This window comes from Pelophylax lessonae, assembly GCF_965119305.1.
Source record: "Pelophylax lessonae genome assembly, chromosome: 4".
NCBI lineage: Eukaryota > Metazoa > Chordata > Amphibia > Anura > Ranidae > Pelophylax > Pelophylax lessonae.
Genome location: NC_138771.1, coordinates 25,090,992 through 25,235,170, shown reverse-complemented (window position 1 = coordinate 25,235,170; position 144,179 = coordinate 25,090,992). Strand labels below are relative to the sequence as shown.

General features: G+C 44.9%; 1 protein-coding gene across 1 annotated transcript; it reads right to left on the bottom strand.

The window, feature by feature from the left end:
- Positions 1-25,698: 25,698 nt before the first annotated feature.
- Positions 25,699-113,742, bottom strand: CHSY1 (chondroitin sulfate synthase 1). Its single transcript, XM_082255962.1, has 3 exons — positions 113,231-113,742; positions 99,635-100,130; positions 25,699-27,362 (listed from the first exon to the last, which is right to left on the bottom strand). Exons 1-3 carry the CDS (start codon positions 113,572-113,574, stop codon positions 25,770-25,772), a joined length of 2,433 nt encoding a protein of 810 aa, XP_082112088.1. The 5' UTR covers positions 113,575-113,742; the 3' UTR covers positions 25,699-25,769.
- Positions 113,743-144,179: the final 30,437 nt, after the last annotated feature.

The window sequence follows — 144,179 nt, the reverse complement described above, 5'->3', positions numbered from 1 at the left end:
ATTCAGAGCGTATATCCAGTAAGTTTCCCTACTGCACAGACGCCTGAACCTCTCGGCCTCAGAGGTGCCTTTTGGAATTGCCTCAATTACCCAGACATATAATCCTTCAGTGGATTTATTATGGTGTTGAAGGAAGTGCCTGGGGACGCTATGGTGGTCTTTACCCTCCTGAATATAGCGTCGGTGCTGGCCAAACCGTGCTCTGAGAGTCCGTATGGTCCTGCCAACATAGTGCAGGCCACACGGACATACCAGGCAATATACCACGAATTCAGACGAACAGGTGTGGAATTCATTAATTCCATACCTGTTGCCTCCAATCACAAAGTCCTTTTGTCCATGCTTAACATATTTGCATGTTAAGCATTGTATTTTACGACACTGGTACATACCAGTGACGTTAAAAAAGGTCAGGGACGGAGAAGCATATTTTTTAGATTTGAGTTTACTAGGTGCGATTTTTGTTTTTATGTTGGGGGCCTTTCTGTATGAGAAACGGGGTTTGTCCGGAAGTACTGCTTTTAGATGAGGATCTTGGAGCAAGAGTGGCCAGTGTTTCTTTACCACTCGCTCCATTTGTCGGTGGTGATTATGGAATTGAATCACCACCGACAAATGGAGCGAGTGGTAAAGAAACACTGGCCACTCTTGCTCCAAGATCCTCATCTAAAAGCAGTACTTCCGGACAAACCCCGTTTCTCATACAGAAAGGCCCCCAACATAAAAACAAAAATCGCACCTAGTAAACTCAAATCTAAAAAATATGCTTCTCCGTCCCTGACCTTTTTTAACGTCACTGGTATGTACCAGTGTCGTAAAATACAATGCTTAACATGCAAATATGTTAAGCATGGACAAAAGGACTTTGTGATTGGAGGCAACAGGTATGGAATTAATGAATTCCACACCTGTTCGTCTGAATTCGTGGTATATTGCCTGGTATGTCCGTGTGGCCTGCACTATGTTGGCAGGACCATACGGACTCTCAGAGCACGGTTTGGCCAGCACCGACGCTATATTCAGGAGGGTAAAGACCACCATAGCGTCCCCAGGCACTTCCTTCAACACCATAATAAATCCACTGAAGGATTATATGTCTGGGTAATTGAGGCAATTCCAAAAGGCACCTCTGAGGCCGAGAGGTTCAGGCGTCTGTGCAGTAGGGAAACTTACTGGATATACGCTCTGAATGTTCTAGCTCCCGGGGGACTGAACGAGGAGCTGGATATTAATACTATTTTGTGAGTCAGTGCATTGTTATTACTCTAATTTTTCCTTTTTCCTCCATCTCCCCCCCTCCTTTCCCCTTTTTTCTTTTTCTTTCCCTCCCCCCCCCCCTTCCCTTTACTCTCCTTCCCTCCCTTCTTCTTTTTCCCCTTTTTTTCCCCCCCTCCCCTTTCTTCCCTTCCCTCCCTTCTCATTCCTTATCACCTTTTCCCTTCCTAGTCATTCCCTTTTGTAGGTACCATATGGGTACATACATGTATATATGTGTGCGTGTGTACACACATGCATACATGTGTGCATGTATTTTAAAGTATTTTTATAGTAATTTTATAGTTCTTAGAACTTTGTCTTTTGTCTTTTAGCTATCCGGCACATTTAGGTGCTTATATATTTTTATAATGTATTATGGATCATGGAAAATGAATTCCTTTTGGGAGTACATGATCCTCGGAGCCTACGGTTTTCCTTATTATAAGGTAAGCCGTTTTTCCTCTGTACCTGGGTACAGAGAGATATATGTGTATATATTATTATTTTATTTTCTCTCCTAGTTTTGTGGCATGTAAGTCATGTTTCAATATATCTATCGTTGAGGACTTTTCAATAGTTTTAATATTTTTAGTGTATATTGTTTGTCTAAAGCTGTTGTACATGAATAAGCCCCAGTACGAAATCCATTGTATTATTCATAAAGTATTGTGCGTACTCTCCAGAAGTGCTGGCGGTGTAGCTGGTCCTGCAGAGTATTGCGCCGCCCCTTGTATTGATTTCCATGTTAATTGATTGTAGACTGCTGTATTTAAACCTGGCACCAGGTGGCAGTCACTTACGCTTGAGGAAGGAGCCGAGTGCGCATGCTCCGAAACGCGTTGCGTCATTTCCGGGAGCCTGCGTTCCACTTGCGGCTTCCGGTGTAACCAAGTTCTTTGACCAGCTTCCTGTGACGTCACCTCCGGGCCGGTGGACGGCCGGATCGTGCGCTGGAGACGCTGCCATACGGACTGGAGCTTACCTATGTGTAAGTTATTATGTATATTGTGCAATAAACCTTTCTGGCTAACTACATTGGCGCCTGTCCTTTTTCTTCACTTCTGCCAGCGGATTCTTCGGAGTTTTCCTGTCAGTGCTGCCTTGTATCCAGCCATTTGGGACAGTCCCGAAATAAGAATCTGGAGCATCCCCCGCGCCCCTCCTACAGTGGTGGACTCCTTTCTTTCTTGCCTGGTAAGAAGCGCCCAAAAAACTTTTTTTCTGAACATGGTCTTATCTCTGGAAAACATCCCTTTCTTTATGCATGCTAATATTCTGCTAGCCTTGGTAGCCGCCGCTTGACATTGCAAGCTGCTGCCTAGTCTATCATCAACCAAGACTCCCAGATCCTTCTCCATTTTTGATTCTGGGTTGGAGGAACAAAGTTGGGGCAGGAAATTGTCCAAAATGTCTTGGTATGCCGACGCCTTAAGAGTACCCTTTACTGGATTGGATCTCAACCCGATAGAACACCTCTGGGATGAATTTGAGTGGAGACTGCGAGCAAGGCCTTCTCAGCCAACGTCCGTGCCTGACCTCACAAATGTGCTTCCGGAAGAATGCTAAAACATTCCCATAGACACTCCTAAACCTTGCGAACAGCCTTCCAAGAAGAAATGAAGCTGCTATAGCTGCAAAGGGTGGGCCACCTCATTATTGAACCTATGGACTAGGATGCCATTAAAGTTCATGTGCGTGTAAAGGCAAGTGTCCCAATACCTTTGACAATATAGCATAAAAATAGAGTGATATATATATTGCTCCATTTTTATGCTATATTGTCAAAGGTATTGGGACACTTTCCTTTACACGCACATGAACTTTGTTCATGGATCAGGATGTTAGTGGAAATTTCCTAAAATATGGAAAAACTTACCCCTCCTTTGGGCTCATTCACACTAGTGGTTGAGGGGCAGTAAAACCCCATAACTGAGCTGAGTTTTATTTATTTTTTTTAGAGGCTGGGGGTGTAAACATTTCTTGGCTGTGATGCTTTGCTTCACAGCAGGAATTAAATCACATCACGTTTGAAGTGAAATCAGGTCGCTCTGCAAGTGCCCCACAATTACACGTATACTTACCATAAAATCTATTTCTCTGAGTTAAATCGATGGACACAGCCCTCCATAAATCATAACTAGTGGGGTTATATTGCCGCCTTCAGGAGTAGGCAGAATAAAAAACACCCATGGGCCGTCTTCAGCTGGTAAATAATCCCCCTCTCTGCTTTAGGTAATCAGATTAGTAGCAAGCAGTATTAGAAGTATCAGAACTCCATAGAGGGGTGGGTGCTGTGTCCATTGAAGTCAGAGAAATAGATTTTACGGTAAGTAAAAAAATATCATTTTCTCTTTTGTTCAACAGACAGCGCTCCATAAGTCATAACTAGTGGGACGTTCAAAAGCCGTGCCAAAAAAGGAAAATGAGGGGTGGGGAAAATAGCCCAAGGCTAAACAGAAGGGCCCTTAAAACAGGACACAGGAGCCCCGTTTAAAATAAAGGTTTAAAGAAGCATCCACAGATGCCAAAGTATCTAGCTTATAGAATTTTGTAAAGGTGTGCACAGATGACCAAGTGGTCGCCTTGCAAACGTACGATATCGATGCCTGATGACGTAAGGCCCAAGAAGCACTCAGCGCCCGAGTAGAATGCACCGTGTCAGGGAAAGGTGGAACCTGACCTTTAAATGGAAAAGGCCCAAGTCACCATCTGTCTGATACATCTGGATATGGTAACCGAAGAAGCGACCAGCCCTTTTCTTGGTCGGTCCATAACCACAAAAAGCGAGTCGGACTTCTGAAAAGACTCAGTAGCTGCCAGATACACCCTAATCACATGTACCACATCCAAGGTATGCAAATTCCTTGGGATGAGTCGGGTTGGGACTCAAGGAAGGCAACACAATGTCCTCATTCAAATGGAAGACAACTTTTGGCAGGAATGATGGACAGGGACATAGAACCACTTTATCCCTATGGACCACTAAATAGGGACTGCGACAGGATAATGCTGCCAATTCCAATACCCTGCAGGCTGAGGAAATAGCCCCCAAGAATGTCACCTTCTGGGATAACGTAGGCAAGGGAATCTCCTTAATACTCAAATGGGAGGTTTCCAGAGAACTAAAAGTACTACATTTAAATTCCGTGGCAGCAAGAGACCGTGCAGGTGGAGCCACATGTTAAACCCCCTGAATGAAGGTACAAACTAAAGAGTGCGTGGCTAGGAGTCACTGAAAGAAGACTGCCAGGGCAGACACCTGGCCCTTGATACAACTTCTGATCGCCATGTTAAATAAGGGTTAAGATCCAAGCCACAGAAAAGGATTAAGGATGAGCGCCAATGGACTCACACCAAGAAATGTACGCTTTCCACGTAAGATGGTATATCTTGCTGAAGACTACTTCCTAACCGTCACCATATTTGGGTGCACTGATCCAGACAGACCTCTATACCTCAGTACCTGGCTTTCAATAGCTAAGCCATTAAATCCAGTGACTAAAGTAGGAATGATTTATCAGCCCTTGGGACAACCGGTCTTCTCTGAGAGGAAGCCCCCAAGGGCGGTTTACAGCCACCAGGATGATTAGAAGATCCTCGCTCTTGATTCCTCGCAGTAACTGCGGAAGAAGCCTTAGCCAAGGAGAAGACTGGCCTTACCATGGCCCTTGAACTCCTGCGGCGTCTATCAGAGGACCCAGTGACCTCGTCACAAACTTCGGTATCCTTCTGTGGACCCAAACCTGCTAAAGGAGCTGCATGTACTGCACAAAAAGAACTGTTTTGAAGGTGGATAACACTAGACTCAGAACCTGTGAGTGAGAGAACTCTGTGATAGCAGCCCGTGCATCACGGCCTGTGGTCCGTGAAGTTTGTGCAGAGTAAGGACAACTCTGGTCAGAAATAGAATCAGACCTAAGTAAATCAATTTCCTGGACAGGGATAGGGGGGACCTTAAGTAGTTCAGATATCACCTGTACCTTTGCACAAATTAAATCCACACAAGGAGACTCGAGGCCTAAAAATAAATTCTGAAAAAGGACAAGCTTTATTCCCCTGAGTACCCCAAAAGAAACAATTTGCGGACCTCCTGGACGCTCACCAAAGAAGTCCACGTGGCTGGAAACCAGCAAAGATGTTACTCCCACCCCAATAATAGTCCAGGAAAGCTAGCTTAAGGCTTACAAGACCAAGGTTGCTTGGAACCTCCCAGGGAAGATTTAAAAGATCTATTTCCCTTATTCTCCATCCCAGAAGCACAACATATTCTATGGGCTGAGGAGGGCCCCTGTCTGTGGCAAGGCTCGTTCCCTTTCGTTGACTGTGGCAGGAAGGTACTCATCCCGCCCGTGATACAGTTGATGTCATCCAGAGTAGCCCCAAACAAGCAATTGCCTTGAAAGGGCAGATCAATGAGAGCCTTCTTAGAGGCTTGGTCTGCGGACCGATTCCTAAGCCATAGCAAGCACCTAATTACCTCCGCTGAAATAATGTTGGAAAGCACAGGGGCTGTATCCAAAGCTGCATCACAAAAACTGCAGCCCATGGACCAACTGGTCCGCTAAATCAACATAAGCAACAGGGACCTGCTCACCCCCCAGGCCCTGGCTCAAAAGCCTGGCCCATTCAGTTAGGGTCTGAGACACGAGGGCTGATGCAGACTGGCCGCAATGCCGAACCAGCCATAGTAAACATGCTACGTGCCACAGTCACTGCTTTTTCAACCAGTCCTTAAAGGACAGGGATTCCTCTACTGGGATCATGGTTGCTTTATTCAACCTGGAAACAGGAGGGTCGACCATTGTTGGACTAGCAAAATTTATTTATTTTTTTTTTTAAAAAGGGACTCCTCAAGAGTAGCATACAGCAAAACATTTGGGGACAAAAGGGTCATTTTGGGTGTTCCCATTCCTTACAGGAAAACCTGTCAAAATAAGGCACATTAGAAAACCCCTTCGGAGTACGATGCGACTTGTGCATACCAAACGACACAGCAACGTCCGTGGCTGCATCCTTCATTTTTAAAGTCTCACGCACTGTGGTGATAAGTGCATCTACCAGTGCTTTTTTATTCGCTGCTGCGACCATGCAGGAATCATGTTCGCTAGCGGATGGATCAGGAGGTGAAATATCAAGTCCCCCTGGACGGGCCGCGTCCACAGCGGCATCTGGCTCAGAATCAGATGACAGATTGAGCAGGGAAAGGCTGGGGATGCTTCCTCATTGGCCTTTGCCCACACGCCACTTCCACCTGGGACACTAAGGGCTGCAGGACCGCCATCAGTGCAACCATGGGAAGCTGGGGTTCCGAGGGACCTGCCACCTCCATGAGGGGGGTCAGTGGGGGAGATGTGACCCTGGGGCTCCATAAGAAAAGGAAGACCTTGCAAAAAACAAAAAAAAAAAAAAACAATCTTTTGGCACCACTAAAGGATCCCCTCGAGGCTCAGGGTATCTATCAGCGGAGAGATAACCGGGACCCCCAGACTCACCCTACCAACTGGAGGAGCACCGAGAATTCAAACCCAATATCATTATGGACGCTATCTCTGTTTATATGTCCAGGGCACAGTAAGAGAAAACTGAGGAGGAGCTTCGGCATCCCCATGAGGTTTTAGTTTCCAGCATCTCCCAGACTAAGGAAAAATGGTCCCCCCATGACATTCAGCTACACAAACATGGCCGCCAACCAGAGACCAGCCAGACTAAGGGAAAATGGCCATCATCAGCTACAAACACTGAAGCATGCTGCCAAGATCTTTCCTGCACCCTCTGCAATGCTGCACCCTGTGTAAGGGGACCCCCTCTGAAGGTAGGACACATTTTAGGGGAGACTCTGCACTACACCCACACTGCAAACAGCAGGGCATGCACCTAGGAGGTCTCCTACACTGGGACCCCTCCAGACTACCAGGGCAGGACACACTATCCAAGGACCCTTACAGAGTGGGGATAGCAGGGGAGACCCCAGGGGTCTCAGCTGCATTCTCTGCCCTTGGACTCCCGCCAGACTAGCCCAGCTCAATGAGGGATTTGGGGATGGTAGGAGGGAACCTTCAGGCAGGTCTGACCATCCCTGGAGGTTACCCGTGTCCACCCCAAAGAAAGCCACCAAAAAGGGGGAGAGGGGGGACTGTACTTACCCTTCCATGGTGCAGGTAACGCTCCAGACAGAACTCCGCCACCGAAGGGAGCCGTCGGCCATGGGACCGCTGCGACTCATACCCAAGCCCGGCCGTATGCGACCCTGCGAGACGTTTAACTCGTGGGCCATTCTGTCCGTGAGGCTATGTCGCGGCCGACCTACCGCATAGCTGCGATCTGCAAGCGCTTACTGGCTGGGCTGGGGGGGGACCACTGGATCTAGATTATCTAGCCCGTCACCCAACCTGGCAGTTAATTGTAGGGCTGAGAGAAAACAAAAAAAAAATGTAAGGAAGGAAAAAAAATTGCTAGGACCAGGAGATCCCAGCCGGGAGCCTAGGTCCTGACAAAACTGATTACCCAGAGCGGGGGGGGGGGGGGGGGTTATATACCAGCTTAGGACGGCCCAGGAGCAAATCCGTGTGTTTTTTGTTCTGCCTAGTCCTACTCATGGAGGCGGCAAAATAACCCACTAGTATGCGTTGTGTCCGTTTAAGAAATGGGATTTTTGACTTACCGTAAAATCATTCTCTGATGTTCATTGACGGACACAGCTCCTGATTCTTCTTAACCATTAGATTATACTGCCCCCCTACAGGAGTAGGACACCAGGAAGGAAAAAGCTTGAACTACACCGATGGGCAGCCCCAGGGGGTATACACCCACACTCCGCTATAGGCACTCCACAAAGGGGTAGGTGCTGTGTTAGTCAATGAACATGAGAGAAAAATGGATTTTTGTAAAATCTTACCGTAAAATCCTTTTCTCTTAGCTCATTGACAGACGTAGTCCTCGGTGATACACCACCTTCGGGTTATGTTGCCTCCACAGGAGCAGGACTAGACAGGGAATTAAAAAGCTCTGGCCACACCCTAGGGGCAGTCCCAGAGGGTATATCCTCTCTCTCTCTCTCTGCCTCAGCAAATCAGTTATGTGAAAAAGCCTTTAGAGATTTTAACCCAACTCAAAAAACAGAGGGGCGGGGACTACGTCTGTCAATGAGCTAAGAGAAAAGGATTTTACGGTAAGATTTTACAAAAATCCATTTTTCTCTAGCGCTCATTGACAGACGTAGTCCTCGGTGATACACCACCTTCGGGACGTCCCAGAGCAGTATCACAACTGAGGGGTGGGAAAATGGAAATCAAATCCCAATCTAGAAGGCCCAACCGGTGCCAACTAGAAGTTTACAATGCTCATCCTTAATGATGAGACTCAACAAAAAAAGAGAAAATTTTTTTTTTTTTTTTTCAAACAGAAAAAAACCCTCGAGGTAGACCACCGGTCTCCTCAAATTGCGGCCTGCAAAACCTTGCGGCCAAATGAGGCATCCGCCGATGCCGTCACATCAATTTTATAGAACTTTGTAAAGGTATGTACCGACGACCAGGTGGCCGCCTTACATACCTGGACCACTGACGCCTGATGGCGAAAGGCCCAAGAAGTACTGAGCGCTCGAGTGGAGTGCGCCCTAACAAGGAACGGAGGACTCTGACCCTTAATAGAATAAGCCTGTACCACCGTTTGTCTAATCCATTTGGCAATGGTCGCGGCAGATGCAGGCAAACCCTTTCTGGGGCCATCCGTGATCACAAAAAGTGAATCCGTCTTACGGAAAGATTCCGTAGCTTTCAGGTATACCCTGATTGCCCGAACCACATCTAAGGAATGCAACGCATGTTCCCGATGATGCTTGGGCTGAGGACACAAGGAAGGTAGTACAATATCTTCATTCAGATGAAAATCTGAAAGCACCTTAGGAAGAAAAGATGGCTTAGGATGAAGTACTACCTTATCCCTATGAATCACTAGGTATGGGGACTGGCATGATAATGCAGCCAGTTCTGACACCCTGCGAGCAGAAGTAATAGCCACCAAGAAGGCCACCTTCTGGGATAAAGTAAGCAAGGGAATCTCCCTGATGTTTTCAAAGGGAGGTTTCTGTAGAACCGACAAAACCAAATTAAGATCCCAGGGCGGTAAGGGCGCGCGGACTGGAGGAGCCAGGTGCCGCACCCCCTGGATGAAATTCCGCACCAAGGATTTGGTAGCTAAAGGTTTCTGAAAGAAGATTGCTAATGCTGAAACTTGACCCTTGATGGTGCTCAAGGCTAGCTTCTACTCAACCCCTTGTTGCAAAAAGGCCAATATTCGAGTCACCGAATAGGTACGTGGAGGAAATCCTAAAGATTCGCACCACGCAATATAAGTCTTCCATGTGTGATAATAGACTTTGCTGGAAGTCGCTTTCCTTGCTTTAATAAGGGTAGGAATGACTGAAGTAGACAAACCTCTGTCCTTCAGTACTTGGGTCTCAATGGCCAGGCCATTAAACCCAGTGACTGTAAAGCATGATGGTAAATTGGTCCTTGAGACCACAGACACTCCCTGAGACGAAGTTCCCACGGAACGTCTACGACTAACATGTCCAAGTCGGCCAGGCCGGCTTGAGGAGGCCAGCCTAGAATTTCTAGGACCACTGGCGCTGATAGAATCTGAACCAGGCGTCCCTAGAGGTGTCTGGCCCCGACCATCCGAGAAAGTCTGGTCGTTTTCTGTTCCCACACATTTATCAGATACCTGATAGTTATCAGGAAAGGTGATCTTTTCTGGTTGAACCTCAGGGACCGAAGTCACCCGACTAGAGGCTACTTGGCCTATCTGGTCAACCAGATCCGATTCCTGTGAGGTATCGGGACTAATCTTAGGAAAAGGTAAAGGAAAAGATCTATTCAGGGAACGGTAACTACCGCTTCCTGTAGTACTTAAATGTTGGAAGGGAAGAATCGCACCGGTAGTAGTGGTTGATGCTCGATCTAATGTCCTGAATACCGGTGAAAACGTCCCCCCACCCTGAAACCGGGTGGGGGCGCACCTTCAGGCTGTGTACTCCTTTGCTTCGGGTTTGGCTGGGTTGGTCCTTTGCTTGTCCGACCAGCCCTTCTTGAACCCTCCTGGAGGAGTCTTGCCTTTCCCGCTAGTACCAGCCGGGCGCCCTTAGCTTTAGCAGCCTGTGGCAAAAAAGTGCTCTTGCCCCCAGTGGCATCCTTAATGATTTCATCTAGGTTGGCCCCAAATAGACGATTCCCCTGAAAAGGGAGATTAGTCAAGGTCTTTTTGGAACCTAGGTCAGCTGACCAGCATTTTAACCACAGCACACGTCTGAGGATCACCGCTGACTTAGATGCATGCCCTAATAAGGGAGTAGTGTCCAAGGCTGCGTCACAGATAAACTGTAGCCCTTGTATAATCTGTTCCATCAAATCAGATGTCTCCTGGGGAATATCTTTTCCCCTAAGATCTTGGCGTACCATTTTTGCCCATTCCGTAAGTGTCTGGGAAACTAGACCAACAACAATTACTGGTCTAAATGCTGACCCTATCAGAGAGAAGATGGTGCGGGACTCTGCTTCCATCTTTCGATCCACCGGATCCTTAAAGGACGAAGTGTCCTCCACTGGAATAACCGTGGCTTTATTCAGCCTCAAACGGATAGCGTCTAGCAATACGCTTGGAAATAGTAAAGGTACGTTTAGAATGCTCCCATTCTCCTTTAATCTGATTACCGAAACATTTAGGTACAGGAAAAACCTTCACCGTTTTGATGGGCTTATTAGTACTAAAGGGAATCTGTTTCAGTTGCCTCTGCCGGTAAAGCCTCAAGTTTTAAGGTTTCCTGCACTGCCACAACTAGTGCGTCCACCAATGCTTCTTCCTGAATTATAGCAGGAGAAGAAGCGTCCTCCTCACTGTCTGAGGGGGCTTTACCTGGGATAACAGCCCTTGAAGAGGAACCTGCAACTGCAGTGACCATCTCTGAATCAGAGTCAGAGGTGTCAGATAGTATAGGGGTAGGCGGGGGTCGCTTCCTTGACCCCCGTCCCTGACAGGCCGCCTCCACCCGAGCCACCATAGACTCCAAAATTGCTGTAAATGACTCTATACTCTGTGCACCGGCGGGTCCCGTGGCCCCCTCGAGGGAAACAGGTGGGGGAATATGTGTGGCAGGGTCCATGATAATTCCAGTCACTTCCTGGATAATATAATTCAAAAATAAAAAACTTTTTTTTTTTTTTTTTTCAGACCCCCAGCGCCACAAAAGCCCCTTAGTGTTACCTGCTAGGGATCCCTATCGATCGAGAGAGAGAGAGAGAGAGAGAGAGAGATAGACCCCCAGGCTCACCACTTGATGCTCAGAGTCTAACTGCAACAGGTTACAGCGCTGTCTTGACAAACAGGAAGTCTTTTGGCTGGCTGCCCAGGAAGAAAGGAGGCGGCTCCGCCCCTCTGCACGCCTTCCGGCGCCTCCCCCAAGCTCCACGAGGTGTTTGGATCACCTCAAACATGGCCGCCCCCATGCTGGAGACACGAGGCTACGCCAAAATGGCGGCTCGTGCGATCCAGCAAAAAACATGGCGGCGGCCTGTACTGAATAGCGGTGTGCTGCAGGGCACACAACACTCTCTCTGCATGGGGATATGGCGTGGTTGGCGGTACCGGCCCTGGCGGACCGCATGGCCATTCGGGAGGCCTGCTAATAGCTGGAGATCTGATTAGGAAGGCAGTCTACATGTCCGTGGCTTCTGACTGGTAGGTAGCTTATTCTTAATACCGTAAGATTCCCAGAATGCCACAGATTACATCTTTTTAACATGTATACAATTAGATTGTTAGCTCCCAAACCAAGCCTCCTGGCTTTTTGCACATAAATCACACTCAAAGTAGGAGGATCTGTGTCATGTTATAGGATAGAGAGGGACTCTATCTTACCATACAGAGAGGGGCCCGCGTTCACCACAAGACCCGTCAGGGGAAAAAGGGGGAACATACTACTCACCATACCGGAACCAGGCGGGCACCAACTCCTGACAGTACCCCTCTCCACCGGGGCGGGAGGGCTGTCGACCGATACGGACGCCGTGACTCATGGTCTTTGGCGTTTCAGCGAGACGTTTAACTCGCGTGGACAGTCCTTTAATGGGACTTTGTCGCGGCCGACCCAGCGCGGAGCTATGGCCTGCACGCGCTCGTAGGCTGAACTGGGGTGACCACCGGATCTCAACATCCAGCCCGTCGCCCAGTTCAGCTTTCTTGCTTGAAGATCTCACAGGAACACTGGAGAAAAAAAGCTGTCTAAAAAATCCTTTAAGAAAAAATTCTTGCCAGGACCTAAGATCCCAGCAAGGTATCTAGGTCCTTACTCCTAACTAGACAGAAAATAACTGATTTGCTGAGGCAGAGAGAGAGAGGATATACCCTCTGGGACTGCCCCTAGGGTGTGGCCAGAGCTTTTTAATTTCCTGTCTAGTCCTGCTCCTGTGGAGGCAACATAACCCGAAGGCGGTGTATCACCGAGGACTACGTCTGTCAATGAGCGCTAGAGAAATGGATTTTACGGTAAGGCAAAAATCCCATTTTCTTTCGTTCATTGACAGACACAGCTCCTTCATTATTGGGACGTCCAAAAGCAGTGTCAAACATGAGGGGTGGGAAACAGCTAACCATAGCCAATGAGTTAACATGGAGCTCAACCATAACTGAAGCTCACCTTAAAAAAAATAGACCCCCAAAGAGGACCGGTATTCTAAACAGCACCCTGCAAAACCTTGCAGCCAAAAACAGCATCTGGAGAGGACAACACATCCACTTTATAAACTTTGTAAAAGTGTGCAGACACAACCAGATGACCACTTAGCAAACCTGCATCGCTAATACCCGATAACAGAAGGCCCAGGAGGCACTAAGCGCCCTAGTAGAGTGTGCCTTGACAGAGAAAGGAAGAACCTGACCCCTATTGAATAGGCCTGAATCACTGTCTGATACATTTCGGAAAAGGTAGCAGCAGAAGCAGCCAACCCTTTGAGTTACAACCTTGAGTACAAAATGAGTCTGACTTCTTAAAAACACTCCATAGCTGCCAAGTACACCCTGATTGCCCGAACCACATCCAGGGAAAGCAGAGAAGTTTCCTTAGGATGTTTAGGCCTGGGATATAGGGAAGGCAACATAATGTCTTCATTCAAATAGAAATCAGAGAAGACCTTTGGAAGGAACGACGGACAGGAACGAAGAACCACCTTAGTGCTGTAAACCAACAGGTAAGGTGAACGAAAAAGACGCTGCCAGCTTCATCACCCTCCACGCAAAAGTAATAGCCACCAAAAAGGCCACCTTCTGGGACAACGTAAGCAGGGAAACCCCCTGATATTTTCGAAGGGAGATTCCTGGATAACTGACATCAATTTGAGGACCCAAGGCAGAAATGGAGACCACACTGGAGGAACCAGTGTCAAGCTACCTGGAAAAAGGTATGCACCATGAAATGTGTGGCCAATGGACGTTGAACAAACACAGCCAAGGCCGAAACCTGACTTTTGATGATACTCAAGGCCAGGCGCTGCTTAACCCCCCGCTGGGGGAAAGCAAAGATCCGAGCCACTGAAAAAGGAGGGAGGGAGAACCCCAAAAAAGACACACCACGTACGTACATCTTCCAAGTACAATAGTAGATCTTCCTAGAGGTAGATTAACCTTTGAATCGGTGATTCCTACGCTGTTAGACAAACCTCTATCCTCCAGCACCTAGCTTTCAACAAACAAGCCGTTAAAACCAGCAACTAAAGCAGAATGGAAGATTGGCCCTTGGGACAGCAGATCTAACCTGAGAGGGTCTCCAAGAAGCATCAGCGGTCAGCCCTACCAGTTTGGCGTACAAAGACCAGCGAGGCCAGTCCGGAGCCACTAGAAAGACCGGATTTTCTTGCTGACTTGATCCTGCACAGGAGCCTTTGCAGAAGTTTGCGAGGGGTGGAAGTCATAAATCAGAGGATACTGACACCAAGGAGCCACTAATGCATCTGCGGCGTCAGCCAGAGGATTCCGAGACCATACCATAAACCTCTGCACCTGCAAATGGAATGTGTACAGCAGAGAGGGCTGAAACAAATTCTGCCCACCTTAGAAGATGATCATCCAGGTACCCCAGTAGCGTGATCCCCCGCTGACACAATGCTAGTACCGGGCCAACACTTGTGAAGGAGCGGAGGAGAAACCAAAAAGGTAAACGCCACATATTGATAATGCTCCTTGCCCATGGCAAAGCAGAGGAAGCGTTGGTGATGGGCACATACTAGAATATGAAGGTAGGCGTCCTTGATGTCGCTAGAAGCAAGAAAATTCCCCAGATGTAGGGACACTACTACCGTGCAAATTCCGCGTGGATTCCATTCTGAACTTCTGTACCCCTACAAAACAGTTTAGTGCCTTGAGGTCCAGAATTGGACGTACCTTGCCTTCCCTTCCAGGAAACCAAGCAGGTTTGAGTAAAACCCCTCAAAACATCCCAAAGCCGGAACAATCACCCCATGAACTAACAAGTCCTGCACTGCCCCAAAGTGACCCCGTAAGCGGTCTGGGGGGGACAAGTGCAGGTTAGAAGGGAAGAATCTTTCTGGAGGAAAAGACCGAAACTCGATCTTGTAGCCGGAACAAATGACTTCATGGACCCACTTGACCTGTACCAGAGAGGTCCACAGATCCGGGAAGCAGCGACGTCGTCCTCCCACCCCAGATATGGGTGAGGGCGCTCCTTCATGCAGAGGAAGCCTTGTTCGCAGGTCTGGAAGAGCCCCTCGTGGCTTGCCAGACCAGGTCCTCGTGGAACCTCTGGGGAAGGCACCGAAGGACTTTTATCCCTTGGAGAACGAAAAAGGTCTCTGAGCCAAGAATGGCCAACGTCTACAATGGGGCTCCTTGCCCTCGGTAGCCTGCGGAAGAGTGTGGGGATCGCCTGTTTGGAGCTTCCTTGGATGACATTAAAGGTCTCACCGGCGAGAAGAGCAAAGAGGAGATCAGATAAGGCCTTCTTAAAAGTCTGGTCTGCAGACCAGCATTGTCAGCCAGACAGCCTAAAATCAAAGAAGCCGCATCCAAAGAGGGATCACAGATAAACTGTAGCTCCTGGATCAACTGATCCGCCAGCTCAGCAAAGGCAGGGGGAAGCAATTTCCCAGTGTAAAAGTGTAGCCCACTCGTCAGTTTGCAACACCAGGGCAATAGCCAATACCAGACTAAGCCAAACCAGGCATAGTGAAACATGGCGGGCCAGAGCCTCCACTTTCCTATCAACCAGATCTTTAAAGGCCAAGGACACCTCAACCAGAATTAAGGTAGCTTTATTTACCCTGGAAAATGGTGACTCCACTACAGATGGGACCTTCCACTTTTTAAGCAGGGAATCCTTATAAGGAAAACACTTAGGGACCACAAGAGTGCGTTTTGGACAACCCCACTGTTATGTGACAATGTTGTCAAAGTAAGCAGGAAAGGGAAGACCCCCGCCACAGTGGAGGACCTGAGGTACCAAAAGGGATTGGCGCCTCTGGCGCAGCATCGCCGTCATGTTTAAAATGTCACGCTCTGACAATTAGTGCATCCACCAGAGCCTTTTCACGCACAGCTAGAGGAACAGAGGAAAAATGCTAACTCTGAGCACTCCGGGTGCGTGGACGCAGACCCAGTAGGGTGACTCGCGTCTGCTGAAACAGATTCAGGATAAGAGGAGGGCAGTGGATGCTATATATGAAGGTCCCCCAGAAAAATCAATCGGGGAGGGGGGCTCGATCCCCCAGTTGTGCACCAGGAAAAAAATCAGTCAACAGCAACTCCAACAAGCCCCCCCCCCCCCCAAAGATCATGTGGCAAAAGCCAGCTCCTAACCTCACCCAGGTGGGGGCGCCTGAAGACCCACAGTGACTAATTTAGAGAGGGCTGGGGGGGGGGGGGGCACGTCTACTCCAAAACCCTCCAGGGGTAGAGGGCGGCCAGCTATTTACCATACCCGGAACAGGTTGGGCACTGCTCCTGACAGACCATCGGGATGTGGGTGGCTGTTGGCAAAGAGGAACGCTGCAACTCAGGCTGAAGACTGGTCGTATGTGACCTAGGGCGCAGCGGCGGACCAGAGCCCAGCAAGGAACTAGGTCCTTACTCCTGACTAGGCAGAAAAAAAAAACAGTGCCTAGAGCCGAGTGGGTGTATACCTCCTGAGACTGCCCCTAGGCGTAGTCAAGCTTTTTCCTGTCTATTGTCCTATTTCTGTAGAGGGAATGGTTAAGAATCAGGAGCTGTGTCCGTCAATGAATAGAGAAATGGGATTTTTGGCTTACCAAAAAATCAATTTCTCTGATGTTCATTTTTGGACACAGCTCCCCATCCTGTTAACCATTGGGTTATACTGCCCCCTACAGGAGTAGGACAGTAGGCAGGAAAAAAAAAAGTCTGGCTACACCAATGGGCAGTCCTAGGGGGTATACTCCCTCTCTCTGCTATAGGTACTCAGTTTTGTTACAAGCAGTGTAAGAAAAATTACAACTCCACAGAGGGGTGGGTTTTGTGTCCGTCAATGATCAGAGAAACAGATTTTATGGTAATTTAAAAATCCAGTTCGCTTTCGTTCATTGAGGGACACTGCTTCTGAACATCTTAACCATTGGAACAGTAACGAAAACCCAACCACACAATCCTATACACAGGTGATCCAGAGGAAGGAGAAAAACCCCAGCAAAGCATGATCCAATTTGCTACAGCAGAGGAAAATTCCTTCCTAATCCCCCGAGAGGCAATTAGATATTCCCTGGATCAACTTTACCTACAAATATATTAGTAGCCATTTAGATTATGTACACCTAGGAAAGAATCCAGGCCTTTTTTAAAGCAATCTAGTGAGCAGGCCAGAACTACCTCTGGAGGGAGTCTATTCCACATTTTCACAGCTCTTCCAGTGAAGAAACCTTTCCGTATTTGGAGACAAAATTAGTTTTCCTCTAGACGTAAAGAGTGCCCCCTTGTCCTCGGTGTTGACCTTAAAGTGAATAGCTCAAAACAAAGTTCACTATATGGACCCCTTATGTATTCATACATGTTGATCATATCCCCCCCCCCCCCAATCTCCTCTTCTCAAGAGAATAAATTCAGTTCCTCTAATCTCTTCTCATAGCTGAGCTCCTCCATGCCTCTCATCAGTTTGGTTGTCCTTCTCTGCACTCCAGTTTCCAGATATCCTTTAGGAACTGCATATTCCAGATGAGGTTTTACTAATAAATTTGTACAGGGGCAAAATGATATCACTCTCTGGAGTAACACAAGAAAGGACTTTGCTTTGGAAACCGCAGCTTGGCATTGCATGTTATTAAGCTTATGATCTTCCAGAAAACCCTGATCCTTCTTCGCTTGATGTCAATGGAGGCAAGAAAATCTCCCTGATGCAGGAAGCCACCACCATGCGAATGGACTCCATTTTGAACTTCTGCACCTGCACAAAGCAGTTCAGCGCCTTGAGGTCCAGAACTGGACACACCTTGCCTTCATTCCTGAGGACTAAACCAGTTTGAGTAAAAACCCCTGAAAGGGTTCCGAAGTTGGAATCAGGACAATCTCCCTTTGTAGTAGAAGGTATTGCACCGCTCCAAAAAGCCTGTAAGCGGACAGGAAGGAAGAACGGAACAATCTTTTAGCCGGACCGTATGACCTCGTGGAACTACTTGTCTTGTACCAGAGAAACACAGGTCCGGGAACCAGCGAAGGCTTCCCCCCACCCTATATATGGGTGAAGGGGCACCTTCCTGCTGAAGGGGCCTTCTCCACAGGCCTGGAGAAGCCTGCTCTTGACTTGCCAGACCAAGCACGGAAGGGCTTTGATCCCTTGTCAGTCAACCCTGAGGGACCAAAAAAAAAAAAAAAAAAAAAAACACAACACCTGAGCCGAGGAGGGCCCACGTCTACGAGGGTCCTTGGCCTTAGTGGCCTACGGAAGAAAGGTGCTGACCCACCCCCGTGAGACCTTAAATGTCATCCAGTGTAGCGCCAAACAGGCGATCTCCTTCAAAGGGAAGATCAGTCAGGCCTTTTTAGGAATCTGGTCCGCAGACCAGCATTTGAGCCAAGAGACACGCTGAAGGACCACTGCCGAAAACAGAGCCAAGCCACTAGGGGCGCTGCATCCAAAGAGGCACCACATATAAACTGCAGCCCTGGACCAGCTAGTCTGCCAGCTCAGCAAAGGTAGGGGATAGCTACTCCCCCTTCAGGTCACAGCGCAAAAGCTTAGCCCATTCGGTCACTCTGCGACACCAGGGCAATGGTAAATATCAGCCTCATTGCCAAACCAGCCACAGTGTACATATTGCAGACCACAGCCTCCGTCTTCCCGTCAGCCGGGTCCTTAAAGACCGGACTCATGATTGCTTTGTTTAATCTGGAAGCCAGAGGGTCCACCACCAGTGGAACAGTCCACTTCGTAAGAAGGGACTCCTCATAGGGGGGTATCATGTTGCAACTTGCTTAGGGACCCCAAGGGAATGCTTTGGTCATCCCCATGCTTTAGTGACAATTCTGTCAAACTAGGAGGAGGGGAAAGGGAACACCTTGCCATTCTGGATGGCTTGTGAGTGCCAAAGGGAACCTGCGCTTCCGTCGCAGCTGCATCCCCCAACTTTAAGTGTCAAGCACAGATACAATCAGTGAGTCCACCAGCCCCTTTTCATGCGTGGTTGTGGAAGGAGGAATCCTTACTATCTGAGGATTCAGGGCACGTGGTCGCAGACCCTGACTAGGCAGGAAAAAAAAAAAAAAAAAAACAGTACCTATAGCAGAGTGAGTATACCCCCTGGGCCTGCCCATAGGCATAGCCAGACACTTCTGCCTAGTGTCCTAATCCGGTAGGGGGGGCAGTATAACCCAATGGTTAAGATCAGGAGCAGTGTCCATCCCTGAACGAAAGAAAATGTAGATATTTTTACTTTTTTTTTTTTAAGTGAAAATTAAGTTAAAAGCCAACTATATCACTTCGAGATACCAAGGGAGTTGAATGGTTAACATCCAGAGGGCCAGCTTGTGGAACATGGAGGAGCGCCAAAAGCCACGTTGGAAAATATGGTAACCTGGTCTAAGGGTGGGGATCTGATGGCCGGAATCAGTTCTCCTGGGTCTTCAGCTAGCTACAAATCTCCCAACCTACTACAAAACCTTCCAAAACCTCAGTGCCCACCAACCTCCCCAGAGCCCTCAGCCTCCAGTGTCCTCTTAACCTCCCAGAGTGCCACCCAGACTGCTGCAGAGCCTTCAGACCTCATTAGTGCTTCCAACCTCCAACAGTGTCCCACAGATGCTCAGTTTCAGCAAAGTGAATCCTGAATTTTCGGTTTTGGCACCAGAATTTCTCATTTCGGTGCACCAATAATAGTAAAGGGCTTGGTAAACTGCTGGCAATATATAAATACCCATAATAAAAAAACTTTGAAATTACAAACAGGTTGTATGGAATGTCACATGACCTGTAGTTCTGGATTACAAAATTCAGAAGCTGTGGAGATGGGACATGACTTCTGGAGAAAGACAGTCAGATAAAGAGATGACATCAGGAAATCATTTTGCCTTATCAATGTGCAACGCCTAAAACATCCTGCAGAAAAAATCCTCAAAATAGCCACAGAAGATGGTTTCTATTGTTGGCGACAGTCCCTAGCAGAGAGTATACCCCCAGGGACTGCCCATAGGCGTAATCAGACTTTTTGCCTACTCCTGTAAGAGGCAGTATAACCCAATGGTTAAGAAGATCAGGAGCTGTGTCTGTAAATGAACGAAATACATTTTGTATTTCCCAGTACATTTTTAGTGACAATGATCATCAGTACAATTAAAAGAGGTGAATATAACCAACCGGGAAACGCACAGCAATAAAAATCTGACAGATTGTCCAACTCTTCTTCACTCTAAAACCTTAAAAGATTTTTCTTAGCAATACAGAGTATATCCTCATAAAATGGGGAAATAGCTTACAGAATATCTTACACTAAGCTACAGAAGTCTTTGTAGGTCAGCGACTGTTAGATTATGCAACCTACTTTCTCCATGCTGATAAGGCAGTCTTCGTAGGTCAGTGCCCAATAGATCATGTGACCCCCTTTCTCCATGCTAAGGCAGAGTGTCTTTGTAGGTCAGTGCTGGCTACATTATGCGACCCGATTTCTCCATGCAGATAAGGCAGAGTCTTCATAGGTCAGTGCCAATTTTAAGTTATCTGCCTGCATCTGGGAAATCAGACCAAATCCCATCAATAGGACAATGGCTTAAAGTGCTAGATAGATACTAGTAGCATGGAAGACCTCTCAATGTTCTTGCTCCACTAAGAGCAATTGAAAGGCTTGGTTCTTCTGGACTCCATTTGGATACTCTGCAGCATACCAGGACCTTGGGCCTGGTAGATTTTATCCACACAAAATATATTCTTTCATTTTCACGCAATAGTGTCAGGCTGTTGTAAGACAATCTTTACTTTATATCCCATTTGTAAGTCATTACTTCTTGGCCACCTATATATATTTTTCACACTTGACTTACACATGCTTTTGGTTTCTTATTGGCATACTTCTTCTCCCCCATCTTTTCTTCCTCCCATTTATACCTAAACACAGATGTTACACATTGCATCACTGGCTCTGCGTCCCCCATTATCCCTTCGCCTGTTGGTCCCCCCACAGCTCCCAGGTCAGACTTCCCAGCCGATGGCACTTTCCGGTTTCTGTCCTGAGCAGACTGATCCAGTGAGTATCTGATCGTTCATTGTCCAATGTTTGATTACATACCCATGATATTGATACAGTCTAGATACTTATAATACAAAATGATGTATATATATATATATATATATATATATATATATATAATACTCATACTACTGTTTTACTTTTTAGACGCATGACATGCATCCACTCCTATAGAAGCAAATCATATTTTGTGAAACGCGTAGAGAGTACTAAGATGCAGGGTTTTAGGATTTTCATGTGTATGCCTATATTGGTATTTATCTCTGCTTTATTTGGATCAGTCTAACATGTCTGTGTCTATATCAAAAATTCAGTTTTTGCTATTTGTGCAATAAAATTATTTAACATTTACAACATGTAATTTCATTTTGTCTTTACAAACATAAGTGTGGTGCCTCATATAAAGTCCCCCCAAGCAATTCCGGCCACTCCGGTGGCTGCCTCTTTTTTGTTGGGCCACTGCCACAACCCAGGAGGTAGAATTTGGGGGGGGGGGGGGGGGGGGCGCGGACAAACTCTACCATGCTTGTATTCTGGATACAACCGCCCTGTATTTGTGCGGATCATCTTTCTATGTAGGCACTCAGTGAAATGGCTGTGGATCTGGCAACTGGGAGCGCTTTCATCGGTGAGTTGTATGGGTAGTAGGCACTGTTTGCTTTGTATATCTTTGCATTTACAATTTCAAGGCTTCTTGAGACCATGCACATTGTAATGGTGACAGTGACAAAAGGTTTGTATGTTACACACCAAACAAAAAAAACACCCCCCCCCCCCCCCATTATATCTGCCTTTGACATGAACAAATTTGAAGAAAAATGCTCTCAAATACAGTAGGAGTGACAAATGTGTGTAACAATTCAATAAGAAACCAATAAGTTGGGGAATCAAACTACTTTTTTTCATTGAACATTTTATTTAACATTTTGCATAATCAAAAAAACAAAAAACCGTGACATGGGAAAGGGACTGAACGATAAAATAAAAACAGAATTTAAAACATTGTTCATTGAGCACTACTGTGCCACCAGAAAGAGGAAAAGCAGACAGTACAGGAGAGGGTTGAGACCTGAAGACCCCGAGCTTGTAGGATGTATTTGGTACAGACTTCAGTGCCTAGTATCCACTGAACTGTCCCCCTGCTGCAGGGAGATGGGAACGTTTAAGGCACTGAAAAATCTAAAAAGGAAAAAACAAAAACCTAAAAAGAAATAACACTTTGATGAAGTTTCACAGGATACATTCCCGTGTTGGTAACCGATACCTTACCAATTGTTCATTAGAGGAAGGAATAGGACAGCAAAGAAATAGGAAGAGAGGGAGACGTGGAGTGCATCTATATAAAAAGAGGTAAGGCACATTGTAAAAATGATTTTTTAAAACACAAAAAGATAAAAATCCACTGGGAATGTGCAAGTATTTGGTCATTAAAAAAAAAAAAAAAAATGTACAGGTCAAAAAGCTGCTGTAGTGGCAGGATTCCAGTATAAACAATAAGGACACATTATGGGGTGTAATGGCAAAAGGATTCTGCACAGACTGTGTGAGTCGGTGAACATTCAGATCCTGCAGTGTACCAAGGCCATCCTAGGAAGTGGCATTAACACCGGCACACTGATATAAGTCAAGTGTTATTTCAATCATTAGACTCTGTGCGTGTAACACAATGGACTTCAACACAAAGCAGAATGCAGTGTGTAGTAACCTCGGGCAACCATCACATCTCATTTGTTTTGCTACATTAAACAGATAAAGCCAATCGGAATCCTAGTCTCTAGTTACTGCACAGCAAAGCTCTTCCATCTGTTATTAAAGTGGTTGTAAACTTCGGAGATAAAAAAATACAAACCATATCCTTTTATAGTATGTACTTGCCTTAGGTCTGCGTCATGACTGCTCAACCTGTGGCCCTCCAGCTGTTGTGGAACTTCAAGTCCCATGAGGCATTGCAAGCTACTGACAGTTTCAAGCATGACTCCTAAAGGCTGAAGCATGATAGGACTTGCAGTTCCGTAACAGCTGGATGGCCACAGGTTGAGCACCCATGGTCTATGCCAGGGGTCTTCAAACTATGGCTCTCCAGTCAGGGGAGGACTGGCAAGGGGGGCAGGGTGGCAATTGCCCCCCGGGCCACTCTGAAAAGTGGTAGAAACTGGTAAAAAGGCCACTCCGGGCTGGATTAATGTAGGGGTCAGACACTGTATACAGCTGCAAGCCCAAAACAAGGTGGGCATGGATGGTAAGCTGATTCGATGGTTCAATGGGCCACTTGACTGGACTTGCCCCCCAGACCTAAGGCTGCCAGCCCTCCCCTGCCTCCAGTTCAGGAACTACAATTCCCATCATGCCTAGTCATGTCTGAATGTCAGAGTTTTACAATGCCTCATGGGATGTGTAGTTCTGCAACAGCTGGAGGGGGCCGTAGATTGAGGATCCCTGGTCTATGCCATCCATTCTGAACCGTTTTGCTAGGGATGCACGGATATCGGTGCCGAGTATTTTCACGACTACTTGTGAAAATACTCCGACACCCAAAACCAATATGATGCAATGCAATTTGCACCCATATAAAATGAATGGGCTCATATCACACTGTAAAGAATTGAATGCAGTTTGAACAGGAATGAAGTGCTCATGTGTGAATGAAGACTGAAATAACTTTAACAAGCCTGGGTTCACACAAGAGCGGTGGGGGGGGGGGGGGGGGGGGGGGTTCTTTCGAGTCGGAAAGGAATTGCATGCCATTCTTTCCAGTGCGATATGCGCCCATTCATTTTGTATGGACGCAAATGGCACAGCAAAGCATCAGTACTCGGTTATAAGTTGGTACTTGACCAAAAACATCCGTACTAACCAAAATAAATCCAGTATCTGCATTCCTACTTTTTACCCCAAAGAAACACTTCTATATTTAGAACTCAGGGAACCCCTGCTAAGAGTAGTTCATTGGTGGTGGTCAGTGGGAAGAATGTCTCCTACATTGGTGATCATAATTCCACCCTTCTAGTCAAGGGTCTGCCTCACATGGGAGGTTAGCCACAGCCCAAGGAATTAATAAAATGTGAAGCATTCAGTCCTAATTATTAATTTCTGCTGGTAATATAGCAATAGTGTATTATTGTGTTCACACTATTGGCCCATTTCAATGTTATTTTTCATGATATCTACTTTAATCACATCGCAGCCCCTGCTTTATATGTATTTGTGTTTTTAGTGTTTTTCACCTAAAGGGGCAGCAGTTAAGGGAACTCACTATATGGATGAAGTGTCCTTCACGGATTATTTCACAGCTCAAGGAATCCCTAGCCAGTTCTGAAGGAACCCAAAAGGTTCCACAGAACCCTGGTTGAGAATGACTGGTCTATGCGGACACTAGAAAATCCTGGGAGATGGCCCCGCCTCCCCCCAGCAGGTAACTGACAGCCCCAGCTGTGCATGCTTCCCTATGAGACTTTTAGAGAGGGGTGTGTCAATGCTCTCCACTCAAGTCTCAGATTACACACAGTTCCCTGCTCTATGTTGTGCACTGTGATCCCCCCCCCCCCCGCTTTCTGGAGCTAAAAAAATAGCCTTTGATCTGTGAACTTTAGAAGGCTGGAGGAGAAAAAGGCTGTAAAAACGGCTTCAGCTCTGTCTCACCAGAGAATAGTCTCTTCAGTGAGTACAGTAAACCCCCGCTCCATCGCGGTTCAGTTTTTGCGGTCCCGGTATATTTTTTGTAATGTTATTTTACTATATAAATTAAAAATGAAATATTTTTGTGTTTTCCATAGCTGTTGCTATGTCTCTCAGTATCTTTTATGTGTTTAAATGAGTTTCTATTGTTTTAAAAGTGTGTTTAAAGACCTTAAAATGCTTTTACACGTACAGTGACATTAAAAAAAAAAAACCATGCCTACAATGCATTTTAATAGGGTTTTTCTATTTCGCGGATTTTCACTTTTCGCGGCTGGGTCCGGAAACGTAACCCCCGCAATGGAGGGGGGTTTACTGTATATGTAAGGGTTTACAACCACTTTAAAGCCTTATGACTTTTGAATACTAAAAAAGGAGCAGCAAATTGGTAGACAGATTTACAAAAAAAATTGTACATTCAAAAGACCCTTAGAGAGGCATATTGAAGACAACCTGGGGGGGGGGGGCGCTAATATTTTACATACATCTTTACATTTATGCAAAAGGAAAACCTTACTGGTAAAAGCATTGAGACAAAGAGGGGCCAAGGTTCGTACCATGATGTCAATAACACAATACATCCTCAAATGCTGGCTTTAAAACCAGAAATTTCAAATATCAAGGCTCTTTGTTGTAATTTTTAATGCCTGTAACAAACGGTGGTTTAGGAAAAAAAAAAAACCAAAAACGATGGATTGATATTGGGGGCGAACAAACCGGAGATACCCCAGGTACAGTGCAGGGTCTACTGGCCATACTCACTATGTTGCAGAAGGGGGACTAGGGAAGGACAGAAAAAGGACATCATGGAATGTGACAAACAGGGATCTGTACATAAAAAGCTTCAAGTTGTTGTATTGCAATGTTTGAAAGGCAAATACTGATCACATTTGTTTTTGTCCAAAAAGTTCATTAGGGAGCAGAGCGCCTCAAAAAAAAAAAAAAAAAAAAAAAATAATAATAAAATAAAAACTATTGTTTCCTTAGCTACTTAAAAAAAAAGGATTTTTGGAAAAAACAAATAAAACAAACCAAAAATAAATTAGATGGCTATGAAAAAGTTCATTGTGGGCCAGCTATGCTGGCTTATCAGGCTGTCCTCACAGAATCATTTTTGTGAGTGGTTTTGCCAAAGGCTGGGTCATTTTTTTCAAGCCATAGTTCTGCCAGTCTCTGGGTAGAACCGTACGTTGATGCTTTGGACCCCAAACACATTTTGTATTGCTTAGGATCGAGATTTGGGTCGCAAAACACCGGATGGTGTACGTGAACCACACCAGCCTCCTGGCTTCTAAAAGTCTTCAAACCTGCTTGTACTACTTTATTAAAAAGGTCCACGTCCTCCAGTCCCCATCCCTGTATAGAAACGTCAAATCCTCCAGCATGAAGGAGGTCTCCCTTATGAACACAAGTAATACCAAAGCCATAGTTCCTCCAAAATCCAGTTTTTTGCGTAAATGCATAATGATTGTCGCTCGGAACCTTCCCAGCATAAACAATCTTGGGATCATATTGGCTGAAGATAATTGGAAAATATATTTGTTGTCCTAAGATAGTGTTGGCTCTACAACGCTGAAGAAACTCCGTGGTGAACACCAAATCCACATCGCAAAAGAAGAGCAAAGAATCGTTGCTAAACTGAGAAGATCCAACTTCCAAGGCCAATGCTCTAGAAAACTCCCCAGTCACCGGCAATATTTGCATGTCTGCCTTTGGATATTTAACCCGATAATCTCTCATGAGGTCGACTTGTTTCTCCTTGTCGGGATTGGAGTTCGAATTGAACAGCAAAACAACGAGCTTCACATTTTGGTTGGTAAGGAGGCAAGTCTTTTCAAAATTGGCCATGAACCTACTGAACATTTCAAAGCGCCCGGATAATGGAACCAGAATGTTCACCTTCTTTTCCTTGGGCTCCTTGTGTTCAGTCTTTGAAGAAGTGAGCTGGAATGAAACAAACATCTTCAGAGAATTGGAAAGGAAAGACAAGGAGCCGGAATCTTGGTTTATTCTATTCGCCAGCTCTTTAGCATCAATCTCTTCATGCTCCTTGAACTGAATCTTACTGAAGGTTTGTTGGAGGTAGGCATGTCTCCTCACAGGTACAGTCATTTTCTTGCCCTTGTGCTTTTTGTAGAGCAGGAGCAGGTCTAAAACATATTCCGCACCATAAAGAGGGTTCAGCCTACGGTAACCATACTGGATCTCCTTAAAGTCAATAATACGGCCTCTAGTCTTGGCATTCGCATTTATCATCTCCATGACCTGCATTACAATATCATCTAGCGCTTCTTTTTGCGAAGCATCCATTCCGCGCCTTGGGGGCTGCCCATCAGCTGCTGAATACAAATACTTGCCGGTGAGAAACTCCCATTCCAAAATCTCCTCCCGCTGGCGTGGCTGGTACCTCATGAATGACGGAGCTATACCAAGCTGAAAATCGTCTTTGTGGACCTCAGTGTTGCTGTATTTGCTCATCAACACGATTTCCCGGTGAAGCTGGATTGTGCGGTAGCGTAGATCTGCTATTTTGCGGCTCAGCATGTAGCTGTGAAGTCGATACTGGTATGCTGGATTCTTATTAGGATGTAGAGTGATGGCTCTGTGGATCTTGCTGTTATGCACGTCCTGAATATACCCCTTCTTGTTCTGCTCATAGTTTTCATAAAACAGCTGCTGCATCTGGAAGGGAAAAAAAAAGGACAAGAGTTCAATTTCAGACATGCTTTAACGCAATGCTTATATGTACATACAATATGTTTACAGCTTTTCCCCATATACAGGAAAAGAAAAGGAAATGTTTAAAGTGTGAATCATTTCACAGGCTGAAAACTTTACTTTCTTTCTATTCGGTCAATTATATTATGGCTGCTTAATGTGCCCCTTAATGGAAAGTTATGTCACAAGTTATGTCACAGATTGTAGAGTAAAAGCCTAATATGTGAAACTAGAGGACAGCCGTAATATTAAGATATTTACCCTTTAATTCTGAAATCTAAAATTGCTTTGGACAAATATGGACCAGATTACGTTATAAATATTTTTAAAAGTATTTGAACTTCAGCAGGAATGTATGGAATCCATCAGATAATGCTTAAAGGGACAACCAAGAAGCGGGAGGGGGAAAAAAAAAAAAAAAAAAAAAAAAGACTTGTGCGCAATCTAGTTCTGAGAAAGCCCAAAGATTAATCAGAGGTATTTACAAAAAAAACGACAGATTATAGCAGGCAAGGAGTGGATTTTTAAAGTGGAAACTACCTAAAACTTGATAAAAATGTTCAGCAAATTATGCTACCAAATTAACTTGCGCTGTAAAGCTGCCACCAGCATTGGTATTTCTGTGCCATTTTGCTGAAACTCAGAGCCCCTGAGCAGTAGTAAATCTTTAAGCCGTCAGCAGATCAGTCTCTAGTGGCTGTGAATTTCTGCACAATGCCAAAAATAGAGAGCAACTGAGCATGTGCAGAGCAGGGTGAGTACTACTGGATTTTAAAAACAGTAACATCACATTTGACTAAAGTTTCACTGTACTTTTCTCCTTCCCTGACACTCTTTAAAGATGGCGTTGCTTCGTAAATCAGATTGGTGCCCTGTATTGTTGACCCTAAAAGTCCATTTAACTTGAAAGCAATTTTTAACCACATTGCACACCAACTTTAGGCCTCCTTCACACGGCCGCTCCGGTTTTGTCCGCTGAGGCTTTTTTTTTTACGGACACGGATGACATACAGACATAATGTAATGTTAGTCTATGGGGATTGCGGATGACACCGCTGACATCCGATTTTGCTTCCTTTCCGTTTTTTTAACGGAAGAAAAATAGGGTTCTATTCCGCTCCGAAAAACCGTACAGAACTGACCAGCATTATGTCCGTACATCACCCGCAAACGGATGGGGTGATATACGGAACGTCCGTGTGAAAGAGCTCTTAGACTCCTAGTTTAGGGGAATAAAAACCCTACTGTTAATTGTAGATATATATACACATATATATATATATATATATATATATATATATATATATACACACACACACACATATACACACACACACATACACATATATATATATATATATATATATATATATATATATATATATATATATATATATATATATATATATATATATATATATATATATATATATATATATATATATATATACACACATATATACATATATACACATATATATATATATATATATATATATATATATACACACACACACACACACACACACATATACACACACACATACACATATATATATATATATACACATATATACATATACATATACATATACATATATATATATATATACACACACACATATATACATATATATATATATATATATATATATATATATATATATATGTATATGTGTGTATTATATTTACACACACACACACACACACACACACACACACACTACCCTGGCCGCCTATATCCAGGGAGTGACATTCAGCACCGGCCAGAAGATGAAGACTGGCACCCAGAAGAACACAGGGAGAAGATTGCTGGACCTTGTAGGCATCAGACTATTGCAACTCAGGCTGGCCATAGTTCGAATCTTGGTCAGTTCAGCAGGGACCAGCTAAGATTCAAACAATCTATGGACAGGCTGATTGTACCCAATTCCAGGGCTCGACAAACCCCAGGCGCGAGGTCGCATTTGCGACTAGAATTAGCGACCTGGCGCCTGGGGTGCCCTGTCCTTTTTGCCCCCACCTCCTCCCTGAGTGCACGGACTTTCGCGCCGTCCAAAAATTGAGGCCCCGGCTTTTCGGCCTTCTTCTGTGAGATGAGGCTTCCAATGGGGAACTGGCGCCCTCTTGTGGTGGCCGGGAGTAATGACTGTTTCCACTGCCTTGTTCTTAATGCCTTCCCATCTCCTTCCAAAGAGGAGATGAGAGGGAAGTTTTTGCAGGCTTCATCTCCCTATCCAGTTACTTTTGTTTAAAGGTAAGTGGACAGGGAGTGTGGTTATTAATTTTTTTAAATTAATAAAAAAAAAAAATTTTCAATTATGAGAAATTTATATATATATATATATATAGTCTTTGTGTGTAAATTTAGTTTCCGTTTTATTAAAGTTTGGTTGTTAGTTTAAAAAAAAAAAAAAAACTGGCTCCTAACTTTTTTAGCTGGCTCCTAAATTTCAGGCAAATTTGTCAACCCTGCCCAATTCACTACATCGATACTTTGGTACAACCAGTATGTCAATCATTGTGTTCCTCCAGCAGGGTCGGCTCCCCACGCCAGGAAAAAAAATAAAACAAAATAGCTCCATGGAAGGGATCCCCCCCCCCTCCCCCATTAAGAAATCACATCTATGGCCTGCCTCAGGTAAGTTCCTGTGATTTTAGTTCTGCTTAAACCCATTTGAGATTTAGGGGGCTAAACCAAGTACTCTTTGGATTTCTCCTATGAAGAGCCATAGTATTGGGAGAACAAATTGGCACCGATCGTGTCCAACAAGTTAAACAAGCAGAACTGCACCAAATACCAAAATGCCCGAGCCTTCCCACTTGCTAGAATGTTTGATATAAATATTCTCATTCAATAAAAATAAGAATTTAAAATGCTAAACTAGAGTTCTTCTGTAATAAATCATAGAATGGTATAAGTAACCATTTTATAGCAAAACACTGTTTAAAGGGTCAAAGATAGACATGAGTGAGAGGAAGGTTTTAATTAAAAACACAATTTCATCCATATTTAAAATTTGATTTTTCCAATAGATGTTTACTGTTAAAGCATTTTTTTTTATACACTTCTTAGCCTTTTCAAAATTAAGAGTTGATCCAAAAAAAGGACACGGAGCCGCCTCCATCTTCTGTTTACCCAGGATCTGTGAAAGCCTTAAAGTTCTCCCATCCATTAAAGGTTGAATGTTTGTGGTCCAGCTGTTGTGGACTTCACTGGCTGCTTTCCAGCAAAGCGACTGAAAGAGTGTGTGTTGTGTTCTTGAGTTTTAATGAAGACAAACCCCTGCCAGTGAGCGCTCAATGTATCGGTCAAACCGGGCTCTAATAGAAGACCCGGTTTATAGAAAAATTTGGCATCCTGCCTGTGGAGAATCCCATAGGATTTCATCACAGTCGGAGATTGTACTACAGAGTCAGACTCTAGCTTAGCATACTTCAATGAACAAGGCCTCATGTTCACTGGGTTATCAATGCATAAGTGCAAGCAATATGTGGTGGTTTATTATAGAGGACATGATCATGCTCCTCTTTGCCTGGAAAAGGACATTTAGATGCAGTTATTCTTTAGAAGCACATTCTACAGGTGACAAATATAAGAGGTCACTACTCTGTACCCTATATGAAGAAAACTACAAATCCTGGCTTTATTCAGCATTGACCAGGTGCCTATACAAAAGAAAAATTAGAAGCAAGATCATAAGCAGGAAGTTCAGTTTGGGGGCCTCCCTCGCTTTTTTTTTTGGGTGGACCCAATGTCCACCATGGGAAGATTAGTTTGTTGATTTTTCCTGATAACCCGGGGAGTCAATGGTGGTCGGGTGCTTTGAAAAGAACCTACGGCTTGATTCTCTGAGGTGCTTGTCATTCTCTCCTTGCCCAGACAGGGGTCTTCATTCCAGGGTAGGGGAGGGCAAAAGGATGCTGTTCATCTTTCTTTTATTTTGGTTAATTATCTGTCAGGGGTCTCCAAACTTTCGAAAAAAGCGCCAAGTTCACGGTCCTTTAGAATTTAGGAGGGCCGGAGTTTGGCCAGTGGAGTAAAAAATAGCGCCCCACCACTGGCGTCAGTGAGAGAATTTGGCGCCCCGCCATCGGCGTCAGTGAGAGAATTTGGCGCCCCGCCATCGGCGTCAGTGAGAGAATTTGGCGCCCCGCCATCGGCGTCAGCGACAGGAATTTGGCGCCCCGCCATCGGCGTCAGCGACAGGAATTTGGCGCCCCGCCATCGGCGTCAGCGACAGGCATCTGGCGCCCCGCCATCGGCGTCAGCGACAGGCATCGCGCTCCCCCCATCGGCGCCAGCGAGAGGCATCGCGCCCCACCATCGGCGCCAGCGAGAGGCATCGCGCCCCACCATCGGCGTCAGCGAGAGGCATCGCGCCCCACCATCGGCGCCAGCGAGAGGCATCGCGCTCCCCCCATCGGCGCCAGCGAGAGGCATCGCGCCCCACCATCGGCGTCAGCGAGAGGCATCGCGCCCCACCATCGGCGTCAGCGAGAGGCATCGCGCCCCACCATCGGCGTCAGCGAGAGGCATCGCGCCCCACCATTGGCGGATTACACATTCACATATATTTTGCACATTCACATTTGTCTCTGCCCTCAAGGAGCTTTCAATCCAAGGTCCCTAACTCACATACATGCACACAATAGGGCTTATTTTGACAAGATCCAATTAACCTACCAGCATGCATTTAGAGAGTGCGAGGAACCCCATGTACGCACAAGGAGAACATGCAATATATTTATTGAAACCCCTAATAACTTCTGGGAGGACCCATGGTTGAGCATAACTGATGCAAAGCAACCAAATTTATTCCATGCAGAAGTAAGCAGACTCCACACACTCCTCTGCTCAGAAACTGAACAGCCCGTGTGCAATACCCATCACCACTACTGCATGATGTCCACCATGAGATCAACCATATTTCGAGAAAGTTACCACTTCAAGTAGGTCTGACTAGCAAGAAAAAAAAAAACAAACAAATGTCATTATCCGTTCGTGTCCTCAGCACAGTGAGCCAAGGGTTCAAAATGTAATTTCTGAAAAGACAAAACCCATTACAGTAATATGAATGTGCACACCATATAATTACTTAAAGTTTATTTATGAGAAGGGTGCTGTAACGGCATACATAGTTGCATAATGGCACACCCAGACTCCAGTGCAAACTTCTAGAAATCTGTTCAATGTACCTGAAGCAAGTGGAGTGAAAGGCTTGGTCTCTGTTACACAAAGGCAGGAGCAGGAAAAGCAGAAGTGTATACAGTTAAAAACTAGGCACCTGCTCAGCCCTGCCAAAGCCAACAAAAGCTCTCACAATAAACCATTAGCAGCTTCTAGTATTGAGTTTCTTCATATATTTGCGAAGCTATTCTGTATGTCCTGACTCCAGGTAACCAGCTCATGCCAGAACAGTGACTTATTTTACTCCTTAAAAGTAAACCTGTCAGGAAAGCAATATGGAGAAGGCCATCGGAAAATGCTAGTTACTTGGCTGTTGTACTCCTCTGCTGCATTCTAATACTACAGCTGGCCAAACTGATCAAAATTTGGTCGGTTTAAAGAGGTTGTAAACCCCTTTTGTTTACATTTACCTATAGGCAAGTCTACATTAAGGCTTACCTATAGGCGCTATAAATATCTCCTAAACTTGCACAGTTTATGAGATATTTACAGGGCATACTGCCGATGATGTCATCGGCGCATTCGCTCTGAAGGAACAGCCACCCGTAAAGTCCCTTTAGATCCCAGTGCCGTGAACGGCGGGCTCTTGCGTGGGAGTGATGTAATCGTGCCTCCGGCCAATCAGATGGCCGGGGGACAAGATCCAGGAAGCAGGACGGCAGGACATGTCTGCCATCCTGTCGGCACTGAGGGGGCTTCGTTTTTAGGCAAGTACTTTATAATGAGCTAGTATGCGATACAGGGTTGATCATCAGGATGAGTCCAAGGCAACCCAGTCACCCAACCAGTGCGCAAGCCCACAGCTTAAACCTCGTGATAATTGCAATCCAGTGGCTGACCATGTTCTTCGGAACAAGACTGTCTGATTTTAGGAGGAACAGTCATTCTCTGGAACACAGACTTGTTCTCTGCTAAAGATATATACTCACTGCCAATAATAGAAAGAGGAAATTGATGATGTGGCATTGGAGTAAATGAGATGTCACCTAGTCACTTGATCCTGGCATGATGGCATGCAAGCGGTTCTGAGAATCCTTCTCATGAGTGAGAATTTCAATACACATAATTAGGAGAAGAGTGCCTAGCAGTTCTCTTTTTAGGAGGCAGAAACCGTATGCTTAATTGCCCTATGCCAACCGCAAGCCTTTGCCCACAAGTTTAAAGCTAACAAGTTAACCACTTAAGCTTGGACAGCTGCAGACAAATGACAACGTTGTACGGGATTCTGGACGTGTGCGTGGCAGCAGAAACATACACCAGTTCACCAAACCTCTGCCAGGACACTCCTGTACACCAGTTCACCAAACCTCTGCCAGGACACTCCTGTACAGCAAAGTACTCCGACTAATGCTTCCTGAGGATCTACCCTGCCCTGCCGCAGATCTGCATGGACTGTTATTTCTAATGTATCACTCAGTAGGATTGTATTCTGTACATTATAGAATATAGTGTACAAGACTACTGAACAATAGAGTCTTGTTCTGGCTGGTTAAACCTAAATTGCTCCACCCTGGAAGACGCTGCCAAGCCAGGTCAGATAAGCAGAACACATCGGTTATTCAAAGCAATTAGGAAGTCTAATATGCAATAAAAAGGTTACAAAGTTCAAACGGGAAAATTGCCACATACATTTTTGTTGAACGCCTTCGCGCCTAAAGGTAAAATAAATCTAAATGCTCAAGTACGTTAGTAAAACCGTATATATTGCCACAACTACTTTGTGCAACCAGTACAAAATTGGACTATCATTTGGTGGTAAATGGTAATGGGCCTCAAGTGTTTTTCTCCCCTCGGTAAAACTGACCCCAAAAAAAAAAAAAACCGAAAAAATAAAATAAAAAACACTTAATTTAGCTGCATATTTCTTGGTACTACCACTGCCTTCCACCAAAGAACAACCCAAAATTAAATTCTCCTGCTCCTAACGATCACAGCAACAACACGTGTGCTAGCTGGGGTTTGTAGAGAAAGTTCGACCGCACTCAGGAGTAGATGGAAAAATAGAAGAGTTTTATTCCCCATAAACTTGAATACATGACAATGCTTCACACAGACATGGGACAGGTTAACGCGTTTCACCATTCCACAGATCGCTTACTCATAACCAGTGGCTATGAGTAAGAGATCTGTGGAATCGTGAAACGCGTTAACCTGTCCCATGTCTGTGTGAAGCATTGTCATGTATTCAAGTTTATGGGGAATATAACTCAATTTTTTTCATCTACTTCTGAGTGCGGTCGAACTTTCTCTGTTGACTATTTGATTACTGGATGGCGGATCCAACCTGCACCGGAGTGCTTTGCCTCACCTGAGTGGCTTTCTTCTGTTATCCAAGTTAGTTGTGGTTTGTACCCGTAGTACAGCCCAAAAACCATTGTGCCCATTTTGTTTTTTTTTAACCTGCCTAAGACTCCGTTCACACTGGGGCGACCTGTCAGGCGACCTGGTCACATGACAGGTCGCCTGCCATAGAGTAGCTGTGGACCTGTTCTAATAGGAGCGACACAAGTCGCTCCGACTTAGAAAAAGGGTTCGGAGCTTCTTTGGGGCGACCTGGAGCGACCTGCATTGACTTCAATGATATGAAGTCCGTGCCGGCCGCTCCAAGGTCGCGGTGCGAGCTGCGCACCGTGACCTGTGAGGTCGCCCCGGCAAGTAGCATCGCCCCAGTGTGAACGGGGGTCTAAAACACATTTTTTTTTTTTGTGTACAACTGACTTACCTTTGACCATGACCAAAACACGAACACTGGCACTGACAGATCCCACTTTGATCTAGGCATTTTTTTTTTTTTTAAATTATTATTATTACACTCTGCAAGGAGAGAGATACGTCTCTCTATTCCATTCACAAAGAAAACACCAGGAGGGAGGGGGGGGGGGGGTCACAGTGACTGATCACTGAGGCCATCACAGCAATCAGGTGACCCGGAATCACGAGTTTCAGATCCCAATAATCAGTCCAGGGCATGGGGCTCATGGCGAGACCCCGGTCTCTGTGCTAGGAGATACACAAATATGCAGCCCCAAGGGAAAGCCGCCCAGTCTAGTAGGGCCACATTTGTGTATGGCTGGCGTCAAGGGGTTTAAGAGTGTAGAAAACAGGGCTGTCTTTTTTTTTAGGGGTATATGAATACTTCCTACCAATTTAAACAGAAGCTAGTTAACCACCAGAATGTCTGAAATGTGGGAGAAAATCTAAGTACCTGAAGGAAACCCTCACAGGGAGAACATGCAAACTCCATGCAGGTAGGCATTTATGCCAACTGTGCTGTGGCATTATATACACACATTCAGGTGAATCTCTAAATATTCAATTATACACTCAGCCACAACATTTTAAAGTTATGCCTCGTACACACGCAACGATTATCGGCCGACCGATCGCCGTCTTTTGTTCAGTGTTGTTGTGTTGGTTGAAATGTGCCTAGACTGCACACAAATTTTCTCGGCCAACAAAAACCAACTTGAAGTGATGTCATGTGCTGGTTTACTTTCCGTGTGTTTTTTCTTCTCTGAGCATGCCCAGTCTTGCGCATCACATTTTTGTCTGCCGAAATCTGTACTGACTGACGAACAATCGGCCGTTGTGTTGACGGCCAACAAAAAATGTTATAGCCTGCACACCAGATTTTGTTCGGCCGAAAAGTCAGAGTCGGTTGTCGGAAGCATCATACTAACAAGCCGACAATCAGCCGATCAGACATTGGCCGAAAATTCACGGCCAACTATCGATGAGTGTGTACGGGGCATCAGTCCGATTGCATGCCTACTATAGTAACCTGCAGCAACAAAAAGGAGAAATGGCCCTTGGAAAGCACACATACGCACTTACAGGGAACAGGGTGACATTTATAAAGGGCAGGGACATTACAGAAAAATGCGGACAGAGGAGATGAGAAGCAGAAGGAAACGTTTGTCCAAGCAAACAGGAAAGCTGCAGCCAGGCGTCTGGCCACAATATGGACGGGTTTTTCTTCATGTGGATGCCCTTCAGCAGTTTGTGCCTTTTAGAAAATAAATCCAAAGAAAATGGAACAGTGCTGCAGGATATTAAAAAAAATGTACATCTACAATGAAATAAAAATACAAAATGAAAAATGCAATCTGACCTTTGGGTCATAGAGGACAAGACATTCAAAAGGAGGCCAGTGAACCAATATCTGTTCCACCGGCTACACCAATGCCTTTTTGCCATATTTGGTCATGTGACCGACACTGGAGGGAACCAGGAGCAGCAATTAAGATAGGTAAAACATTGGTTTAAAAATCTACCCACTTATAAGTTCACTCACTGGGCAGGAAGGTCGGGATGGTGGAAGGAGAAGTTTGGTTTACAGGTCACTGTTGGTACATTCAGGACAGTGTTAATTTCAGCGACTAAAACGTTTTCGTCGACTAAATTAAATCAATTTTAGTCGATTAAAATACGACTAAAACTAAAACAATTCAGATGACTAAAATGCAACTAAAACTAAAATGGCATTTTAGTCAAAGACTAAATCGAAATTTGCTGCCAAAATTAATACTGGTGCATGCTCAAAGCTTAATACCATAAATAATGTAGGACGTTTTAGTCGACTAAAATGTACTGGACGTTTTAGTCGACTAAAATGTACTGGACGTTTTAGTCGACTAAAATGTACTGAATAAGACTAACACTAAAACACTTGCAGAAGACTAAAATGGGACTAAAACTAAAATGCCATTTTAGTCCTAAGACTAAATTGAAATTTGCTGCCAAAATTAAACACTGATTCAGGAAGAAAAGAGAAATACAAAGAAAGGTGCAGGACCTCTGAAATAAAAACTGCTCTTTTATTGGTCCTTGATTAAATGATAAATATATGTTACGGTTTTATATCCATCACAAACCCGCCAGGCAGAAATGACTGAGCCTGTTTATTCCTGCACTAAACTGCCTAAACTCCCATGAGCAAGTGGTGTGTGCGCAACATTACTGAAAAACAAGGACAGCATGTGATGCCATGCAAACATTACCCAATTAGATATACACCGAAATGTCAAGAGGCCGAAAAGGAGGTTTTCGTCATTTTGCCTATAGAGAAAAAAGTGCTGATAATGGCACCAAAAGCACACGCGATTTTGCCACCTTTTTAACAGCGCTTATGGTGTGTTTTTCATAGGTCATGCGATTCAAAAACATAACACGGGTGCTTCTTATTGTTGCATTCTTGCTCCATTTTCAATGCATTTCAACCGGGAGGTGGGTTTTAAACTGACAAAAATGCAAGCAAGATTTTTTTTTTTTTTTTTTTTTTTTTTTTTTAAACACAACGGACCAATGTGAAGACATGCCTTATTCTCTTTACAATATATATATATATATATATATATATATATATATATATATATATATATATATATATATATATATATATATATATATATATATATATATATATATATATATATATATATATATATATATATATACATACATACATACATACACACATACACACACACACACATATATATATATACACACACACATACATACATATACACCCACACAAGAACAAAAACCCCCCAAAATGTTATACTTCCCTTCTCTATGCAGTTGGAATTGCAAAGAGCAGCCGAGATACTTTTCTCGGGCTCCTCTTCAGCTCTCCTGGCCCCTCCCTCCTGTTAAGTGCCTCCACAGCAAGCAGCGTGCTATTGGGGCACCAAAGCCAAGTCACAGCTCTGTGTCCATTCAGACACGGAGCCGCAACCTGCCCACCTCTCTCCTGGTTGGCTGAAATATTTTGATTGACAGGCGCAGGAGCCAACCACGCCATGTCTCAGCCAATGGGGGGGAGTCCCAGATAGCTTAGACACCTGCATCATCCTACTATAATATATATATATGTGTGTGTGAATGGAGGAGGAGTGTGTGAATGGAGGAGGAGTGTGTGAATGAAGGGGGGGGGAGTGTGTGAATGAAGGGGGGGGGAGTGTGTGAATGAAGGGGGGGGAGTGTGTGAATGAAGGGGGGGGGAGTGTGTGAATGAAGGGGGGGAGTGTGTGAATGAAGGGGGGGGGAGTGTGTGAATGAAGGGGGGGGGAGTGTGTGAATGAAGGGGGGGGGAGTGTGTGAATGAAGGAGGAGTGTGTGAATGGAGGAGGAGTGTGTGAATGGAGGAGGAGTGTGAATGGAGGAGGAGTGTGTGAATGGAGGAGGAGTGTGTGAATGGAGGAGGAGTGTGTGAATGGAGGAGGAGTGTGTGAATGGAGGAGGAGTGTGTGAATGGAGGAGGAGTGTGTGAATGGAGGAGGAGTGTGTGAATGGAGGAGTGTGTGAATGGAGGAGGAGTGTGAAGCAACTGCCTGCCCCCTATGACATTGTCAATTTTATGAAACATTTGGTGGTGTATTTTCACTTTTTATAGTGTTTGCATTTTTTTTTTTTTTTTTACAATAAAGTAATTTAATATACGGCACTCCGTAATGAATCTCTTGAGGCTTCTTCCTCTTTAATATTGTATGTTTATTAGTCTAGAGGCCACCCTCATACTAATTTAATTCAATTCTTTATACGAGGGCCTTTTTTCCTAAATAACAGCAGGATTTATTTAGAGAAGGTTTACCCTTCCTACCGCTACACAACTTACTGGCTGAGCTGGATCTTTTTATAGTATTTATACACTCCTGCAACATCGCTGGATAAAGACGGGCTCAGGCAAGTAATGAAGGGGGCTGCTGTACACAAATTTTTATATATTCTTAATGCATAAAATTAGGATAAAAAAACCTTTTGCCTTTACAATCCCTTTAAGTATTTATGCCATACACCAGGAATATGCAAACTGTGGCCCTCCAGATGTTGCAGAACTACAAGTCCCATGAGGCATAGCAAGACTCCAACAGCCACAAGCACAACACCCAGAGGCATGATGGGATTTGCAGTTTTGCAACAGCTGGAGGGCCACAGTTTGCATACCCCTGCCATACAGAGCCATGCAACAAGCTTTTATTCTTTACCTAAAAAGCAAAACAATGATCGATCCTGGGGTTATGAAGAAAAATAAAAATACAAAGCGTTGAGTTTGCAGCTAAGAACTGAACCACTAAAAAAACTGAAAATGAATGCACAGGTTACTCCGCAGTGACAATGAAGAATCCCTGAATGGAAAAAGAAAACCATGAATGAAAAGCACAAAATTCTTTGGAAAGATTTTTTGAAGCCAAACTATGGGGGAGTAAAATGCAAAAAATATGTAGCTTATTTCACAAATGTTGGAAGAACAGATAAATCACATTATTTCCTGGCAAAAAGTAGACTACAATGATAGGAAACAAATATGTGCTATTAAGAAGCGGCACTAACCTGATTTTAAAGCTTTTTAAACCTTGATTCCAAATATTAAGGAAATTAAATTGTTAAAATTGATCATGATCACTAAAAAAAAAAAAAAAAAAAATACCCAAAAAAGGATTTACTGGCTGACATGGACATAAATCAGAGGTTTATGAAGATCTTGGGCCTTAGCCAATTGTTAACAGTCCCTACAACCAAACAAATCTTCCCCTTCATATTTTAAACAGCATAAGTAAAATCCAGGAACCATTGTGCAGGCCATGTTTGTTATTGCATCTGCATCCACCCTTCGCTGTGTGTAGCCTATAGAGATGGATGCAGACACAGCCATGTGTACCCTATAGAGATGGATGCAGACACAGCCATCTGTAGCCTATAGAGATTGATGCAGACACAGCCATGTGTAGCCTATAGAGATGGATGCAGACACAGCCATGTGTAGCCTATAGAGATGGATGCAGACACAGCCATGTGTAGCCTATAGAGATGGATGCAGACACAGCCATGTGTAGCCTATAGAGATGGATGCAGACACAGCCATGTGTAGCCTATAGAGATGGATGCAGACACAGCCATGTGTAGCCTATAGAGATGGATGCAGACACAGCCATGTGTAGCCTATAGAGATGGATGCAGACACAGCCATGTGTAGCCTATAGAGATGGATGCAGACACAGCCATGTGTCAAAATGTGACGCTTGCAGGAGTGGGTGCACAAATCCCAACGCAGGCAGCAGCATCCCCCTCCATAGGCAGTCTTCCGGGGGAAATAAACGCAGGCTACATGCAGAACGGGTGTCACTCACCTGAACTCAGCCATCAGCTGCCCACACACAGATTTTCATTCAATCTGCAGGCTGAACGAAATCTAACAGATTTCTCCATATACGCCAACAGGACACTGCCAGGGCTTGACAAAATTTGCATTAATCTAGAAGCCGGTTCTTTAATAAATCTTTTGAATGGAACATGTAACATGTTCCCGAAGGTGAACTTCTTTAACCCTTTCTCAGCCAGGGCAGCAGTCCCAATCGCCACGGCGGCCAGGGCAGCAGTCCCAATCGCCACGGCGGCCAGGGCAGCAGTCCCAATCGCCACGGCGGCCAGGGCAATCGTATTTGGACAGCCAGGCACCACCGGCTGCCAGAATACACACACAGCTCCTGCATCAGACTGCACAGACGCTGTTCAGCCAACAATTTTCCAACAGGCTTGAAGTCGACTGAAGGTGTAACTTTTGTCGAACAGAGTGGTGGCGAAAGGGGCGTACACTGAATTTATGCCAAGCCAGCAGGAGTTGGCCTACTCAAAAGCGGAGTATGGCCAGCTCTAGGTTTGAAATTACCAGAAATTTGTTCAACTTCACTTCCAACACAACTATAAAAAAAAAAAAAAAAAGGTACCAGGACCCAGAAATACAGAAATGGAAGCAATTTCATTTTTTTTGGAATCTGGTAGCAATGACTTTATAGCAGCATTTCAGATGACACGTGTCACACAAAAAAGGCCAGACGTAGCAATTGTGCCTTCCATATAATAAAGTATTCTGAGCTGTATTTACAGACCCACGTCTGCCATGTCCTCCTGCATACCATCTGTTGCTGGCCACACAGTTAGGGCCCGTGCCCAAGAATAGTTTTTGCATTGCTGTGAAAAAGGAAAAGTTTCCTGTCCAGCACAGCAGATGGGCTTGAGGTTTCCTGGACAAAAATTCACACACCCCATTCACTCTTTTCAGTATCACTTATCTTCTCAGAATTGTGGGACGACCATCAAACCACAACATTCGATCTTCATCCTACAATTAGCATTCCACTAGATGGAACGTTTGCTGCTTATCACTAAATATAGAGGCATCTTATAAAGTTGTATTTAGAGCCCTATGATTTTTTTTTTTTTTTAAATACTGCTAAAAAAAAAAAAAAAAAAAAAAAAAAAAAAAAAAAACACACTTTCATTCTGCCTGTTGCAGACATTCATTCAAATCTTTCATAAAAAACACAGAAAGCATATCCTAGCCTATCTGTAGTTTCTTGATAAAAGCCAATTTCCTGTATAGGCCTTTAAGGCTAAGTTCACTTTTTTTTTTTTTTTTTTTTTTTAAACTTCCAGATCCCCCCATATACCAATATAGGATTAATGTAAAAAAAAAAAAAAAAAAAAAAAAAAAAAGTAAAAATAAATAAAAACGCTTTCCATTTTACACAGGCTAACCTCACTTCATGGATATTTCAAAAAAACACTCATTACTTCTGCCTTACTTCCTGGACAGACTACAGGTCATGAACAGGAAGGGGTGACCAGATGACCTCATTGGCAAACACTCCATCTATCCTACATCTGATGGGAGATCTAAAGTAGAGATTGCACAAAATCGGGATTGTGTACTGTATGGTGAACTCTACAGAACCCAGGGCACACTTCTCCTGTTTTCAACACCATCTCTCTGCTCCTCATAGGATGTTCTCTCACCTCCAATTTCCTGCACACTTCAAAATAAAATGATCTATGGAACCATTGCCGTGTGCATTCAATTATAGCGGATTTGTAAGTTCTAGGTCCTGTACGAGGGCTCTTGAGGTCTGTACCATAATATTTTTTTTAATTGTGGCATATATCCCATACTGACATTTACTTTACAGATGAAGCCACTTGCACTTACGCCTGAGGAAGTGAGTGTTGACTCACGAAACGCGTCGAGTTCTCAAGATGCAACCTGTCATTTACTTATAGGTCTTAATTTGTTGTGTATATATATATATATATATATATATATATATATATATATATATATATATATATATATATATATATATATATATATGTGTACAGTTCTGCAACTGCTGCAGATCAGCATTACACACGACTATTTGAACTTTCGTGATGAGTTTTATTCATTCATCTAACCAATAAACTAAATGAGGTGCATCACCCAATCAGTCATTGTGTACATGGTTCAAAGTTTCAAGGCATACTCGTTTTTTTATGGCTATGCAAGTTAAAGTTAAGGGGGGGTTAATTTGATGCCTGTGTATTTAGTGAGATAGTGAGACGGGTGATCAGTGAATGATTGCATTTCATTTCATTTAAAAACATGCACGTGGAAATGTGTGGATGGAGGGTGTGTGCTAATGAGGTCAGCTGGTCAACTCCTTCCTCCTTCCTGTGTCAGGACCTATAGTCTGCCCAGGAAGTAAGGCAGAAGTAATGGATACATGTTTTGGAAAGATCCATGAAGACAGTGAGGTGGTAAGGGTGTGTAGAATAAATGGAAAGCGGTTCTACTTTTGCAAAAGTACATAATTGGTACACTGAAAAGCTGGGGGGGGGGGGGGGGGGGGAGAGAAAGGGACAAAGTGCTACTAAAGGCACTTTTAAAATAAGACATGTTATACTTGCCTGCTCTGTGCAAATGTAATACACAGAGGAGCAGCCCCAAAACCACCTTCCAGCAATATTGGCTCCTCCTCTTCTGCATGTGCCCCCATAGCAAGCCACCCACTAGAGGCACACAGTGCGTGCTCACTCCTGAGCTGTGCACACAACACAGCCTGGCCCCAACCCCCTGCTTCCTCGATATTTGACTGACAGCAGCAAGAGCCAATGGCTCCTTCTGTTCTCGGAGTCCCTGTGCAAAGAGAAATGGAGGAGAGAAGAAATGCAGAACACCCCGGCTTAGCAGGAGCACACAAGGAATTGTAGTAATCAGCTGCAGTCACAGTCCACATTTGAAGGCCGTTGGTTTGAAATCGGAGGAGCCAGAGGTGGCCTAACCCCCCTGGAACAAACTAGAAAAGCAGCAAAGACATGTGCCACATTTTCTCAAATCTACCCCCCCCCCCCCCAGCTCCTCCATCAAAGACTGTGTGTAATGATATCTATAACATGCAGCGTGTGAGGTTTAGAAGTCTGCCTCCGGGCTCTACTTTATTGTGGATGGATTTCGGCTCTGTACAAGTCAGAAGATAAAGCCGAAAACACTGCAGCGTAGACTTCAAGAAGCGAGAGCGGAAAAACAGCGCTCTCTAGAATCTGAACAATGGGTAACGCGTGCCAGTTCCTATATACAAAGGGAAACCAGGTCCTAATACAGATTTCTCTGTCCAGTAAGGTTTATTTATACTAGAAGGGGGAAACATCTCATTTCCTGGCTTTTCCGAGAAAAAAAAACGCAAAACACTGCTCGACACGTGTCATTTCACATCGGCTTGTGGTTTCAAGTTTCTATGCGCTACTGTGAAAAAAAAAAAAAAAAAAACTTGCATTAACTGGATACAATGGTTTCAGCTGAATAGATGGGATGCATGGATCGTATAATAAAAACCAGCCATCAGTGTCTGCCACCAATGAGAAGCCTTGTAAAGGATATCAGCTAGCCCTTAAACCCCGAAGACGAACATCTGATTTGCTTCCTTTTGGTCTGTTAAACATACCTGGTTGTCCCGCTTTATTGCATATAGTTACAGCTTGGACCAATTTAGATATTCCAAATTCCATACACGTGGGACCAGTGAGGAAGAGGAGACTCATTGTAGTCACTGCTGCTACAAGAGTGATCGCCATGGTCTTCTTATGGGGCGTGGATGTCGTCACTCCACCTCATCAAATCAGAGAATGCCTTGTATTCATTGAAAATATTATCAAGGTGTCCTGTGAATGGTGGCAAAGCCAAGAGAATGACCCCATTTTTATTAATGGCACTTTTCCACTGCAAGTACCGGCTCGGCTTGGTTTTTCACTGCATGGTACCGCATGGTGTTGGAACGGTTTGCTTTTCCACTATTAGTAAGTGGGTGGGATAACAACGATTCTCTGACCAATCAGTGGCTAGTAGTGACAAACAGTCAAGGCTGCATGCAAAGGATTGTGGGATATGGTACCGGTATGGCCCTCTTGGAACCACAATCGAGGTGGTACTGTTTAAGCGAGCCGTACCGTTCAGTTCCATGTAGTGGTAAAGCGCCACCGCACCGTTCCAACACCGCACCGTTCCCACACCGAACCATGCAGTGGAAAATCGCAAAAGCGAGCCGAACCGTTCAGTTCCATGCAGTGGAAAAGCGCCATAAGCAGAAGTGCAGCTACTCTACACAAGACCCGAAGACTGCAGTGCTCACCACAGTAGGTGCACAGAATTGGGAACTGAGTGCATAATAGGCATTTTTTTTCTATATTATGCGATGTGTGCACCTTGAGGCGCTTGAAAACAGTCCATAAAATGCTGAGTGCTTTGGCAGCGCTTTTAATGGAGAGGGGTGTTTTTGAGACGCTTTTATTTAGTGCGCCAAATATGCTCCAAAGATGGTGCTTGCAGGGTTTTTTTTTTCCACCGCCCCACCAGCATGTGAAAGCATTGTGAATAGGTTTTCGTGAGCTTCTTTAGCTCGAAAAGCACCTCGGTGTGAGCTCTCAAGATGAAATGAACTCTGGAACCGGTTCCAAAAAAAGGTAGGCAGATGGTCAAGGACTAAAAAATCTGGCATGCCTATTGTTTCCCTGCAGTTGATCATTACCACCCATTATCAACCTGCCATTCCTGACATTGTATAGGTGTAAAGGACGCCATCTTGGTAGAGGCAAGGTTTTGCTTACTCATGACAGAACCTTCAGCGAGAACGATAAGCAGCACTGTAATGGCATCTCCAAATCTCCCAAGGGTCCTTTCACGCGGGCTCTGTCTGGCAGACTCCGTTTTGCTCAGCAGGGATCGATCACCAATTCCCGCTGAGCAGGCGGATGGCAGCTCTGTCTCCGCTTACTTTGCATAGTCAGAGCTGTCAGAGCCCCGCTCTCCTCTATGGGAGAGGAGATGAAAATGGACCACCTGTGTTTTCATCCAATCCTATCCGATACTCCAGAGGGATGAAAAATAGAGTTTCCAAGGGGCCCAAGACTAGCAAGTCAGATCACACTGCAGATAAACAGCTACGAGGGTGCAGGCATAAGAATGCCTAGGCACCCACACATACCAGGAAGTGCACTTGCTTTTCTAAAATAGAATTCAAGACAAAAAAAAAAAAGGAAATTTTTTAGGGTATGGACAAGGCACACCATTTCTAGACGTCAACCTAGCAAATCTTCACTTTGAGTTCAGGTCTACTTGAAAGGGAAAACACAGAAATTCATATGTATGGCACAGAATTTTTCTTCATTTTGCCAGGACAGACTAGGATTTTCTTTCCTTCAACCACGGGTGAGTCATCTACCACCAGAACACAGTGATTATTGCTAATGACAATGCAAAAAAAAAAAAAAAATTCAACATGCTGGCTGTACCAAAGTCATACAACAATCAAATTGGGTACAATTAGCCTGCTTATAGGTGGTTAAAATCTCAGAACCGCCCAAGATTCGAACCACATTGCCGGATTAAAGGAGAAGTTCACCTTTAGGAACAGGTTACATGTCTCCCCTGTTTTTGGGATGAAATATGGAACACGTTCCCAATGCTGAAGCCACTGCCCGATTCCAACCTCCCACCCCATGACAGCAGTACGGGGAGAAGTTCACCTTACTAGTTGTCACTTTGAGAACAGCGTTGCCGCACAGGTGTCCACCCACACGGCCGTGAATGAACTACAAGCCCTGACATACTTTGCGGCTGTTGGCTTGTTCTATAAAAAAAAAAAAAAGAAAAAAAGAAAGAAATCCAAGCCCCGCCCCCATTCATTAATAAAAAGCGAACTTGTCGTTTAAGACTAGAGTTACTGAACCCTTCTCTTCACCAACGTTATCACTATTCTTTAAGTTAGAATGACTTCTACATTTATGGAACATACAGCAACTGCTCAACCAACGTATAAACATGACCTAGATTATTGGCCTTCCTTCCAACCTCGGCACATCTCATATCACCTACTACTGCCAACCAATCATATCCGTTACTGTGCACTTCACACAGACTCTATACTATGTGGATTTCATTACATTTCTAAATGGATGCCAACATGTAGACAAATCACTAATAGCTTTGACAATGCATTTCCATGTAGAGGTGACCTTAGCAGAATACACTCTAGGTCTAGAATCGGCCATATATTGTAGAATTCTAGGTATACCTTGCAGATTGTAAGGGTATTACACAGAACAAAACTGCACCTAGAGAGCCCTGCACTCCCATGAGAGAAGATGAGGTGATTTTACGTAATTGTAAGTTTTTCCTGGCTGTGGCATTTTTTTTTTTTTTTTAGCATAGGTCTCATGCCAAAGAGGAAAGAAATGGGTGGATAAGTGACTAGACCATGGGCAGAGGACAGAATGCAAAGTCCAAAGTCTTGCCAGTCTTCAAGAAAAAAAAAAAAGCACTATGAAAAAGAAAATTTGAGTTGGTGCAATCCATAATTCTAAAAAAGTAGTTACCTACATTAAAGAGAAAAAAATTATGTAAGCTACCATGGTTGATCTTCTGGAAATGCTAGTTACAGTACTCAGTTGATATGGTAATGCAGATCATTCAAATACTGTAAAGCGGTTCTTCAGGAACTGTTGGAAAAATTGAAAAAAAGTCAGCAGCTACAAAGCTGTAGCTGCTGACTTCACGCACCTGTCCCAGGATCCAGTGCGTTCCCCACTCAAAATGGTCCCCTGTCCCAGGATCCAGTGGGTTCCCTTGTCCCAGGATCCAGTGCGTTCCCCACAAAGTGGTCCCCTGTCCCAGGATCCAGTGCGTTCCCCACTTGAAGTGGTCCCCTGTCCTGGGATCCAGTGCGTTCCCCACTTGAAGTGGTCCCCTGTCCTGGGATCCAGTGCGTTCCCCACTCGAAGTGGTCCCCTGTCCTGGGATCCAGTGCGTTCCCCACTCGAAGTGGTCCCCTGTCCTGGGATCCAGTGCGTTCCCCACTCGAACTGGTCCCCTGTCCCAGGATCCAGTGCGTTCCCCACAAAGTGGTCCCCTGTCCTGGGATCCAGTGCGTTCCCCACTTGGAAGTGGTCCCCTTTCCCAGGATCCAGTGCGTTCCCCACTCGAAGTGGTCCCCTGTCCCAGGATCCAGTGCGTTTCCCCACTCAAACTGGTTTCTTAACTGGTCTTTGGTCCTCGGCACTGGCATATCAACTTTGGGCAGCCGACTGCTTGCAGCTTCACAGCCGGCTGCCCATTGTGCATGCGCCTGCCTAGGCTATCCGAGCGGAAGAGAGAGTATCTGTTAAAACCAGGTACCAGTCCCCCCACCCCCCCCTGCCAAAACACTGCCTGTGTTGAGAAGACTGCACTTATGCACATGCAAGATTGACGTCTTCACACACCAATCACTGCCCAGCAAGCAAAGAAGCTAGGGCAACAATGCTGGTGTCAGTTAAGGATCGGATAGTGGGCATCGGATTGGCAATTTAAATTTCATTTTTTGTGGAATATACATAATGCAAAGACCAGACATTTTGAAGAAATAGGAAAGTATTCTTGCCTTTAGTACTGCTTTAAAGTTACTGTGTCACAAGAAAAACATGGAGGCCACTGTTGCTCAACCCTCCCTCTGGAAATCCCGGTTGCCTGGTTTTAACGCAGATCCTTTAGTACTCAATTACTAACTTCTAAAATCGCTGGTTAGGTTTTTACCCCTTTATTGGTAAACAATGACAGCCCACATTTCTCACAGGTTTACTAAAAATTACTTCTGTGTGGGTGAAGAGACGATGGGAGCGTTTACCATTATTGACCTGTATAGGTTACTAGGCACAGTCTGCTACCTTTCTATGTTCTAAAAGCAACAAAAAGTTTGAAATCAGCCAGAAGATCCCATGAGAGGTAATAGATTTTCTTGTTTTCAATGTTAGTAAGCAAAATTATACAGAAGAAAAAACAAGATCCTTCAAAAGCAGACAGGATGATGTTAAAAATGTACTATTTTTGGGTGAATGGTTTAATTTGTTAGTCCTCCACTGACCGGCCTTCGCATGGCACCACTCGGCCTGTAATTATGGTCACTGACAGCGGAGAGCCATTTAGTCTGTTGCAGGCATTGTTTCTACAATCTAAAAAGGCATGGTTGGATTGTCTCCAGGACTGTCATTAGTGGGCCAGTATCTACTGGAACAAACAAGATGCCAAACCAGATAATGACCCAAAAAAAGATGACACTTCTGTACAGCTACTCAATACAGCAGCAGAGCGAGAATGTTTACCAACCTCATTAGTCACCCTGTTCTAATTCTGTATATAGCATTGCACAGCAAGTAATAAAGCATCGAATTAAAGGCCTGCTTAAAGCATTTACACACAAAAAAAAAAAAAAAACACTTACTTTTTAAAGTACTGCTTTTTAAAGTACTGCTTACATTTGCAGTGTTTCTCCTTCCCAAACATTTATATTCACTTGCAATGTGCCTTTGAACCTGCAAGGAAAAAAACATTTGACGCCAAGCCGACAACTGTAAAGCAGGATGGAAGATTGGTCCTTGGGACAGCAGATCCTAGCCGAGAGGAAGCTTCCAAGGAACGTCGACTACCAGCAGCACCAGATCAGTGTGCCAAGCCCAGCGAGGACAGTCCGGGGCCACCAAGATGACAGAGCTCCTGCATGCAAGACCAGAATCCAGCCAAAACATCCTCAAGCTTGTATGGTAATTTCAAGGTTTTCCACCAGAGTAGGAGACTCCACTCACAGAAGGGGGTCGTCCAAGTAGCCCAGTACTGTGATCCCCCATTGGCGTAACAAAGCTAGCACCGGGGCGAAAACTTTGTGAAGACCCAGAGGAGCAGAGGCGAGACCAAAAGCTTAAAGCCACAAACTGATAATGCTCCTCTCCCACGGCAAAGCCGAGGAAGGGCTGGAGACCGACATATTGAATGTGAAGGAAAGCATCCTTGATGTCTATGGAGGAAAGAAAATCCCCCTGATGCAGGGAAGCCACCACTATGCGAATGACTATTCTGAACTTCTGCACCAGCACAAAGCAGGTCAGCGCCTTGAGGTCCAGAATTGGACACACCTTGCCTTCCCTCCTGGGGACTGTGAACAGGTTTGAGTAAAACCCCAGAAAAAAGTTTCGAAGTCGGAACCATCACCCTTTAAAGTAAAAGGTCTTGCACTGCCCAAAAAAGCCTGTAAAACAGACCAAGGCCAGTCGCAAGTTGGAAGGAAGAACCTTACTGGAGGGCAAGAATGAAACTCGATCATGTAGTTGCACCGAATGACCTAGTGGACCCACTTGTTCTTGTACCAGGGGAGTCCACGGGTCCGGGAACCAGCAAAGACATCCCCCCCACCCCAGATACGGGTGAGGGTGCACCTTCATGGTGAAAGAGCCTCGTCCACGGGTCTGGAGAAGCCTGCACTAGAGTTGCCAGACCAAGTTAGCTTGGATCCTCCAGAGGCCCCGAAGGGCTCCAATCGCTTGCCACTCTGGATGGCTTGCGAGTGCCAAAAGGAAACCTACACCTCCAGTCACAGCTGCATCCTTCATCTTTAAGGTCTCGGGCACACAGCTACAATCTGTGCGTCCATCAGCGCCTTTTTGTACGCAGTTGCAGAAGGCGAATCCTCCTCACTATCTGAGGATTCAGGGTGTGTTGTCGCAAACCCAGCAGGGTGACCCAAATCCATGGTGACCAAATCAGATTCAGGATCTAATGAGAGATGAGGCAGGGGAAGCAGGGGGTGCTTTTCGCCGGTCATTTGCCCAAAAATCACCTCCACCTGGGACAAAGGACTTCAGAAGTGCCGGCAGTGCATCGATGGATGGGACCCAGAGAGCCCCACAGCCTCAGATGGGATCAGGTGGGGAGATGTGCTCCAAAGACTCCATGAGTCACTAGGGGGACCCCACAAAAAACACTGCTAAGGGACACCCCTACTGCTCCGGCAGCACCACACAGTTGCTAGTAACAGAGCACCTAATCGATCCTCAGCAGAGAGGGAGAGAACTCCACAAGACTCACCACCACCCAGCAGAAACCAGGCACTGCAGCCACCAGGAGAATATGCACTGCACATGCGGCGATGAGGAAATAAAAAGGATCCAGGAGTCAGCACCAGGGGATGAGGGGCTCCCACCGCCAAAATAGCCACCCAGTTGGTGGACCAGGCCACCCCACAGCCCCAGCTTCAGTGAAAAAAAAAGGGGGGAGATATGGGCCACAGGGACCACCAGACCGATGAGGTGCCGAATGGGAAGGAGGGGGGCCGACCATCCCACGTTCACCCATACACCCTCCGGGGGGGGGGGGCGGGACACAGCTACTCACCATACCAGGAACCAGGCGGGTACCGCTCCAGACAGAACCCCTTACCATCGAAATGGGGGCTGTCGGGCAGGAGGAATGCTGCGAGTCAGGCAGAGACCCGGCCGTATGCGACCTCGCAAGGCGATTAACTCGCAGGCCTCAAAGACCTCATTAGTGCTTCCAACCTCCAACAGTGTCCCACAGATGCTCAGTTTCGGCAAACTGCATCCGGAATTTCCGGTTTCAGCACCAGAATTTGGAATTTCGGTGCACCATTAATGTAAAGGGCTTGGTAAATTGCTGGCAATATATCAATACCCGTAATGAATAAACTTTGAATATTCAAACCGGTTGTATGGAACGTCACATGACCTGTAGTTCTGGATTACAAAATTCAGAAGCTGTGGAGATGGAACATGACTTCTGGAGAAGGACAGGCATCTAAAGAGATGACATCAGGAAATTTTGCCTCATCAATGTGCAACAACTGAAACATCCTGCAGCAAAACAACTCAAAATAGCCACAGAAGACGGTTTCTATTGCTGGTGACAGTCCCTGGGGAACCTTTTCTGCAAAAACACCTATTTGTGTCAACTGCACTTTGTTGTTCCCCAAAGCCAGATGTGCCCTCACTCCCAGCACTCAAATATGTAAGCTGAAGTGAGACACGGGTGCAAGTCCAGGTGTGATCCAGGTGAGACTTCTATCAGAGCAAACTATTCACTTCCAAATGACAGAACGGAGCAGTTAATGAATCCTCGTTGGAGCATGTCTTGGCCTGCTGGCCAGCCCATGAAGAAATCATTTACTTCCCTGAACACATCACTAAGTAATAACAGGCCTGTAATGACAATCTGCCGAAAGGAAGTGCTGAGGCTCTTTATGAGGGCTGGAGCTCGGCAATGAAAACTACTTAAGAATCTACAGCTTTCTAGGAGAAAGTGAGCCATCAGCCAGCTTCACAAGACCTCTGCTACTCACCAATTACCGGACAATAGACTAACATTGAGTTTATATAAAATATATGGCAGCAAACAGCTGAGGAATAACCTTGTTGTACCAGAGCAAATAAAAGAATGGTCACAGAAGTAGTAATTAAACATCCTCACTTCCAGACCCAAAAACATGGCACTCTAAACAAGACCGATGCATAAGCGGGGACTCCGGCGATGACGCCCATATAGCAGGACAAGCTTAATTTTCATCGTAAAGCCCCGTACACACGTACCGATCGTAGGCCGAACGATCGGCCGTCTTTTGTCCAGGGCTGTCGTGTGTTGAAAACTGCAAAAGACTGCACAAGAATTTTGTCGGCCAACAACAGCCGACTGCAGAAGTGATGTCATGTGATGGTTAACTTTCCTTGTCTTTTTGCTTTTCTGAGCATGCCCAGTCTTGCAAATCTGCTGATTGTCGGCCGAATTCTGTACTGACTGGCGAACAATCGGCCGTTCTGGTGTTGGCCAACAAAAATTTTAATGTCTACACGACATTCTTCTCAGCCGAAAGTGCGCTGTCGGAAGCATCATACTAACAAGCCTACAATCGGTGGATCGGTCGTCGGCCGAATATTTACGGCCGACAATCGGTACGTGTGTACGGGGCATTAGTCCAGGTGCTGTGTGCATAGAAGCCCACTGTAGTCTATTAGAATGCGGCGGCTGCACAGACACTGGTCCTGATGCAACAGGCACACTGTTTGGGGCCACTCAACTGTCACATTAGGCAGCACCTGGAAAGGTTAGGACACTGCGCAAGGGAGAAAAAAAAAAAAAAAAAAAAAAGATAAATAAAATAAAAGAAAAAAAAGGAATAAAAAAAGAAAAGAAAAAGAAAAAAAAGAAAAAAAAAAAAATAGAAAAACGATTAGCACACCCTAATGACTTACCTCTACAAAATGTTTATCAGCATATAATAATAAATAATAATAAGTAAAATTAGCATCACACCTCACAGACACCCCTCCCAAAGTACTTCAACCCTAACCAGCTAGTTCCCACCCTGTAAATCCCCCTAAATACTGATTTAAAAGACCTCCAGTGAGATCTGGTGTATTCCTCCCCCAAGGCCCCCTACAAGAAGCAAAGACCTGCCTGTACCCTACCTGAAAAAAAACCCAAGATTAGGCTAGAAGCCTGGACCAACCTAATGTTCTAGGACCAGCTATAACCCGGGAGGGTCCTGGTAAACCAGTCCATGAATGGTGAATCCAGGTCCATGCATTTCACATGTGTATAGCACAGGTAGCGCATTTGGTGGTTTTCCACTGCATGGAACCGAACGGTTCGACTCGCTTTTGTGCTTTTCCACTGCTGGTACCGCATGGTACGGTGTAGGAACAGTTTGGTAAGGCGGCGCTTTTCCACTGCATGGAACCGAACGGTACGGCTCTCAAAAACAGTACCACCTCGATTGCGGTTCCAAGAGGTACCATACCCGGTACCATATTCCACAATCCTTTGCATGCAGTCACTACTAGCCACTGATTGGTCAGAGAATCTCACCCAGTCCGTTATCCCACCCACTTAACTTTAGTACTACTTTATTGGAAAAGTAAACCATACCGTACTGTACCGAACCGTTCCAACACCGTACCATGCGGTACTAGCAGTGGAAAAGCAAACCAGGCCGAGTAGAGCCGAGCCGGTACTTGCAGTGGAAAAGTGCCAATAGTTACCCAGCTATAACGCACATCCAGCGGTCTCACAGGTTAGCGAGGGACAGTTTGGGCCAAGCTGGCCCAAAAAAAATATGTAATGTATATCAAATGCTGGAGCTCAGCTTTAAGCGGTTTGTCTCATCCATGTAAATCTACATTCTGTTGGAGAGCTTGCGCTTGTAACAAAGACTTGCTGAATGGATCACCAGAATAGAATAGAAGAAAGCCTAAAATCGTAAACGAATGCAGCTATTACAGTGAAGAACTGGTAAGCTGCCATATAATAAAAAGTTTGGCTTTTTGGGTTTAATACGGCTTTAAGAAAACCTATATTCCTCCATTCTGAGGATGTTGCACATGTGAAACAGGAAATTAAGCATTTTATTAAATGTAGAAATGCTGCAAAGCCTTAAATACAAAATCTGAGTTTCCCACAGCTACCAACGCAAGCCGTGATCTTCAAACAGTATATCTGACGGGCTTACAACCGACACTTCAATGGCACATTCCTATGCCAACCATGGCTGTCAGAGATAAGATAAAAGTAACAGCGCAGTAATAAAGCGGCTTACACAATTTACTGACAATATGGAATACATTATCTCATGTACTACAAATCTTCTGAGTCACATGTCCTGTCCAGACCTCCGGAGATCACGTCAGCTGGCACTCTTATGTACTTTGGACTCTAAACACGTTCTAGCTTGGCGTTGTATACATTACAAGTCACACTAACTATACAAGCCATGCAGAGGCCGCGTACACTTCATATACTATATACAGGGTGTAAACAGAGGAAGATTATTTGGCATTGGTTACGTAAAACAAGGTGGATGCGTCAATGCGAAGACCCCAATAAACCAGCAATGCGAGTTTCAGGATCTTGGAGAAGATCGGAGTGATAAGGCCAAAAAACATTCGCTGATCCATTCCAAGAGAACAGAAAAAGCAGAAGGAAGAGCGGAATCCCGATCCCCTGGACACCATTCCGGAGAGCCAGATCAGAGTGCTTAACTCCTTCCATGACTGCACAGTTCTGCTGCTGAGGCCATAACAGATTTGTTTTTAATTTAGGATCTCTAGTCGGAGGATCTCCTTCCCAATTTTGAAATCCAGACAAAATTTTTTGGATAGAGCGGGGCCAGGGTCTCCTGTCAGGACACTAAGGTAGAGCAGGGAAAGCCTAGAATTTGACAATGGCGTTTATGCCTGCTTGGTAACAACTGCAACCTCCTTTTCCATTATGGGTGTCACTGGGAGAGGAAGTGAGGGAAAGACTAACTTATGGAAAGGGGGGGGGGGATGAAAGGAATATCTGAGACTCTTCGAGTGGAACTTTAGTCTTTTTAATTAGAAATCAGCCACTACAAATATTACAGCTGCTGACTTGAATGTAAAGTACTTGCCAGGGCCCGTCTTCCCAAAGCACAGTTCTTACCAATGTGGGTCCCCAGTGTCACCATCTTGGAAATCACAGCCAGCTCCCCACTGTGCCATGTGGGCTCGCTATACTAACTGTTAGGCCAATATTTAGCCTGTGTGACAGAAGCCAGCTGAATTTGGGGGGGGGGGGGGGGGAATATGTACAGTTTCTGCTGAACTGGCTGATACTCAACCTGAGTACCAGGCTTTAGGGGCAGGGGCTGCTTTAAAGCAAGACTGGATCAGCTGTGCATTGCAGCCAAGCAGCTGCTCTTTCAATTTTAGAGCTCAATGGAACAAGCTATAGTCAGAAGCTGATTGGTTGCCATGAGCAGCTTGCTCTAGATTGTCTGCAACAGTTTTCATAAACTTTCCCGCATAGGTTTTCTAGAGAGGCAGATAAGCTGGCCATAGCTTGATCGAACTCCGGTCAGTTCAGCAGGGACTGGCTGAGATTCGATCCATCTAGCAGGGACTGGCTGAGATTCGATCCATTATGAGCAGGCTGGTTGTATTGAAGACAATCCATTGACCAACATTCAGTATAACCAGCCTGCCGGATTCTTTACATGTGATCACTTTTGGTGGCAGTGGTGGAAGGTAAGAAATTCATAATAAATGGTCTGCTTAAAGCCATGGTCTACACCAGTGGTTCTCAACTCCGGTCCTCGGGACCCACCAACAGGCCAGGTTTGCAAGATAACTAAATTACATCACAGGTGATCTCATTTGCTGCTCAGTGATTGCAGTATTCTAGTCTGCATCCCCCAAGGTAATACTTAAAATCTGGCCTGTTAGTGGGTCCCGAGGACCGGAATTGAGAACCACTGGTCTACACACTGGTCAAGCGGCTGGATATGGCCCTCTGCTTGATTTTACCCAGCTCTTGAGGCACATTTCCTCCCAATGGGCACAAACCCATGGGGGGGGCACATTTCCTCCCAATGGGCACAAACCCATGGGGGGGGCACATTTCCTCCCAATGGCACAAACCCATGGGGGGGGGCACATTTCCTCCCAATGGCACAAACCCGGGGGGGGGGGGCACATTTCCTCCCAATGGCACAAACCCATGGGGGGGGCACATTTCCTCCCAATGGCACTAACCCATGGGGGGGGGGGGGGCACATTTCCTCCCAATGGCACAAACCCGGGGGGGGGGGGGGGCACATTTCCTCCCAATGGCACAAACCCATTGGGGGGGGGGCACATTTCCTCCCAATGGCACAAACCCATGGGGGGGGCACATTTCCTCCCAATGGCGGGGGGGGCACATTTCCTCCAAATGGCACAAACCCATGGGGGGGGCACATTTCCTCCCAATGGCGGGGGGGCACATTTCCTCCAAATGGCACAAACCCATGGGGGGGGGCACATTTCCTCCAAATGGCACAAACCCATGGGGGGGCACATTTCCTCCAAATGGCACAAACCCATGGGGGGGGGCACATTTCCTCCCAATGGCACAAACCCATGGGGGGGGGGCACATTTCCTCCCAATGGCACAAACCCATGGGGGGGGGGCACATTTCCTCCCAATGGCACAAACCCATGGGGGGGGGGCACATTTCCTCCCAATGGCACAAACCCATGGGGGGGGGGGGCACATTTCCTCCCAATGGCACAAACCCATGGGGGGGGCACATTTCCTCCCAATGGCACAAACCCATGGGGGGGGGGCACATTTCCTCCCAATGCCACAAACCCATGGGGGGGGGCACATTTCCTCCCAATGCCACAAACCCATGGGGGGGGGCACATTTCCTCCCAATGGCACAAACCCATGGGGGGGGGGGGCACATTTCCTCCCAATGGCACAAACCCATGGGGGGGCACATTTCCTCCCAATGGCACAAACCCATGGGGGGGGCACATTTCCTCCCAATGGCACAAACCCATGGGGGGGGCACATTTCCTCCCAATGGCACAATGGGGCAAAATTCCACCCCCATCCCCTTTTGTTTAGAAATTTTAGAGACCCCGGCTTTAAAGAATTACATTTTACCACAACAGAATTCTACTTGGCAATTATGTACAAGTATGCCATTACCAGCAATGATTGAGCAAATATTAGGGATAATAACAATGAAACACAGAAAAGACAGCTGGTCCGCCATGGTTTTTATGGAGAACTCTTCCTTCTGTGGGGAGAATATTTTCCCTCCCCCTCTATCAGTTTACTGGTTAGTAAGGTAGTTTGTTTTTCTTTCCAAGCCCTTTAAAGATCTTTCCAATCCACAAACAAAGCGAATTCCCAGGAAGTGGAGGAGACACATGTACAGAACAATAAAGAGTGGTAATGGGGTGTTACAGTTTGTGAGATGGAAAAAAAGCAGACCCTGAACACATGCAGAGCAGAGAACGATCGTTATTCTATGTGTGATCATCCAATGTGAAGGAGGCAGAAATCTGAGTTATCAGCTGCCAGGAAGAGAATGTGAGAAATTGTGAAACTTTTCATGCAGGAAGGTGGAACTGCGTCATCTAGGTCTATGATGTGACGGCAATGTAGTCCAAATGCATTTAAAAAAAAAAATAAAAAAAATGCTGCAGAAAATATCCTGCAATCCCTTGTCATAGAAAAGGACAATTACTTACAAAAAAACAATTAAAAACACTGTCTAGTTGCTACAAGTTAGATCTAAAAGTATTTGAGATGCACTGAAATTTCAGCGGCTGAAAATGGTGTTTGGTATTTTGCCAATAAGGAAAAATGTGCAGATAAATGGCACCGAAAATGCACTCGACTTTACTGCGTTTATGGTGTTTTTCATAGGTTATGTGACAAACTGCATCAAAAACATAACATAGTAATACTGATTACTTTTATAACACTGATATGTACAATATGATATACCAAACTGTTATGAGATCCTGTATTTCTCTCTCGTACCACCAATAAAGTTTGTGTATATTAAAAAAAAAAAAAAAAAACACACACACACACACACACAACACACACACACACACACACACACACACATATATTAGGGCTGCACGATATTGGGGAAAAAAGTATATCGCGATATTTCGTTTTTAACGATATATATCGCGATATTTCTCCCAGACAGTCTCTGGAGGAGGGATCAGTTAGCAGAGCTCAGCCTCTGCCAGGGGATCCACCACACGGGTAGAACTTCTCCCGCCCGAGCCTTGTGTCGGAGCCAGAGTGTAGAGGAAGCGGGCTGTCGGTAGCAGCCTTTGTCGCGCGGTGCTCTTCCGCCATGCTCCGGATGTCTCTCCCCCCTCTCCTGCTGCAAACGCTGTAGCCTCTCCGCCGCCATGCAATCCGCCCTGTACTCCAGCCCTCCCTCTTAGTCAACAGCCGACCGTTACTCCGCCCATTGTCTCTCCATTGAAAAAACATTACAGCCTGATCCCGCCCCCGATGCAGCCAGGAGAGACAATGGGCGGAGTAATGGTCAGCTGGATACTAGAGGCAGAGCTGGGAGGGAAGTGTGGGACGGATGCAATCACTGAGTCCTCTTTCCTCCCCCTCCTCGCCCTGCCTAATGCCTGAATATCGTTGTTTCGGCGATATGAATATCGCCCGTGCCTGCAGAACGATAGTCGATATCACACTATATATATATATATATATATATATATATATATATATATATATAAACACTGGTGCATGGATACATTTTCAATGAGAAAGATGGAGATACACATCTTTCCTCCGATTTTTCTGTCTCATGCTCATAACCGTTTTTAGTTGACAGTGCATAAATGTTCACGAAATTTCTCATCCGATTTTTTTTTTTTTTTTTGGGACATTTGTTCCCAGACTTCCGGGTCGTCAGTAACTCCAGATCATGCGCTGTCTTCCATATCCGATTTCAGATGTACTGCATACACATTAAACTAAAATTGGTCCTCTGGGGGGACGGACAACAACATTTTTGGCGTTTGTCCCTCCGTTTTTTTTCAGCATCGGCTGCTGAAAGTTATGTACACACTAGCCGAAAATCATACGATTTTACCTCTGGCGGGAGTTTTCGGCAGATTTTCTACTAGTGTGTACCCCACTTTAACCACTTCCCCACTGCTCACTGTGCTACTACTGCAGCACAGTGGTTCGTTATCGTCTGGCGATGTAGGTCTACGTCACCAGACATTCCCCTCTCGGCGGCGCGCATGCGCGCAGCTGGAGGCGCGCTCCCGCTGTTTTCAATCACAGCGGGAGTTGGGCCAGGGGGAGTCGGCGATCGGCGCTGCTCTTCCCCGATCGTCAGGGAATCTAGTTTGGAGATCCGCCCCCTTGTGTAAACAGAGCGGGCGGATCTCCTCAGTGACAAGGAGTGACAGATTGCAGGGTTAAGCATAGCTGAACATGCGATCTGTCCCTGTGTCACTCAGTCACCTCCCCCCACACACGATAGTAAGCACCAGGCATACATTAACCCCTCCCTCTCCAATAAAATGTAACCTTCCCTGCCAGTGTAATTTTTACAGTAACAGTGCATATTTATAGCACTGATTACTGCAGTAATGTCACTGGTACCCCCAAAAGTATCAAAAATGTCAGTCAAGGGTCTGATCTGTCCGCCGCAATCCCGCAAAAAAAAAAAAAGGACGTCAATTTCGTTTGGGTACGGCGTCGCGCAACCGCGCAATTGTCAGTTAAATTCGCACAGCGCCAAATCGCAAAAAGTGGCCCAGACGTAAGACAGCAAAATCCTCCGGTGGTAAAGTGGTTAAAAAGGACCCTGGAGAAACAAAAAAAAAAAAAAAAAAAAAAAAAAAAAACACAAAAAGGAGCTAATTTAGGGCCTGGTTCTTCCCTAGTCTGGGGGAAGATGGGTGGCAGTCTCCATCATCAGACAGAAATCACAGTTCCTAGGTTGTCCTCATTGAAGAGGAAGGATGATGAGTGAAAGCCGGTCCAGGGAAGAGAGCGTCTTTGTAAACAAATCTTGGATATTTCGTGCAGCTATTCAGATCTGGAGCAGTCAATGCCGACTTCCAGGAACACTAAATGACGGGACTGGATTATATAAACAGCCTTGTTGTTTGTCCACGCAATTCCTGAAATGCACAGAATCCAGATCTGCAGAATGGATGGAAAGCTGTGTGTGATCTGTATCTTTATTCTGCAGAAGATACAAATTTGAATGAATGTGCTTCTCAAAGAGTTTTAACCGATATATGATAGCTTTAAATAGCATCTTCCAGTTGTCTATGAATGCACACTGAGCTACGCATTCCCCTGGCTGTGTCTACTGACTCCTGTGTGTGCATGCATGGGGCGAAATCACCCCCCTGCCGGCCAATCAAGAAGCTGAAAACCCGGCACCAAGAAATAGCCTGGGGTAAGAGGAGAGCAGCCAGCGAGGGATGCAACCACATCACTGGAACGTGGAGGCATTTTCAAAGAGTTTAGTTCCGCTTTAATTTGCATGTCATGGGAGATAAGGACCTTAGATTGTCAGTTGTTTGAGAGAAAGCACGGATGTAAAAGCTGCAAAAACTGACAGCACTGTATAAATTCCTGTAATAAAGTGTTGGCTGAACGGTGTGATTAGTTCAAAGCGCAAATCTATTACATGATCATTGTTTCTTTGTACAATCCAGATGTTTGTCAAGTATGAACACAATCATAAAGCTCTTCAGTCTAAGGCCCCTTTCACACGATTAGACTGATTGGGTCCCGCCAGCCCCTTTTTCAGGCAGACCTGATTGGGCCAACCCACTGACTTCTATGGGGAGGAGGATGTCAGCAGACATGTTCCTGCCGACACCCGCCCGACATCAAATCCGACAAGATCCGCTGAAAACAGACAGATAGGGATACATTCGCCATCAGTCCAGCGGATCGGATGGAACCGGATGAAAACAGACAGGCTGTCCTTTTATCATGCGATCTCCCCATAGAGGAGAAAGGGACTCGGACAGGTCCGTCTCTGCACAGTGAGTGGAGAGGGACCGTTCATCCGCCTGTTCAGCAGGGAGCAAGCGGAGTCCATCAAAATGGATCAGCCCCGTGTGAAAGGGGCCTAAATCTACAGAGGGTTGAGTAGCCAACAATTTACAGGTCCTTAAATAAGCAAACAGGGTAAGCTGAATTCCACACAATATTCTGGAATGCCACCGATGACTTCGCTCTCGTTCACATTGACTGCCACTTTCCCAATGTGGTAAAAAAAAAAACACACACACACACACACACACACACACACACACACACACACACACAGTGATCGACCGATATCGGTTTTCCATTGGCGATACCGATATTTTGGTCATCAGCCAATATTTTCGTTCATTTAACCACTTAAGCCCCGGAGGATTTGGCTGCTAAAGGACCAGGGGTTTTTTTGCGATTTTTTTACTGCGTGACTTTAACGGACAATTGCGCGGTCATGCGACGCTGTACCTAAACGAATTTGACGTCCTTTTTTTCCCACAAACAGAGCTTTCTTTTGGTGGTATTTGATCACCTGTGCGATTTTTTGATCACGCGCTATAAACAAAAAAACAGCGTAAATTTTGCAAAAATAACAATATTTTTCACATTTTTTTATATGAAATTCCCCCCAAAAAAAAGTAAAAATCAATATTTTTTAACATTTTTCGGCCAATTTGTTTTATGCTACCTATGTTTGGTAAAAAAAAAAAAAAAAAAAAAAAAAAAAAAAAAAAAAAAAAAAAAAAAAAAAAAAAAAAAAAAAAAAAAAAAAAAAAAAAAAAAAAAAAAAAAAAAAATCGCAAAAAGCGTATTTTGATTTGTTTGCGCAAAAGTTATCGCGTTTACTAACAAAGGGAAAGATTTTTGTCATTTTTGGTGTTTTTTTTTTTAACGCGTAATGGCGGCGATCTGCGATTTTTTTTTCGGTACTGCGACATTGCGGCGGACAGATCGGACCCTTGACTGACATTTTTGACACTTTTGGGGTTACCAGTGACATTACTGCAGTAATTAGTGCTATATATATGCACTGTTACTGCAAAAATGACACTGGCAGGGAAGGGGTTAACGTTATTGGACAGGGAGGGGTTAAGTGTGTCCTAGGGGCGTGCTTCTAACTGTGTAGGGACATTCCTATTGGTGTAAAAGCAAAGATCCACCGTTCTACATAGTAGAACGGTCAGATCTTCACTTTTACACAGGGAGAACTGACAGGCAGCTTGTTTACACAAGCTGCTCTGTCTTTCTCCCTTCACAGGAGCGATCGCAGTGTGACTGGTGGACATCGAGTCCGCCGGTCACACGCACTGACTTGCCTGTGAACGAGCCGCGGCGGGCGCGCGCCTCGGCGGGCGCGCGCCCGCCCGCGATAGGCTCGCAAGTCAGTGACAGGCGAGTGACGTACCGATACGTCACTCTGCCTGGCCGGGGCTGACCGCCGCAGTATATAGTCGTGCGGCGGTCGGCAACCGGTTAAGGGTCCATTCAGACTAGCGCGACTTGGTCGCCTGACAAGTCGCGGTCGGTCGCTCGCCATTGAATAGTACAGGAGCCGTTCTTATAGGAGCGACACAAGTCGCTCCAACTTAGAAAAAGGGTCCTGTACTACTTTGGGGCGACCTGGAGGCGACTTGCATTGACTTCAATTATATGAAGTCCATGCAAGTCGCGCCAAAGTCGCGGTGCACCACGACTGAACAGGTCGCCCCTGGAAGTCGTGTCGTGCCAGTCTGAATGGCCTGTAAAAAAAAAAAAAAAAAAAATTCTCCTCCTTTGACAGGTACTCTTGTGGAGGGATCTGTGGATCTAAAAGACCCCAACCCCCTTCTCTGGACTTAAAAGCATTCAAAACTCCAAGTTTGGCTGTTATGAATGCGGTCATTCTTTGAATCTAGCGCAGAGTACCCGGAAGTGATATCATGACATCACTTGTTTGTGTTTTTGCATGGAGACCCGATCGGAGCCGAATGTGGCTTTGATTGCGTCTTCGGTGGCCGTGCAGGCTGGTTGCCCGAGTCTCCCAGTGGGACGGGAGACCCGGGCGAGCCGCAGAAGGCGGGGGGTGGGGGATTGGGCTTCCTCTCCTGCTCCTTGTAATGACAGCCGAGCGGCTTCTCAGCTGCATCGTTTGTCATTACAAAACAGTCGACCGTCACCTATGGACCCCGGTACCGGGGTGATGCCTCTAAGCTGCAGGCATCAATCCGGTACAAGCACTTTCCGAAATATCGGCAATATCGGTAACCTCCGGGGCCGATTCGGATATATCGGGGGAAAGTGCATATCAGTCCTCGAATCGGTCAATCCCCATACATACACACACACCCACATACATAATGTTGCCACATTTTAGATCCATTTCCGGTGAGTTTTCCGCTCGCCTGCACCTGTGAAAAATAGCCAGGACTCAATGCTAAACGTGATGTCTTTTTCCATTTCAATAGGGAGCTGCGTTTAGATGCACCATGCACGGCTTTTGGACACACATTGCACCTGCAGTGCAGCGGTATGAAGAGTCACATAGGATTTAAAAAGGAAACCTTTTTCTTGCAAGTTACAAAACGCATCCGTGTGAAAGTTCCCTTATTCCACAGACCGGTATAACATATAGCAGCTTCTGTGGATTAAATCAAGGCACGGTGATAGTAACTGGTCAATGAGCCCAAACAGTTTCCATAGATCACCGGCTTACCACCCAGCATGTAACCAGTAAAGTTCATCACAAATCAGCTCATCAGCTTCCTTTTAGTAAGAATGGAGAATTGGCAGTCATTCAGTGGGGTGAAAGGGTGGGAAGCCAACTAAAGTATCTCATGGAGATCATCTTCTACTGCTCAACAAAACCTGCCCTTTATTCAGCACTGGTCCCCAAGCTTAGGTGTCAGTAGTGTGTTTTTGCAGCAGATTGCGACTGGACCTCAAATAAAGACATTCTACAGTTCCATCAACACAAAAAAAAAAAAAAAAAAAAAAAAGGGGGAAATTAAAAAACTTGACGCAGGTTTGATAGTCTTCAATCTGAAAGTAAAGATTGCTTCTTTTTAGAAACGTGTGAAAACAGTTGGCTTACACTAAAGCGGAGTTCCACCCAAAAGTGGAACTTCCGCTTTAGGGAGTCCTGACCCCCCGACATGCCACATTTGGCATGTCATTTTTTTGGGGGGGGGGGAGCGGGTACCTAGTTTTCACAGGTACCCGCTCCCACTTCCGCTCGGAGCGCCCTGAGCGGAAGTTCTCCTCTCCCCCTCCCTCCCTGCAATCTTCTGGGACATGTCAGAGGTCCCAGAAGATTGCCGGCCAATCACGGCGCGCAGCGCGACTCACGCATGCGCAGTGGGTACCCGGCTGTGAAGCCGCAAACTGTAACAGCCGGGTGCCCACAGCAGTGATGCCGGCGCCGAGGGAGAGGATCGAGGCTTCCGGCGGCCGCATCGCTGGACCGTTGGACAGGTGAGTAAATGGCTGGAACTCCGCTTTAAAGGGTAACTCCACTTTCTTGTTGGAAAAAAATAAAAGCAAATACAATTGTGACAAGTCAGATTGTAATTGAATTTTAGTAAAAATTACTTTTCATTTCAATCTGCAGCTGCTGTCATTTTCTGGAAAATGCAATATGGCCACCTGGAGGTGTTCTGTATACCATCTGTGTACAGAGCACCCTCTGAATCTATTTCCTGCTTGTGTGATTGGCTCACTGACTTTTTTTCCTGCAGGGGATTCTCAAAATCTAGGTTTTATTGTGAAAATCAGATACTGCATGTAAAAATCATGTCTAAAGGGATGCAGACCCTGCCAGTTTCCTCATTAGAGCCCTGCAAGTGCGGCAGCTGACAGCCAATTATAAAACCACTCCCATTTGGTTAAATCCTTGCAGATTGAAGAGGAAAGTCAATTTTTAATAACATTCATTAAAATATGACGTATAGCAACTAAGAGGACCAAATCGAGATTTTGGTGCTGAAACCAAAAATTTTCATTTTTAAATATATATTTTTATATAGAATTGTATTATATTTAACTTTTTATTATCATGAATTTAAATTAAAGAATTTGGCGATTATTGGCACCTTTAGCGCAAGAAAAATGCATCCAAGTTCTTTGTATGTCTTCACACCGGTCCAATGTGCTTCAGTTGGTGTCCACGTTGAAATTGGAGGTGCACCAAATGGAAAATGTTGGTGCCAGTACCAAAAATTCAGGATGCACTTCGCCAGAAATTGAAAATTAGTTTTTTCTACGTCAAAAGTTTTTTTTATAGAATTGTTATTATATGCAGCTTTATTATCATGCATTTAAATGCACAAGGAATTTGTCTACCGTTATCGGCACCTATAGCGCAAGAAACTCATCCAAAATTCAGTAGGTCTTCCCCGCACCAAAAAACGCACCTCCCTGTTGAATTGCATTGAAAAACGCATCAACGATGCACCTGTTTTACTTTTTAGTGCACACAAACACAACACACCATAAGCACAGTAAAATTGTGATACAATGTGTTCCGGTGCCATTAGCAGCATCTTTTTCTATCATCAGCAAAATTATACGTTTTGGCGGCTGACATTTCGGTGCATCTCTAGATGAAATGCATTGAAAATACAGCAAGAATGCTTCAATAAAAAGCACCCGTGTTACGGCTTTGTGTCGCATGACCTATGAAAAACACACCATAAGCACAGTAAAATCCCGTACGTTTTCAGCATCATTATCTGCAAAATGACGAACACACAATTTCTGCTTACCGAAATGTCGGTGCATCTCTAGTAGCAGTTGTATAGATTCGTTATTCCCCCCCCCCCATGAAAATGGAGTTACCCTTTAATTTAAAGCGGAGTTCCACCCTAAAATGTAACTTCCGTCCATCTTCTTGCTCCGGCTCACCTGAAAAACAAATGGATAAATCGCAATTTTGTTATTTTTTTTACTTACCTTGTTTAGAAGATAATATACTCACCTTACTTCCTCTTCCTCCCTCGGCGAGTCGTCACTTCCTGGCATGCAATGATTCCTGGGAGTTGAACGCCATCGCTCCCAGGAATCAATGCGCCTGTACCGGCCCTGACGTCAGCTATGCAGGGATGACGCTGCAGCCCCGGAAGGGACAGCGGGTCCGGCGCAGTGCATTGTGGGACCGAAGATGATGGAAGAGGACGCAGAAGAGGATCGCGCCGGCTTCAAGCTGCCCACACCTGAGATGGCAGCGCTGGACAAGACTTTTCAAGGTAAGTATTTCTTCTAGCAGGTAAGTGCAACCCGGGACAGATCAGAGGCTATCCATTGTGGAATGCACTAGCCCCGACTGTCCCGGGGGTATTTTTATGTATTTTTTTTGGTTTTAGGTGGAACTCCGCTTTAAGGGACAAACTTAGACAACACTGGGCTCTGCTCCAACCAAGGTCATTATCACCAATTATTATATTTTCCCCTCTGGGGATTGTGTGATGGGTCAGTGTTCTGTGCTGGGGTTCTATAAAATGTAAATCAAGCTCCAGGCTATGATCCGATACCAGGATTACCAACTTATTACTACACAACTACTCCACACACCCCCCACACCTCTTCACTAATCATCTGCGGTGTCTTCTAGAAAAAGCCACAACGCCAGCAAACCTCCCTATTAGTTACCTGCGTGCCAACCTGGCAAACAAATCAATAGCCTTTGTTCAGCTTCTTCCCCAGACCACAATATTTGCACGGGTAACGAGTTTACCGTCTAATCTTTGCTAATTAGAATGAGCTCTTTATGCATTGTTAAGATTTAAACTCTCTCCAAACAATGATAAAAGCAGCGCGGCTTCTACATTCCTCCTCACCGTGCCAGCCTGGCAGCAGACTTGGCATCCACAAGACCTGGAAGCTGCACAAGAGAAACAGAAGAACCCAACAAAAACAGATTAACAGAACAATTAGAGTTCCGGATTTGTGGTTTTCTGGAATGGTTGTACAAAGTAGCGGCTCTGCCATAAAAAGCCTATGAATGATGAGGATGTGACAACAATATTATTTACCGTTTCATTCGATAAAGATTAGATGTTTTGCTTTTAGTTCTGCCAAGCAGGGTGGATTAAAAAAAAAAAAAAAAACCCACCAAACAATTGGATTTTAATCTAAAATCAGTCAGATTTTTTTATCAAATTTAATAAATGCTTTTGGAGTAAAAAAAAAAAAAATCTAAAAAGCGAAAGTTTTCTATTGAGGATACATTAATTTAGTCTATTCAGCATGAAATGAAGATTCGTTATATAACACGCACACATACATATATACATATATACATACATATATATATACACACACACACACACACACACACACACACACACACACACACACACACACACACACACACACACACACACACTTTTATTTAAAGTGGATTCTTTCGATTTATATCAAATTTATTTAAATAAAATGCTTTTGTATAAAGAGTTTTTAATTTAAGATTTAGTGTATTCAGCATGAAATGGAGCTCAATTTCAACACAATTTCACACCAACTACCAGCAAGAATGAGTCCTTACATTTAAAGAGCACCTGTCATTTCAGATCCATCACAGCATAATAATCATACAAGATGCCAGCGCCAAGGAAAAAGCACGCCGCCGGGGTCCTGGGGGACAGGCGAGCACACCGCCGCCGGGGTCCTGGGGGACAGGCGAGCAGCTTTTTTTTTTTTTTTTTTTTTTTTTTAAAAGCGAGCAGCTACAATCTTCATTTTTTCACAGGAGACTGGAGTTCCTCTTTAAAATGAGGAAAAAGATAAAGCAGCCAGCCCATCTTAGGACTGAGCGGCTGAATACAATACATTTTTGTTTTTGCGTTTAAATAGACTTTAATCTTCTGGGCACACAAACACACAGGAACTTTTATGGGAAAGGTGAACTTGGCCTTGGAGGACGATGTCACCTGAGCAGCTGAACGTCTCATTAGCATTGCAAATGATAGGAACAATCCCAGGCAATTTGTTTTAATAGCAGCAATTGCAGCGATTTGTTGCCCAGTCGCTGAGCGGTTTCTATATTTTGGTGCATGGATAAGATATGGAGAGGATAATGCCATAAAGAAGTGCAATGACACAGGGACTAACCGGGGCCCTTGCTTGCTTCCTCCCCTGGACACCTCCCTGAAACCCCAAGCAGCCCGCAGATCTATTTCCACAGCGTGCAATGAAATATTCAACATTTCTGGAATCAGACTTTATAATGACAGCCCATGGATTCTCCTCACCTTCATTCCGCAGCTATCATTATACAGAGAACACAGAGGGGGAGGGGGGGGGATACATTTATAGACTACGCTCAGTCCAGCCAAACACTTACCACCCCGGGTAGAACACACTTCAGCTATTTGGTGGAAAGTAATATTCCAGAATATACTTTGCAAATTACATTGAAGGAAGAGAAAATCCACAAATATATGGAAGAGATTTTTACTTTTATTTGGAAACATGGCAAGTGTGACAGCAGATCGCCAGAAATAAACGGGGAGGTATACTAAACGAGGTTAGAAGTAACAAGGAGGTATATAAAAAGCCAGGGGCAACGAGAGGTTTATAAACTAGGCCTCGGGTAATGGGAGGTAAATAAAAATGAGCTCAGGAGTAAAGGAGGGTATATAAACAAGGTCAGGGATAGATATTATATATATATATATATATATATATATATATATATATATATATATATATATATATATATATATATATATATATATATATATATATATATATATATATATATATATATATATATATAAAAAATGGGAGGTATATAAACAATTCAGTAATTGCACCACAACAAACTTCATGGCCGGACTGCTACATAAGGGGTTCACAAGCCAGCTGTAATCAGCAACAGAGGTTCAGGGGCTGCAGCGCGCACAGGGACTGCAGCATGCACACACAGATCACGCACAGGGGCTGCAGCGCGCACACACAGATCACGCACAGGGGCTGCAGCGCGCACACAGATCACGCACAGGGGCTGCAGCGCGCACACAGATCACGCACAGGGGCTGCAGCGCGCACACAGATCACGCACAGGGGCTGCAGCGCGCACACAGATCCCGCACAGGGGCTGCAGCGCGCACACAGATCCCGCACAGGGGCTGCAGCGCGCACACAGATCCCGCACAGGGGCTGCAGCGCGCACACAGATCCCGCACAGGGGCTGCAGCGCGCACACAGATCCCGCACAGGGGCTGCAGCGCGCACACAGATCACGCACAGGGGCTGCAGCGCGCACACAGATCACGCACAGGGGCTGCAGCGCGCACACAGATCACGCACAGGGACTGCAGCGCGCACACAGATCACGCACAGGGACTGCAGCGCGCACACAGATCACGCACAGGGACTGCAGCGCGCACACAGATCACGCACAGGGACTGCAGCGCGCACACAGATCACGCACAGGGACTGCAGCGCGCACACAGATCACGCACAGGGACTGCAGCGCGCACACAGATCACGCACAGGGACTGCAGCGCACACACAGATCACGCACAGGGACTGCAGCGCACAGATGAATGTTTTCTCAAAAAGTGGAGTTACTCTTTAACATCTTCAATAAAGTCAGCAAGCCCTGAGACAAGATGTCCCAATGGTAGTTTGCTGCCACAAAAAAAGGTCCTCTGAAACAATAGCTTCACCGCAGACATTGTTTTTGTCTACAAAGTTTTTGAAGCAAAACCAAAACTGTGCTAAACAGACTGCAAGCAGAGCGATAACACTGCACAGGAAGTCAGAGCTTCCAATACGTATACTGTGCAAACAAGTGGTTAACCAACGCTGACAATGTGCTCAGATGAGTCGTGGAAAAATTGCAGAAGCAAAAAGTACAAATTCTATCAAATGAGAACTTGTCCCCAGATTCACCGCTACAACACAAGGCCAAGACACAGCACCCAACACTCATCTCCTCCCCATAGAAAACATCCACAGCCAATCAACTATCATCGCTCACAAGTCTGTGGCACATTAAATGGATAGAAGCAAGGGGATTGAGGAAAAAAAAAAAAAAAAAATGATTTTTGTAAGCACTTACCGTAAAATCCTTTTCTCTGAAGTCCATTGACAGACGCAGCTCTTATGCTTATTATACCATTGGGTTATGCTGTCCCCTACAGGAGTGGTACTAGGCAGGAAACACAGTTTACCACGCCCACGGGGAAGTCCCTATAGGCATAACCCCCACACCCAGCTCCAGCACACCAGTTTGTTTCTGCCTAGCGAAGGAGTAGGACCTAGGTTCCTGCTGGGACTCAGTTTCTTCTTTTAAGAATATGGTTTTCTTTTATTTACTCACTTCTGCTAGTTAAGTGTTCAGGGGGATTCCTCCTGGTGAACTACAAACAATTGCTGGCTGAGTTCTCACTGAAAGCGGTAGTATACTCCACTTTTTAACTTTTACCTACATATAAGCCTATAATAAGACCTATAATAAGACCTATCTGTAGGTAAAATGATCTTCTACACCTGCACGGTTTAGGAGAGATTCACCCTACATGCAGCCGCTGACACCAGCGGCACATGCGCTCTCTCCGGCAGACCTTCAGAGTTCCTTGCCTGAAAGTGAACTCCCACACGCATGATGTCATCTCGGCTCCGGCCACTCACAGTGCCGCATCCACCGAACCCGGAAGAGACACCGAGCGAAGATGTCAGCTGCCTCAGTGGTGTACGGGCAACTGTGTGGGGGCTTCGTTCTAAGGCATTTCATAATGAGCTAGTATGCAATGCATACTAGCTCATTATGCCTTTGTCCTGCAGGTTTATTTTTTGAGGATTCAACCGCTTGAAGAGATGGGATTGAAAAATACAAAAATGTCCTCCCAAAGTGATCTGGTATTAAGGACATTTGCACCATTTGTGAAATATAAAGCTGCATTCCAGGAATGGATTGTATCAGTTACATTGGACCAGCATATGCATGCATATACCGTACCTGTGTGATCCCTGTGGAAGCTGGAAATCACTAGCGGAGATGCTGGGGGTGTGCAGTGGTGTTTGGGAAGTGGCACGGAGAAAAAAAAAAAAAAACTAAAGCAGATGAATAAAATAGGACTAGAAGAAAAAAAAAAAAGTTATTAGACCTCTGGTGGGTCAGAGTGTAAGCGCCAATAGCACAGGGCAAATCAGACCCGAATAGTGCGCAAACACACACATCTCTCTCTCTCTCTCTCTCTCTCTCTATAGATATATAGATATATATATATATATATATATATATATATATATATCTATATATATATATATATCTATATATCTATATATCTATCTCTCATATTCATACACATATACACACACACACACACACACACACACACACACACACACACATATATATACATATATACACACACACATACATACATATATACACACACAAGACAGTTTGTTCATTTTTTGGCCAGTCACTTGGCACAATTGATTGGGATGTTTGAGCCAAAAACAAAAAAAAACAAAAACCAAAAACAACAAAAACAAAACACAAAAATGACAAGTTTGGAAGTTTTCTGCCGAACAATAAATTGAAAGGTTGCGATTCTCGTCCAAACTGTTTGCACTAGGTATATGAAAAAAAACAAAAAAACAAACTGATTCATTTTATGTCCATTGAACGATTTATCGGTCATTACGTGCTCACAGCCGATTGATAGTTTTTACACTTCCACACCTAAATCAAAACGTTCATCAATTTAGACCAATTTGTATTCTGCTACATATATTTGGTTAAAAAATCCTAATAAAAGTGTATTTTGATTAGTTTGTGCAAAAGTTATATAGGGGCTACAAACTAGGGGATAGATTTATGGCATTTTTATATTTATTGTTTTTACTAGTAATGGCCGCGATCAGCAATTTTTAAACGGGACATTGCAGCAGATAAATCTGACACTAAGTGACAATTTTTGGGGACCAGTGACACCAATACAGTGGTCCGTGCTAAAAAAACTGCACTGTTACTGTACTGACGCTGGCAGAGAAGGGGTTAACACCAGGGGTGATCAAGTTAAGTGTGCGCTCCTAGGGAGTGCTTTCTTACACTGTGGGGGGATGGATGTGCTAGAGCAGTGTCTCAACTCCGATCCTCATGACTAACAGGCCAGGTTTGCAAGATAACTGAAATACATCACAGGTGATATAATTTGCTGCTCAGTGATTGCAGTATTCTAGTCTGCATCTCCCCAAGGTAATACTTAAAATCTGGCCCGTTGGAGTCCTTTCACAGGGGCGTTCCGTATGTCCGTATCACCCCATCCGTTTGCGGGTGATATATGGACATAATGCATGGCAATGGGATTGCGGATGTCAGTGGATGACCATCCCCTGACATCCGATTTGCGTCCTTTCAGTTCTGTTCCATTTTTTGAGACGGAACAGAACCCTATTTTTATTCCGTTTTAAAAACTGAAAGGATTCAAAAACGGATGTCAGCGGTGACATGCGCAATCCCATAGACTTACATCATGTCCGTATAATCATCCGCAAACGGATGGGATGATAAAAACGGACACTCCAAAGTGTCATCCATGTCCATTTAAAAAAAAAACAAAAAAACAAAAAAAAAAAAAAAACGTGCCACATGAAAGGACCCTTAAGCCTCGTACACACGCAACGATTGTTGGCCGTGAATTGTTGGCCAACGTCCGATCGGCCGATTGTCGGCTTGTTAGTATGATGCTTCTGACTGACTGCAACTTTTCGGCCGAACAAAATCTGGTCTGCATGCTATAAAATTTTTGTTGGCCGTCACCAGAACGGCCGATTGTTCGTCAGTCAGTACAGATTTCGGCAGACAGATGTGCAAGACTGGGCATGCTCAGAGAAGAAAAAACACACGGAAAGTAAACCAGCACATGACATCACTTCTGCAGTTGGTTGTTGTTGGCCGACAAAATTTGTGTGCAGTCTAGAGCATTTTCCAACCAACACAACAACACTGGACAAAAGTCGGCCGATCATTCGGCCAACAATTGTTGCGTGTGTACGAGGCATTAGTGAGTCCTGGAGTTGAGAACCACTGTCCTAGAGGAAAAGAGATCTGTTTCAGCTTAGCTAACACAAGATCTCCATCTTCCTCTGTGACAGACAGCCGTCTGCCTTGTTTACATTGGCAGACCGTCGTTTTGTCATCCTCCTGCATGATCATGGGTGGCCAGTGGCCATCAGACCCGCAGATTGCCTCCTGCTGTGTCCAATCACAGCGGGTGTGGGCCTCGCCCCTGAGAAGCCCTGCACAAATTCACGTACCATATGTGATTTTGCACAGCCGGGCCGCCCTGCAGCAGTATATATATGTGGGCGGTACGGAAGTGGTAATGGGCATTTACTTGAAACCCATTCCTGATCACCTGTACAGCTTAACCCCCCCCCCCCCCCCCATCTGACCTGCATATACTATTGTAGAATACAACTGTAAGAGATAAATTCTGCCACCTCCAGACAGTGGAGCATGGCAGTAATCTCTCAGAACTCTTTATTAGTCAGTAGGGATCGCTTCCTCTGGGTAATCACGAATCAGAGAATTGAATTAAGGCATTGTACAGCACTTATTCCCTTGTCACACAGAAACAAATGGTCTCAGGAGAATACACAGCAGAAGAGTTCATCTTAACAGCCAATTGGGTATTGTCAAATGCAGGGGAAAAAAAAAAAAAAAATCCATCGGTTTGCCAAGACTGTAAAAATATTTCACGCTGTTGATGGCAAGAGACAGATTAATGCAGGATTGGTGGTGGGGGACCTTATACAGCATCCAGCACCGCTCTGAGTACTGCTTCATTGACAGGCATGCATAGAGAATCCCAGAGATACCTTCCATGGGGGGGGGATCTTATGCAGCATCCAGCCCCGCTTAATTGACAGGCATGCATAGAGAATCCCAGAGATGCCTTCCATTGGGGGGGGGGAACCTTATGCAGCATCCAGCACCGCTCTGAGCCCCGCTTCATTGACAGGCATGCATAGAGAATCCCCAAGATACCTTCCATTGGGGGGGGGGGGCCTTCCATTAGGGGGGAGCACCTTATACAGCATCCAGCACCGCTTCATTGACAGGCATGCATAGAGAATCCCAGAGATACCTTCCATGGGGGGGGCCTTCCATTAGGGGGGAGCACCTTATACAGCATCCAGCAATGCTTCATTGACAGGCATGCATAGAGAATCCCAGAGACACCTTCCATTACTATGGAGTAACCGGAGTCTTCCTGGATAAAGGACCCTTTCAATCATCCCTGGAGATGACAATGTGCCTTTTAGAAGGAGTTAAATGGGAACGGAAGGTGTTTTTCTGTTTTGTGAACTGAGCCATTGTGCAGAAAATGCTTCTGTAATATATCACTTATCACAAGATAACTTGAATTTAATATCCTCTCGCAGGGAGAGCGCTGCAGCAAGCGCTGGGCAGGGAGCTGGCAATGGGTCTGAACAATGTGGGCTTTGTAAATGCACGGGGAGGACTTCATTCACCCCCTTCTCTTAAACCATATCCTGAGTGATATCCTTTTACAGCTGAAGAGGGACAGGGGGGGGGGGGGGGGGGTGCTGAATGACTTGGAGGATGCTGACTTAACCGTTTCTGCACCTTTATCCCAGAGACATTGGAGGTCCTCCTAGCAGAGACTGGATCAGAACGGCGGACTGTACCAAAACCACCACCTCTATCCCATGCTGCTGCCTGGGCTCAACCCGGTTTAAAGCAGTTGTACAGCACTGGACTTTTTTTTGGACTCTACAAAGGTAATGTCAATGCACTAGTGTGAATTGCATACCAGCACATTATGTTTAACTTGCTTTAAAATGAAGCCCTTGCAGCACCGAGATGACAGAGCTGCAGGTGCTCCATCTTCACCTCTCTGGCTTCTGGGTTTGCAGACTCCGGCCCTGACTGGCCAGAGCCGTGATGACATCACTCCCGCACATGCGTGTGGGAGCAGCCGCTCCCAGCAAAGGGCTCTCAACAGCATGGGTGCGCAGGGTGGATAAAAAAAAAAAAAAAAAAAAACACCGAACTGATTTTTATTTTTATTTAAAGTGGATTGTTTTATCAATTTTATTTAAAAATGCTTTTGGATAAATATATTAATGTACCCTTAATACAAAACTAATTGAGTTTATTCAGCATGAGGCTTTATATTCTGCAATATTTACATTTTTAGTAAACTGATTCAATGGATCCAAGCTCGGAGGTCTCCTTCCATGGATCCAAGCTCGGAGCTCTCATTCAATGGATCCAAGCTCAGAGCTCTCATTCAATGGATCCAAGCTCAGAGCTCTCATTCAATGGATCCAAGCTCAGAGGTCTCATTCCATGGATCCAAGCTCAGAGCTCTCATTCCATGGATCCAAGCTCAGAGCTCTCATTCCATGGATCCAAGCTCAGAGCTCTCATTCAATGGATCCAAGCTCGGAGCTCTCATTCAATGGATCCAAGCTCGGAGCTCTCATTCAATGGATCCAAGCTCTGAGCTCTCATTTAATGGATCCAAGCTCTGAGCTCTCATTCAATGGATCCAAGCTCAGAGGTCTCATTCAATGGATCCAAGCTCAGAGGTCTCATTCAATGGATCCCAGCTCAGAGCTCTCATTCAATGGATCCCAGCTCAGAGCTCTCATTCAATGGATCCCAGCTCAGAGCTCTCATTCAATGGATCCCAGCTCAGAGCTCTCATTCAATGGATCCCAGCTCAGAGCTCTCATTCAATGGATCCATGCTTTTGGATAAAGATAATGTATCCTTAATACAAAACGAATTGAATATTCTGCATGAAATGGAGCTTAGTTATGTAGCATGAGGCTTTATATTCTGCAATATTTACATTTTTGGTAAACTCATTCAATGGATCCAAGCACTGTAAGCGGAGATAACATGCACTGCATTGATGCATTCACACAATTCCACACTAAAGCCCTGTACACACGTACCGATCGTCGGCCAAACGATCGGCCGTCTTTTGTCCAGGGTTGTCGTGTCTGTTGAAAACTGCAAAAGACTGCACACAAATTTTGTCGGCCAACAACAGCCGACTGCAGAAGTGATGTCATGTGATGGTTAACTTTCCTTGTCTTTTCTTTTCTGAGCCTGCCCAGTCTTGCAAATCTGCTGTCTGTGGCCGAATTCTGTACTGACTGGCAAACAATCGGCCGTTCTGGTGTTGGCCAGCAAAAATTTTAATGCCTGCACGACAGATTCTGTTCGGCCGAAAATGCGCTGTCGGAATCCTACTAACAAGTCTACAATCGGCCGATCGGTCGGCGGCCAAATATTTATGGCCGACAATCGGTACGTGTGTACGAGGCTCAAGTCCCAGCAAGAAAATGTCCTTACATTTAACCACTTTACCACTAGAGCATTTTGCTGTCTCACGTCTGGGCCACTTTTTGCGATTCGGCACTGTGCGACTTTAACTGACAATTGCGCGGTCGTGCGACGCCGTACCCAAACGAAATTGACATCCTTTTTTTCCCACAAACAGAGCTTTCTTTTGGTGGTATTTGATCACCTGTGCGATTTTTACTTTTTGCGCTATAAACAAAAAAATAGCGTTTATTTTGAAAAAATAACAATATTTTTAACATTTTTTTATATGAAATTCCCCCCAAAAAAGATGTAAAAATCATTTTTTTTACATTTTTGGCCAATTTGTTTTCTGCTACCCATGTTTGGTAAAAAAAAAAATCGCAATAAGCATATTTTGATTGGTTTGCGCAAAAGTTATTGCGTTTACTAACAAAGGGAAAGATTTATGTCATTTTTGGCGTTTTTTTTTTTTAACGAGTAATGGCGGCGATCTGCGATTTTTTTGCGGGACTGCGACATTGCGGCGGACAGATCGGACCCTTGACTGACATTTTTGACACTTTTGGGGGTACCAGTGACATTACTGCAGTAATCAGTGCTATAAATATGCACTGTTACTGTAAAAATGACACTGGCAGGGAAGGGGTTAATTGTATTGGAGAGGGAGGGGTTAATGTATGCCTGGTGCTTACTGACGTGTGGGGGGGGGAGGTGACTGTGTAAGACAGGGACAGATCGGATGTCCAGCTATGCTGAACACTCCGATCTGTCACTCCCTGTCACTGAGGAGATCCGCCCGCTTGTGTTTACACAGGCGGGCGGATCTCCACACTAGATCCCCGACGATCGGGGCAGAGCAGCGGCGATCGCCGCTGCTCCTCCCCTGGCCCGACTCCCGCTGTGAATGAAAACAGCGGGAGCGCGCCTCTGGTGGCGCGCGAGCGCCGCCTACAGGGGAGGAGTCTGGCGACGTAGGTCTACGTCGTCAGACGGGAACGAGCCACTTTGCCGCAGTACTATTCCAGTACTCAGCGGTAAAGTGGTTAAAAAGCACCTGTCATTTCAGATCCGTCATGGCAGTACCAGTTAGCGGGCATCCACTCGCCTGTTGCCACCACGTCCCTCACTGTGTTGTGTCACTGCCGCCATCACCAGCCGTCCCATTACAGTGAATAGGACCATTGGTGCGTCAACAGCGGTCAGAGGAGAAGCTACTGCAGGACAGAAATGACAGTCCTTTAAAAATTAGTCAACCGTTACTTTTCGTAGCGGTTGACTTTTCGCTCCGTTTCACACTTGTAAAACCTGAAAGCTGTGCGACTTGAAGCAATACCTGTGTAATATTGAGGACCTCAAGCCGCATTAAAGTTGAACCAAAGTAGTGCAGGTACTACATTGAAGTCGCACAGATACGAATGGTACTCATTGAAAACCATGGGGTACGGACTTGTAAAGCGACTCTGCAGTCCCAAGTCGCACAGGTGTGAAAGGGGCCAAAAAAAAAAAAAAAACTCTGCTTTAATTAAAATGACCAATGAGAAAAAAAAATCTTGCCAACTTATAAAAAAGTTAAAATGACAAAAATGTACAATTACTACAAAACATCAGAGCGATCATTATGAAGATTAAAGAGAAAATCTAGGATTGTGCTTTACATAAAAAGACAGAATTGGTTTTATAATGGAAGGGGATTGTTGTGTCATAATAATGAACTATAATAATATAGATCAATGGGGGAAGATTAAAGTTGGAAGTGAAGAGGGTGCTCCTCCTAAGCCCAGAGTGGCAATGCCTGGAGAACAGAGGAGAAGCCGCATGTTAATCATCGCTCACCTTGTTCCACACTTGTCTGCGAGATTTGAGTCAGCAAGCGGTAAATCAAATGGCCGAATTCTAACACTACACTCCCAGCCGGGATCCCGCAACCTCTCCCCCGCCTTGTCAAACTGCACTCACTACTGACTATATGGCATCAAGGAAGATTTACAGGAAAAGTTTAGTAGAAATGAGGTTTTGGCCAACTGTCCCACCAGTATTCATCGAGTCCAGGGGAAAAGGAAAAACCCCACACAGTGATGAGGAACCATTCATAATAAAGCCATGGCAGCTCCACACCGGCCTTCTGAACTTTCCCTGACTTACTGCACCCCTCATAGAAAGAAGTTACCCAAAAAAGGGAAGTTCTGCTCTTTGCCTAAGCAATCCGAGCGCCCCCCCCCCCCCCCCATATATATCTTCAAAGCCACACTGGTGTGAACCAGGGCATAGGGGAAGCCAAACACCTATGCAAATCGGGGGGGGGGGGGGGGGGGGAGAGAGAATACTCGTCTGTTCTTAAAGAGAGAAGACTCCTGTAACAGGATCAAAGATATTATTAGCATTCTGCAAAAGGTTTGCAGAGGTGTGATCCAGGGGCGTAACTACAGGGGTTGCAATCGCAACCGGGCCCCATGCTCAAGGGGTCCCATGTGGCTCCCCTGTACACCTGAATAGGAGGGGCGGCGGGGGCAGCATGTCGAGAAATCACTGTCCTTTTTCTTTCTGTAGCTGCAGGAGGAAAATGGAGGAGATTGGTTCCTCTGTATGCTGCCCCCGCCACTTCTCCTATCCAGTATATTGTGTTCTGCTGTCTCTGGGCCCCTGTGTGCTCCCCTGTTCCTCCCCCCCTTCGGTGCTGCCCCCCCCCCCCTTCAGAATTCTCCCTTCCCTCACCGTAATAAAGGGCCCCGCAACTAGAGTAAAGGGTGCCAGGGGGCCCTTCATGGTTTCTTGCACCGGGGCCCTGAAGGTTCTAGTTACGCCTCTGGTAGGATCCAAAAGATATGCAGATTAGAGGTGCATTGAATGAAAATTTTGGTGCATCAACCAGAAAAAAAAAAAAAAAAAAAAATGTATATAGAATTGTATTATATTTGACTTTGATATAATTTTAAATGAATAGGAATTTATTGTCGGCCATTGCTGGTGTCAGTAGTTAGTGTAAAATTGTGTGAATGCAGTACATGTTCTCTTCGCATGCAGATCTTGGATTCATTGAATGGAGTTTACCAAAAATGTAAATATTGCAGAATATAAAGCCTCATGCTACGTAACTAAGCTCCATTTCATGCTGAATAAGTTAATGTTATCTTAAAGCGGAGTTCCACCCAAAAGTGGAACTTCCGCTTTAGGTGGTTCTAACCCCCTGACATGCCACATTTGGCATGTCATTTTTGGGGGGGGGGCGGGTACCTAGTTTTGACAGGTACCCACTTCAGCTCGGAGCGCAGCGGTGCCCTGAGCGGAAGTTCTCCTCTCCCCCTCCCTGCAATCTTCTGGGACACATCAAAGGTCCCAGAAGATTGCTGGCCAATCATGGTGCGTAGCGCAACTTGCGCATGCGCACCCGTCTGTGAAGCCGCAAACTGTCACAGCCGGGTGCCCACACCAGTGATGCCGGCGCCGCAGAGCAGAGAGGGAGAAGAGCGAGGATTTGGGCGGCCGCATCGCTGGACAGGTGAGTGTGTGAGGCTAGAACTCCGCTTTAAATAGATACATACATACACAATAAGGGCCCTTTCACACGGGCGCTCCGTATGTCCGCAAATCATCCTATTTTTTTGTGGATGATTTGCGGACATAATGTAAGTCTATGGCATTGCAGATGTCAGAGGAATACCATCCGCTGACATCCGATTTTCTTCCTGTCAGTTCTGTTCCGTTTTTTGGAACAGAAAAAATCCTATTTTTGTTCCGTTCAAAAAACGGAAAGGAAGGAAAATCGGATGTCAGCGGTGTCATCCGCTGACATCCGCAATCCCCATAGACTTACATTAGGTCCGCATATCATCCGCAAACGGATGGGATGATATGCGGACCTACGGAGCGGATGACAGAAATGTCATCCGCTCCGTGAAAAAAAAAAAAAAAAAAAAGTCCCGCAGCGGACCTTTCACACGGAAAGCCCGTGTGAAAGAGCCCTTAGACTCCAAATACAGAAAGATTTCTTCACCGTAAGAGCTGTGAAAATGTAGAATAGATTCCCTCCAGAGGTGGTTCTGGCCAGCTCAGTAGATTGCTTTAAAAAAGTCCTGGATTCTCTCCTTAATGTACATAATATAAATGGCTACTAATATTTAGAGGTAAAGTTGATCCAGGGAATATCAGATTGCCTCTCGGGGGATCAGGAAGGAATTTTTTCCCCTGCTGTAGTAAATTGGATCATGCTTTGCTGAGGTTTATTTTTGCCTTCCTCTGGATCAACAGCGGGTATAGGATTGTGTATATGGGGCTGTATGGTTGGGTTTCAATACTGTTTTTTTTTTTTTTTGGTTGAACCGGGTGGACTTGTGTCTAACTATGCAAATATACATACTAGGAAAAGAGGTTGCAGGTAGTGGAAAGAAAAAAAAAAAAAAAAAACAAAATGAAAAAGGTTGAAGATCAAAGGGATTGCTATGCAAAGTCTTGTTGGCATCTCCTCTGCACATTAAGTCCATTGATGTGGCCACCAGCTGTTTTATTAGTCCACTTGGAACAGAAAAGACAGTAAAGCGGTGAAAGAGCGACAAAATATAAACACTCGCGGAGTACCACGATTAAGCAATAAGGGCTCAATAATTAGGACTATGTAAAGTACCTTAAAAAATGAAGGAATCTATCAAATGGTAAAAATAAAGCCAGTTTAGGAGTATCATTGCCATCATTATTCATCCATTATGGCAGAGAGTATATTCATGTGTATGGGACCCAGACATGATGGCATTTATTTGACCTTTGCCTGACGTTGCTTTACACACATGGACAGCACATGTCACTTGCACCCCTTCTACAGAATATCCCAATTCAATATCCTGGCTTATGTGATCTGAGAAAGTGGCAAGGCTGCGTCTCCAATCTGGGCATCATGAAAAGGGCCAACAGACATTTGCATGGGATGATGGAAGACAGAACAGTTCTCCATCTCCTGGTTTAATGAACTATGGATTAGTCCTGGTCTTTGCCGATTCCTGTGGTGAAAAGACTGAAGCTGAAATGATTGAAGAGAGTGCCCACAAGCGGCAGCACGTAACACTGGGGCGTAAATGGACATGAAATTTGGAGCAATGCTTGGAACAGATCACAGAATTTTTTTTTTATAACAGAACGAGTTTTAACGCTCGTTTACATTTCTTTAATCTTTGCAATCCTTGCAGAAAAGCAAGAATCCCAGAGGCGTATATTATCCCAGTAATGATTGGGTAGTGGAGTGACACTAATGATAGGACATAAATTTGGATGTAATTATCCAGCAGAACAAAAATGACAAACACTTGCCAGAAATGCAGGTTAAATGAACTAAGAGCCAATTAAGAACTACAGACTAGAAAGAGCCATTTACATTTTAACTGGCAACATCGTACAACCCTAAGGGTCCTTTCACACGGGTGCCTCCGCTAAATGGAATCCACTTGCTCAGCGGGGGCTCTCTCCTTTGATCCCGCTGAGGCCCGGGCCGCTCCGCTATGCAGAATGGACACAGCCCGCTCTCCTCTATGGGGAAATTAGATGGAAACGGACCGCCTGTCCATTTTTATTATACAGAATTTATATGGCACCAACAGTTTGTGCAGCGCTTTACAACATGAGGGCAGACAATACAATACAGGAGGAATCAAAGAATTTCCATCCAATCTGCCAGACGGATGGAAAATAGGACCAGGGTCGGATCAGATGGTCGTGGGTCAGCTGACATCCACATCTCCATAGAGGACAATGTGGGATCTGATCAGGTCTGCCTGAAAAACTGATCGGTCAGCCTGTGTGAACGGATCCTAAAGTCATTTTAGGGGAACTACAAACCCTGCTTTTAAAAGATAACGGTTTTAACAGTTAAAAACATATGGAATAAAAAATATTTGGAGCATTGGACGTCAAGATTTGTCAATGCTGGGAAGGGGCTAAGACATTACATGTTTGCCACCGATCCTAAAGCAGAGTTCCACTCAAAAGTGGAATTTCCGTTTAACCGTCTCCTCCCCCTTCGGTGCCACAATTGGCACCTTTCAGGGGGGAGGGGGAGCGGGTACCTGTTTTAGACAGGTACCCTGTCCTTACTTCTGTCCAACCTCGCCACGGCAAGGTTATCACAGGTCAGCCCCCTGTGCTCCTCCCTCTGCTTCGTGGCCAATTACCGAGCGCAGCACGCTTCGCGCATGCGCAGTAGGTGCACAGCTGTGAAGCCGTAAGGCTTCACTGCCGGGTTCCCTTACGGGCAATGGCAGTGGCCGCACCCGACAGCCGATAGTAACATCGGTTGCGGTGCCGACATCACTGGACTCCAGGGACAGGTAAGTGTCCTAATATTAAAAAGAGTCAGCAGCTACAGTATTTGTACAGTATTTGAGGCTGCTGGCTTAATTTTTGGAGGGGGGGGGGAAATCAGCTTTAAAGTGGTTGTAAACCCCGGAAATAATGAACAAAGCATACCTTTCTACAGGGGCGTAACTACAGGGGTTGCAATTGCTACCGGGCGCCATGCTCCAGGGGGCCCAGTAGCAAACCAGTGGGTGAACTTCCAGGATTGCAAAAGTCACACTTGCGACCGGGCCCTGGCATTGCACCACTGTGGGGAGGCCCCAAGATTGCAGGAAGGGAGCCCACTGCAGAACTTGTGAAAGGATCCTGCTGCGGGACCGTAATAAAAGGCCATGCAACGAGAGTAAAGAGCCCCAGGATTAGTGGGAAGAGCCCTGGGCTTGAAGGGAAGGGCCCCGGCCAGGGATCTGGGGGGGCCCTTCATGGTTTCTTGCATCGGGGCCCTGAAGGCTCTAGTTACGCCTCTGCCTTTCTATAGTGTGTACTGCCACATTCCAAAGCACCTAGTAGGATTTGTGTCTGCTCTCTAATTCTTCTGTTTGAATCGCTCTTGATAGCCCATGCCGACACCATACCATCCTGAGAAAAGAACCCATTCCGCCCATCCACCTCACTGCCAAGCAAACCAGTGAATAAAACCTCAGCTGTTCACATTTCCCTATGAATCTGTAGTTGGGGGGTGACCAATTCTTCCACTCAGGTGTCCTCTCTGATGTGCAGTGTGACCTCAAATAGCAGCCATTCGACTTCTGAAGCAGAGAAATGCTGTGAGAATTGGAGAAAGGAGAGGGGGCTGCAAATAAATAGGCACAACTTCTACAACAGGATTGGTTGCATCTCTGTATCACCTGAGGCCAGTCACTTCACTGGGTATAGTTAAGGGTTTACAACTCATTTTAAATAGCAAAAAAAAAAGTTAGAGACAAACTGACCCCACTTATCGCCTCATCCAACAGGTTGGACAAAAAAAAAAAAAAAAAAAAAAAAAAAACACAAAACCGCCATTGTAACATTTTGTAAGACTTTTTTTAAAAGCTTTCCTCTGTTTTATACAGAATTTCCAAAACAGAAAAAAAAAAAAGTTAGGAAGGCAAAACGTGTAGGAAAAAATCTCTACTGAAATATTAAACATACTAGATGATATACAAAGTGAAAATCTGTCAACTACACCCAAAAGGGGGAAGCTTAACTTGCCTGAATCCCTTAAGAATCTTAACAAAAAGGCAGGCATGACCATTTCCTAAAGAGGTTGTAAACCCCCTTTTATAAACTTGTACCTATAGGTAAGCCCTATAGGTACTGTAAATATCCTAAACTTGCATCGTTTAGGAGACATTTACTTTTAAATTCAGCCGATGACGTCATCTGCGGATCGGAGACGATTGGTATGACATTCAGAGATGTCAAGTTAACGGTAGACATCGCTGTGTCCCCAGGTAATGTGTCCAATACTACTTCTCTTGCACATAAGGGATCTACTAGATTACCATTGACACTCTACATTCTGGTAGACTAGACCTACATATTGCTTGCCTGCAGGAACTATATACTATATATACATATATACACACACATATACACACACACATACATACACACACACACACACATACACACATACATACATATACACACACACTTTTTTTGATGTACACAGGCACCAGTCTGATAATCATCATGCGCCAGATTGGTCGTACATCGCCGCGAGAGGAGGACGAGACGTCCTGTATAGTATGGACTGAGTCGTGCACTGGTTTGTTTCATTGCACTGAAAATGTATCACATGAAATGTATAATAATTTTTTGATGAAAAATCTATGATGAGCTGGGAAGTAGTTGTGGATTGGCCAGCATACCAGTAGAGTCAGTGGTTGCATAGGGCTAGCAAATTGAAATCTAATGTTTTGGGCAATTAGTTGTGTAGCCATGCCCATTTGGGCGATATCTCCTCCCACATCCCTAAGGGTCATGTGGAGGCCTGGTCTTCCATACTATATTTAAGCCACGGATTTGGCCATGGTTTCCAGGCTCTGAGGAAGAGGCACGGCCTCGAAACGCGTCAGCCCTCTGCTTTTAATGAGATATCGGACCTCTGCTATGAGGCAGCTTTATGGAATTGATGTGCCTGAATTTCACAAATGTTTGTGAGTCGCTGACTTTTATTTTGATTTAATAAACTCGCTGAGGATAATGCGCTAGGCTGGTGCGCCCTTTCTTTGCATTTACAGTTCCTCCACAGGTTGCTAAGGGTTCCTTGAGCAATAAGCAATTTCTGCCTCTCAGATAAAAAGATTAAAGGAGTCAGTGGGAACTTCTGAGAGGGGCATTCTTCCCACTGACCATTCATGAGCTGTAGATCGTCATTTTTAGCAAGGGATCCCGGATATTGGAAAGTTATTTCAAGGGTTCCTCTGTTGAAAAGGTGGAATAAGGCTGCGTTAGACTGTAGAAGACTTCTTCAGGAGAAGACAGATGAGCAAAACCAGAGAAGGGTACAAAACTACTTCTGTTCCTCCCATTTTAATCAAGTGAATACAGCCTTGTATACAGCATTTATACTCTCCTTGATAGTTCAGGAGACTCCAGATATCTGCTCCCTAGGATAGCACAGACACCGAACGCTTCTAATCAGCTGCACACGCATACCTTTGCTCCCCCGGCAGCGTGCTTGCAGAGGAAAGTGTCCTGTACTAATTATAGAGAGCTGTGTTGGAGCCTAGGTGAAGAGTTGTTACAAACAGGCCTTGTGCCATCCAAAATCCTAACAAGGCTCGGTCTGTAAGATATACCCTCGGCAGGCCAGTAAAGTAAACAAGCTGTTGCTTAGTTGGTAGGTTTGGAATTCACATTTTGCCTTTTTCCTCCACATCTAATCCCCGAGACACCAATACATGAAGCTCTCCACTCTGCCGGACTTTTCAATGACTCCTTTAGGACAGAAGTCAAAAATGTTTTCTTTAGAGTACCAAATGTACAAAGAAAATATAAACGACGACACATGCCTACAAATCTCAAACACGAGATTGGTAACTTCAGGGACGACTTAAAGCGGTTCTTCAGTCTTTTTTTTTTTTTTTTTCTTAGTTTAAAAAGTCAGCCGTAAAATCCTGTAGCTGCTGACTTTATATAATACAGACACTTACCTGTCCAGAGTACAAACAGCCTGTTGGATTGTTTCATGTAATCACTGCCGGCGGCTATAGCGGTGCAGTGGGGGGGGGGGGTCTGCCATCAACACTGACTTATAAATGGGGAAATCGAGCAATTCTTTCCTTCCACCCGGTATGTAAGGAAAGAAAACTGCATTATCTATGGGCTGCTAACCACACCAGACAGACTTTGTTCTCAACAACGAATGCAGTGATCAGTGATTGAATCTCTAGTGGCGCTTTTCCACTGCATGGAACCGAACAGTTCGGCTCGCTTTTGTGCTTTTCCACTGCTGGTACCGCATGGTACGGTGTAGGAACGGTACGGCGGCGCTTTTCCACTACATGGAACCAAACGGTACGGCTCGCTTAAACAGTACCACCTCGATTGTGTTTCCAATAGGGCCGTACCGGTACCATATCCCACAATCCTTTGCATGCAGCCTTGACAGTTTGTCACTACTAGCCACTGATTGGTCAGAGAATGGTTGTTATCCCACCCACTTACTTTAGTACTACTTTAGTGGAAAAGCAAACCATACCAAACCGTACCGTACCGTTCCAACACCGTACCATGCAGTGGAAAACCAAACAGGGCCAAGTAGAGCCGAGCCGGTACTTGCAGTGGAAAAGTGCCATAGCACTCTAATGGCACTTTTCCACTGCAAGTACCGGCTCGGCTCTACTCGGCCCGGTTTGCTTTTCCAATGCTGGTACCGCATGGTACGGTGTTGGAACGGTACGGTATAGGTTTGCTTTTCCACTAAAGTAGTACTAAAGTTAAGTGGGTGGGATAACAACGGGTGGGTGGGATTCTCTGACCAATCAGTGGCTAGTAGTGACTGCATGCAAAGGATTGTGGGATATGGTACCAGTTTGGTACCTGTTGGAACCACAATCGAGTAGGTACTGTTTTTTCAGAGCCGTACCGTACGGTTCCATGCAGTGGAAAAGCGCCGCTGTACCGTACCGAACCGTTCCTACACTATATACCATGCGGTACCAGCAGTGGAAAAGCACAAAAGCGTGCCGAGCCGTTACGGTTCCATGCAGTGGAAAAGCGCCATAATGGTAAGCCCATATAGAGGTGCCGGAACAAGCTGGAGAAAGTTTGCAGGAAGCTGGCATTGCACCCATAATCCCATTGACAGCAAGCGCAATGACTGCAGGCTCCAGTAATAAATGAAACATTTCTTGCCAAATGTGCTTTTATTTTTTTCCCCCAAAGATGAACCTAGCCTTTAAATGCTGGCTGATCTTTAAGTGTAGTATGGGGGTTAACTTGTTTCCAGAATCATACTTGCCTAGCTGGATGCTGCATCTGTCCCCCGGCAAATCTTTAAGACTGAGAACCAAGCGATCAAACACCGTGGATCGCTCGGTTCTGACCGCTCCGTCAGCAGAGAGCTGGTGACAGTCAGTCGTGCCAACAAATCAATAAATAGCCTCTCCAACAAACCCACTGAATGGTTTAAGGCAAGGCAGCGTTTTTCAACCTTTTCAGTCAAGGCACTCTTGAAAATAATGCACAATTTCGAGGCACCCCAATCTGAAATGTAAAGAACTAAAGAGTTTTACATATCACAGCAACATCCACACAATCAATACACCCAATATTGGAGGGAATTTTTACAAAGCAAATAAACCTTTTTTTTTTACTTGACAGGTACTCTTGTGGAGGGATATGGGGGGTCTTAAAGACCCCAAACCCCTCCTCTGCACTTAAAAGCATTCAAAAACGCCAAGTTTGGCTGTTTTGAATGCTGTAATTTTTTTTAATCTGGCGCCGAGTACCCGGAAGTGATGTCACTTCCAGGTTTTTTGCATGGAGACCCGATCAGAGCCGAATGCGGCTTTGACCGGGTCTTCTCTTCGACGGCCATGCAGGCTGGTTGCCCGGGTCTCCCGGTGGGACGGGAGACCTGAGCGAGTCGCGGAAGGTGGCGGGAGACATCCCCTCCCACTCCTCGGAATGACAGCCAAGCGGCTTCTCAGCTGCATCGGTTGTCATTACAAGACAGCCAACCGTAGGCTATGGACGGCAGTACCGGGGTGATGCTTCTAGCTGCAGACATCACTCCGGTACAAGCACTTTCCCGAAATATCTGCCACCAGTGCATATCTGCCCTCGATATATCGGCTTTGCCGATAGTCGATCTCTAGTGCTGACTAGTGTGCCAGCCACTCATTCAACTAATGTGACCCCATTACTGATGGAGGGGCAAACAAGGACATCCCCCAAGCACCCAATGTTGTCCCTATTGACATAGGACATCCTCAGGTTGATAGAATGCCAGTAGCTGGTCCGCACATTACCCAAGGTTGTGATGCTGCACTATTAAAATCTGTGGCGTTGTGTAACACTTGAACCACCTGCTGACTTGGCAATTTTTTGGTATTTTGCCAAGGCACCCCTGAAGAACCCAGAAAGCGCACCAGGGTGCCACGGCACCCTGATTGAAAAAGGCTGGTTTAAAGAGGTTGTAAACTCTTTTTTTGCTTTTTCACCCTGAAAGAGAAACGCATAATGAGCTAGTATGCATCGCATACTAGCTCATTATGCAATACTTACCTTAAAACGAGCCCCCTCCGTGCTGCCCGCTCACCTATATGACGGGCGACATGTTCAGTTGCCCGTCTTCCGGGATCCGGCCATCTGATTGTCCGGAGCCGCAGTGACGTCGCGCACGCGTGTGGGAGCCGCCGGTCACGGCACTGGACTGAAGGAACGGCACCAGCGGCCGTTCCTTCAGAGCGCAGGCGCCAGTGACGTCACTGGCTGCATGCAAGGTAAATATCTCCTAAACGGTACATGTTTAGGAGATATTTACAGTACCTATAGGCAAGCCTATGATGAGCCTTACCTATAGGTACAACTTGCAGAGGAGGGTTTACTTCCTCTTTAAGGCATGTTGGATCTGGTCAGGACATTTCTGGAGCCTACTATGGTTATAATGCACTCCCAGGACTAGCGAATGAACAGTGGTTGCATCGAATGCTTTGTGCTGAGACGGCATTTAGTCATTTCTAAAAAAAAAAAAAAAAACGTTTCCAAGCAAGGGTTAACGGCAATCCTATGCTGTGCACAAGCCTCCCAGCACTGCTTATCTTTAAAGCCTCAAAACTCCAGAACCTTTATCTGCAGACGCTGGCAGGGCCCCCTGTACACATGCTTAAAGGCTTTTACTCTCCAGAGTGTTAAGATGATAATCACCTCCCTGACAATATCTGGCCAGTATATTTTCCCAGGCTTCTGCAGATGGACACAAGACAGGTCCCTTCTGTCACACCAGGGGTCTGCATAATCTGAAGCTTTCGGGAAGTGACTGCGGACAAGAAGCTTCCGAGCGTGATGTCAGAGCGGCACTAAGCTGGCCTTAGTTAGTTCAACTTGTGACCCCAGAGGTCATGCACACCGCCAACAGTAAGCAGGCGTGGAGAGACTTGAGCAACACACAGTCAATACTGGATTAGACTGCTATGAAAAGAAGCAGTGATTCAAAGTATTAGAGGAAACGTACGCTTTCCTATACAGAGTAATGCAGGAGGTCAGAGACTAGGATTAGTGTCTACCTTCGGGGGGGGTTTGGGGTTTACAACCTCTAATGACTTTTGCCTCTAGGTAAGCTTCTAATAAGGCTTACCTATAGGTACTGTAAAATCTCCTGAACTTGCACCGTTTGAGATATTTACATTGCATGTAGCCGATGACGTCATCTGCGCATGCGCTCTGAATGAACGGCCAGCCGTGCTGTTCCTCCAGAGCCCTGTGCGGCGGCTAGCGTGCGCATGCACAGGAGTGATGTCATCGCTCCTCCGCTCAGATGGGCGGAAAACGCAATCCAGGAATAAGGACGGATCGAAAAGATCTGCCATGTTATCGGTGAGCGGGGAGCTTTGTTCCAAGTCAAGTATTTCATAATGAGCTAGTGAACACTAGCTCATTATGCCTTGTCTTACAGGTTTTTCTTTTATTTTTTTTTTCCTGAGGTTTACAACCTCTTTAAAAATGTACACATTTTGTCATACAGTATGTGTAACACCGGGGAAGGAAAGACCCGATGCTGCATGGGGCAAAAAAAATGGATTTTTGCTTTCGTCTTTGAACGCAACAAAGGAAAAATTTAGCCTTGCATTAAACTTTGTGCAGGCAAACAGCTTCAGGAAGAAAAAAAAAAAAAAAAAAAAAAAAAAATCTAGTTTTTTTTTAACCACTTAAGCCCCGGAAGATTTTACCCCCTTCCTGACCAGGGCCTATTTTGCGATTCGGCACTGCGTGACTTTAACGGACAATTGCGCGGTCGTGCGACGCTGTACCTAAACGAATTTGACGTCCTTTTTTACCCACAAACAGAGCTTTCCTTTGGTGGTATTTGATCACCTGTGCGATTTTATGATCATGCGCTATAAACAAAAAAAAGAGCGGAAATTTTGCAAAAACAATACTTTTCACATTTTTTTTTATATGAAATTCCTCCCCCCCCAAAAAATGTAAAAATCAAAATTTAACATTTTCGGCCAATTTGTTTTATGCTACATATGTTTGGTAAAAAAAAAAAAAAAAAAGCGTATATTGATTGGTTTGCGCAAAAGTTATCGTGTTTACTAACAAAGGGAAAGATTTTTTTTGTTTTTGTTTTTTAACGCGTAATGGCGGCGATCTGCGATTTTTTCTGCTGTACTGCGACATTGGGGCGGACAGATCGAAACCCTTGACTGACATTTTTGGGGTTACCAGTGACATTACTGCAGTAATCAGTGCTATACATATGCACTGTTACTGTAAAATTACACTGGCAGTGAAGGGGTTAACTTTATTTGAGAGGGAGGGGCTGTGTGTGTCCCTAGGGGCGTGATTCTAACTGTGATTGGCTGTGGCTTGAGCTGTAGGAACAATGATCAACGGTCCTACATAGTAGAACCGTATGATCAGTGTTCCTACACAGAGGAGAATGACAGGCAGCTTGTTTACATTAGCCGCCTGCCTTTCTCCCTCTCCGACGATCGCCGAGTGACCGGCGGACATCGGGTCTGCCGGTCACACACGCGGAGGGGGGTCTGACCGCGCCTCAGGCGGCACGCGCTCGCTCCCCAGAGCCTCACAGGCTAGCGACGTCACAGGTACGTCACTTTGCCTGTGAGAGGCTGACTGCCGCAGTATATGTACTTGCAGCGCTCGGCAAGTGGTTAAATCAAAAGGGGAACATCTTCTGTAAATGGGAATAGTTGACGCCATCTTCTGTGGTATGAAAAAAAGGGCTGGCGTGCCGTGTGATTGGCTGAGATCAGTGCAGTGATTATGGGCTTAACTTAGCAGATCACGTTTCCTTTTTTTAAACAAACTTTTGAGAGGTCTCACAGACATCTCAAAGATCAATTGTTGGCCAATGCAGGGAGAGGTAATGGATTGCCAAAAAATAAAATAAAAATGTAAGGGTAACTCCACTTTCATGGGAAAAATAGCAAAAAAATTAACTAGCAAATACAATTGTGACAAATCATATTGTGATTGGATGTTAAATTACTTTTAATCTGCAGAGCTGATTTTTTTTACTGTAAAATCAAATGCAATATGGCTACCTGGAGGTATACAGAGCACCCCTCAGAAACATTTCCCGCTTGTGATTGGCTCACTGATTTTCCTAACAGTCTGCACTAAGATACAAGTCAGATTTCTGGCATCCCCTGCAACAAAAGTCATTTTTGGTAAAAAAAAAAAAAAAAACTCCCAGGAGGAAAATCGCATCTAAAAAGGGATGCAGACACTGCAATTATCCTCAGAGCCCTGCAGGTGCAGCAGCAGATTTAGAATTCTGAAACTGCTCCCACTTTGCTTGCTCCCATTCTCCACATGGACACAAACAGCGATTTCTTCAGAAGAAAAAGGTAGAAATCTGCTACAAAGTTTGTCAAAATCCTTGTAATGTACATGCAGTACTTTTCCAGTGCATCGGCACACCCCTGTAATGCATTGGTGTGAACTGGGCATAGAGCTGCACGATTAATCGTATGAAAATCGCGATCTCGATTCACCCCCCCTGACGATCTAAACCGGACATTCTCGATTCTTTGCATAGCTGAGGGAGCAGAGAAAACAGCTGTGGAAAACTCCCAGTAAATATAAACAAAATGATTACATTGTATCTTTCCTCGCACCCCTAGCAGCATTAAGGCTACATTCACACCTGAGCGTAGCGTTTTTCGCGCGTTTTTTACCGCGATTTTACCGCGATTTTTGCGGCGTTTTTTACCGCGATTTTTGTGCAGGCGTTTTTAGATTGAATAGAGATCAATGGAAAACGCCTGTAATCTGCCCAAAAAGAAGCTCATGTACTTTTTTGAGCGTTGGGCGTTTTGTATACAGCGTCAAAACGCTCAGATGTGAACAGGGGCCATTGAAATGAATAGGATTTGTCTTGTTGGGCGTTTTGAGAGCTGATCCTAGAGCAGAAAAACGCCCCAAAACGCCTAGATGTGAACGGAGCCTTAGTCTCCCAGTAACTATAAACAAAATGATTACATTGTATCTTTTCCTTCCCTCTGCCAGGGAGAAAGGAAGTTTAACCTCTTAAAGACTGGATCTTTTTCTGACACTTGTTGCTTGCACGTTTAAAATCATTTTTTTTGCTAGAAAAGTACTTAGAACCCCCAAACATTTTATATATTTTTTTAGCAGAGACCCTACAGAATAAAATGGCGATTGTTGTAATATTTTATGTCACACTGTATTTGCGCAGCAGTCTTTCAAACGCAATTAATAAACTTTAATGAATTAAAAAGAAACGGAACAGTAAAGTTATCCCAATTTTTTTTGTTACACAGAGAATCGTGATCTTTATTCCAAGCTAAAAAATCGTGATTCTCATTTTGGCCAGAATCGTGCAGCTCTAACTGGGCAGATAGGAGACCAGACATCTTGACTAGGTGTTGGAACTGCGACGAATAGCTGCCTAACCCCGCATCTGGTGTAAACCAGCCCTTAAAGGGTACAAGATTTATCCTCCATGCGTATCTTCGTTGTAAGATTTCCAGTCCTCTTGGAAAAGGTAGCAGGCATCTCTAAGGAAAGACATTCATGCACCTTTCCCAGCAGAGCGATGAGAGATTAGCCTTTGCTGACCTTACCGAAACTAAAGTTTAATCCTCAACGCTCCTTATCCCCTTCGATGCCGGGGAAACGTGCCACGTGGTTAGAAAGCCATTCAGTCCAAGCAGAGGAATCCGCAGCAGCAGCGGGGTTAATGAGCGAGAGCGATGAGGCAGAAAATAGCCAAGGAGAAGGCCGTCCAATTGGTCAGATTCTGCTGACAGCTAATAAACCCCCGAGAGAGTTTTCATTATATATTGTTAACTTCTAGATCTGCTCTACATTACTTTTCACACCAAGGATAACAAGGTATTGATATTTCGATCTTGTGACCAATGTTTAGATGAAAAACACAGAATCGTTCCATACCACACCTGGCAACCCATATTACCTGGGAGATGAAAGATGCAAACACCATATAGAAAGCACTATGTACAAATAGAGATAAAGTGCCGAGCCTCACATTCAGTGTTAGTCCTGCAATGTTTGTTCTTCTAAAGCAATATAAATCGCACTGTGCTGGCCATGCGTTGGGTCACAGAATGCGCCACCAGCAGGTCCCTCAGCTATAAGGGTACAATGTTTCTTACCGGCATGGACAATGATCATGCAGTAAGGTTGGCCATTAACGTGTTACTAAACGCACAACAGTAAGATCTGTCTATAGATGCAGAATAGCATGCTTGATATACTCACTGTGTAACTTAAGGGCTCTTTCACACGGGCGATCCGATCAGAGCCGCCTGTCAGTTTAGGCGGATCTGATCGGATCCTCCATGCAGCTCTATGGGGCAGCGGATGTCAGCGGAGACACCTCCGCTGACACCCGTATTCGACCCGGTCCGTGAAATCCGGACAGATGGAAACCCTATTTTTCCATCCGTTCAGGGATCGGATGAGAGCGGACAGTGGGTCGCAGGAATAAAACCCTTCTGGTTTGAGTTTTTGGATTGGAGCTTTCTAACAGGGGGAAAAAAAAAAAAACCACACATGCAAAACTGCCAAACTATATACAAAAACACTCAATGGGAAAGTTTTTCTTCAAGCCCAGTGTGCATGGAGCCTAGATCTACTATCTAGGCTCCATGCACACTGGGCTAGTCCTAAGCACAATCTAAGACCAACCTATCTAACCCTGTAATGCAAAGCTCGCTATACATACCTTTGCTGAAGCTGATCCAGTCACATGCTGAGCTGTCAGCGGCAGCTTCTCTGGAGGTGGGTGCTGGAGAGGCAGCCAACAACGGAAACCCCATAGTAAGTCTATGGGTGACGTCACTTCCCATTACACAGCCAACGCCGGCTGTATCCACTGGAGATCGGATCAGCTTTAGAAAATGTATGTATAGTGAGTTTTGCTTTACGGGGTTAGATAGGTCAGTTTTAGAGGGTGGATGCCTGTAGATTTAGAGATTTTAGTTTTAGGCTGGACTCCCCCCTTTAATGCCCATCCAAGTGCCGGTTCACATTTCTGCGATCACAGATCGCATGTAATTCGGAGCGCACTGCTCCTAAAACAACATGCGATGTCTGTGCGGTGCAAATTCAGCCATAGAGTTTGTATGGCTGAATTTGCACCGCAATCGCAGTGAACTCGCACAGGACCCTTTTTTTTGGTCCGCAGCAGAATTGGATCGCATGGTGGTTCACACTAGTGCGATCCGATTCCATGCAAACTTTCAGATCGCACTGTGATATGATCTGGGGGGGGTGTCTAACTTATAATTGACACCCCCTGCGTATCGCATATGGCAGTGGGAGCTGCCAGGGGTGCGGATGCAATGTGGGAACACGCTGTATATTCGCAGCATTCCTGCGGAAGGAAGCCCTAAAGACTGTTTCATAACTGGGGGGGGTGTGGAAATACAAAATATTTTTACAACAGAGATTACGATGGAAAGTCTACTATCCTACCCAAGAAAAGGACAGCTGGCCATCTTCCACAGAAGCCAAGCTTGCAGTTTTTGCTGAGCCATAAAACCCCATTTAGTATAAAATGTAACTAGCGATCATTGCCCTCAGCCTGGAAACAGCACACAGCTCTCTAATTAGCTGCCTACAGCAGTAAGTCTCTTTATCCTTATGAGAGGATTTGTTCGTTCTCAGTGGAAAGGATGATCCATCTTCATATCTTATTCATTTCCTGCAGACTGGACTGGAAACAATGTCACAGGATATCGGTGTCTAAGTGCACATAGGTGAGCGCCTAATGAGAGCCGCTTGTGAAATGGTCCAACGTAATAGTTTGATTGCGCAAAAAAAAAAAAAAAAAAAGCTTGGATAGATTAAACCTTCCAGTGACCTCCAAGCAATTGTAAAAAGGAGTGATTTTTATTTCTAGGAGTGATCAAACAGTATTAAGTACCCACTTTAACAATGCAGACTGACATCACAGCCTTTCTTCTGGGCAAATATTGAATTAGGTTACACCCAACCCTATTACACAAACCTGCCAAACTAATCAAAGCTCAAACACATTGGAATGAAACCTATACTGCTTAGGTAGGAGATGATGAAAACATTGTCACATTTTAAATGTTTTCTGCATTTCTAACCGTCAGAGATTATCGGTGTTCCTGCCTTGGGCTTTCATCTGACATCTGCGCCATTTCAAGTGCGCGGGGGGGGGGGGGATATTTGCTCAAAAGGTCAGTAGCAGATCTGCAGCGTAAATTCCCTGTGACAAAACGTATGGCAAATACCTGCTGGACATGAGAAATATTTTATATATATATATATATATATATATATATATATATATATATATATATATATATATATATATATATATATATATATATATATATATATATATATATACACACACACACACACACACACACACACACACACACACACACACACACACACACACACACACACACCTCTCCAGCTATTCTATAGAAGTATTTCTAGGATTTGATTACTTTAAAAAAAAAAAACCAAAAAAAAAAAAAACATTTACTGCGGGTCAAGCTTAGCGCAAGTTCACCCCGTTCACACTGGAGCGACCTGTCAGGCGACCTGGTGGTCGCCTGGCATAGAGAAACTGTGGACCCGTTCTAATAGGAGCGACACAAGTCGCTCCAAATTAGAAAAAGGGTCCTGTACTACTTTGGGGCGGCCTGGAGCGACCTGCATTGACTTCAATGATATGAAGTCCATGCCGGCCGCTCCGAGGTCGCGGTGCGAGCTGCGCGCCGCGACTTGTGAGGTCGCCCCAGCAAGTCGGATCGCCCCAGTGTGAACGGGGTCTAAAGATGTAAACCGATTCCAAGCCCCCATTCACATTGGAGTGACTTGTCATGCGATTTAACAGGTCAATTTGCATCACAAGTCACACTACTGTCAGCAACGGCCAGATCCAAATGGATGCGATGCAGACTTTGCTGTGCCACATCAACTTAAAAGTACTTCCTGCACTACTTTTGCTGATTTTGGGTGCGACTTGGAGACATCGGTGCATGAAGCCGCACAGATGTGTTCAACGTCACACTGACACGCAGCTTCAAAATTGTGCAGTTTCAGATGGTCGCACGATTGCAAAGTGAACGTTCAACGTGAACGAGGTGTAAAAGGCAGACGTTTTACCTAAATGCATTCTATCCATTAAAGCTGAGCTCCACCCAAAAGGTCAAGTTGCACTTCAGGGCCTCCTCTAAACCAAATGGCACTTTTTTTGGGGGGGTGTACCTTGTTTTGAGGCCTGAGCGATCCGAGTGGACCCCTCCAATGTCTTCCTGGACACATCACATCACAGGTACCAGAAGTCTTGCAAACCATTTATAATGCACGGCGCACACATGCAGTGGGCACACAGCAGTAAAGCCGCAAGCTGTCACAGCCGGGTGCCCACTGTAAAGTTGCCTGGCGCCAGAAAATGCCAGAGGGAAGGAATGGCTCAGGTGAGCACATCACTGGATCCTGGGACAGGTGGGTGTCCATTTATTAAAACTCGGCAGCTACAGCGCTTGTAGCCGCTTACTTTTAAACACACAAAAATTACTGGAGGTCCTCTTTTTTTATTTTTTTTATTTAAAAAGGGTAAAACCTTCTGCATGCAGCCCCAACCCATTGGCTCCTGTTGCCGTCAATCACAGCCAGAGAGGGAGCAGGAAGCCAGGAGCAGCCAGAGTGCCGGCAGGAGCCCGGAAAAAGGGGCTGCTCTGTGCAAAACCATTCCACGTAGCAGGCAAGTAAGGGCTCTTTCACACAGGCGATCCAATCAGATCCGCCTGTCAGTTTTTTAGGCTGATCTGATCGGATCCTCCATCCAGCTCTATGGGGCAGCGGATAAATCTCCGCTGACACCCGCTGCCATCCGTATCCGATCCTGTCCGTGAAATCCGGACGGATGGAAACCCTATTTTTCCATCCGTTCAGGGATCGGATGAGAGCAGACAGGCGGTCCGCTCTCATCCGATCCCCCATAGAGAGTAGCAGGAGCTGTGACACCTCGATCTCCACACAGCAAGCGGAGACGTCATCCGCCGATTCAGCGGGGATCGGCGGATCGATCCCCGCTGAGCAGCACGGATCCGCCTACGGAGGCGGACCGTGTGAAAGAGCCCTATGGCGTTTTATGGACAAAAAAAAATAAAAAGTGAACACCAAGCCCCTCCCCAATCCCCACTGCACCTACCCTTCATGGATTAGCTTTCACTGCCTACGCAATAGATACAGGCATTAAAGGAATTTGAAACCTGCGGTCTCAAGTTTGTGACACTGGGGCAGATGAAAGCAACTGATTGGCTAAAGTAGTCATGGGCCAGCACATGACCAATCCAAAGCTCTCTGATCCCTCCTGATAGAAGACCAAAAACAGCTGCTTTGACAGTGAAAGCTGATAATTCATCCAAATTGCAGGGGGGGGGGGGCTACTGTGTTAGTTCACCTTCTCAGGTAAATGCAATTAGTGCATAGTAAAAGTTCCTTCCTTTTCTAGATTTTCAAGCAAAAATTACTTTTAGATCAAAAGTAACCCTGAAGCTACGTACGAACAGTCAGTACAGTAGAAACCTGCCGACATTGGGCCCGTGTGTACAGGTCCTTGTCTGACAGAAGCCCAACTCACAACCGCCTTCTGTCGAATGAGCATGCTGGAAAACCAGAAGCCGATCAGCGCCCTGAGCCAATGGCTGCGAGTGCGACTATGGGGCAGTTCCCCATCAACACACATAGTTACATAGTTAGTGAGGTTGAAAAAAGACATCAGTCCATCCAGTTCAACCTATAATGTGTGTGTGTGTTTGCTTTTAACCGTACATTGTATACCCCTCAATGTTGTGGTCTTTAAGGTGTCCATCTAATAGTTTTTTGAAACTATCAATGCTCCCTGCTGATACGACTGCTTGTGGAAGAGAATTCCACATCCTTACCGCTCTTACAGTGAAGAACCCCTTACGCACTTTAAGGTTAAACCGCCTTTCCTCTAGTTTTAGTGAGTGGCCACGTGTCTTATTGTATCTCCTTTCTCTGAATAGTTTGTTCCTTATGCTAGGGTCACCAGTACAGTATTTGTACATTGATATCATATCCCCCTCAATCGTCTCTTCTCCAGAGAGAATAAGTTCAGTGCTTGTAGTCTTTCCTCATAGCCGATGTCCTCCATCCCCCTAATTATTTTTGTTGCCCTTCTCTGGACTCTTTCCAGTTCCAGCACATCCTTCCTGAGGACCGGTGTCCAGAACTGGACAGCATACTCCAGATGTGGCCGGACCAGAGTCTTGTAGAGTGGAAGAATAATCTTTATTTCTGGAGTGAATCCCCTTTTTTATACATCCCAGTATTCTGTTGGCTTTGCTTGCGGCGGCTTGGCATTGCATGCCACTGCCAAGCTTGTTGTCTACCAGTACCCCCAGGTCCTTTTCCATCCTAGACTCACCCAGAGGTTCCCCCCCTAGCGAGTAGCTTGCTTTCTGGTTTCTGGCCCCCAAGTGCATTACTTTACATTTATCAACATTAAACCTCATCTGCCATGTAGTTGCCCACCCCGTTATTAACACGCAATATGGCATAGCAGTGATGGCGAACCTTGGCACCCCAGATGTTTTGGAACTACATTTCCCATGATGCTCAACCACACTGCAGTATAGTTGAGCATCATGGGAAATGTAGTTCCAAAACATCTGGGGTGCCAAGGTTCACCATCACTGTACCAGGCAATACTCTGCCAAATCAAACTATACAACTATTTAAAGACAGTTTACTGAAGGGCCAAAACACAAACAAAGGGCCCCAGTAGGTTGCTGAGCAATGTACATTTTTGCAAAATACAACATAATGTGATGGGATTGGCAAACCTGTAGGCCTGTGCAGGCACCCCTGAAGCCAGCCTGATATCTCCATACTGCTTACTTTTGCTTGTCCCCAATAGCTTCCGAGGCACAGCAGTGCTTAGACGCTCGCTCTCAGTATCACAGGAGTACGCCCCTTATCGCTGCAATTCTGCGCAGTTAGAGAGCGCACAAGCCAGGGAATGCAGTCCATTATAAAGTGTTGCAAGGCATTGCAGGATGCATTCACAAACACATTCTACCACTTAAAAGTTTAATGTCCACTGTCCGGGCAGAGGTACACTTTAAGGGTGTTTCAGATTTTAGGTACTCTGCAGTCAACCAGCATGCATAGCATTACAGATCAATAAACCTTGTGTGTTTTTTGGTTTTACAACATCCAGCATGACGACTTACCTCATAAGACCAGACACACTGCACTTTGGCAAACCTCCGAACACATCGGCCAATTTCAACATCCTCGTGGGTGGTGTACATCGATCGAAGACACTCCCCAATGTGTGGAACCATCCTCCGCAGGACCTCTCTGCTCATAATCACCCCGGGACCGCCCATGCAAAAGTTCTCACCCGGCTCTAAGGCCAGTTTGCCCATCTCCTCCGTGGTGCCCAGGCCAGTCTGCCCCAGGAACAAAGGCTCGCTGCTGTTAAGGCTGCGCAGGAAGCTCTCTAGGCGTTCTCCTTTGATATAGACGTCATCGTCTGCTCTCATGAACCACTCGTATTGATCCAGATAGTGATCGTGCATATACTTCAACATCATGAAGGATTTCTTTTGGGGTGGATAGGAGTCATCTACATTTTGGAGCGCTATAATAGGGATTGGTATGGACGTGTCTGAGCCCTCGCTTGAGAAGAACTCCACTTTTCCAGGGATGGACTCTGACCAGGTTCTGAAAGATAAAATGTATTGGATTTAGAACATACATCCAGGAGAACACTTGTGCAGAGTCAAGATTTTAAACCCCAAGTTAGGTGGCCTTACATAGGACCCCCTCCTCCCCACCCCGCTGTACCAGTTTTCCACCATCACCCCCTGTGAGGCACTGGGGCGCCACTTAATCTCCTATTTGTACCTTTCAGCGCGTACAGACAAGAGGCATTCTAATCAGTCAGTGCCGTCACATGGACACCGCTGACCAATCAGAACCTGTCTAGCCCATCACGTCAGCACTGCGAGGAGGGGAAACCAGGAGGAATTCAAATCCCTGGATTGGTGAAGCAACGTCCTGATGCCCGACAGTGGGAGATCGCGAAACACTGGTACAGTGGGACTGGGCGAGATGGGGGAGGGGGTCCAGTGTAAGGTCTCCTTACAGATTTTCTGTAAAGGTGAACTTACCCTTTAATCACTGGCCTACTGGGCACTTTTAACCCCTTCCTGCCCAGGTCAAACTGTCACACTTTAAATGACATTTGTGCAGCACTGTACCCAAATTACATTTTTATCATTGTTTTTCCCCACACAGAGCTTTTTGGTGGCATTTAACCACCTCTGTGGTTTTATTTTTTTGGGCCATATCAGGTCAATGGGGTCACATAAAACAAAAAAAACAAGTTTTTGACCATTTCACGAGAATCCTAACGCCGGTTCTAAAAAGGTCTGTCGCCTTCTTGTGAAAACAGACAAATACTTTTTTTTTTTTTTTTAACAGCTGAACGATAGCCAACTCATGGCGGGCTTCCTGCTGCATTAGTCATTAACATATAGACATACTTAACATATCTGTAAGTTTACTCGGCAGCCACTAGACCCAGGAACAAAGATAGAGACCTTTAACTTATTCATAACCTTTCCTGCATTTAAAAATCGGCATGCTTGACTTTAAAAGCAGAACTATTGGAAAACTTTTCTTCAATTTGGATAGAGTGATGGCACTTTTCCACTGCAAGAACCGGCTCGGCTCTACTCGGCCCTGCTTGCTTTTCCACTGCTGGTACCGCATGGTACGGTGTTGGAACGGTTCGGTATGGTTTGCTTTTCCACTAAAGTAGTACTAAAGTTAAGTGGGTGGGATAACAACGATTCTCTGACCAATCAGTGGCTAGTAGTGACTGCATGCAAAGGATTGTGGGATATGGTACCTCTTGGAACCACAATCGAGGTGGTACTGTTTTTGAGAGCCGTACCGTTCGGTTCCATGCAGTGGAAAAGTGCCGCCGTACCAAACCGTTCCTACACCGTACCATGCAGTGGAAAAGCACAAAAGCGAGCCGAACCGTTCGGTTCCATGCAGTGGAAAAGCGCCATAAGGGAGGGCTATAACCCATTCGATTTTTTTTTTTCCCCCCACTTTCACCATCTTTTTCCCATTGCAGAGATTTCCCTTCACTTTTTGTCTAAGATCCCTGCAAATGAAGGGAATTCCTTGGGGACTCCCAGGTCACCAGAAGTAGCATCCCCATTGGAAGATTTACCCTCATTTTATGGGGGGCAACCCAAAATTTGGGGGTTTTGTTTACTTGTACTAAAAAAAAAAGAAAAAAAAAAAAAAAAAAAAAGTAGAACATGCTGCATTTTTTCTGCACTGGACCGCAGTAAAACGCATCAAAAACGCACCAAAACCACACGTCCTTAAGTATAAGAAACAAGGGGGGGTAAACAAAAAAAAAAAAAAACGCACTGGACTGCACCAAAAAGGCTTCCGGAACGCACCTGGACTGCATTTCTAAGGCATTTTTCGTGATTTCTGCCCAATGGTCGACCTTCCTCCCACCCCTATTCTGGCATCACTGTAGGAGCAAAGAGAGCCCCCCCCCCCCTTTTTGATTTATCTTTACTGAACCTCCACTTTTTTGGTCAGGAAACCACCTGCCTTAAACTCAGAACTTTTTCTCAAAAGGGATGAAAAGGTTTCTTTTGGTTTGCTTTTCCTTGCTGGAAAGCGCTTACTTTTTTCTGAAGAGCGTGTCAGTACTTAATCTAAAGTGGAACCAAAAATAAGAGTTTCCCCTCAAAGGGAATACTACAATTTACTCTTGGACGTTAAATCCCCCTCCCAAATTTCAGCCAGATAGCAGGTCTACTGGAATTAAAAAGTGCTGATGTTCTGGCTACAGACATAACCGATTCAAATGACTCCACCAGGGGGGAGGGATTCTCTTATCTCCCCCACCGGAGTATCAGAGGAGAGCCATCCAATCTTTGAATCCATACATCCAAATTTCTAGCCACACAGGTGGAAGCTGGGGCTGGACCTGGGGAGAAGGCTGAAGCATCCCAGGCTTTACGCAGCAGCGCCTGCTTTCCTGTCCATTTGCTCTTTTAGAGCAGTGGTCCTCAACCCTGGCCTACAGGGCCCACTAACAGGCCAGGTTTGCAAGATAACTGAAATACATCACAGGTGATCTCATTTGCTGCTCAGTGATTGCAGTATTCTAGTCTGCATCTCCCCAAGGTAATACCTAAAATCTGGCCTGTTAGTGGGCTCTGTAGGCCAGGGTTGAGGACCACTGTTTTAGAACACCTGAATCCTCAAAGGAAAGATCAGACCTTTTAGATACAGTATCACACAAAAGTGAGTACACCCCTGACATTTTTGTAAATATTTTAATCTATCTGTTAATATGAAAACACTGAAGAAATGACACTTTGCTACAATGTAAAGTAGTGAGTGTACAGCTTGTATAAGCCCCGGTTCACACTAGGGCGACCTGTGAGGCAACCTGGTCGCCTCACAGGTCGCCTCCCATAGGGAAGCTACGGACCCGTTCTAATAGGAGCGACAAGTCGCTCCGACCTAGAAAAAGGGTCCGGAGCTTCTTTGGGGCGACCAGGAGGCGACCGCCATAGACTTCAATGTTATGAAGTCTGTGGCGGCCGCTCCGAGGTCGCGGCGCGCTGCTCGCACCGCAATCTCGGAGGTCGCCCCTGAAAGTAGCGTCGCGCCAGTGTGAACCGGTGCCAACAGTGTACATTTGCTGTCCCCTCAAAATAACTCAACACACAGCCATTAATGTCTAATCCGCTGGCAACAAAAGTGAGTACACCCCTAAGTGGAAATATCCAAATTGGGCCCAATTAGCCATTCTCCCTCCCTGGTGTCATGTGACTCGTTAGTGTTACAAGGTCTCAGGTGTGAATGGGGAGCAGGTGTGCTAAATTTGGTGTTATCGCTCTCACTCTCTCATACTGGTCACTGAAGTTCAACATGGCTCCTCATGGCAAAGAACTCTGAGGATCTGAAAAAAAGTTGTTGCTCTACATAAAAGACCCTGAAAATGAGCTGCAGCACAGTGGCCAAGACCATACAGCAGTTTAACAGGACAGGTTCAACATGTACTGTGACATACTGAAGCAGAGGATGATCCCCTCCCTTCGTTGACTGGGCTGCTTGGCAGTATTCCAACATAAGGACCCCAAACACACCTCCAAGAAGACCACTGCCTTGATAAAGAAGCTGAGGGTAAAGGTGATGGACTGGCCAAGCATGTCTCCAGACCTAAACCCTATTGAGCATCTGTGGGGTATCTTCAAACAGAAGGTGGAGGAGTGCAAGGTCTCTAACATCCACCAGCTCTGTAATGTTGTCATGGAGGAGGGGAAGAGGACTGCAGTGACAACCTGTGAAGCTCTGCTGAACTCCATGCCCAAGAGGGTTAAGGCAGTGATGGAAAATAATGGTGACCACACAAAATATTGACACTTTGGGCCCAATTTGGACATTATCACTTAGGGGTGTACTCACTTTTGTTGCCAGCGGTTTAGACATTAATAGCTGTGTGTTGAGTTATTTTGAGGGGACAGCAAATTTACACTGTTATACAAGCTGTACACTCACTACTTTACATTGTAGCAAAGTGACATTTCTTCAGTGTTGTCACATGAAAAGATAAATTACAAAAAAAGTGAGGGGTTTACTCATTTTTGTGAGATACTGTACCTGGGATAGGTGCGTCTAACCTAGGGCACTAAAAAAAAAAAAAAAATCTCTTTCACTGCAGAATGAAAGGGGAACCGTCTCTTATGACCCTTTGAAACAATCTTCTTCCAGGTTTCCTATAATTCTCAGGGAGCCTAGAACTACAATTCCCACAAAAGAGAAAAAAAGAGCAAAAGGATAACTTCTACTGATTGAAGACTAGTCTCCATACTGGCCCTAAGGCTACATTCACATCTGAGCGTAGCGTTTTTTTACAGCGATTTTCAGGCGAGTTTTACAGGCGTTTTTAGATTGAATAGAGACCAATGGAAAACGCCTGTAATCTGCCCAAAAAGAAGCTCATGTACTTTGAGCGTTGGGCGTTTTGCTCACAGCGTCAAAACGCTCAGATGTGAACAGGGGCCATTGAAATGAATAGGATTTGTCTTGTTGGGCGTTTTGAGAGCTGATCCTAGAGCAGAAAAACTCCCCAAAACGCCTACATGTGAACGGAGCCTAATGGTCCCAAGAAGGGACATACCTTGGGACAGTGTTGGAAGAGGCAGCAGTAAAGCTGCACGATTAATCGTATGAAAATCGCGATCCTGATTCACCCCCCCCCGACGATCTAAACCTGACATATGCTCGATTCTTTGCATAGCTGCAGAGAGAACAGCTGTGGAAAAAAAAAAAAAGCCTCCAGCAAACAAATGCTTATCAGCATTAAAGTCTCCCAGTAACTATAAACAAAATGATTACATTGTATCTTTTCCTTCCCTCTACCAGGGAGAAAGGAAGTTTAACCTCTTAAAGACTAGACCTTTTTCTGACACTTGTTTGCAAGTTAAAATCTTTTTTATGCTAGACAAGTACTTCGAACCCCCAAACATTTTATATATTTTTTTAGCAGAGACCCTACAGAATAAAATGGCGATTGTTGTAATATTTTATGTCACACTGTATTTGCGCAGCAGTCTTTCAAACGCAATTAATAGACTTTAATGAATAAAAAAAAAAAAAAAAAAAAAAAAAAAAAACGTAACAGTAAAGTTATCCCAATTTTTTATTTGTTACACAGAGAATCGTGATCTTTATTCCAAGCTAAAAAATCATGATTCTCATTTTGGCCAGAATCGTGCAGCTCTAGGCAGCAGCTGAGTCAGTCTGAGCGGGGGATCTATCCGCAGGGATATCCTCTGTTAGAATCTGCTCCATTGCAAGAGAAACCCCCCCCCCCCCCCCGGTGTGCACCGCTGGCAAAGGGTCTCGCCAGCCAGGAAGTGCTCTGCTGCCTAAGCCTGGGGATTCTCTGCAGCCAGAAAATCAGCCACCATCCCCATTGGCTATTGGGAAGATAAGCATCTCCGCGTCCGGAAGTGTGCCCTGCTACTTCTGTTTCCATGCCATCTTGCCACTTCGCTGGAAGTGTGTCAGATGCCATCTTTGTACACCAGGAGCAAAGGAAAACACGCAGGGATGCCCACACCTGATCCTCTCCCCACGCGTACCTAGCGGGACGCACCTCAGAGTCCGGGAGCCGAAAAGTGAGAGTTGCCCTACCACATTAGGCAAGTATCACGACATGGGAAAAACCCTCTGAGAAATAGTGGGATTACAGTAGACAAGCCATAACAGGTCAAACACCTGCAACCTAGAGAGGGTGGGGGTCCACCAACCACAATAACCCTACCCAACCAAGACAATAACAAACGTCACGGTGTGTGTACTCCTGGAGGTCTGGAAACAAACGGAGGGTCAGAGGAAGGGGAGGGCTTTTTAAATGGGTGTCCAATTTGTGTTTCCTGTAGAAGGCGGAGCCAATATCTCCAAGCAGCTGTCCTGGAAGATGAAGGGGGGGGGGGGGGGTAACTGACTTTAAAACCCCTTTAGGGCTGCACAGTGCAATATCAGCCTTGGGATTGAGAACCAGTTTAGGAATGGAGAGGCCTAGGAGTTGTCCGGGGGGATGGAGCGCACTAGGACTACCTGAAAAGCTTGCTCTTCTAGTTAAAACGGTGATAGAAACAACATTCTTCAAAGGCCAAACGCTAACAATAGTCACATTCAATATTCAGTAAAAGTGCAAACAGAGACTTGTCACATGGAATGCAAACCATAAAATAGATCATCCAGGTACGAGCCGAGCAAACTAATAACAGTCACCATTTTCATTGTCAAAGGAACTCCGTGTCATCCAGTCTATGGATGCCGATTGCTGCCAAGAACTTAGAATGACGTGGTTGTAAACCCATGAAATAAGAAATTAAAGCATATCCTTCTATAGTGTGTACCCACCTCTATTCAAAGCAATTTGTGTGATTTCTGTCTGCTCTCCCTCTCTGCATGAATCCCTTCTTACAGGCTATGCTAATCCTAAGAGATCCAGGGGATAGGGGGAGGGGAGATACAACACAGCATGTGATTGCCTCAGCTGTGCACGTTTCCCAATGAGACGGGGGGGGGGGGTGTGCAGTCTCTCCACTCAGGTCTCAGATTACACTCAGCTCCCTGCCGTGCAGTATGTGACCTCCGATCCCTGCCCCGCTTCTGAAACAGAGATGCTGTATAAACTGAACACTTGGATGAAAGCAGCCCACAGATGGCCTCCAAAGCATTGCACCATCAATCAGATCGCTGGTGCCATGCAGGTCTCCAGAAGATCTGTCAGTATCTGTGTGCCCATACAAACCGTACGGGCACACTTACACAATCTGACTGAAAGAGAATGAGCCAATATAGCGTGCCATGGTAGTCCATAGTAAACTACAAGCCAACAACTCTAAAGGCTACTGGACTGTGTAGTTTTCCATTCACAGGATAAGAACTGATGACGTGACCGGAGCCCTGCTGAGCAACTTTTTAAAAAAAATAATTGTGACAGCTAGTGGGGGAGATGAGAAAATCTCCCCTCTAGCTGTCTGAGCAGGGAGTATGGGGGGAGGGGGAGCAGCGTTCCATTTGTGACATGTTACACCCCGATTCTGGGTGCAACATGTTATGAAATGTTAATGTAAAGATAGTAATGTAAAGATGTTAACCGCGCTAAAGGAAAAGTACAGTAAAACAGCAGCAACTTCTAGTGTGACCACACCCTGTAGAATATTGTAAAAATAAGTCGCGCTATGATATGATCAATGGAGATGTAAAGTCCATACAGTCCAAACATAAAGTAAAGATGTAATCCGGAACCAGGAACCCCAAAGGGTATAAGCTTACCAGATTGAGGTAAGGTAAAGGCGGTTTCTTTGGATAAACTTGTCACCTTGATAGTAGATCCAGGTCCACGTGAACAATTAGCTCAATGGTCATTGGATCATGGAAGTAAAGGTAAAAGCGCAATAGCGTAAAACCTTACAAACTAATTTGATTAAACACCCCAGTGTTCGTGAAAAATGAATTCTATTGTGTAAAAGAATAAACCTCCACCAATAAAATTGATCACTGATGACAGTGAATAAAAAAAACATGCAAAAATTAAAATAATGATGGGTACCCCTTACCAGAGGTGACAGAGGTATAAACCAAATTTATAAACGTGTTAAAGCTGAAGTTGCCTCTTACCGGACAACTTTAAAAGGAAGGCAAAAAGTGTGAGATTTGCGTGTTGAACCACCACCTTCTATGGCTAGATTCGCCTCTTACCATATGGAGTAAGGATTAAAGCAAAACGTGCAGATCACAATTCAGTGTGAACCCGGAGCCAATAATAAGATAAACCAATAGGGGTCGCCTCTTACCAAATACAAGTAATGTTGAGCCTGTATGGTGATCAAGCATCCAAGGACCCGACTCTCAAACTGGGGTGCTGATTTCCTCAAATGGCGGAGGTATTGTCAGTGTTCACCCACGTAAAAAAAAAGAGAGGCTCCCATAGCGTAAAACCATTAAAAATGTATTCTCAAATAAAATCAAAAAAACTTACAGCAAGACCAGGAATGAGGAGCAATGTTTGTCAGCCGCCAGCCGGACGGCTTCGCTCGCCCGCACTCTCCGGTCGCAATCCGATGACGTCAGTACGCCGTGACCCGACGACGTTTCGTCACAGATGACGTTTTCAAAGGTGCGGACGGCGTACTGAAATGTGAATTTATCCTTTAAAGCAGTAGTATCCCGCTTTTTTACACTTTTAAAGCGGAGTTCCACCCAAAAGTGGAACTTCCGCTCTAGGGAGTCCTGACCCCCGACATGCCACATTTGGCATGTCATTTTTTGGGGGGGGGGGGGGGGAGCGGGTACCTAGTTTTGACAGGTACCCTCTCCCACTTCCGCTCGGAGCGCCGCGGCGCCCTGAGCAGAAGTTCTCCTCTCCCCCTCCCTCCCTGCAATCTTCTGGGACACGTCAGAGGTCCCAGAAGATTGCCGGCCAATCACGGCGCACAGCGCGACTCGCGCATGCGCAGTGGGTACCCGACTGTGAAGCCGCAAACTGTAACAGCCGGATGCCCACAGCAGTGATGCCGGCGCCGAGGGAGAGGATCGAGGCTTCCAGCGGCCGCATCGCTGGACCGTTGGACAGGTGAGTAAATGGCTGGAACTCCGCTTTAACTACAGGTAAGCCTATAATAAGGCTTACCTGTAGGTACAATTAATATCTCCTAAACCGGCACGGTTTAGGAGATATTTGCAGTGCATGCAGCTGCTCACGCGAGCGGCGCATGCGCTCTGAAGGTCCGGCGGACCTTGAGCTTTCCGCGCGGGAGTGACGTCATCGCAGCTCCGACCAATCACAGCGACGGAGCCGCTGAACCCGGAAGAGACACCGTGGGATCATGTCAGCGCCCGCAGCGGTGTCCGTGTCGGGGCTTCGTTCTAAGGTAAGAAATTCATAATGAGCTAGTATGCGATGCATACTAGCTCATTATGCCTTTGTTTTTTTTTTTAGGTTTACAAGAGCTTTAACAGATGGCTGCAGAACAACAGGTACACCTTATGGGGGGAGTGGTTTCATCTCTTATCACCTGATCGCCAATCACTTCGCTGGGTATATGTGGAAGCAGTGGCAACTTTCCCAATCTGCTTATTTATCAAAACTAATCCATCAAAACATTCACTACTTAAAATTACCATAATAATGCTACTCCTAATTGGAAGAAGAAATACCATTACAGTAGAGTCCCACTGCACTGCAAGTGCTAAACACTCATTATATCTGGAGGGGGTAGAAAATACTGATCGACTGATTGGTTTTTCGTTGCCAATACCGATATTTTGGCCATTGCATATCGGTATCGGCCAATATTTTCGTACATTTAAAAAAAAAAAAAAAAAAAGATCACTTGACAGGTACTCTTGTGGAGGGATCTGGGGGTCTAAACAAACAACAAATTAACATTAATTTAAATTAATGATACAGTAAACCCCCGCCCCATTGTGGTTCAGTTTTTGCGGCCCCGGTATTTTGCGTTTTTTTTTTACTATATAAATATTTTTGTGTTTTCCATAGCTCTTGCTCTGTCTCTCAGTATATTTTATGTGTTTAAATTAGTTTCTATTTAATTTTTTAAAAGTGTGTTTAAAGACCTTAAAATGCTTTTAAAAGTACAGTGACAGTAAAAAAAAAAAAAAAAAAAAAAGCCTAGGGTGTATTTTGATAGGGTTTTTCCATTTCGCGGATTTTCACTTTTCGTGGGTCTGTAACCTACCCCCCACGATGGAAGGGGGGTTTACTATCTATATATCTCTATCCATATACACACACACACACACACACACACACACGTCTCCATAATCCAGTCCATCTATTAGAGGGGCTCTATGTAAATGTGTGCTGAATGGGAAATTTGGTGCTAAAACCGAAAAATGACAATTTTTATGAAAATGTGTGTAATAATAAAAAAAATGTATAGGTGTGTGTGTGTGTATATATATATATACACACACACACACACACACACTTTTTTATTACACACTTTTTCCTAAACATTGTAATTTTCGGTTTTAGCACCAAGATTCGGCACACCTCTACATAGAGTCCCTCTAATAGACGGACTGGATTCTGGTCTATGTGGATCAGGTTATGCTAAAGTCAGGACGATTGGCATCTACAATGTGTGTGCAGAGAACACATGAAAGCACCCCGGGTGACAGACAATGAGATCCTGATTTGCATTATTTGTATGTAAAGTAGGACACCTAGATAAGAAGGATCCAATGTTTACATTCATACTGATCTTCATTAGCATCATCCTGATAATAGGAGTGTACAAAGCATTGCCCCGAGCTACTGATAGAGGGAAGATAGGGGGGTGGAGTATATTTGGAGTATATTTACCATTTGTGGGAGTGAAATGAATAAATTCAATTACAGAATGAAAACGCCATGATAAGCGCGCTGTGAATGGTTGAAATTATTTTCTTTGGAAGGGAGGGGACATTTCCCACGACAAACAGCCTCTAATTGTCACCTATTTACAAGCACACAAAATTTAATTGACGAATCGTATTCCTATAAATCAGACAATAAACCAAACTCCATAAAGCGCTGTGCCAGCAGAAGGAGCGAGCACATGGAGGACAAGAACCATCCTCAGCATCACATCCTGACCACCACATACCCCTTATTACATGACAATCTGCACTGCCTGGGTCTGCAGCTACTTCTGTGTAGGGATAGGTGGGGGGAGGTGGGTAAGGGGTGGAGGTGGGTAAGGGTGGAGGTGGGTCTCATCTGTATACGGCCACAGCCTGGGTCTGTAGGTACTTCTATGTATTAGGTGTAAAGGTAGGTCTCCCATATAGACCCAGGCTGTGGCCGTCTACAGGTACTTCTGTGTATGGGGGTTATAGATGGGGGTGGGGTACACTGAAGGTAGGTCTCACCTGTAGGTGGCCCTTGCCCAGGTCTCTAGGTACTTCTATGTATTTAGGGGGGGTATAGATGGGGGTAGGTACACGGTAGGCCTCACCTGTAGGCAGCCACTGCCTTAGTCTGTAGGTTCTTGTATGTATCGGGGGGGGGGGGGTAAAGATGGAGGTAGGTCTCATCTGTAGGCACTCCTACGTATGGGGGGGGGGGGAATAGGTACACGGTAGGTAAGTCTCACCTGTAGGCGGCCACCGCCTGGGTCTGTAGGTACTTCTATGTATTGGGAGGGTATAGATGGGGGTACATAGTAAGTAGGTACACAGGTAGGTCTCACCTGTAGGCACTTCCATGTATGGTGGGGGGATAGGTACACTGTAGGTAGGTCTTACCTGTAGGCAGTCACCGCCCGGGTCTGTAGGTACTTGTATGTAATGGGGGTAGGTAGGTCTCACCCATGGGCACTTCTATGTATGGTGGTGGAAGGGCAGGGGATAGCAACACAGTAGGTAGGCACACTGTAGGTAAGTCTTATCTGTAGGCACTTCTATGTATGGTGGGGGTGGTAGGTACACAGTAAGTAGGTACACTGTAGGTAAGTTATCTGTAGGTACTTCTATGTATGGGGGGGTAGGTACACAGTAGGTAGGTCTCACCTGTAGGCGGCCATCGCCCGGGTTTGTAGGTACTTCTATGTATAGGGGGGTACACTGCTGGTAGGTCTCACCTGTAATGTATTGGGGGTATAGATAGGGGGGGTAGGTACACTGTAGGTAGGTCTTACCTGTAAGAGGCCGCCGCCCAGGTCTGTAGGTACTTCTATGTATGGGGGAGGGGGTACACTGTAGGTAGGTGCACAGTAGGTAGGTAGAATGTAGGTAGGTCTCACCTGTAGGCGGCCACCGCCCCGGTCTGTAGGTTCTTCCATCTGTGGTGGGGGGGGGGTAGGTAGACTGTAGGTAGGTCTCACCTGTAATGTATTGGGGGTATAGATAGAGGGTAGGTAGGTAGACTGTAGGTAGGTCTCACCTGTAATGTATTGGGGGTATAGATAGAGGGTAGGTAGGTAGACGGTAGGTAGGTCTCACCTGTAGGCGGCCACCACCCGGGTCTGTAGGTACTTCTATGTATTGGGGGTGTATATATATGGGGTAGGTAGGTACACAGTAGGTAGGTCTCACCTGTAATGTATTGGGGGTATAGATATAGGGGGTAGGTAGGTCTCACCTGTATGGGGCCACCGCCCGGGTCTGTAGATACTTCTATGTATGGGGGTATAGATATGGGGGTACACCGTAGGTAGGTACACGGTAGGTAGGTCTCACCTGTAGGCGGCCACCGCCCGGGTCTGTAGGTACTTCTATGTATGGGGGGGGGGGTAGGTAGGTCTCACCTGTAATGTATTGGGGGTATAGATATGGGGGGGGGTACACTGTAGGTAGGTCTCACCTGTAATGTATTGGGGGTATATATAGGGGGGTAGGTAGGTACACAGTAGGTAGACTGTAGGCAGGTCTCACCTGTAATGTATTGGGGGTATAGATAGAGGGTAGGTAGGTAGACAGTAGGTAGGTCTCACCTGTAGGCGGCCACCACCCGGGTCTGTAGGTACTTCTATGTATTGGGGAGATATATATATATATATATATATATATATATATATATATATATATATATATATATATATATATGGGGTAGGTAGGTACACAGTAGGTAGGTCTCACCTGTAATGTATTGGGGGTATAGATGGGGGGGTAGGTAGGCACACAGTAGGTAGGTACACCCTAGGTAGGTCTCACCTGTAGGCGGCCACCGCCCGGGTCTGTAGATACTTCTATGTATTGGGGGGGTATAGGGGGTAGGTAGGTACACAGTAGGTAGGTAGACAGGTAAGTACACCCTAGGTAGGTCTCACCTGTAATGTATTGGGGGGTATATATATATATATATATATATATATATATATATATATATATATATATATATATATATATAGGGGGATAGGTAAGTACACCGTAGGTAGGTCTCACCTGTAGGCGGCCACAGCCCGGGTCTGTAGGTACTTCTATGTATGGGGGGTAGGTCTCACCTGTAATGTATTGGGGGTATAGATAGGGGGGCACACAGTAGGTAGGTACACCCTAGGTAGGTCTCACCTGTATGCGGCCACCGCCCGGGTCTGTAGATACTTCTATGTATTGGGGGTATAGATATGGGGGTACACTGTAGGTAGGTCTCACCTGTAATGTATTGGGGTATATATAGGGGGATAGGTAGGTACACAGTAGGTAGGCAGACAGTAGGTAAGTACACCCTAGGTAAGTCTCACCTGTGGGCGGCCACGGCCCGGGTCTGGAGATACTTCTGGGCCGTCATGACCCCGACATAGAGGAATCTCCGGTCGCTGTCCCCGGTCTCCTCTCCTCCTCCCCCCGGTGACCGGGATCCGATGTACGGTAGAAGAAGGTCGTGTCTGTCGCTCCGGCTCCCGGCCGGTACCCCGCAGCCTCCCCCGGCCTGTCCTCCCCCCCGGAGCCCTCCTCCTCCTCCTCCTCTCCGGCTGTAGCGGTGGATCTCGGCGGCCCGGGGGAGGATGAGTCTGGAGGCCAGGAGGAAGCCGAGGACCAATCCGAGGAGGACGCTGAGCCACGAGCGGCGGCTCCGGGCGGCCATACCGGGGAGGGGGGGCTGTGCAGTGCCGCCGGCAGCAGCTGCAGGGGGGGAGGGGGCCCCTTTGTACAGGGCGGACACCGCCGGAGTCCCCACCGCTACCGGGAAATCACACCGAGGAGAGATCGCCGCCGGCCCCTCCACCTTCCGTCATAGAGCGGAGACAACCGGAACCCCCCGCCGCCACCGCTCTCCTTCTTATTCCTCCTCCGATCCCCACAAGCAGCAGCCGCCTTCCCTTCTCCGCTCCGGCCTGTGTCACGGATCACATCCCGTCATGTCCCGGCCTCAGCTCCGCTCCTCACCCGCACCGCGGCTCTATATGAGGCGCACACAGACACAGCCAGGGATTGAACCCGCCCGGCACCCGTCCGCCGCCTCTCATTGGCTGAGAGTCACAGACCCCCCTCCCCTCCGCCGCCTCACGTGACCTGCGAGAGGAGCAAAACTTTCACCGCGGCCGCCTGAGAGAGCTCAGTGCTGTCCGGGGGCGTGTCCTCCTGCTGCGGTAACCCGGGGCAACGGAGCACGTGACAATAAAGAGAAACATAAGTGGGTCGGTTTCCATAGTAACCAGTCATTACACCGGAGTCCCTTCTATATAATCCAATATAAACATTAAATATAATCAATATTACACCCTATATATATATATATATATACACACACAACATCCCATAATTCTCTGTACTTCAATATCACTATTATATATTATACTATATACAACATCCCATAATACTCCATACATAAATATCACTATTATATATTATACTATATATAAATATATATATATACAACATCCCATAATACTCTGTATATCAATATCACTTATATATTATACTATATATACACAACATCCCATAATACTCCATACATAAATATCACTATTATATATTATACTATATACAACATCCCATAATACTCCGTACATCAATATCACTATTATATATTATACTATATTCAACATCCCATAATACTCCGTACATAAATATCACTATTATATATTATACTATATATATATATATATATATATACAACATCCCATAATACTCCATACATTACATCAATATCACCATCATATACAACAATATATATATATACACACACAACATCCCATAATCAATATCACTATTATATATTATACTATATATATATATGCACAACATCCCATAATACTCCATACATCAATATATAGTATAATATATAATAGTGATATTGATTATGGGATGTTGTGTGTGTATATATATATATATATTGTTGTATATGATGGTGATATTGATGTAATGTATGGAGTATTATGGGATGTTGTATATATATATATATATATATATATATATATATATATATATATATATATATATATATATATATATATATAGTATAATATATAATAGTGATATTGATGATATATTTTATCATTATTACTATATATTACACCCTATATACACACAACATCCCATAATACTCTATACACCCCCCCCCCCCCTCTCTTCCTCATAATCAGGGAGTTAATGATCAATATTATTATAGATCACTTCTCATATATTACCTCCTATACATATATCATCCCCACAAATCAGAGAATATATGTTATATTAATGTTATATATATTACACCCTATACACACTCAACATCCCATAATACTCTATACACCTCCCCCCCTCCTCATAATTAGGGAGTATATGATCAATATTATTATAGATCATTCCCCATATATTACCTTCCATATATATATATATATATATATATACACAGTGGGTACGGAAAGTATTCAGACCCCCTTAAATTTTTCACTCTTTGTTATATTGCAGCCATTTGCTAAAATCATTTAAGTTCATTCTTCTTCCTCATGAATGTACACATAGCACCCCATACTGACAGAAAAACACAGAATTGTTGACATTGTTGCAGATTTATTAAAAAAGAAAAACTGAAATATCACATGGTCCTAAGTATTCAGACCCTTTGCTGTGACACTCATATATTTAACTCAGGTGCTTTCCATTTCTTCTGATCATCCTTGAGATGGTTCTACACCTTCATTTGAGTCCAGCTGTGTTTGATTATACTGATTGGACTTGATTAGGAAAGCCACACACCTGTCTATATAAGACCTTCCAGATCACAATGCATGTCAGAGCAAATGAGAATCATGAGGTCAAAGGAACTGCCTGAAGAGCTCAGAGACAGAATTGTGGCAAGGCACAGATCTGGCCAAGGTTACCAAAAGATTTCTGCTGCACTTAAGGTTCCTAAGAGCACAGTGGCCTCCATAATCCTCAAATGGAAGACGTTTGGGACGACCAGAACCCTTCCTAGAGCTGGCCGTCCGGCCAAACTGAGCTATCGGGGGAGAAGAGCCTTGGTGAGAGAGGTAAAGAAGAACCCAAAGATCACTGTGGCTGAGCTCCAGAGATGCAGTCAGGAGATGGGAGAAAGTTGTAGAAAGTCAACCATCACTGCAGCCCTCCACCAGTCGGGGCTTTATGGCAGAGTGGCCCGACGGACGCCTCTCCTCAGTGTAAGACACATGAAAGCCCGCATGGAGTTTGCTAAAAAAAACACCTGAAGGACTCCAAGATGGTGAGAAATAAGATTCTCTGGTCTGATGAGACCAAAATAGAACTTTTTGGCCTTAATTCTAAGCGGTATGTGTGGAGAAAACCAGGCACTGCTCATCACCTGTCCAATACAGTCCCAACAGTGAAGCATGGTGGTGGCAGCATCATGCTGTGGGGGTGTTTTTCAGCTGCAGGGACAGGACGACTGGTTGCAATCGAGGGAAAGATGAATGCGGCCAAGTACAGGGATCTCCTGGACAAAAACCTTCTCCAGAGTGCTCTGGACCTCAGACTGGGCCGAAGGTTTACCTTCCAACAAGACAATGACCCTAAGCACACAGCTAAAATAACGAAGGAGTGGCTTCACAACAACTCCGTGACTGTTCTTGAATGGCCCAGCCAGAGCCCTGACTTAAACCCAATTGAGCATCTCTGGAGAGACCTAAAAATGGCTGTCCACCAACGTTTACCATCCAACCTGACAGAACTGGAGAGGATCTGCAAGGAGGAATGGCAGAGGATCCCCAAATCCAGGTGTGAAAGACTTGTTGCATCTTTCCCAAAAAGACTCCTGGCTGTATTAGATCAAAAGGGGGCTTCTACTAAATACTGAGCAAAGGGTCTGAATACTTAGGACCATGTGATATTTCAGTTTTTCTTTTTTAATAAATCTGCAACAATGTCAACAATTCTGTGTTTTTCTGTCAGTATGGGGTGCTATGTGTGCATTCATGAGGAAGAAGAATGAACCTAAATGATTTTAGCAAATGGCTGCAATATAACAGAGTGAAAAATTTAAGGGGGTCTGAATACTTTCCGTACCCACTGTATAATGACACCCTATATCAGTGGTTCTCAACTCCGGTCCTCAGGGCACACCAACAGGCCAGGTTTGCAAGAAAACTGAAATACATCACAGGTGATATCATTTGCTGCTCAGTGATTGCAGTATTCAAGTCTGCATCTCCCCAAGGTAATACTTAAAATCTGGCCTGTTAGTGTGCCCTGAGGACCGGAGTTGAGAAACACTGCCCTATATACACACAATATACCAGACCCTGCTGCAGTCAGAGGTCCACCTTGACTGAACACACATTTCATTCACTGAACCTCTGAGCAGGCAGAATTGTCCGGACCGAACCGAACCGAGAACTCATCTCTGCTAGATATGACTTCTATACAATCTAAATGTCACCCCCCTCTCCCAGCATAGGCGGGCACCCAGTATATACACCCAGCAGCCATTCTCACCACTGACAGCCAAAGTGAATTACATGGATTATTTCCTTACAATGGGTGGGATAGATTAGACAGCAAGTGAACATGTTGTCCCTAAAGTTGATGTGTTAAAAGCAGAAAAAAAAATGGGCATTTGGGTGACTTTGACAAGGTCCAAACTGTAATGGCTGCTGTCAGTGGAAGGAATGGTCGCTCATCGTTGGGGTCAGTAGGAGGGAAAGTGACCCAAGGGCTGGAGAGTTGCAGGCAAAGGGCTACAGTTTGAAGACCACTGGTCAAGATGACTGGGTCAGAGCCAGGGGTGTAACTACAGGGGTTGCAGGGGTCGCAATTGCAACCGGGCCCCATGCTCCAGGGCCTGTGCGGCTCCCCTGTACACCTGGATAGGAGGGGGGGGGGCAGCATGTAGAGAAATCACTGTCCTCCTTTTTCCTCCTCTGTAGCTGCAGGAGGGAAATGGAGGAGATTGGTTCCTCTGTATGCCACCCCCTCCTCTCCTCCTATCCAGTTCACTTGTGTTCTGCTGTCTCTGGGCCCCTGTGTGCTCCCCTAGTCCCCCCCCTACTGTTATCCCCCCCCCACTTTTCTTCTGGCTACCTCCCTCCCCTCTCCTGCCGGCTGCTGCAGGGGATGTGTCACAATAGAGAAGGAAGATAGGAGGGGGTCGGTAAATATGTAATTTACCAGCTCCTTCCTTTTCTGAATGGACAGAGTCATAGTCAGTCACATTGTAAAAAATAAAATGATAAAAAATAATACAATTAAAATACCAAAAAATAAAAACTACTGACACCAGTGGGTGAACTTCCAGGATGGCAAAGGTCGCCCCAAGATGGTAGAAAGGGAGCCCACTGCAGAACTTGTGAAAGGGTCCCGCTGCAGGACCGTAATAAAGGGCCCTGCAACAAGAGTAAAGGGCCCCAGGATCAGTGGGAAGAGCCCCAGGCTTGAAGGGAAGGGCCCCGGCTCATTTACTTTTGTAAATACTCAAAACTCTGTTTTGAGCATTTACAAAAATTGATTATAATAATATTATTATTATTATTATTATTATTATTACACTCATTTTTTGTTCTCAAATATAAAAGTGTAAGAAGTTTATTGTTGTAGCTTTAATTTCAGCACATAAAAATCTTAAACATACCCATGCTGATCAACAAGAGTAATATAAAGCAAAGCAGTATTATAGGCTATGATAATTAATATCAAATCATTTAACAGGGACAAAAAAAGGAAAAGTCCTACTGTAAGATCTCCGACTCCCCCTTCTGGGGAGATGGTGTAATAACAGCCCAGGAACAAAGACATTGCAAAAAAAAAAAAAAAGTCTTTGTTGGAGGTGAAAGAAATTCCTTGATTTGAAAATCTCAACAAGATCTTTATTATCATCCAGATTAGACAATAGGAGGGTGTAGGGGGGGGTGACGGGTCCATACAATAACCTAATTATAATAAGGACCCCCTTTGTGTTTTAGAGAACATTACTATAATTAATGAAATGAAGAGTAGTTTAACATTGTTATATAAACTGATTGGGATAATTTAACAAAGGAAAGTGTAATGGGGGGGGGGGGGCATAATTTATTATTTAATGCTATGACTCCAGTTAGGAAGAAACTGACACTGTGCAAGGTCTGCTATACCATGTAAATAAATATATATATATATATACACTTTATATACTATACTTTATACTATTCTTTATATACAGTATATTATATCATACAAACTATATATATATAGTAGTAAATGTATATACAAATAAATAAGTATATAGTTTGTATATATATATATATATATGTATAGTTTGTATACATATACATACTATACATATATACTATATATACTATACATATATATACATATATATATACAAACTATATATATATATATATATATATATATATATATATATATATATATTTATTTTTTTTTGTACAGCATACTATATCATATATACTATACCTTATAAATACTATACTTTATGATTGGACTATACCTTATACTTTATATACTATACCTTATACTGTATATATTATACCTGATATACACTTTACACGTATGCTGTGTATACTATTATCCTTACAGTATATACACACACTATACTTTATACTGTATATAATATACCTTATAGATACTATACCATATGTTACTTATATACTACACCTTAGATATACATGATACCTTATACTGTATATACTATACCTTATTTACACTATATCTAATATGTACCACACCTAACACTGTATATGCTATACCTTATATATACTATAATATATACCGTAGCTAATACTGTATATACTATATCTTATATTGTATATACTATACCTTATATATACACCATACCTTATACTGTATATACTATACCTTATATATTCCACATCTTCTACTGTATATACTATACCTTATATATTCCTCATCTTCTACTGTATATACTATACCTTATACTGTATATACTATACTTACATATACACCATACATTATACTGTACATACTATACTTTATATATTCCATATCTTCTACTGTATATACTATACATTATATATATACACCATACCTTATACTGTATATACTATACATTATATATACACACCATACCTTATACTGTATATACTATACCTTATACATACCATACCTTATACTGTATATACTATACTTTATATATGCCATATCTTATACTGTATATACTATACCTTATACATACCATACCTTATACTGTATATACTATACCTTCTATATTCCATATCTTCTACTGTATATACTATACCTTATATACACCATACCTTATACTGTGTTTATACTATACCTTATATATACACCATACCTTATACTGTATATACTATACCTTTCTATATTCCATATCTTCTACTGTATATACTATATCTTATATATACACCATACCTTATACTGTATATACTATACCTTATACTGTATATACTATACCTTATACATACCATACCGTATACTGTATATACTATACCTTATATATACATACCATACCTTATACAGTATATACTACACCAGGGATCTTCAAACTATGGCCCTCCAGTTGTTCAGGAACTACAATTCCCATCATGCCTAGTCATGTCTGTGATGTCAGAGTTTTACAATGCCTCCGCAGCAGCTGGAGGGCTGTAGCTTGAGGATTCCTGTACTACACCTTATACCTTATACTGTATATAGCATACCATATATACCATATACCTTATATATATTATATCTTATATACACTATATAGCTTATACAGTATATACTAGGGATGCACCAATATTGTTTTTTTTTATGACCGATTACGACTACGGATAGTTTTTCTCAAGTACTTGCCCATAACAATTACCATTACCGATTTTTAGTGACATATGTGTTTTTATGTGCGCTCCGGTTGTGTCAGCAGGGCTTCAGCCCCCTCCGGTGTGACTTTGTTTAGCGGTTCAGGTGCGAATCGTCAAAGTGTACGACAATGGAAATGGCACCTGAACCGTGCTTAAAAACCATACCAGACTCTTTTTAGAAACGCGCTGCGGCCCTCCCGCACATATTTGAATCGGCTTCATTGCAAAGGCTGCTGGTTCACATGTCATGCAAATTAAATGCGGTTCAAAACGCATCCATTTTTGATATGTGTAAAGGTATCGGTTTTAGTATCAGAGCATTTGCACAAGTACTTAGTATCAACAACGATAGTATATACTATACTTTGTACAGTTCCGATGCGTTTTGTGAAAAACCCAGCATGTGTTCAGAGATGTTGTGCTAACTAGGGGACATTGGTGACAATTAAACTACATCAAATGTATGTAAACTCACGCAGAGAGCCTCCTATATAAACCACTTTACCACCGGAGGATTTTGCTGTCTTACGTCCAGGCCACTTTTTGCGATTCGGCACTGTGCGAATTTAACTGACAATTGCGCGGTCGTGCAACGCCGTACCCAAACAAAATTTACGTCCTTTTTTTCCCACAAACAGAGCTTTATTTTGGTGGTATTTGATCACCTGTGTGATTTTCATTTTTTGTGATATTAATTAATTAAAAAACGCGAGAATTTTGAAAAAATAACAATATTTTTCTACTTTGACAGTTAAAAAATATCAAATATATTCAATTTTTGTCATATATTTAGGCCAAAATGTATTTAGCTACATGTCTTTGACAAAAAAATTCTCAATGAGCGTATTTTTAACCGCTTTATGACCGGAAGGTTTTACCCCATTCCTGACCAGGCCATATTTTACGATTCGGCACTGCGTTACTTTAACGGACAATTGCGCGGTCGTGCAATGCTGTACCTAAATTAAATTTATGTAATTTTTTCCCCACAAATAGAGCTTTCTTTTGGTGGTATTTGATCACCTGAGTGATTTTTACTTTTTGCGCTATAAACAAAAAAATAGCGACAATTTTAAAAAAAATAACAATATTTTTCACATTTTTTTATATGAAATTTCCCCCAAAAAAATGTAAAAATCAAAATTTTTTATCATTTTAGGCCAATTTGTTTTCTGCTACATATGTTTGGTAAAAAAAATTCGCAATAAGCGCATTTTGATTGGTTTGCGCAAAAGTTATTGCGTTTACTAACTAAGGGAAAGATTTCTGTCATTTTTGGTGTTTTTTTTTTAACGAGTAATGGCGGCGATCTGTGATTTTTTTTGCGGGACTGCGACATTGCGGCGGACAGATCGGACCCCTGACTGACATTTTTGACACTTTTGGGGGTACCAGTAATCAGTGCTATAAATATGCACTGTTACTGTAAAAATGACACTGGCAGGGAAGGGGTTAATTTTCATTGGAGAGGGAGGGGTTAATGTATGCCTGGTGCTTACTAACGTGTGTGGGGGGAGGGGACTGTGTGACACAGGGACAGATCGCAGGTTCAGCTATGCTGAATCCTGCAATCTGTCCCTGCCTGTCACTTAGGAGATCCGCCCGCTTTGTTTACACAAGCGGGCGGATTTCCACACTCGATCCCCGACGCTCCTCCCCTGGCCCGACTCCCGCTGTATCTGAATACAGCGGGAGCGAGCCTCCGGCGGCGCGCGCGCGCCGCCGAGAGAGGAGAGTGTCTGGTGACGTAGGTCTACGTCACCAGATGATAACGAACCACTTTGCCGCAGTACAGCCAACGTGACTGGTCGGCAAGTGGTTAAAGCCTCCGGGCATATTTAAGGCTTCATGCACACGGGCAGCTTCAAGGATTGGCTTACACTAGCTTTGCAGCACCTGACAGCCGGTGAAGAGGTTCATATCACTTCCTCATTGCCTTCTTTAACCACTTGACCTCCAGAAGGTGTTGCTGTACGGCACTGCGTTACTTTGACAATTGCGCGGTCGTGCGACGCTGTGCCCAAATACTATTTATGTCATTTTTTCTTACAAATAGAGCTTTCTTTTGGTGGTATTTGATCACCTCTGTGGTTTTTATTTTTTGCACTATAAAAAAAAAAAAAAAAAAAAGCGACAATTTTGAAAAGAAAAAAAAAAAATGTTTACTTTCTGCTATAAAATACATCCAATAAAAAAATGTCTTCATCAGTTTAGACCAATATGTATTCTGCTACATATTCTTGGTAAAACAAATCCCAATAAGCGTATATTGATTGGTTTTTTTTTGAAATGGAAAAAAAAAAAAAATAGTAATAATATATGAATAAATGAATGTAAAATAAATACACAAATAACTAAAAATCATCATAAATTAATATTAAATTAAGTAAAATAAATTAATAATATGTAATAGTAAATAAATAACCTTAAAAAAATATTAAATATTTAATGATAATAATATTGATGATGATGATAATAATAATAATGATAATAATAATAATCATCGTTATAATAATAAGATTAATAATAATAATAATAAAAATAAAATAATAAACAAACACCCAAACCTCCCCCCCAAAAAAATAATAAGAAGAATTTATTATTATTATTATTATTATTATTATTATTTATATTATATTATATTATTGTTTAAGGGTTACAGGTAATAACAATAAGTATAATAATAATAATAAACACCCAAACTAAGAAACAAAAAAATAATAATAATAATCATTTATTATTATTATTATTAACATTATATTATATTATATTACTGTTTAAGGGTTAGTGGTTAAGGTTAGGGATTAATTATTTACCTTTTTTATTTAATATTACATTGTATTCATTTGTTGTAATTATTTTTTATGAATATTTTTAAGAGCCGGTTCACATTAGCGCGACACGACTCCTTACTACTTCGGGGGCGACTTCTGCATTACCATGCACCACGACTTCGGAGCGACTTGCAGGGACTTCACATAATGGAAGTCTATGCAAGTCGCTCCGAGGTCGCCCCGAAGTAGCACATGACCCTTTTTCTAAGTCGGAGCGACTTGTGTCGCTCCTATTAGAACGGGTCCTGTAGCGGTCAATGGACGGCGAGGGTAGCGCGACTTTCAGCTGACAAGTCGCCTGACAAGTTGCGCTAATGTGAACCGGCTCTTATTTAATTGTGTATTTATTTTACATTTATTTATTAAATTATTATTATTAGTAGTAGTAGTAGTAAAACCCAAACCAACAAATATATAGTATAGATAAATAAAAATAGGATAATAAATTTAAAAAATAACCCCTAACCACTAAGGGTCCATTCACACTAGCGAATGGACCCTGACAAGTCGCCTGACAATTGATTAGCACAGGACCCGTTCTAATAGGAGCGACACAAGTCGCTCCGACTTAGAAAAAGGGTCCTGTACTACTTCGGGGCGACCTGGAGGCGACTTGCATTGACTTCAATTATATGAAGTCCGTGCATGTCGCGCCGAGGTCGCAGTGCACGCTGTGCACCGTGACTTCACAGGTCGCCCCAGCAAGTCGTGTCGCCCCTGTCTGAATGGGCTCTAATACTAACCCTAAAAAATAAGAATAAAAAATAAATAAAAGCTGTTAAAAAAGTCACGTATAGAAACGCACAAAAAAACGCATGAAAAAGATGCTACGCTGAAGTATGAATGCAGCCTTAGTGAATGAAGCCTAAGTGCCGGTTCACATTAGTGCGGTCAGAGATCGCATGTAATTCGGAGCGCACTACTCCTTAATTACATGCGATGTCTGTGCGGTGAAAACTTCAGCCATATACTTTGTATGGCTGAATTTGCACCACAATCGCACTAAAACACGCACAGGACCCTTTTTTTAATCTGCAGCAGAATCGGATTGCATGGTGGTTCAGGTGCATGGTGGCATGATTGCAGATCGCACTGCGATATGCGATCTCAATTGGGGGTGTCGTTAACTTTTAATTGACACCCCCTGCGTGTCGCATATGGCAGTGTGAACTGCCAGGGGCGCGGATGCGATGCGCGAACACGCTGCATATTCGCAGCATTCCCGCATCGCACAAGTGTGAACCGGCACTTAATCTGAACTCCAGGTATAATCTGTATTGTATTGTTCTATTGGTCCGGCTTGGCACATTGTAAGTCTGTATATCTCATACCTAAGGGGCCGCAGGGGAAGCGGACAACCACTGTAGTAGTCGGCGCTCCTACAGTGATGGCCTCCATTGTCTGGGTCCTGTGCCGTATGGCTGCCCCTCTGCACACTGACCGCAGGGGGTCATTCACTCGGCACCACCTCCTCCTAACCCTCTTACCTTTAATTGTGTTGTAATTGAGGAGCCTCCCTTTATTTTGTAAATTGCTGCACAAACTATAGGCGCGGTATAAATTCTGTATAACAATAATAATGCATGAAAACGTGTGTGGGAAAAAAACAAAAAAAACAAACATGAAAATGGAAGCACGCCATTGGATAGGAATTCATGAAGTTCCCAGGAGGGGGATAAAGACAAAAATGATGGTGGGGAGAGGCAACTGTTGGTGGACCCAAGAAAACATAGAAAAACAAAAAATAAATAAAAAAGAAAAGCCAGGGGCCGACTGACCCAGCGAGAACATGTTCAAGTATAATGTGATTTTTATTTTGGGTTGAATGAACCTCAATACACATGAACATCTAGTGGTATTTAACCACTTCCGCTCCGGAAGGTTTTACCCCTTAATAACCAGGCCATTTTTTTGCGATACAGCACTGCGCTACTTTAACCACTTAAGCCCCGGAAGATTTTACCCCCTTCCTAACCAGGGGGTTTTTTGCGATTTTTCACTGCGTGACTTTAACGGAAAATTGCGCGGTCGTGCGACGCCGTACCCAAACGAATTTGACGTCCTTTTTTCCCACAAACAGAGCTTTCCTTTGGTGGTATTTGATCACCTGTGTGATTTTTTGATCATGCGCTATAAACAAAAAAAAGAGCGTCAATTTTGCAAAAATAACAATATTTTTCACATTTTTTTATATGAAATTCCCAAAAAAAAAATTTAAAAATCAAAATTTTTTAACATTTTTGGCCAATTTGTTTTAAGCTACATGTTTGGTAAAAAAAAAAAAAGCGTATTTTGATTGGTTTGCGCAAAAGTTATGGCGTTTACTAACAAAGGGAAAGATTTTTGTCATTTTTGGTGGGTTTTTTTTTTTTAACGAGTAATGGCGGCGATCTGCGTTCTTTTTTTGTGGGACTGCGACATTGTGGCGGACAGATCGGACCCCTGACTGACATTTTTGACACTTTTGGGGGTACCAGTGACATTACTGCAGTAATCAGTGCTATAAATATGCACTGTTACTGTAAAAATGACACTGGCAGGGAAGGGGTTAACTGTATTGGAGAGGGAGGGGTTAAGTGTGTCCTAGGGGCGTGTTTCTAACTGTGATTGGACATGGCTACTATTGTAAAAACAGAGATCAACGGTCCTACATAGTAGAACCGTCTGATCTCCATTTTTACACAGGGGAGAATGACAGGCGGCTTGTTTACATTAGCCGCCTGCCTTTCTCCCTTCCCGGCGAACGATCGCAGTGTGACCGGCGGACATCGGGTCCGCCGGTCACACGCACTGACTTGTAAGGCTACATTCACACCTGAGCGTAGCGTTTTCGCGCGTTTTTTACCGCGATTTTACCGCGATTTTTACCGCGATTTTCAGGCGTTTTTTGTGCAGGCGTTTTTTGATTGAATAGATACCAATGGAAAACACCTGTAATCTGCAAAAAAAGAAGCTCATGTACTTTTTTGAGTGTTGGGCGTTTTGTATACAGCGTCAAAATGCTCAGATGTGAACAGGGGCCATTGAAATGAATAGGATTTGTCTTGTTGGGCGTTTTGAGAGCTGATCCTAGAGCAGAAAAACTCCCCCAAAACGCCTACATGTGAACGGAGCCTTAGGGAACGAGCCGGGGCTCGCCCGCTATTGGCTCACAAGCCGGTCACAGGCTAGTGACGTACCGGTACGTCACTTTGCCTGGCCGGGGATGACCGCCGCAGTATATGTACTTGCGGCGGTCGGCAAGTGGTTAACAGACAATTGCGCGGTCATGCGACGCTGTGCCCAAATACAATTTATGTCTTTTTTTTCCCCACAAATAGAGTTTTCTTTTAGTGGTATTTGATCACCTCTGCGGTTTTTATTCTTTTTACTCTATAAACAAAAAAGGAGTGAAAATTTTGTAAAAAAAAAAAAAAAAAAGACATTATTTTTTACTTTCAGCCATAAAACATTCCCAATAAAAAAAAAATCTAATTTTTTCATAAATTTAGACCAATATGTATTCTGCTACATATTTTTGGTAAAAAAATGACAATAAACGTATATTGATTGGTTTGCACAAAAGTTATTGCGTCTACTAACTAGGGGAAAGATTTGTCATTTTTATTTTTTTACTAGTAATGGCGGCGATCAGTGATTTTTTAGCGGGACTGCCACAATGTGGTGGACAGATCGGACCCCTAACTGACACTTTTGACCAGTAACATTACTACAGAAATCAGTACTAAAAAATATGCACTGTTACTGTACTGACACTGGCAGGGAAGGGGTTAACATCAGGGGCAATTAAAGGGTTAAATGTGCTACTAGGACAGTGATGGGGAACCTTGGCACCCCAGATGTTTTAGAACTACATTTCCCATAAAGCTCAACTACACTGCAGAGTGCATGAGCATCATGGGAAATGTAGTTCCAAAACATCTGGGGTGCCAAGGTTCGCCATCACTGTCCTAGGGGGTGCTTTCTAAATGTATGGGGGATGGACTCACTGGATAAATACAGAGACCTGTGTTCCTAAATAGGAGGGACACGGGATCCCTGCGTTCATCACTGACAGAATAGCGGTCTGCCGTGTTTACAAAGGCAGACCGCCATTCTGTCTCCATGGGGGAGCAATCGCAGGTGGCGACCCGCTGATTGGCTTCCCCTCTGGCTAATCCGGAACAATATTTTTCTACTTTGACAGTTAAAAAATATCCAATATATTCAATTTTTGTCATATATTTAGCTACATGACTTTGACAAAAAAATTCTCAATGAGCGTATTTTTAACCGCTTTATGACCGGAAGGTTTTACCCCATTCCTGACCAGGCCATATTTTGCGATTCGGCACTGCGTTACTTTAACGGACAATTGCGCGGTCGTGCAACGCTGTACCCAAATTTAATTTATGTAACTTTTTTCCCCCACAGTTTGGTGGTATTTGATCACCTGTGCGATTTTTACTTTTTGCGCTATAAACAAAAAAAGAGCGACAATTTTGAAAAAATAACAATATTTTTCACATTTTCTTATATGAAATTCCCCCCCCCCCCCAAAAAAAAATGTAAAAATCAAAATTTTTTATCATTTTAGGCCAATTTGTTTTCTGCTACATACTTTTGGTAAAAAAAATCGCAATAAGCGTATTTTGATTGGTTTGCGCAAAAGTTATTGCGTTTACTAACTAAGGGAAAGATTTGTCATTTTTGGTGTTTTTTTTTTTAACGATTAATGGCAGCGATCTGCAATTTTTTTTGCGGGACTGCGACATTGCGGCGGACAGATCGGACCCTTGACTGACATTTTTGACACTTTTGGGGGGACCAGTGACATTACTGCAGTAATCAGTGCTATAAATATGCACTGTTACTGTAAAAATGACACTGGCAGGGAAGGGGTTAACTTTATTGGAGAGGGAGGGGTTAATGTATGCTTGGTGCTTACTGACGTGTGTGGGGGGAGGGGACTGAGTGACACAGGGACAGATCGCATGTTCAGCTATGCTGAACCCTGCAATCTGTCCCTGCCTGTCACTTAGAAGATCCGCCCGCTCTGTTTACACAAGCGGGCGGATCTCCACACTCGATCCCCGACGATCGGGGAAGAGCGGCGGTGATCGCCGCCGATCCTCCCCTGGCCTGACTCCCGCTGTGACTGAATACAGCGGGAGCGAGCCTCCGGCGGCGCACGCGCGCCGCCCACAAGGGGAGGAGTCCAGCGACGTAGGTCTACGTCAATAACGAGCCACATTGCCGCAGTAGCAGCAATGTGAGCGGGGGGTAAAGTGGTTAAACTATATCTCTATCTTTCTTGAAAGAAAGAAATAGACCCGATTCCCCCATCTACACGCAATCCGTCCCACTGAGCCTTTGTATTTGTGACATCGGGGAGGTTTCCCCACCATCAGAATACACTGACAGGGCCGGTGCTAGGCTAATTTACGCCCTAGGCATAACCAGCTACTTGCGCCCCCCAAAAAATAAAATAAAAAGGGAAGGGGTTAAAAACTCCTCTATGTCATACCCAGTGACCCTGATCTGATGGCTCCTCTATATTATGCTGTCATACACAGTGACCCCCATATTCCTCCATGTCACACCTGGGGACCCTAATGTACCTCTATGCCACACCAAGGGACCCCGATGATCCTCCTTGTTACACCAGGGGCACCTGATGTTCCTCCATGTCATACCCAGAGACCCTGATGTTTTTCCATGTCACACCTGGGGACCCTGATGTTCCTCCATTGCACACCTCAGTCCCCCATGGTACACCCAGGGACCCCAATTCCTTATGGCACACCTGGTGACCCCAAAACCCTGTTACACCCGGTGACCCCTATCCCCCATGGCACACCTGGTGACCCTGATTCCCTTTCACACCAGGGAACCTCCATGTCACACCCAGGGACCCTGATCCCCTGTTCTGGGGACACTCACTGGGCGGTATGAAGAGAGTGGCCTGCACTGTGCCCTCCTTCACTGTGATCCTGCTGATTCCTTCTCCCAGGACGCTCCTCTTCTGGACCACAGTGCTCACCACAGCTCCAACCGGCTCCTGGTGAAGGGAGAAGCAGCAGTCAGTGGACTCTGCACGTCCCTAATCCCCAACCTCCTCAGACCATTCCGGTGCCTCGTCGTTTCTGCTCCAGTAAAGGTGCCACCCTCCAGTGCCAAGCTTGGGGTCAGGTTCAGCTCTCCTCCACTCCCTGCTTAATACCGACCCAGGGAAATGAACGGCTGCCCACCAGCTCAGTGCAGAGAGTCACTTCCTGCCCAGGGTTTACACCATTAAACTCCAGCCAAAGAGGATCCTCATGCAGGCAGCACTCCTGTGAGCTCCCTTCCTGCCTCTTGCCCCCCCCCCCCAACAGTGGTGGAAAGCCAGGGCCTGGTAGTTCAGCCACTGCCCCAGACAGCTTGCATCTTCCTCTGTCCATTCTTCCTCCCCCACTGCCTACCCCTCCCCTCAGCTCACAAGGATCATTCATGATGGACAGAGAGTGCCGACTCATGGCTGCGCCCCTAGGTTGCAATGCGCCCTAGGCGGCTGCCTAGTTTGCCTAGTTGAAGCACCGGCCCTGTACACTGATCAGCACTGCTGGCTGGAGTAAATTGGATAGTGCTTTGCTGGGGGTTTTTTTGCCTTCGGCCCCTTTCACACGGGCGGTGCGCCTGACGCACTCCGTTTTGCTCAGCGGGGATTGATCCACCGATCTTTGCTGAGCATGTGGATGACAGCTCCGTCTCCGCTTACTTTGCAGAGACGGAGCTGTCAGAGCCCTACTCTCCTCTATGGGAGATCGGATGAGAATGGACCGCATGTCCGTTTTCATCCAATCTTTTCTGATCTGATCCTCCAGAACGATGGAAAATAGGGTTTCCATCCGTCCAGATTTCATGGACAGGATTGGATCGGATGGCAGCGGGTGTCAGCGGAGATGTCTCCACTGACATCCGCTGCTCCATAGGGCTGCATGGAGAATCCGATCCGGTCTGCCTGAAAAACCGACATGGACCGATCGGAAAGCCCGTGTGAAAGGGGCCTTCCTCTGGAACAGCCGTGGGATTGTGTACATCAGATTGTATCTTTTTTTTTTCCCTTTAGGCCTCATGTGCACTGCTGCTGATAAGCGGACATTTAGGAGCAGTTGGGCGTTTTTTTCAGCAGCCCCTGAACTCTCCTCTATATTATCTTATCTGTCCGTGTACACTGAGTCGTTTACAGTCATTCAGAGGCAGTTGAGTTCAGTGTCATTTTTGGAAAGCAATTATTTACGTTCAGGAAGTTCAGAACGTGTGTTTATTGGCGTTTCAAACGCCAAACGCAGCCAAACGCGGCCACCCGCGGTTAGCGCTTGCATTTTTACTGTTTAACCACTTTACCACCGGAGGATTTTGCTGTCTTACGTCCAGGCCACTTTTTGCGTTTCGGCGCTGTGCGACTTTAACTGACAATTGCGCGGTCATACCCAAACAAAATTTATGTCCTTTTTTTCCCACAAATAGAGCTTTCTTTTGGTGGTATTTGATCACCTGTGCGATTTTTACTTTTTGCGCTATAAACAAAAAAGTAGCGTAAATTTTGAAAAAACAACAATATTTTTCACATTTTTTATATGAAATTCCCCCCAAAAAAATGTAAAAATCTAAATTTTTTTTAAATTTTTGGCCAATTTGTTTTCTGCTACATATGTTTGGTAAAAAAATTCACAATAAGCGTATTTTGATTGGTTTGCGCAAAAGTTATTGCGTTTACTAACAAAGGGAAAGATTTCTGTCATTTTTGGTGTTTTTTTTTTAACGCGTAATGGCGGCGATCTGCGGTTTTTTTTGCGAGACTGCGACATTGCGGCGGACAGATCGGACCCTTGACTGACATTTTTGACACTTTTGGGGGTACCAGTGACATTACTGCAGTAATCAGTGCTATACATATGCACTGTTACTGTAAAAATGACACTGGCAGGGAAGGGGTTAATTTTATTAGAGGGGGAGGGGTTAATGTATGCCTGGTGCTTACTAACATGTGTGGGGGGAGGTGACTGAGTGACACAGGGATAGATCGCATGTTCAGCTATGCTGAACCCTGCAATTTGACCCTGCCTGTCACTTAGGACAGTGGTCCTCAACCCTGGTCCTCAGGGCCCACTAACAGTCCAGGTTTGCAAGATAACTGAAATACATCCCAGGTGATATAATTTGCTGCTCAGTGATTGCAGTACTCTAGTCTGCATCTCCCCAAGGTAGTACTTAAAATCTGGCCTGTTAGTGGGCCCTGAGGACCGGAGTTGAGGACCACTGACTTAGGAGATCCGCCCGCTTGTGTTTACACAAGCGGGCGGATCTCCACACTAGATCCCCGACGATCGGGGAAGAGCGGCGGCGATCGCCGCTGCTCCTTCCCTGGCCCGACTCCCGCTGTGACTGAAAACAGCGGGAGCGAGCCTCCGGCGGCGCGTGCGCGCCGCCGAGAAAGGGGAGTGTCTGACAACGTAGTACTACGTCGTCAGACGATAACGAACCACTCTGCCGCAGTAATATTACTGCAGGCAGACGTAAAGTGGTTAAAAGGGGAAGGATTTTTTTACCACCAAAAATGGATCTGAGCGCAAATGCCGCTAAACGCGGCATGCAAGCGTGACACAACGGACGTTTTAAACGTCATTTACATAGCTGTTAAGTTCCAGCGTTCAAAGGAGGTTTGCAAACGTCCCGCGCACATTTTGCCTTATTGGTTGAACTGGATGGTAATTTTTCAACCAGACTAACTATGTAACTATGATCGAGAGAACATTTTCCAACAGGCTGGTTGTACACAAGTCAATCGATAGATCAACTTGTATACAGCCACCCTGCCCATACATGGATCAATATTCGTCCGGTTCAGCAGACAGCTTAACCACTTCTGGACCGGTAGATTTTCCCCCTTAATGACCATGCTTTTTTTTTGTGATTCAGCACTGTGTTACTTTAACAGACAATTGCGCGGTCTTGCGATGCTGCACTAAATAAAAAATTGATGTAGCTTTTTTCCAACAAATAGAGCTTTCTTTTGGTGGTGATTGATCACCTGAGCGATTTTTATTTTTTGCGCTACAAACAAAACAAGATGACAATTCTGAAAAAAAACAATATTTTGCACTTTTTGCTATATAACATTCATTTTTTTAAAAAAATTGAATTTTTTCATAATTTTAGGCCAATTTGGTTTCTGCTACATATTTTTGGTAAAAAAAATCCCAATAAGCGCATTTTGATTGGTTTGCGCAAAAGTTATAGCATCTACAAACTAGGGGAAAGATTTATGTCATTTTTATTTATTTTTTACTAGTAATGGTGGTGATCAGCGATTTTTAGCGGGACTGCGACATTGCGGCGGACAGATCGGACCCTTGACTGACATTTTTGACACTTTTGGGGGGACCAGTGACATTACTACAGTAATCAGTGCTAAAAATATGCATTGTTACTGTAATAATGACACTGGCAGGGAAGGAGTTAATCCCCAGGGGGGATCAAAGGTTTAAGTGTGAGCCTAGGGGGTGTTTTCTCACTGTAGGGGGGATGGGCTTGTGAAATCAATACAGAGACCTGTGATCCTAAATAGGAGGAACACAGGAACTCTACATTGATTCCAGAGAGAACAATGGTCTTCTGTGTTTACAACAGCAGACCTCCGTTCTCTCTTCACAGGGAGCAATTGCGGGTGCCCGGCGGCCCTGTGGATCGGCTTACCTACTGGTGAGTGGGCGCACGCGTGCGCCCTGGATCGCTCCCACAGACTGCCATACAGGTACGGAGATTCACAGGAACCGGACGACCTGGCGCCGTATAACTGTTATACGGCAGCTGGTCGGCAAGTGATTAAGCGGCTCAGCAGGCAGCCTTTTGGTGAAATTTGTCTTTTAAATGATTAGCGGTCCTGCTGGCCATTTGGTGACGAAAAAGCCACCACACAAGTGAAATGTGTTTTTTTTTTTAAATTAAGAAAAAAAGAGAAAACCAATTCGTACCGAGAGGTTGAACCTAGATGGGGTCTCAGATCCCGTTCTCAGCAACCCAACCCCTGTGTTGTTATTACACCTATCAGGCACCAATGATGATTTCCTTATTTTGGGGCTGCAAACTTATCATAGGCGGCCTTATAGCAAATATCGGGGCTGACTTCTAGGTGAAAAAGTTTAGCTGCAATGGTGTGGCTTTACTAAAGGTAAATAGACTGAGCACTTTGCAAGTGCAGTTGCTTTGGAGCTTAGTAATTGAGGGGAAGCTCTACTGACTTCCATCATCCAATAATATGCAAGCAAAAATTATGTTTTTATTTTTTTTTTTTTATTATTATTTTCCTCTAATGTGATTGGGTGTTCTTTGTAAAATTAAGCTTCGCCTTATTTACTAAGCTCTGGAGCACCTGCACTTACAGGGGTTGATTTACTAACACTGGAAAGTGCAAAATCTAGTGCAGCTATGGTAGCCAATCATATTCTAATTTCAGGTTAGTAAATTAACCACCTGCTGACCGCCCCACGTATATATACTGTGGGGCAGCGGCTCTCCTGCATGAAATCACGTATAGGTATACGATTTCGTTCCTCTGGGTCTGCAGCACTCCCGCGCGCCACCGGTGACCAGCTCCCACTGGGGTTGGACACAGCGGGAGCCAAGCAGCAGGTCCGAGGGACCCGATGTCTGCTGAGACCTGCCGATCGCTCCCGAAAGGAGTAACCATTCTGCTACCGTTGTAGGCAAATTAGAGTTAACTAACTGCATGCAGAAGCGGGTTGAAGGAGTGAAAGGTTTTTTTTCCCAGTTTAGTGTAATGGCTTTGTGTGCAAAAAAAGCAGTAAGCTTTACAAAGTTTTAAGGGCAACTGGTTCTATGAATCCCAACATAAGTGGGTACCTTTGACAGGTACCCACATAAAGGGCTGGATTAAGAGAATCATGGGCTTGGTGCTGAGGATTTTGAAGGGCCTTAAGGGCCGTGCCTTGGCATGCACCCAGAGGAGGAAGGGTGCAGCCATGCATGCCTAATTCAACATGGGATGCTGTCTCTGAAGCCCATAAACACATCCATGCATCGGCAACTGTCCCTCCTTGTCCGGCCTTCGTGCTGTGTGGGGAGGTTCTGAGGGACCTGCCTGGGGAAGCGAGCATAGAAGCCAGACTTCTGTGTTTACAAGTGACAGAAGAGCGGTAACAGTGAATATGGCCAACCCGGGGCCTATATTAAGGTAGGGGCCTGGAGCTGCAGCTCCAATAGCCCCTACGTTAATCTGGCCCTGCCCACGTACCTGCTCCCATGTCCTAAATTCTTGCATAGGTGAGAATGACATTCGATTAGGCCCACCCCGTCTACACCCCTCGCCCACAGCCTTCTAGGACACCTTACACGTCCCAGCAGGCTGCAGGACCACTCCCTCTGCGCCTTGCAATCCCTCGTATGCACAGCTGGGAGCTGGCTGTTCAGGTAGTCACAGTTGGCTCCTAAATTAAAGATAGCGGCACCAGGGACCCACAACAGTGAGAACCAGAAACAGCGCTGGACTCCAGACACAGGCAAGTACCTGATTTTAAGTATTTTGTTTTTTTTTAAAAAAAGTTGACATTCCTCTTGGGTGAAAACATTTTCATAATGTAAATCAGCGATGGTCAACTCTCTTAAATTGGGTAGCCTTAAGTGTGGCCTGCAACATCACCAAAGGGCCACAGATAAAATTCAGTGTCAGAGGCAGCAGACACACAACAGGATCTAGTAAAATATTATGGGCATGATAGAAGTGATTGACCACGATTGTGGACACGATACAAGAGATGGTCAAAGACTGCAGAAATGATACAAGAGATGGTCAGAGACAGCAAACAGGATACAGGAGATGATCAGAGACTGTGGACATGATACAAGAGATGGTCAGAGACTGAAAAACATAATACAAGAGATGGTCAGGGACTGCAAACAAGATACAAGAGATGGTCAGGGACTGAAGACATGATACTAGAGATGGTCATAGACTGGGAACATGATACCGGAGGAGGTCATAGATTGTAAACATGATACAAGAGATGGTCAGAGACTGTGGACATGATACAAGACATGGTCAGAAACTGTAGAAATGTTACATAGTTACAGTTAGTGAGGTTGAAAAAAGCCACCAGTCCATCCAATTCAACCTATGAATGTGTGTGTATAAGTGTTTGTCTTTTTTTTAAAGATATGTTTATTACCAGAGGACCCGATTGACTGTATAATTTCAATGGTACAATTTGACAACTTTATGTCAGATGGTTCTACCTAAAGCCAATGTAAGCCATGTAAACGTTTTTTGCTAACATTTGTGACAGCACCCAACTGGTTTTCAGTTTGAATATCCTTACAGTTTTGGGATACCATGAATGTACGCAAAAGGAAAAAATGTTTGCTTTGTCATTGTAACATGTTCAGCTATCGATGTAATGTCGGATTATGTATACTGTATTTTTTTTGCCTTTTGTAATAAAAAGAATTCTATGTTTATTGAAATTTTTACATAAACAACAAATAATAACAGTTACAACCGCAAAAAAAAAAAAAAGACTGGGCCTCCGAGGTCTCACATACATGGAAATGCGACATAAGCTTTTAGATCTGACATACAGTAAAGTCTCCGGAGCCTAAAGACGTTAAAGGTAAGAGGACTGGATAGCCATCTATTCCATAATTTGTCAAAGAGGAGAGGTCGCTTTCGAAATTCAAAAGTGAGCTTATAAGGGAAGACTATTGGTGATCAATTGAAGCCAGGTGGTTACAGTAGGCCGTGAGGTTCCCTTCCAGCTCAGGAGAATAGTCTTTCTGACGAAAAAATATAGGATGCGTAATAATCTTTTAGTGCACTTAGAAACAGAGAGTTCACCAAAAATACCAAATCAACAATTTTTAGGATGCAGTTACATACATAGTTACATAGTTAGTGAGGTTGAAAAAATACATCAGTCCATCCAGTTCAACCTATGATGTGTGTGTGTGTTTGCTGTTAACCGTACATTGTATACCCCTGTATGTTGTGGGCTTTAAGGTGCCCATCTAATAGTTTTTTGAAACTATCAATGCTCCCTGCTGATACCACTGCTTGTGGAAGGGAATTCCACATCCTTACTGCTCTCACAGTGAAGAACCCCCTGCGTATTTTAAGGTTAAACCGCCTTTCCTCTAGTTTTAGTGAGTGGCCACGTGTCTTATTGTATTCCCTTTCTCTGAATAGGTTTTTCCATATGCTAGGGTTGCCAGTACAATATTTGCACATTGATATCATATCCCCCCTCAATCGTCTCTTCTCCAGAGAGAATAGGTTCAGTGCTTGTAGTCTTTCCTCATAGCTGATGTCCTCCATTCCCCTAATTATTTTTGTTGCCCTTCTCTGGACTCTCTTCAGTTCCAGTACATCCTTCCTGAGGACCGGTGCCCAGAACTGGATAGCATAGTCCAGATGTGGCCGGACCAGAGTCTTGTAGAGTGGGAGAAATATCTCTTTATATTAGGCAGTATATTAGGGATACCCAGTATATGTCAACTTCGGACCAAAAAAAGAAACTAATGGACAGGACCAAAAATAATGAAGGAAGTAGGCCTCTGCTCCATAACCACCAAAACACTGCGGCGTGGAACGTAGTCCCATCCTACACATGCGATAAGGGATGAGATGACTATGATGAAAAATCTTTATTTGTATCACTTAGGCTATGACCGAGTTTTTGTAGGGATTGTATGCCGGACGGTGCAAGAATTTTTGCCGCCCTAGGCAAAATAAAAATTGCCGCCAATCCATATGCTCTCCCATCCCCATCCCAAGTTGCTGAAGGGGTTAAAACCAGTGGCGGCTGGTGCTCCATCGGTTGGGGGGGCATCAGAAGGGCCTGGCCATGGACCCCCCCCGTCACTCCAGAGCCCAGTCCACACCATATCCCACCCCACCGGGCGCCAGTTCACTTACCTTGTTCCTCCGGACAGCTTCCCCCTCCATCTCCTCCATGTCCCCTCTCGGCGGCTGTCTGCTCCTCCCTCCTCCTCCGCCAATAGGATGCTTTCTCCTTTGGCCAATTTGAAAACAGGTCTCAGGACCCGCTTCCTGATTGGCCGGGAGGAGAAGCAGTGTGGCAATAGCAAATATTAATTTGCTATTGCCACACAACTGGGTGGCCTCAGAGCACAGTGCTCTGTGCCCCGAGCCCATCCTTTTTTGAAGCCTATTAGAGCCTCTGGCTTTAATCACATGCCTAGGTCACCTTACTGGTAGCGCCAGCCCTGATTGTAAGCTGGGGAACAGGTAGCAGGTACAAAGCTCCCTGGGATGAGCAATCTTTCAGGCACAGATACCAAAGTCCCATGAGGTAGTGTTTATTGGGGCTATATACAAGTCTATATATAAAGGCTGTACAGTGTTTTAGGAAAAATAAGCAGGAGAAATAATAATAAAACAAAAACCTAGCCGTGTTCTGGCACTAATTATATACAATGCAGGCCCTCAATAACAGGCTGAGCACATACACAACTTGACAGTTTTACCAACCTTCTGCTCTCCTAGACAAATGTTGTCTGATTTCCCAGGGTGAGAGCACTGGCTGGCTGTCTTAGGTGTGTTTAAATTGGCCTGGGGAATAGAGGCCAACTACAAAGTGTTCTTGAGGTGGTACATGGTCCCGGTCAGATTGGCTGCAGCAGTCCGAGAGGCCTCCCCGCAATGCTTTAGGGGGTGTGGACAACGGGGCACGGTCCTGCAAATATGGTGGACCTGTCCTAAGGTCAGACGATTCTGGATAAGAGTCTATAATTTTATATACTCTCTCACCCTCATTAACCTGGTCACATCGCCCCTGCAGGCGCTTCTCGGTAAACCAATCGAGAATACCTCAAAACATACGAAACGCCTGGTGACATTCATTTTTACCGCAGCCAAAATAGCTATAGCCCGCTCCTGGAGATCTCCAGTGGTGCCGTTCGAGTTGCTTAAGGCTAAGCTGACCTGGATTATGATCAACGAGAGGATGGTGGTCATCCTCCAAGATAAAATACGCCTCTTCGAAAAGACTTGGGACCCCTGGGTGCGATACCTGGCGGGCTCCGGATAAAGGGGACCACCCCCCTAATGGGAGGACCAGGTGGTCTGTGTGGGCTACCTGAGCCCTCCTTCTGTGGGCCTGGACACCAACTTTCTATCTCTTCCTTTCTTTTCTTCTACTCCATCTCAACCTCTTCCTTGTTTCTCCTTCGTTTCTGTCACTTTCTCTTTTTACCACACAGTGACTTAGGTTGATGTGATTATCTTGGGCTGTTATTGCCCTCTGCTACCACCTGTTGTGGCTACTGTAGAACCTACCTGGTCGGTGATTTAGTGCCATCTATTCTGGATGAGCAGCTTTTCTATGCATATAAATGGTCTAGTGGGTTTGAGACAGGGTGTTCGCTTCCTCCCTCGAAGCGCAGTGTGTTCCCTTGGGGGCGCTGGAGGAAGCGGGGTGGGGCCCGGTCCGGCTGGTCCAGCTCCAGCCCACGACAAGAGCCACTGACCTGTTATTTTTTTTGTTATGTTTGCCATATTCCTGCTTTACTCTGTTGACCTTGTTAAATATTGCTAAATGTATGCTACTTCCCATGGTGGTTATTCCCTGTTTACACCATGAGTGTTTCTCTTTTTTCATAAAATCAATAAAAACATTGAAATCTAAATTTGCCTGGGGGAGAGGACCAAGATCCGAACTTGATCATGGATCATTAGAGATCCCTAAATGTGTATGAAAGGTGCCCGGAAGATGTATAAACCCTGAACAGGACTTTTCCCAGCTCCCTCTGGGACGCTCTGCTACATATCCCCCCTTGTTTAAACCCCAGGGTTGGAACACCTGTGGCCCAACAGGAGTGGACAGGGGACAGGGCATCTACATTCCCCATCTCAACACCTGGCCTGTGTTTTACAGTGAAGGAGTAATCTTATAGAGCCAAAAACCACCGGTTCATCCGTTTATTAGTCTCCTTTTGGGCAATCCATTTCAGAGGAGCATGGTCAGTTATCAAATCAAACTGGCGCCCTAACAGATAGTACCTTAGCGCGTCTAAGGCCCACTTTATGGCTAAACATTCCTTTTCAATGACTGCATACTTTTTCTCGTGTTCATTGAGCTTTCTGCTCAGGTACACCACAGCGTGTTCTTCCCCATTGTGTACCTGTGACAATACTGCCCTAATACCTACATCAGACGCATCCGTCCGAACCAAAAAATCCTTGGAGAAATCAGGGGAATACAATACTGGCTATGCACAAAAGAGTCTTCTTTAAGACTTGGAAAGACTCCTCTGCTATAGGGGACCATTTCACCATTACTGAGTCTTTCCCTTTCGTAAGGTGGGGCAGCTAGAGTTGTAAAATTTGTGATAAACCTTCTATAGTAACCTGCGATCCCAAGAAAGGTTTTGACCTGCTTCTTGTTTGCAGGACGTGGCCATTTTTGCAAAGCTTCTACTTTAACTGAGGTTTAATGACTCCACGGCCAATAGTGTAGCCCAAATACCTGGCTTCCATTAAACCAATGGCACATTTTTTTGGGTTCACCGTAAAACCTTCCTTGAAGAGGGAATCCAGAACAGCCTGGACACTGGGCAAGTGAGACTCCAAGTCAGTGCTATGTACCACTATATTGTCCAGATAGGCTGCTGCATACTGTCGCTGAGGTCTTAAGGGTCCTGTCTATAGCCCTCTGAAATGTTACAGGGGCATTTTGCAATCCAAAATGCATTTTTCTGTAATGAAACAAACCCTCTGGGGTCACAAACGCAGTCTTTTCTTTGGCACTACCAGTCAGGGGTATTTGGCAATATCCTTTGGTCAAGTCCAAAGTAGTTGGATAGCGGGCCTTGTCAAGTCGGTCTATAAGTTCGTCCACCCTGAACATTGGGCACGTGTCAAATGTTGTCACTGCATTAGGTTTTCTGAAGTCGTTACAAAACCTCCAGGTACCATCTGGTTTTGGAACTAACACAATGGGGCTAGACCAGTCACTATTGGATTCCTCAATATCATCTTGCTCCAGCATCCTTTTTATTTCATCACTAATGTCCTTTCTCCTAGCTTTGGGAATTCGGTATGGTTTGAGCTTGGCACTCAACCCAAGTTCAGTAACAATATCACGCTGAACCGCTGAAGTTGTACCAGGTAACTCTGAAAATGTCTCTCTATTCCTGATCAGGAACTCTCTGGCTTCTTGTTTTTGGGAATAAGACAGGGTGTCTGGAATCGTGACCTCAGGGACCAGAGGGGACTCGGTATCCCTAGGTGTTATGCCTCGTACACACGTGCAGATCGTCGGCCGAACGATCGGCCGTCTTTTGTCCCCGGGCTGTCGTGTCTGTTGAAAAGTGCAAAAGACTGCACAAGAATTTTGTCCGCCGACTACAGCCGACTGCAGAAGTGATGTCATGTGATGGTTAACTTTCCCTGTGTTTTTTCTTTTCTGAGCATGCCCAGTCTTGCAAATCTGCTGTCTGTCGGCCGAATTCTGTACTGACTGGCGAACAATCGGCCGCTCTGGTGTCGGCATACAAAAATTTTAATGCTTGCATGACAGATTCTTTTCGGCCGAAAGTGCGCTGTCGGCTGTCGGAAGCATCATACTAACAAGCATACAATCGGCCGATCGGTCGTCGGCCGAATCTTTTCGGCCGACAATCTGCACGTGTGTACGGGGCATTACAGGGACGGACCTCGCAGTCAAGGCCAGCTTATCCTTCTAGGGCTTTAACAGATTTATATGGTATATCTGCTCTGGCTTCCATTTACCTGGTGTATACACTTTATAATTGACCTCCCCAACTCTTTCCACTACTTCAAAGGGACCCTTCCACTTAGCCAGGAACTTGCTCTCAACAGTGGGAATTAACACCAGGACCCTGTCACTGAGAAGATACGGAGTCGGGCTCCCCTATTGTATGTTCTCTGTTGGGCTACTTGGGCCTGCAGTAAGTGTTCTTTTACCATAGACATGATCGCTGCAATCCTGTCCTACATTTGAACGATGTGCTCAATGACACTTTTGTGGGGTGTCTGCTTGCCCTCCCAGGTTTCCTTGGCTATGTCTAAGAGTCCCTGAGGGTGTCTTCCATAAAGCAACTCAAATAGAGAGTACCCCGTGAACGACTGAGGTACCTCCCTGAAGGCGAACATCAAGTACAGAATCAGGAAGTCACAGTTTTTTCCATCCTTGTAAACAACCTTTTTTAATATATTCTAATGTTTTATTGAAGCGTTCTACCAAGCCATCAGTTGGTGGGTGGTATACGGAGGTTCGCAACTGTGTCACCTTAAATAACTTGCACAACTCTCTAGTTATTCGTGACATAAATGGGATGCCCTGGTCCATAAGGTCCTCCTTAGGGATCCTAACACGACTGAACACCATGAACAACTCTTTGGCAATGTTCTTACCGGATGCAGTGCGTAAGGGAACTGCCTCAGCATTACGGGTAGCATAATCCATGATTACAAGAATATGTTGATGATCCCGAGCGGACTCGGGGAGTGGACCTACGAGGTCCATGGCGATCCTCTCAAAGGGCACTTCAATAATGGGTAAGGGCACCTTCGGAAGTGGTGTAGTGGGGCTGACATCTGACACACAGGACAGGATTGACAATAATTTTCAATATCTTTCTGTATCCCAGGCTAGTAAAACCTGCGTAACACATTTTCAGTGTTTTTTTCAACCCTTAATGACCTCCTAGTAAGTGTCCATGACCACATTCCAGCACCACTCGTCTGTAGGGCTTAAGGACTACCAACTGTTCAACAATTTCATCATTCTTTTTATACAGTTGTGTTCAAAATTATTCAACCCCCACTGAAATTGATTGTTTTGGCCAGTTTGACATTGATTTTGATCATTCAGTCATCCTGCTTACAATTAAATCAAAGAGGCACGTGTAGGTCAGACAAATATAACATAACATTTATAATGAAATAACCACAAATGTCTTTTCTGTGCTCACACCATTATCAGTTTTATTCAACCCCCAAGTGACATTCAATCTTAGTACTTAGTACAACATCCTTTTACAGTTATAACAGCTTTTAAACGTGAAGCATAGCTTGACACAAGTGTCTTGCACCGATCTACGGGTATCTTCGCCCATTCGTCATGGGCAAAAGCCTCCAGTTCAGTCACATCCCAGGCTTGTGCACTACAACTGCTTTCTTTAAGTCCCACCAGAGGTTCTTAATCGGATTTAAGTCTGGTGACTGTGATGGCCACTCCAAAATGTTCCAGCCTTTAATCTGCAACCATGGTCTAGTGGACTTTGAGCTATGCTTGGGATCATTGTCCTGTTGAAAGGTCCAACGTCTCCCAAGCCTCAGGTTTGTGACGGACTGCATCACATTGTCATCCAATATCTCCTGGTACTGAAGAGAATTCATGGTACCTTGCACACGCTGAAGCTTCCCTGTACCTGCAGAAGCAAAAACAGCCCCAAAGCATGATTGACCCCCCGCCATGCTTCACAGTAGGCAAGGTGTTCTTTTCTTCATAGGCCTTATTCTTCCTCCTCCAAACATAGCGTTGATCCATGGGCCCAAACAGTTCTAATTTTGTTTCATCAGTCCACAGAACATGATCCCAAAACGTCTGTGGTTTGTCCACATGACTTTTGGCATACTGCAGTCGACTCTTCTTATTCTTTGGAGACAGCAAGGGGGTGCGCCTGGGAGTTCTGGCATGGAGGCCTTCATTATGCAGTGTGTGCCGTATTGTCTGAGCAGAAACTTCAGTACCCACATCTGACAAATCTTTTCTCAGTTCCTCAGCAGTCACACGGGGACTTTTCTCCACTCTACGCTTCAGGTAGCGCACAGCAGTCAAAGTCAGCATCTTCTTTCTGCCACGGCCAGGTAGCGTTTCAACAGTGCCCTTTGCCTTGAATTTGCGAATGATGCTTCCTATGGTGTCTCTTAGTATGTTTAACATCTTTGCAATCTTCTTATAGCCATTGCCCTTCCTGTGAAGAGTAATCACCTCTTCTCTTGTCTTCCTGGACCATTCTCTTGACTTCACCATGTTTGTAACCACACCAGTAAATGTCTAGAAGGAGCTGAGTATCACAGTCATTTTAAAGCTGCCTAATTGGTGCTTATTAGGCTTTATTGCTGCTCCCTGACATCCACAGGTGTTTTCAATACCTGATTGAAAACACTTCAATGAACCTCTGTTCTTCAGAGTGGTAGTCTTTAAGGGGTTGAATAATTGTGTCAATGAAGAATTCACAAAAGAAACATTTACTACTGTATTACAAAACCAATTGATGTCATTTTAGTTGCATATGGTTCTTTAAGAAGTCCTTGTAGGATTTCATTCTGAATACAATTACAAATGTACACTAAATTCCCTAAAACCCTTTACAGCATTGGGGGTTGAATAATTTTGAACACAACTGTATATATACGATACAACAAATCCTCATTGCTGCTGAAAAAAGGAAAACAGCGCCTGTCCCCTGGTTCAACAGGTACATCATTAATCACAAGTTGCGCTAAATGGGAAATCAAAAAAATTTACAATGGCAAAAAATATATAAAAATGTTAATGAAAACACAAGCAGTGAAAGTCCATACAAAGTGATAAATTGAAATATTGAATTGGATT

Bases quoted from the DNA above. Each gene is read 5' to 3' on its own strand.
- CHSY1 (XM_082255962.1), bottom strand. From the start codon at position 113,574: ATGGCCGCCCGGAGCCGCCGCTCGTGGCTCAGCGTCCTCCTCGGATTG. The intron at 100,131-113,230 runs GTGAGACTTACC...TTTATCTTTCAG, and splicing joins CGGGCCGTGGCCGCCCACAG to AACCTGGTCAGAGTCCATCC. The intron at 27,363-99,634 runs GTAAGTCGTCAT...TTTCCCTTCCAG, and splicing joins AGTGTGTCTGGTCTTATGAG to ATGCAGCAGCTGTTTTATGA.